Source organism: Eurosta solidaginis, chromosome 1 (genome assembly GCF_040869045.1).
Source record: "Eurosta solidaginis isolate ZX-2024a chromosome 1, ASM4086904v1, whole genome shotgun sequence".
Classification (NCBI taxonomy): Eukaryota; Metazoa; Arthropoda; class Insecta; order Diptera; family Tephritidae; genus Eurosta; species Eurosta solidaginis.
Window position 1 is genome coordinate 294,881,112 of NC_090319.1, and position 144,179 is coordinate 295,025,290.

Sequence of the window (144,179 nt, forward strand, 5' to 3'; positions counted from 1 at the left end):
TTGCGACGGAAAGCTGCTGTTCGCCTAATATCTCCAGCCGTGTGTGCGTGTGTTCGTAACACATAAATATCGTGTATTTATTCAGTAGGGGTTTGTGGGACCTTTACTCGACTCTGGATTGACTGAGCGTTACCCCAGCCTTAGACAAAACCCACCTCATAAATGGCGCCCGAGCAGGGACCCTCCTCCGCAGATGACCGTGGAAAAACAACTGCAACCACCACCAACACTGCCGGGGCGGGTTCAACGAACACATCGCTAGAAACAACACACACACAGACTCCGGAAGGCACGCTGCTGAACCCCGACTCGCTCAATTGGATCTACCTACTTAGGAAGGAGAAGCTGATCGAGGAGTGTAAGGAACACCGAATCGACGTGGAAGGCCAAACCGTAGCCGAGCTGCGTCGCGCACTGAGTACTTACGTGCGAGCGAACCGCGCCAGGAAATCCAGTGAAGACCTGTTGAAAGAGCTGGAACGAGAAGTGAACGAGGAAGAGGGGAAGTTCGCTACGCTACCCCAGCCAACAACAAAGCCGATCCCTACAATCCAGATCAACAGCCCACAGCCGCACGGAGGAAAGGGAGAGAACGCACTACCGAAACGAGACGAAATGAGCGACGGTGAACTTATGAATACCGTTCGCCGCTGGGACTTGCACTTTTCGGGGGAGGAGTCACTGCACGAATTTCTTGAGAGGATAGAGGAGCTTGCCGAATGCTACCGCATCCCCGTCGAGCGACTCCTCCCAACACTGCCGGAGCTTCTACGTGGGAAGGCACTGCAATGGTACCGCATCCGTAAGCAACACATACACCGCTGGAGCGATCTGCGGAGGGAGGTGCAAAATTTTTTTCTACCTAAGCGACACATACGACATTTGGAAGAGGCCATCCGACAACGCAAACAGCAAGGCCGAGAGAAAGCCAAGGACTACATCCTCGCACTGGAAACGCTGATCCGCCAACACCCGACGATGTGCGAAGAGAATCACCTCGAACGGATCTATGATGGTCTACGCGTGGAATACCGCCTTTTCGTCAAACGCAGCGAGTTTAGGACGATCGAGGAGCTCCTGGAGCTAACGGAAGAGTATGAGCTGTTAAGAGGCGAGGAAGCGAAACAGGGAAAAATGGTGGCCCACAGCCTATACCACCTACCCATGGAATACGACAGCAAAGAGTGCTGTTGGCGCTGCAAGGAACGCGGACACCACCGCTTCCAATGTAAGGGCCCCTGGAGGAAGTTCTGCTCCCGGTGTGGCCAAGACAACATCCTCTCCAGGGACTGCCCATGCCCTCCGACTAGCCCAATTACCGAGAACGCATCCCGAACGCCGTCCAACGCTATTAAAGGAAGCCGCCAAGCACCGTACGTCCGACCAGAGAAGCCGAGGGAACCACCCGCCAGCAAATCAACCGCAAAAACACAAGTAGATGGGCGATTCTATATACCAGTGGTCATCGAGGACATGAGCGTGCGCGCACTAGTGGACACCGGCGCCACCCTATCCTATGTAGATGATACCGTACGGAAACACCTAGAAAAGAACAACATCAAGGCACGCCCCAACAAGCGAAGTATTCAGCTGGCAGACCAAACGTGCGTCTTTACCTCAAATTCCTACCCGGCAAGGATTGTGTATCAAGGACGAGCCACAGACGCGATGCTGTCCGTTATCCCAAACTTGGCCGAACAGGTAATCCTCGGAATGGACTTCCTAAGAAAAAGGGGAATCATCCTCACGCTGGATGGCCAGCCGCTAGAGGCCACCGTGACCAAGAGAGCACCCGAACTGGATACGCTATGTGCATTGACGAGCCGAGAACACCTGAGCGACGAACAAAACACGGAACTGGGAAACTTCCTGGCGCATCACCAAAAGCGGTTTGGCGAAATCATCGGACCGAGCACTGCAGCCGAGCATACGATTCGTCTCAAACACAACCGACCGCTGAAGCAACGATACTACCCCCGCAACCCGGCCATGCAACAAGTAATCAACGAAGAGGTAGACGAGTTATTAGCCGGAGGAAGAATAGAACCATCACAAAGCGCGTACAGCTCGCCAATCGTGCTAGTCCGCAAAAAACAGGGCACGTGGAGGATGTGCATAGATTACCGTCAGCTCAACGCCGCCAGCGAACCAGACGCTTACCCGTTGCCGCAAATTGGAGCCATTCTCGACCAGCTGAAAGAGGCGAAATTCATCTCGACCATTGACTTGAAGAACGGCTACTGGCAAATCCCGCTCGCCAGAGCATCCCGACCATACACCGCATTTACAGTTCCTGGCAGAGGGTTGTTCCAGTGGAAAGTCATGCCATTTGGCCTACACTCTGCTCCGGCTACCTTTCAACGCGCTCTGGATTCGATACTTGGGCCCGAACTCCAACCAAAAGTTTTCGCCTACCTGGACGATATCATCGTATTGGGAGATACCTTCGAAGAACACTTGGCGATCTTGAGGGAAGTGTTCGAGCGCCTACAAAGACACAGGATGCAAGTAAACTTCGAAAAGTGCAGCTTCGTCCAGCAACAACTTCATTACCTAGGACACATCATCAGTTCGAAAGGAATTCACACCGATCCAGCAAAAGTATCCGCTGTACAGGAGATGCCCGCACCGAAAACGCTCAAAGAGCTCCGCCGTTTTCTTGGACTCGCGTCTTGGTACCGCCGCTTCGTGGCAGACTTCTCTACGCTCGCCGCGCCGCTTAACCAACTGCTGAAAAAGGGACAAGTCTGGAAATGGGAGGCGCAACAAAATCACGCTTTCAAAGCACTCAAGGATAAGCTTTCCAGCGCGCCAATACTTTGTTGTCCGGACTTCTCTCGACCGTTTTTTCTCCAGACCGACGCGAGCGGAGAGGGCCTGGGCGTCGTGCTCTATCAACGCCATTCCGACCACGAAAACGTAGTAGCTTACGCCAGCCGAAGCCTAACCCAGCTGGAAAAACGATACTCGGCCACCGAACAGGAATGCCTCGCCGTGCTATGGGGTATCCGTAAGATGAGACCGTACCTGGAGGGGTATCACTTCACCGTCATCACCGACCACCACTCACTAAAATGGCTGCACTCGCTCCAAAACCCCTCTGGACGTCTGGCAAGATGGGCACTGGAATTACAACAATATAATTTCGAGATAGAATACCGAAAAGGAGCACAGAACGTGGTAGCCGACGCACTCTCCCGCTGCCCGCTACAACACGCCGATGATGACATTTTGTACACCATAACCAACGGAACAAACGACTGGCACGAGAGGAAAGCAAGACAGGTGCGGGAAAAACCTCAAGCACATCCAGATTACCAGATCGTCGATAACCGACTCTTCCGCCACATTTCCCCGAGAAATCAACTCTCGCGGTCACCGCAATGGAAGCTGTGCATCCCAGCCGACCGACGAAAGGACGTACTACAAGAAGTCCATGACGCCGCCGCCGCCGGACATCTCGGGGTGAAGAAGACGCTTAAGAGAGCACAACAGAACTATTACTGGCCCGGGATGTTCCGCGATGTTCTCAAACACGTACGGAAGTGTATCAGATGCGCAGAATACAAAGTCGAGCAAAGACGCCCAGCAGGATTGATGGCAACCATGCAATCATCACGGCCGTGGGAAATAGTAACCGCTGACTTCGTGGGACCACTGCCCCGTTCCAAGCAAGGAAATACTTGTCTCCTCGTCATGGTGGATAAATTCTCCAAGTGGGTGGAGTTGATCCCAGTGCGCCAAGCGACAACGACAAGCGTAATCAAAGCACTCCAAGAAAGAGTCATATACCGATTTGGCTGCCCGAAAACCTTCCTCACCGACAATGGTAAACAATTCGTCGGGAAGGCATTAGCAGCGTTTTTGAACGACCACCGCATCGATCACAAGTTTACGGCAGCTTACGCCCCGCACGAAAACCCCACCGAGCGAACCAACCGAGTCGTGAAAACCATGATAGCTCAGCGATGCAAGGACGACCACCGCACCTGGGACCAGGAGATTCCGCAAATAGCATTCGCGATAAACACGGCTAGCCACGAGTCGACAACAGCATCAGCAGCAGAAATCAACTTCGGTAGAGACCTTACAGCACCGCAGCAAGTGCGCACGGAGGGAGCAGTACCAGCAGAGCCACCAACCGTACCACCGTCCATCACCAAGTTATGGGACGAGATAAAAGGGCACCTAGCCAAAGCTTCAAAGCAACAGAAAAAACACTACGACTTACGCAGACGGCAATGGAAGCCACGCATAGGCGAGCAGGTGATGAAAAGGGACCACCCACTCTCATCCGCGGCCGACAAATTCGCCCAGAAGTTAGCACCAAAATTTTCCGGCCCGTACTTGGTGATGGAATATGTTTCCACGAACACGGTGAAAGTAGGCCACCCGGGGCAAACAAAGCAACAACACGTGCACTTGCAAGATTTAAAGCCGTACAAATTCTAAACAACCCTCGTTTTGCTTACTCATTGCAGGAACCAACTGTCCAACAATGAGTCGAAAACAGCGGCAACACACACCACCGGACTCACCGAAACCGATACGCCCGTGGCGCCCGCCGTTTGAGGCAACAGTGTGGCCGGCAAACAAACCAAAGATTCAGAGAATCCAAATTTTTCATGGGCCACCAATAGAGCAACTAATGGCCATAAAAGAAGACCCGCAACCAGAGCCACAGGGACGGGGCGACACCGAACACAACGAAATGAAGAAAACAACATACGAAGAGGGGCACCCCGATCCCGAACAATTTTTCGGGGAACTAAAACTAAAACGCCCGACAAAACGGAGCAAAAAGTGCTGGAAATTTTATTGGAAGAACCAGCGCGTCAAGGTGAAGATGATGGGCGAGAACCGGGCGAAAGTCTCGCTGATGGGAATCAACCGAATGGTACAAATCGAATGAGACAGCAAGAGAAGAGGCCGCCGCATTTCTTTTTTATATTTTTATATTTTCATACCTTTTACAAAAACTTGTTAGATTTAAGTCAGAAATGAATTGTAAATTATTTTCACAAACAAAAAAAAAAAAAAAAAAAAAAAAAAAAAAAAAATACATACATATCTACATAACATTAAAAGGGGAACAAGAGAAGTACGACAACGGACACAGTTTAGTACGACTCCACCCCCGACAAAAAAAAAAAAAAAAAAAAAAAAAAAAAAAAAAAAAAAAAACAACAACAAAACAGTGGAACATTTTTTTTTTTTGAACAATTACAATAACATTAACTCTGTTAGATATAAGTGGAATGACTCTGTATATTTTTGAAGGAAAATTTTTTTTAAATAAAGTGCTTCGCCCACATGCACACCGGCACAAGACCTAGGCCATGCCTGGAGATCCATCTTTCCCCACCGCAGCTTTCCGTCAACCGAAGTGGGAGGGGGACTGTAACGTAGCGTTACAATAAACCACTTGTACTTATGCTTGTATAGCATAGTCAACAACCACTAATAGCAAACCAATGAAAAAGCACAATAATGGTGCGTTGACTTCTCAACCAGTTTCTATAGCATAGCCAAAAACCACTTGTATAGCATAGTCAACAACCACTGATAGCAAACGAATGAAAAAGCACAATAATGGTGCGTTGACTTCTCAACCAGTTTGCGGCACCACCCATATAAACATTGAATTTGCATTTTTGCAATTCAGTCCTCGCAGGTGAGCCAGCGGGAGTGGTTGTCTTTTTAAAGACAAAATTGCCGCTCCGGCTAGCTAGCCGAGTGGAAGGGGGCGCTGTCATGGCGCGGGTCACCCTCCACCAGAGTTGGACGACGCGAGTGGTGTCTTCGGACTATCCTTCCCTCCGTCGCCCACCCTGGTGTTGAGCGGCCCGCTGCCTTAATGACCAAATAACCCCCCTCCCCCGCGGCTCGGACTGAGCGGAAGGGGCGCTGTCATGGCGCGAGTCACCCTTCACCTGGGCTGGACGACGCGAGTGGTGTCTTCGGACTATCCTTCCCTCCGTCGCCCACCCTGGTGTTGAGCGGCCCGCTGCCTTAATGACCAAATAACCCCCTCCCCCCTCAGCTCTGATTTTAGTAGGCTGGCCGGAGCGGAGGAACCACTCCCTCTAGTTAGCTGGGGAGAAGAGGGTGCGGCCGTGGCGCGAGTCACCCCCTGCTGCACCAGGATGACGCGAGTGGTGTCTTCGGACTACCCTTCCCTCCGTCGTCCTGGTCTGGTAAGGAATGACTCGCCGCCCGAACGACCGCACGACCCCCTCTCCGCAGCTCTGGTTTCGGCCGTGAGCCGATGCGTGCGCACAAGGGGCTACCGCTGTGCCGTTAAGGTGCACTTCCCCTCCGCCACGGGTCGACCCACGGCGCCTCGGCTGGTACAACCCCACCCCCCTTACGCGCCTTCTACTAGTGTGCAAGTAGGGAGGCGGGGGTGTCCAGCGGTGAAACCAGCACTAACCCGAGTCCTCGCAGTTTCTCCCGCAGGTGACTGACCCCGCCGATTACCGAGCCTGCCGAAGACGTTCGATCAGCCCGATCCTGCCGAAGCCGACCGACCAATACAAGTCCGCTGGTACGTCCATCCTATCCCGCCCGGAACACGCTGCCGCTGTCCAGGTAAACCCCGTCGCCAGCCCATCTCCCCTCTCACCACGGCCCTGGTACGCGCTCCGTAGCCCACCGCCGCATCGTCGCCCCTCTGGTGCCGCCGCTGCTACGACGACCGTTGGCCGTTCGCCATCCTACCGCCGTTAAGCCGCTGCATCCGTCACGCCGCTGCTACGACGTCCGTTGGCCGTCCGCCATCATACCGCCGTTAGGCTGCTGCATCCGTCACGCCGCTGCTACGACGTCCGTTGGCCGTCCGCCATCCTACCGCCGTTAAGCCGCTGCATCCGTCACGCCGCTGCTACAACGACCGTTGGCCGTTCGCCACCCTACCGCAGTTAAGCCGTTGCTTCTATCCCGCCGCTGCCTCCGTACCGCCGTACCAGTCCGTCCGTTACCCGCCCGTTCAGCCACCCTACCGAACCTCCGTTAGTCGACGCTCCGCCCCCTCGCCATCTTGCGACGGAAAGCTGCTGTCCGCCTAATATCTCCAGCCGTGTGTGCGTGTGTTCGTAACACATAAATATCGTGTATTTATTCAGTAGGGGTTTGTGGGACCTTTACTCGACTCTGGATTGACTGAGCGTTACCCCAGCCTTAGACAAAACCCACCTCATAAGGTGGACCAGGGGTAACTCTAGAATTTATTTTGTACGATATGGGTATCAAATGAAATGTGTTAATGAGTATTTTAAAAGGGCGTGGGCCTAAGTTCTATAGATGAACGCCTTTTCGAGATATCGCCATAAAGATGGACCAGGGGTGACTCTAGAATTTGTTTGTACGATATGAGTATTAAATTAAAGGTGTTAATGAGTATTTTAAGAGAGCATGGGCCTTAGTTCTATATGTGGAAGCCTTTTCGAGATATTGCCATAAAGGTGGACCAGGGGTGACTCTAGAATTTGTTTGTACAATATGGGTATCAAACGAAAGGTGTTAAGAAGTGTTTTAAAAGGGAGTGGGCCTTAGTTCCATGGGTGGACGCCTTTTCGGGATATCGACATAAACGTGGACCAGGGGTGACTCTAGAATGCGTTTGTACACTATGGGTATCAAATGAAAGGTGTTAATGAGTATTTTAAAAGGGTGTGGGCCTTAGTTCTATAGGTGCACGCCTTTTCGAGATATCGCCATAAAGGTGGACCAGGGGTGACTCTAGAATTTGTTTGAACAATATGGGTATCAAATTAAAGGTATTAATGTGGGTTTTAAAAGGGAGTGGCCCTTAGTTGTATATGTGAAAGCATTTTCAACATATCGACCAAAATGTGAACCAGGGTGATCCAGAACATCATCTGTCGGGTACCGCTAGTTTATTTATATATGTAATACCACGAACAGTATTCCTTCCAAGATTCCAAGGGCTTTTGATTTCGGCCTGCAAAACTTTTTCATTTTCTTCTACTTAATATGGTAGGTGTAACACCCATTTTACCAAGTTTTTTTCTAAAGTTATATTTTGCGTCAATAGGCCAACACAATTACCATGTTTCATCCCTTTTTTCGTATTTGGTATATAATTATGGCATTTTTTTCATTTTTCGTAATTTTTGATATCGAAAAAGTGGGCTTGGTCATAGTCGGATTTCGTATTTTTACACCAATACAAAAGTGGGTTCAGATAAGTACGTGAACTGAGTTTAGTATAGATATATCGATTTGTGCTCAAGTTATCGTGTTAACGGCCGAGCGGAAGGACAGACGGTCGACTGTGTATAAAAACTGGGCGTGGCTTCAACCGATTTCGCCCTTTTTCACAGAAAACAGTTATCGTCCTAGAATCTAAGCCTCTACCAAATTTCACAAGGATTGGTAAATTTTTGTTCGACTTATGGCATTAAAAGCATCCTAGACAAATTAAATGAAAAAGGGCGGAGCCACGCCCATTTTGAAATTTTCTTTTATTTTTGTATTTTGTTGCACCATATTATTACTGGAGTTAAATGTTGACATAATTTACTTATATACTGTAAAGGTATTAACTTTTCTTTCAAAATTTGAATTTAAAAAACAATTTTTTTAAAAAGTGGGCGTGGTCGTTCTCCGATTTTGCTAATTTTTATTAAGCAGACATATAGTAATAAGAGTAACGTTTCTGCCAAATTTCATCATGATATCTTCAGCGATTGCCAAATTACAGCTTGCAAAACTTCTAAATTACCTTCTTTTAAAAGTGGGCGGTGCCACGCCCGTTGTCCAAAATTTTACTAGTTTTCTATTCTGCGTTATAATTTCAACTCATCTGCCAAGTTTCATCGCTTAATCCGTATTTGGTAATGAATTATCGCACTTTTTCGATTTTTCGAAATTTTCGATATCGAAAAAGTAGGCGTGGTTATTGTCCGATATCGTTCATTTTAAATAGCGATCTGAGATGAGCGCCCAGAAACCTACATACCAAATTTCATCAAGATACCTCAAAATTTACTGAAGTTATTGTGTTAACGGACAGACGGACGGACGGACATGGCTCAATCGAATTTTTTTTCGATACTGATGATTTTGATATATGGAAGTCTATATCTATCTCGATTCCTTTATACCTGTACAACCAACCTTTATCCAATCAAAGTTAATATACTCTGTGAGCTCTGCTCAACTGAGTATAAAAACATCCTTTGTTAATATTGATGTTTCCGACAACATAAAAGTTTGAGTTGTTTTGGAATCGTTTTAACTTAAAGTGTTACGAAAATTAAACTTGCCGAATTACATGTAAAGGTACTTCAGTGGTGAATTACCTTCCTGCGATTTGATTCCTTACTTTTCTATAACTTAAAAGTTCTCTATTTAAGATGTTATGTCAAATATTTATACAAGTTTTGTTCGAAGCAATCATGTGTGGCAACTACATGCGAGAGAGGAAATTGAGAATGAGCTGTGCTGCAACCGAAAGAATTGAGAACCATTTCTATTTGCAAAGCGAAGTTCAAAACTATAAATTAAATAAATTACAAAATATAAAATTTGGTGAAAGTGTTTTAATAAAACAAAATAATAAATTGTATAGTGTTTAATGCGTGCCAGCATATTTGATGTAAGCCCAATTAACGTTCGGTTAGTAAGTGCCACCGTGGTGTGATGGTAGCGTGCTACGCCTGCTACACCGTATGCCCTGGGTTCGAACCCCGGGCAAAGCAACATCAAAATTTTAGAAATAAGGTTTTTTTATTAGAAGAAAATTTTTCTAAGCGGGATCGCTCCTCGGCAGTGTTTGGCAAGCGGTCCGAGCGTATTTCTGCCATGAAAAGCTCTCAGTGAAAACTCATCTGCCTCGCAGGTCCCGTCCGGTCAATTTGTAGGGAGATCAAGAGGAGCACGACGCAAATTGGAAGAGAAGCTGTCGTACAAAGCTGTCGCAACAATTTTTTTTTTTAGTCATTTGACTACTAAAACGGTCAATTACGAATCAACGATTTGTGCGCAGTTGTTGCGATGGATAAATGTTAACAGGAATTTCGGTTAAATTGATCCGTATTTCGGTTGATTTTACCAGTCTGTTTCTTTCAGTGCATTCACAAACCTAATATACGTAAAACTTAGATAGTTCAGAAGTAAGCGTGGCCCATGAAAACATCAGATGATGCCGCTCTGGGAGTTATCGGAAGATTTACCGGCTCTACGCATCGGCGACGGCGAGTGTCGAAGAAGTTTTATACATGAACACAGTGTAGCAAATTTAAACACAGCTGATGCGCTGGCGAATAAAAGATAATGTCCCGACGAAAAAGGTATTTTTATCGTCCCCGTCCACGCTGGAAGGACCAGTTGGAAAATCATTTAAATTCCCTTGGTGTTATAAAATGGTGCCAGTTAGCGCGGCAAAGAAGTGACTAGCACGGCTTATTGTACGGCTATAACCGTTTAAAGCATTTTAAGCGCCAATTTGGTAAGTAAGTAAATTCGGATGTAATAAAAATCTAGTTCACATTTGAGTTTCCGCTTTTTGGGAGTATGTTAACTCTGTTACCGATATTGCGTACCAAATTTGAGCAGCATAGCTCAAGAATTACGTGTTACGATCCGTGTTCGAAACTCATTTTTTAAATCACAATAGCTCTTGAAAGGCGGATCGGATTAATGTCATATTTGTACTAGCGACAAATAGTACTCGTTATATCCATTCTTCATTATAATTTAAAATCAGTTTGACAGTTGCATAGTTATTGCTTGAGTGGAAATGGTTCAGTCACTGATCGTAACACGTAGCACGGGCCCAGACATACCAAATATTAAAAACGTTAACATTTTTCAAAACTTTAGAAGCAAGTTTATGTTCTTTTAACCCGTTCAAAGGGTTACTCGAATCAAATTTTGGCCACTAAGATAAGTGTGTGTCACCTTTGAAACCGATTCTTGTTCCGTTGAATAAATTCTGCAGCTCAACAATCATCCACTTACATAAAATGCTTTACTATATTTAATAAAACAAAGCAGTTCCTAGAACAATTGAAAAAAAAAAAATAACAATTGAATGTATTTGTTTTATTAGTTGATTGTAAATGCGTCTAATATTTTATGCAATAAATAGTAATGCAAAATTAATTTGGCTTTCAGTATTGCTATAACATAATATTCATACAAACACATTTAAATATTTGAAGAGTCATTATATCGAAATTGAGCTAGGCATGATCGAGATATAAAATTTTTGATATTTACTGAGCTTTGCACTTTCATTCCTTCATTGCCTTTTTTAAGCGACATCTGACCTTCACGGTTTTTCAGATGTCAACGAACGTGATATATGTAAGCATCTAGAAAATTTTCAAGCTCCTAACTGTTGAAATAACGAAAAAATTACGAAAAAACATCTTATTTGATTGGTCTGTTGCATGGACTATATAATTTATATACGACCGATAAAAACAGATTTTTCAGACAACAATATTTGCCATACATGTAAGCTTAATTATTTACTTAATTGGCGCTGAACCGTTTAAACGGTTATGGCCGTCCAACAAGTCGCGCTAGTCGCTTCTTTGCTCTGCCAACTGGCTCCAGTTAGTAACATCTCAAGGGAATTTAAGCGAATACTTTCCTAGCCGGAGCATCATATTTCACTGGCATAACATTGCCTACCCAACATAGCCGCTGCGTTTTAATTCGCTGGACTATGTTGATGTCTGCGTAAAGCTCGTACAGCTCATCATTAAATCTTCTTCGGTGCTTGCCGTCGCCAACACGTAGAGGTTCGTAAATCTTTCAAAGAACTTTTCTCTCGAATACTTTCTGAGTGAACTCATCTGATGTTGTCATAATCCACGCATCTGTACCATATAGCAGGACGATACAATGATTTTAAAGCATGATTTAAGTCAGCATACGCCATTAATTACATGCTTTTATAGAAAATTGTTCCAGAACAGTTCTAAAGCATGTATATTTCAGACAAATGTCTAGTTGGACACCAAAATATACCGCCTCACCGAGTTCAATCAAAATATCTCGAAATCTGAGAGATAAGCATACGTTCAAACAGATCGAAAGACGGGCAGGCGGATATGGCTAAATCAACTAAGTTGGTCAGCTTGATCATTTCGATATACTTATTGTTAGGGGTTTCTCTTCTCTTTTAAGGACTTTCGAACCATACTTAGTGTACCATTATATTTTCCTGAAAATTATAACAAGGTTAATGTATTCAGCTTATATCTTTATAAAATCTCTTTAAACTCTGTTCAAAAGTTTCTGCCTTATATTTTAAGAGAGAACCTTAGATCCGTCAAGTAAAGGTGTCTAAGTTCGGGCGTAACCGAACATTATATACTCAGCGTGAGCTTCACTTGTACATTTCATTTCAGATAAATTACTTTTCTACATAACACGTGGCACCTCCCGTTTAAAAAAAGATGTTTCCACATTTCCTCTTACAGTAAAACTTTATAAGTTAAATATCATTGATTCAAAACTATTTCTTGCTAAGTTATAGCTTATTATTCTAGTCTACGACCCTTTTAAACTTGTTTTATATCTAATTTGCAGTGGTCTTTAACCCATTCCGTCCATTTTTACTAGAAATATTTTCTGCTATAAAGAAAATGTGTGTACATAATTTCATTGCGATGTGTTAATTTTTCTTCGAGTTATGGCTCCCGAAACATAGAAAATTCCTTAGTCATAAAAGGGGCGGTGCCACACCCATTTTAAAAACTTTTAGTGTTTTCCAATTTAATGTTATAATTCAATTTAGAAAGTAAAATTCTATGGACACAAAACTGTCTTTCGCAAAGATATAGCTTATTATTTTCGTCTACGACCCTTTTAAAAATCTTTTATATAAAAGTTGGCGTGATCCTTAACCAATTTCGTTAATTTTTATTCAAGGCATTCCTTACAGTAAAAGCAACCGCTCTGCCGAATTTTGTTACGATAGGTTTAACGGTTTTTGATTCATGATGAATAATATTTGTAAAATTGATTTTATCACAAGTGGGCGGTGCCACGCCCATTTTAAAAAATTTTCCAAATTGTTATCAAGAGTCTCAATATCAGTCCACACGTCAAAATTTCAACATTCTAGGTGTATTATTTACTAAATTATCAGGTTTTTTGTATTTTGGGCGTGGTTATCATCCGATTTCACTCATTTTCAACATCAATCTATTCTGGGTCCAGATAAGCTAGTCTACCAAATTTGGTGAAGATATCTCAATAGTTACTCAAGTTATCGTGCTAACAGACGGACGGTCGGATGGACGGCCATGGCTCAATCAAAATCTTTTTCGATACTGATGATTTTGATATATGGAAGTCTATATCTATCTCGATTCCTTTATACCTGCACAACCAACCGTTATTCAATCAAAGTTAATATACTCTGTGTGCAAAGCACGCTGAACATAAAAATCAATAGAAGATGATATTGGGCCGTAATAGTTTCCGATTAACGGACCAGTGAAAACAAATAACTTCACCAACCGATTCGATTTAAATAGTTGCTTTTAATGTAGTCAAATTTATTATATTACAAATTAGTACTTAAATGCTTTAATTTTATAAAGAAATGTCATATATACATTTATATATATGACCAGCATGAGTACTCAGTACATCAATTTCAATCAACTTAGCCTGAATTAAGTAACATTGACAAAAATATTAGGACTCATGAATAAATTGTAATTCAATCTGACTAGGCCAATTACGTTATTGTAATCAAGTAAGGACGAAATGGTAAACGAAAATATTTACTGATCCCAAATGATGCAGCCAGAAAGTTGAATTTAATCAAAACAATAATAATATGAAATTATAATAAATGTGTGGTCGTAATTTCATTATAATATGCAGAATGTAGTGAAGTCGGAAAAAGCCATAAATGCCACTCCTCATTGGCCTTCAGGTAACCGATTGCCCGCATTTTTAGAAAATTTGAAAGAAAACATTAAAATAATAATGGTTTTCCAATAATCTCTTCTTAGTCGATTTAGTGCATAAAATCATTCAAACTCTTATTTTCCTGACCCCCAGACCGTACATGATGCGATAAGGATAAGGAGAAGACAGATAGACGAACACTTTACGTAAGCTGCACAGGGGCTGTTAATTGTGCCTCTCCCCTTTTTTTTTCTTAAATCCGTCTTTATTTTTTCTTAAATGCTTTATTTTTCAAATTTTACTTTGTCACACAAAATTCATACTCAAAATCTCATAACTTAATCAAAATATTTTAGCTGAACAATTTTTGTCTATTACTCATATAGACAGCTATTTTTTTACAATGGAATGCTTAAATTTAATAAAAACTTTTAAATCACTCAATACAATCGATTTAAATTTTTGTGAATTCAATGCTATGACCAAACAAAAGTTCTGCACTTAAGTACGTACATGGAGTATGGGTGACTTTTGCTGACATACAAAATTTGCCGCACCACCCAGTGGCGCACGTGAAATTGAAAAAAAAATAAATAAATTTAAAATTCTTTGTTCTGAAATATGAAAAACCTTCGTTGTGATCGAAGGAACCCATAGCCACAATTGTGATGATTGAAGTGTGGGAAATACGTTTCCATAGGGAACACACACATAAACACAGAATTTGATTTTTATATATTTTTCATATAGCAGGCACACGAGTTGTATGCTAAATATTTTATCAATAGTGCACAGCTCATGTCTGTGAGCATCGAGTTCAGTGAGAATTTATATCCCACACGTGGGTGTGCTGAGCACGTTTACGCAAATACTAATCCTGTTTATTATACTTCTGCCTAAGCTGTAAATTTTTACACTAGTTCCGAACTTTCGAAATAGTACCCTCAACTAGGTCTAAAGTGCAAATTTATATATTGTTCGAAAATATAGAAAATGTAGTGCAGCGGGGAAAATTTCAACCGCCTAGGACATCGCCATGTTAAATTCGCCTGTTGACAGCACGTAAAAATGAATGAAAGCGAACTAGTATTGGTTCCGAATTCACTAGAAGCGCACAAGTTTTGAACTGGATATTTTCCCGAAAGGGTATGTTTATAATATTAAACAAACTCTGTTAAACTTTAATTATATAAGAGAACTTTTATGGAATAAACTGGATGTCTATGTACAATGAAAAAAAATAAATAAAACTATAAAAACAACATACCTAGAAGACCTCATTAAAAATTCATTATTTAGATAAATATTTAATAAAGAGAAAAATACATAGCACATCGCATAAATAAGCTGCTTTAAAGTTGTCAGTTATGCATAAAAACACTAACGCACATAAAAGTGTTTAACTTCCGCTTAGTTACGCAACAAACAACGGCAATTTGAGTGATTTGCATGCCAGACCAAACCCCCGTGAGTGCGCATCCACCCACACATACAAATAATAAATTGTATGGTACCCAGCAAAAATTTGAACTTTATTTCAATGGCTTATTTCATAGGGCCAGAAGATTTATGGCATCAGGTCTTAATTTTATAAGAAATATTAGTTGTAGGGCGTATTCCTTATAATACTCTTTATTTTTTTGTACTTATGTCGTCAGGTCGAAGGATTATCCGAAAGATAACGCTATGCATTTGAGCCCACGTTTTTGTGTTTGTTGTAGCAGTGCTTTGCCTCATCCAATAAGCGAGACCTATCACATATTGTCATCAATATCCTCTAACGGAAGTCCAAGGAAACTTCCTGTTTCAACAACGGCGGACTAGAGAGAGAGGGGTGTTAGAGGCTTTTAGCCCATAATAAATAACGCTTACTTAGAGAATTATTTTAAGCTATTAGGTTACTCCACCTTATTATAAGACTAAATAACGAAATAAAATAACTATTATATAAGACCTTATTATAATATAATACTTGCTGCATAAGAGCCGAATATATATAGTTAATATAAGGCGATATAATAAGATTACAAAGTTTATGAACCAAGTAGAATAAGCAATAGTATACCATAAGAAAAAAGAAAATAAAAATCCAGTTTCCTTTAAAATATTACGAAAAAAGTATCGGCTAGAGCTCACTTCTTTAGAGGGTCAGGCACAGGATCATGTAGACCGTTCACCCTATATTTAATGGCGCTAACCTGCTATGCGGCCACCGTGGCGTGGCTCCGCCTACCACACCAGATGCTCTGGGTTCAAACCCCGGGCAAAGCAACAGCAAAAATTTTAGAAATAAGGTTTTTCAATTAGAAGACAATTTTTCTAAGCGGGGTCGCCCCTCGGCAGTGTTTGGCAAGCGCTCCGGGTATATTTCTGCCATGAAAAGCTCTCAGTGAAAACTCATCTGCCTTGCAGATGCCGTTCGGAGTCGGCATAAAATCATGTAGGTCCCGTTCGGCCAATTTGTAGGGAAAATCAAGAGGAGCACGACGCAAATTGGAAGAGAAGCTCGGCCTTAGATCTCTTCGGAGGTTATAGCGCCTTACCTTTATTGTGTTTTTTAACCTGCTATGCCCAGAGAGTTTTGGTGATAGATCGCACGTGTATCCCAGCATCCTCTTGCGTCCAAACAGTGTCACGGAGTTTTCCTCCTCTTTCTCTTCAGCATAGAGTTTCCACGATAACTTAATATCTAGTATAATTCCTATATATTTTGTGCTGTGTTTTTTTGGCCGGGTTGCTCCTCCCAGCTTAGGCACCTGTTGTTGTTTTTGTTGTTGTTGCATCGATAAGGACACTCCCCGAAGTCCTTGTGGAGTATTATCGATGTTTATGGTCCTTCGCCGGATGCATATCCCGTACGTTCCGGTACCAAACCCGACAATCTCTGGAACGATTTGTTTTGACCACATGCTACCTTCTAGTCCATACCACCCTCCCACCCCCTAGATCCATGGGGAGTTCGGGGTCGCCAGAACCTCGGCTGTTAATGAAATAGGATTCTCCACGGATAGGTGAGGTTGACAACTGGGTTTGGGGAAGCTATGTCTTGCGCTGGCAGCCTGAAAAATTGCGCTACACAACCCCTTGAATCTATTTCGTATTTTAGTCGCCTCTTACGACAGGCATACCTACCGCGGGTATATTCTAACCCCATAACAAGTTGGACGTAGCTTAGGCACCTGATACTTCGTGATAAATAATACTAGACTTGTTTTTTCCGCGTTGGCGGTTGACCCGACTCCAGATGCCCAGTCATATATATCCCGAAGCGCCCGATCCATCAGAAAGCTGATTGTTAGTAATCTTCCGGTAATGATGACTGAAATGTAATCTGCATACGCGGTGAATTTGACTGTTCCTCTCTCGAATTGCCAAAAAATTGGTTGCTGGCCAACTTCCACATCTGTGACGATAATACCACATTTTGTTTTCTCGATAATCATGACCACCCTATGCAATGCAATATCGACTGTGTAAGAAAGTTGTGCTGAAGGCAAAAACAAATTGCTAACTCTTCGATAACAAATGAAAATATTGGCAATATAATATTATTGACTTTTATACAAAGAATCGATAACCTTTTTATAGTAAGTTGATACACTTATTTTTCGATAACATATCAATAACTGCTTGGTAGCAAATCGATAACTTTTCGATAAATAATAGATAAATTTTCGAAAAATAACCGAAAACCCTTTGATAACAAACCGACAACTAGTCGCTAAAAATACTGGCGACTAATTTATAACCGTTGTTTTCATTAGTCGTTAATAAAATTTCGATAACAGATCGGTAATTCGTGTAAACCTCGTCAATAACACTCCACTAACAGAGCGATAGCTTTATAAAAAACCGGAAACCATCGACAGAAAACAGTTGACGCTTCAATTACAGGCCATCCGATTAGGGGGGAAGATTTGGAAGGGTCTACTCTTCCACCTAGCCTCAAAAGTGATACGGCAAGCCGTAAAGTATTGGTCCAGCGTTTAGGAATGCAACATCCAAACCATGAAAAATTAATCAAGCGATAACACAGGGCGATATCCTTATCCCCACTTTTGTCTTTTGTTTTGTTTTAATAAATCAAAACTTTTGTAAAATTACCAACTATCTTCAAGTATTTCCAGTTTTTTGGTCTCCCGTTTTTTAAGCTACCACCGACCAACTCTTCGAAGGCCTTATTTGTGACGGCGACGTGTCAAATTAACGGGTGTGACGTTCGATACTGACCTGCATTTTGGCGAAGATGCAACCGCAATTTCACTTATAGTTAAGAGCCGTAACAAATGGTCTTTAAGCGCTTTGGGCGAAGACAAAAAAAGCTCATAGCTACTGTTGCCGAGCATAAAAGAAAGACACTTGAAGAAACTGTGAAAACACCGCGCTCTAACACTCTTTCTTTTGTTCAACATTGTTCAAACTGCAAGTTTCCTTGCACTTTCGTTTTTTTTAATTAGTTGATATATTAATTTTGTGTTATAACACAAGTGTCAGCTTATGAACCAAAATTAATGTGTTCGTATTCACTCTGGTAGCATACAATGTCATAATTTACAACCCCGTGTACCTATACCATGGTTCTATCTAGCATGTATCCTTCAAGCTTAGGTAACATTTGATTTTAATTTTTGGTTTACCTTAGGCATAAAGCTTTTTTGTAGCATAAATAAGCCTAAAATAAGGCGTTACTAAAAGGCTCGTTTTAATGTATTATAAGTTTTATCTGTCAGGAGTGAAACCAATATTCATTATTGCTTACAACCGCTTATGGCAATTTTTGCTGGGAATTTATTTACCTACTACTGTAGATAAGCAAAGTACAACAAAAAGGAAATCCAACCAACAATTTTATTAATACCACAACAAAATAAAACTCATAACCTCCTGCTCTTATTTAAATAGTATAGCTACTCGCTGATTGTGATCTGAATGCAGCTTTTTCCACTTAAATGAATTTTTGGCAATTTTTTATTTTTTTATTAAAAAATTAAACGCCATGAGTGATAAACTTTGACGTGCTTTGCATTTTTCAATACTTATTTATAATGAAAGATATTAAATAACAGCACTTCGTATTCCATTTTGGTACTAATATCGTTTGCATGCCAACAACACAGAATTGATTACCACAATATAAATAGAAAATTCGCAAGAGTAAGATGTGGTAACAAGTATTAGAGAATGTCCAAGCTAGCGAAAATGTTTTTTGTTAAGCGTAAGGTTTTATTTTTACAAAACACCCAATTTAATTATTAATTCAAATTTACAAATTGAAAACGTTGCCCGAATACAAAAATGTTTCAAAAACGTTGCTTAGGTAGGTTAGGTTAGGTTGAACTGGCCGGTTACAGAGACTGAATGAATCCGTAGTGTTACCAGAAGTTTGTTTTAAATACCAAACTGAAAAACCCTATCAAAAGCCAGGACCTATGTCATAAAATAACTCTGTCCTCTTGGCAAATACTAGAAGCTTCCTAGAACTTAAGCCACTTGCTGCTTCTAGATCTGACAGCTGTATCACTCCTAATAGCTGGAGTCTTAGCCTGGCAAGCGCAGGACATGAGCACAAAACGTGCTCGATCGTTTCCTCCTCCAGCCCGCACTTCCAAGATCTGCTTTCACAGCCTAATTTAAAGGCATGTGACGCCAGATGGCAGTGTCCAGTCAGAATACCCGTCATGAGTCTACAGTCCTCTCTTTTTAATGATAGAAGCAACTTTTTTGGTCTAAGGTTGTAAGACCTACACATAATCTTCGACACTTTTCAGCCACGCGCTTGAACCCACACCTTTCCTGCTTGGTCGATCATGTGCACCTCTCGCCTTCGCTTAATCTCGCCAAGTTTAATTGGGACGTCTGCGGAGCAAGCTTCAAGGGATGCGCCCTTTTTAGCTAGTTCATCCGCTTTTTCATTCCCATCTATTCCCATATGCCCTGGAACCCAATATAGATGTATTCTTCTCCCTGTCCCAATTCTCTCCAGGGACTGCTTACACACATTTAGATGTTGTGGTATGGGAGATTATTTCCTTAGTTGCTGCTTGACTGTGAATATAAAAATTAACACGGTTGCAGCTTAAGCTATTCTCTGCCAGAGTTTCTACCGCTTTGGTTATGGCTACTATTTCCGCTTGGAAAACGCTACAGTAATCTGGCAGCCTGTAGGATCTGTATATTTCCGTATCAGCACAGTATACCGCAGACTCTACTTCTTCCACTACTTTGGATCCATCTGTGTACACATGTATCGCCTCGTCCGTCATTTGAGCACCCTTGCGCCAACCGTCCACCTCTATTGTGGCCTTAAGATCGCCCTCGAAGCGCAGTAACTCTTCGTTATAAATGTAACACTACTTTATTTTCTCTGTACTTTTCCTGTATTTTCTCTTATATATTTTGTCGATCTTCCTTGTAATACGGTTTCAGTACTGGTGTAAACTATATTCGAAGAAACTAACGAAATACAAGAAAAATACAACCTAGTTTAATAAAAACAAACGAGCCAGTTTGTATTTCGATAGTTTTTTTGACATTCGGGAATTTTTTCCTTATTTTTTTCTGACAAACTAAAATTTAGTTTTTAGTTTGAAAATTTTTTACATAATTAAAATAAACATTCTTGTGAATTTGCATTGTTTTTATTGTTGAAAACGTTAATGAAAAATAAATTTTCAAACCGAGCCGAATTCAGTACAAGGTGTTGTTATCGCAACAGCTGATTGCTTCTTCTTAATTATTTTCCATACAGCGCCTTGTACTTTAATATGTCAGTTAATCGAAACCAATTAAAATTTTATTTTGACTTGACATTCTTCTGCACGGCGAATTGGTTGAATTAGCTTCGCCACCACCTGGTATGGATTCGCCTTGTTTAGAAAATTAACAAAAACGTCAAACTCAATAAGTTTGGGGAATAGTTGTCTCGCTTTCTCATGTTAGAAATTGTTTTTGTATTTTCAAGTTCCGATAACGTTTCGTCAGTCTTTCTAGCTTGGAATCCAACACAAAATAAATTAGTGTCATATATCATAGATATTTGTAATAATTTTTAAATAAAAATACAAAATATACATATTAAATTTTATTTTCATAACATTAGTTCATTTCTGGTATGAAATCTTAAGAAGGATTGATCGTTTACTGCTCAGATTACAAGATCAGGGGATGAATTTTAGAGAAGCGACTGAACTATCCGAAATTCCAGACACTCTCTGTGAAGAAGCAATAGAAAAAGCGAAGTCTCTTTGTAAAAAATGGTATATTGTGTAAGACGAATAATTGCAACCCTATCATATTTGCATATTACCGACCAACAGCAACCCTAATAGTCATTCTCTCACGATTAGTTAGTTACCAACAAGAGTCGAAACGATTAACATCATCCATTCGTGTGTGGCCAAATGAAATATAATCAAATATTCTAACTTTCAATGTACTTTAATTAAACTCTTTTAATACTCATTAAATATTATAACGTTAAAACATGTGTATTTAAATCCTGACAAGATATAAAGTGAGAAGGTCGAGCAGTGAAAAACCCCTTCTTACAGCTCAGAAGTGAGATTGCGAAGCCCATAGCAATCAACGCGAGTACAAATCGTTTGCAAAAATATGAACATTTTTGAAAAAAATGTGTAAATGTACATCGCAATTTGTTCGTGTTTAATTGTATAAAATCAAAAACATAAACCGTGGATTCAATCGAAATGTTGTGCGTAAAATCGCAAAAGTCGTTTCTGAAGTCGAACATGTTTGTGCGTGCATATTAAAAGCGAAAATTTTCCATCGCGTCGAATAGTGACGGTTGGCGAGTAAATTCAAATTTCAGCGAGTGTAGTTGTTGTAGATGAAGAATTTCATCTTCTCAGAAGCGAATTCTCTTTGTTGAACGAACGAGTAATATGACGAGTGTCATATTTCTCTTGTGTGTGTTTGTGTGCTAATATCGCTTAGTAGGAATTGTTGTTGGCTGCAGAGAGTCGGTGCAACAAAATTCAAAGAAGTGTAGACACAAACGGCGTAACGAAAAGCAAACGAATTTATGTATAAATGCGTATAGTTACATATACAAGAGTAATTAAAAGGCAAACGAACGAGTGCGTGACGACTACGTGCAGCGAGTGAGACATACACAAATTTTGGTAATTCTAATAAGAAAATATTAGCAAATTAAAATGCTGAAAATTCATGATCTACGCGTTGATCAATTGAAAACAATTTTACGCGAAAAAGAGCTTGCCACGACCGGGTCACGGGTAGAATTAATACAAAGGTTAATAAAAGCAAACGGTGGTGAAGAACTTGAATTTATAATGGCCGAAACATCGAGTTTACAAGAGCAAATAAATGATTTGCGCGAAATACTACAAAACGCAATTTCAATCATGCAGACTGCGGTAACCAGTGCAAATACAAACGTAAATAATCATAGAGAAACAACGCAAACGCCAATTTCTATTAATTCGACAGTGCGCGGTAGTTCGGTTGAAGAAATTGCCGATACCATTCCCGCGTTTGATCCATCAAATCAAAATTCTATAACAGTTGAACAATTCATCGATCGTGTAAATGCCGTGCGTGTAGCATACCAGTTTGACGAGAAATGTTTATTGTTGGCCGTATACAGCCAGTTGAAAGGCGCAGCGCATATGTGGTTTGACGCGTTGTCGGTCGTACATTCCTATTGGAATGATTTTGCTATTGCTTTGAAATTAGAATTTGAGCAACATGTTGACGAGGCGCAAGTGCATTATATGATGTCAAATGCGTCTAGGAAAACAAACGAATTGGTGGTTGACTATTGCTTTCGTATGAATGCATTAGGGAAAAGCTAAAATTGAGTGAAGCTGCAATCATAAAGTATATTCGCGACGGGTTAAGAAATCGTGAATTGCAATTAGCTATTGCTGCAATTAAGTTTGAATCCATTGTAAATTTTACCATGTAGCGCAACTAACAGCTGATCGGTGAAAATTCGCACATTCACACGCACAGTTCTCGACTCAGTTTCAAAAAAAACTTTAGATTATTTAATTCAAATTTTAAAGTGAGATAATCCTTGCCAATTAATGTATACAAAATATATATGGCGTTTTTGTTGGTATTAAAACAATAGTTTTATTTATATTAAAGCTTTTATCATTTTTTTTTTTTAACTTTGAAAAAACTCCGAACACCATTTCTTCATTATATGACATTCGACTACCTAATCCACTGCCTTCCACTCTATTCGCAACATAACCTCTACTTAAGCTGCCAAACTATATAGTAAACAATGTTTGAATCTGTCAAACAAATGCGCGAAGCGTTGAGCGAATATATTGTAAACTGTGGAAAGAGTGGTGATACATTGAATCGCTATAAATCAGAAAGTAAACAAAGTGTGGAAAGCAAGAATGTCAAAAGTAGCGAGAATGCTAGTAAGATTATTTGCTATAATTATGGAGAGCATGGACATATTTCGCGACAGTGCTCGAAACCACAAAAGAGAGAGAAAAAGAGTGAAATACAAAATACTAAAAGCGAGTCTCGAAGTGGTACAAAGCAAAATGCTGATGTGCGACAAAACGATGTGAGTGATTACGATAAATGCTTCAGTAAGATGGTATCGATAAATGGTGACACATTTAAAGCATTTATTGACTCAGGTAGTCAATGTTCTATGATTAAAGAATCGATAGCAAAATGTATCGATATTGAGCAAGAAAAGTGTTTACTGAAAATGAAAGGTATTTGTGGTGGTGTAAAAGTACTAAACAATAAAATAAAAGTTGAAATGTGTATTGATGAAGTTATTGTTGAGACATATCTTTATATCGTTGATGACAATGTTTTGAAAACAGATATGTTATTGGGGCAGGATATATTAATTTATCCGAATTTGAGTGTCAGATTGAAAAATGGTAAAATGCATTTTGAAAATGAGCCCTTTGTGAGTGAGTTACCGAAACTAATTGAAAACAACTTAATCGAATTTAACAGAGAAATAATGTTACACAGAATGAAATAATATTGAATTAGCGCGTGGTATCGAGGATACAGTGGCGCAAACGAAACTCATCGATGTGTTAAGCGATTTCGGTGACTTGTTTTCGAAAGGTTTAGCAAATGTTGGTAAAACCAATTCTGTAGAAATGACAATAGAGCTGAATTCAGATAAAGTGGTAGCTCAAGCACCTTATAGAGTGCCTGAGCCTAAAAAGAAAATTTTGGCACAAATGATTGACGATCTGCTAATTGCAGATATAATTGTAAAATCAAATTCCGAATTTGCTAGTCCCGTATTATTAGTAAAAAAGAAAAATGGTGAAGATAGGCTTTTTATTGACTACAGACGTTTAAATGAACTGACCAAAAAAGAAATTTTTCCTGTACCAAATATTGAAGAGCGGCTGCATAAAGCCAAACAGTTTAGATATTTTTGTGTGTTAGATCTGAACAGTGGATATTACCAGATACCAATCGAAAAGGAAAGTCGTAAATATACCGCTTTCACAACGACGTGTGGACACTATGAATTCAAAAGAATGCCATTTGGGTTGCGTAATGCACCAATTGTATTTAAGAGACTGATGGCAAAAGTACAAGAGAAAGTTGGTGGTGACATGATTCACTACATGGACGATATATTAGTAGGTGCTAATTCAATTGATGAGTTGTTACCCAAACTTAGACGTGTATTCAGTGTTCTGCGTGAACTCGGACTTACCATAAATGCAAATAAATGCGAGTTTTTTAAAGACACTATAAACTTTTTAGGTCACGAGTTGACAGCTGACGGTATCAGCCCAGGTATGGTAAAGACAATCGCAATAGAAAAGTTTGAAAAACCTAAAAATGTAAGTGACATTTTAAAATTTCTTGGTTTGAGTGGTTATTTCCGGAAGTTTATTCCTGGATATGCCCTGATATCTGAGCCATTACGGCAATTGTTACGCAAAGATGTGCCCTTTGAGTGGACATCTCGACATGATCAATCGTTTAATGAGCTTAAGGCAAAGTTAACATCAAAACCATTGTTGACAGCATATCGTGCTGACGCTGAGCATGAACTGCATACTGATGCAAGTTCAATAGGGTTAGCGAGCGTACTTCTGCAACGCGAAAAAGATGGTTTACGACCAATAGCTTATTATAGTAAAGCTACGAGCGACTCTGAAAGCAAATTTCATAGCTACGAGTTAGAAACCCTTGCGGTGGTTGAATCTCTTGAACGTTTTAAGAACTATATATTAGGCAAGCACATTAAAGTAGTTACCGACTGTAATGCAATAAAGTCGACCACGAAAAAACGCGAAATGATCCCGAGAGTAGCTAGATGGTGGCTGCGAATCCAAGAGTTTGACATAGAAGTAGTTCATCGTCCAGGGACAAGAATGGAGCACGTAGACTGTCTCAGCCGAGCGCCGGTCGAGTCAGCCAAAGAATTAGAAGTAGCCGATATGAAAGTCTACAAAATAGCAATCGACGAAGCAGATTGGGTGCATTCAATGCAAATGCAAGATCCGAATATTCAGAAAATCATCGAAGATCTACGAATTAACAAATCCAATATTAGAAAAGAGTACACTGTTGAAAACGAAAGGCTATACCGCAAAGTAGACAATAAACTTTTGTGGGTTGTGCCAAAATCGTTAAGATATCGAGTGGTTGATGACAATCACAGCAGATCAGGTCATATGGGTTTGGAGAAAACATTGCAGCGCATTCAAACAAAGTTCTGGTTTCCAAGAATGCGTTGTTATATGACGAGCTATTTGAAGTCATGCGTAGAATGTGCATACAATCGAAGACCAGGCGGTAAAAATGAGGGTGAGTACCACTATGATGAAATTGATCCTATTCCGTACAAGACCCTTCATATCGACCATTTGGGACCATTTCCCAAAAGCGCAAAAAGAAATGAACATGTTTTGGTGATAGTGGACGCTTTCACAAAGTTCACAATCCTTCGGGCTGTGAAAGACACCTCGACTAAGCATGTAATCACAGTTCTAAACGAAATAAGTAGTTACTTTCGTATTCCGCAAAGAATTGTAAGCGATCGTGGGAGTGCTTTTACTTCCAAAGAAATCCAGAGGTATTGCAAAGAAAACGACATTAAAAGTATTTTAAATGCGGTACGAACTCCGCGAGCGAATTCACATGCAGAAGGAACAAATCGTATAATATTGTCAATGTTGTTACCAACGACTACAGATGATAAACATTGGGACGATAATCTCCGCAATATACAGTGGTCAATAAACACGATGATAAATAAAACAACGGGTTGTACACCATTCCAATTAGTATATGGGTTTCAACCGCGTGATATTTTAAAAAATCGATTAACTCAATTACTACACAATGACGAGGTAGTAACGAATGAAGAACTGCAAGAGCTTAGATTTAACGTAGCCATATCAAACCAACACAGTATAAAGCAGGCGATCTGGTGCTAGCTGAAAATGAACCTACCAGCACAGGTACGTCCAGAAAGTTAGAGCCCCGTTATAAAGGTCCTTTCATTGTAACGAAAGCTCTAAGCAACGACAGATACGTCATCGAAGATTTGCCTAAATCACAGCGTACGAAGAGGCATTACTCATCTGTATTTGCTTCAGATAAACTAAAGCGGTGGTGTAAATTTCCACCTGATGATTATGACGAAATCGAATACTTCGACGACAACGAGGATGGACGAGGGCGCCCATCAATGTCAGAATTGCCGATTGTAAGACGAATAATTGCAACCCTATCATATTTGCATATTACCGACCAACAGCAACCCTAATAGTCTTTCTCTCACGACGAGTTAGTTACCAACAAGAGTCGAAACGATTAACATCATCCATTCGTGTGTGGCCAAATGAAATATAATCAAATATTCTAACTTTCAATGTACTTTAATTAAACTCTTTTAATACTCATTAAATATTATAACGTTAAAACATGTGTGTTTAAATCCTGACAAAATATAAAGTGAGAAGGTCGAGCAGTGAAAAACCCCTTCTTACAATTGATATAGTAAAACCTGTAAGAAGGCGCCGCAAAATACCCGGAGAATCGGGTAGAGATGTTGGTCTTTCCACAGAATGTGAAATTTCTCACGTTATGCAAAGTGTTCTCGATCGTCTCCAACAAAAAGTACGTACAAGATTTACACGACTAAATGACCTTTCTTTTAGATTTGGATTTCTTTTAGACGTTGGAAATTTGTTAAACAAGTAAAATAACGATTTGGAAGCAATTGTAAGATTTTGGATGAATTTTATAATATAGATTTCGACGAAATAGAAAAGAAAAAATAGTTTTCCCCGAGCGCAAGAAAACCTCATTACGCCACTGCCCCTTATCCCCGCTTAGTCTTCCATTCACCAGTCAACGTGCACTTTTAAAAGCTTACTTGGTAAGGTTTGCATTAATTTATCACAAGCCTGTTGACATCAAGCTCTAGGGTCATATTATGTATGACACAGTCACTACTATACAATAACAAAAATTGAATAAAGGCATTCAGGTTTACTGTCACTCACTGTAGTGAATGGAAGTTCTTACATTATAGGAATTTTGGTTCACACGAAAAACAATGGCTCGCTGCGTTATAAATAATTTGTCCTTTAACAAGCTGTACGCCATTTATTAGAAAGTGATCTGGGAAGGAGTTTGTGTTGATTGAAGTAATTAAATCTTAAGTGTACAGTTTCGAAGAGTACCATCTACGGGAGTGAAGAGAGCGTTGTCACATATGCATGTGAAATAGTTTCCGAAAAATTAAAAGCAGTAGAAATACTGGGGAAAACTGCAATCACGTCAGCTTTAAAATTACGTAATCTCGCTTAGTACACTGAAAGAAATGGTGCTAGTAAAATCAACAAATCGGTTCTGTTGTTCTTGACTTAACGGAGATTCGGTGAAATTGATCGAATTATGGTTAATTCGACCGAGTTCTTTGTCAACCGAACAAATTATTTTAAACATGGCGCAACGATACAAGGTGGCGGCATGGGACAGCTGATTTTTAGCTTTTTTTATTTGATTTGATACATCAAAATACGGTGCAGTACGATTTTGACATTTGTCCATCGAATTTACAAAAACAAAGTACATGAAATTTTTATTTATGTTTGTAGGTATGTCACCATGCTGCCACCTTGTATCGTTCCGCTATGATTTTAAATATTTCAACAGAAGAGAAATTGTCGCTCTTAAGTTCACAAAATTCTGTAAAATTGTCAGATTCCTAATCAATCTAACTGATTTGTTTGTTAACACAACTGATCTCACTGGTGATTTCAACAGCGATCAACAATCAACACATGAGCAAATTTCAAAGAGAATTTTACGCTCACTGCGCTCTCTATTTGTACTTATGTATGCTGTGTACTATATGTATGCACATATTTACGTATGTATATGGCGGCCGCTGTGGTGTGATGGTAGCGTGCTCAGCCTACCACACCGAAGTCCATGGGTTCACACCCCGGGCAAAGCAACATAAAAATTTTAGAAATATGGTTTTTCAATTAGAAGAAAGTTTTCCTAATCGGGGTCGCCCCTCGGCACTGTTCGGCAAACGCTCCGAGTGTATTTCTGCCATGAAAAGATCTCAGTGAAAACTCAACTAACTTGCAAATGCCGCAAAATACGTACTTTCGTACAAAGCTGTCGCAATAACTTTTTTTGCTCATTTGACTAGTGAAACGGTCAATTACGAATCATCGATTTGTGCGCAGTTGATTCAACATCTTGTTGTGATGGATAATTGTATATACAGCTGTGTATATACAGCTAGAGGTGTTTTGGAATTGTTCCAAAAGAAAGATTTGGTATCTTTATGGAGAAATTTTGATATAGATTGAGTCTCCTGCAATCGAGCAGGAAGTCATTGAATGGAGTCCGTGTTTACGAACTACCGAACACAATTTTATTATACTCAGTTGAGTAGAGCTCACAGATTATATTAAGTTTGATTGTATAACGGTTGGTTGTACAGGTATAAAGGAATCGAGATAGATATAGACTTCCATATATCAAAATCATCAGGATCGAAAAAAAATTTGATTGAGCCATGTCCGTCCGTCCGTCCGTCCGTCCGTTAACACGATAACTTGAGTAAATTATTAGGTATCTTGATGAAATTTGGTATGCAGGTTCCTGAGCAATAATCTCAGATCGCTATTTAAAACGAACAATATCGGACTATAACCACGCCCACTTTTTCGTTAGCGAAAATTCCGAAAAAGAGAAAAAGTGCGATAATTCATTACCAAAGACGAATAAGGCGATGAAACTTGGTAGGTGAGTTGAACTTATGACACAAAATAGAAAATTAGTAAAATTTTGGACGATGGGCGTGGCACCGCCCACTTTTAAAAGAAGGTAATTTAAAAGTTTTGCAAGCTGTAATTTGGCAGTCGTTGAAGATATCATTATGAAATTTGGCAGGAACGTTACTCCGGAGGGTGGGGCCGTGTGTAGAAGTCCACGAAAGTGGGGAAAGCTTCTGACCGCCATTCACCTGGGAATGGCCAGAGCGATTCTTTTGCATGCGGTTCAAGCAGCTCACTACTGCCGGTCGCTTGCGGCCAAGTATCCTCTGGGTAGCCGCTAAACACCCGTTTAGCGGTGAGCTAATGTGAGAAGGCGACAACCTGGCTAGGCCACTCTGACATAATCGGTTTAAGGGCTAGCCGGGGGAGATTTCATCGGCAGCGTCTGTACACCTCTAGGTGCGGCTGCAAGCGGGCGTCTGTCTTGGAGCAAGCGGCTCGCTATATAAACGTGCCAATTAATATTTTCACCCCCGCTGAGCGGGTTGTGCGCTGGGCTTGGGACCCGTCACGTAAAACCATACTCCAATGAAATATAACAACAAGCCTCGGATAAATACACTCTCTATTGATGACGACCATGGCAAACGTTTGAAGGACAATGAATTGAGGGCATGCACCTGGAACGTCCGCTCCCTGAATGGGATTGGTGCAGATGCCCGGCTGGTTGATGTCCTCGTCAAAGCAAAATCTGACATCACCGCCATCCAAGAAATGCGTTGGACGAAGCAAGGAAGAAAGAAGATCAAAAATTGTGACATATATTGGAGTGGCCATGCGAATAAGCGCAGTTTCGGCGTCGGATTCGTGGTGGGAGAGAGACTTTGTCGCCAAGTGCTGGCGTTCACGCCTGTGGACGAGCGTCTCGCCGCTATTCGAATAAAAGCAAAATTTTTTAATATATCATTCATCTGCGCCCATGCGCCGACAGAGGAGAAAGACGGTGAGGTGAAAGACACTTTTTATGAACGATTAGAACGCACATACGAGCGCTGCCCCCGTCATGATATAAAAGTCGTGCTTGGCGACTTTAACGCCAGGGTGGGCAAAGAAGGTGTTTTTGGCCCTACAGTCGGAAAGTTCAGCCTACACAATGAAACTTCTCCTAACGGACTGAGGCTGATTGACTTTGCCGGTGCTCGAAACATGGTCATATCAAGCACGAGGTTCATGCATAAAAAGATACATCAAGCTACATGGCTGTCTCCTGATCGAAATACTCGCAATCAGATCGATCACGTTGTGATAGACGGACGGCATGCCTCCAGTGTTTTAGATGTGCGAACGATCCGAGGACCTAACATCGATTCGGACCATTATCTCGTTGCAGCCAAAATACGCACCCGCCTCAACGCGGCTAAAAACAAGGAACAAAAAACACAAGGAAAGCTAGACGTCGAAAAGCTTCAATCACAACAGACTGCCAATGATTTCGCAACTCGACTCTCACACCTGCTCTCTGAGGGCACAACTCATCCTGAAGGAATACAGGAGCAGTGGGAGCATATCTCCAAAGCACTTCATACTGCCGCCGAGGAAAAAATTGGTTACCGGCGGCCACGAAAAAACAACTGGTATGATGAAGAATGCCGCGTTGCAACCGAAAGAAAAGACGCTGCCTACAGGGCTACGTTAAAAGCGAGCGCGACAAGAGGAGTGTGTGAACGCTATCGTGAGTTGAAAAGGGAAGCGAGACGCCTTTTCAGGAAGAAAAAAGCAGAAGCAGAAAGGCGTGAGTGCGAGGAGCTTGAGCTGCTAGCCACCAGGAATAACGCCCGAAAATTCTACCAAAAAATACGGCGACAGACGGAAGGTTTTTAAGACCGGGGCAAACTCCTGTAGGAATGAAAACGGCGACCTTGTAACTGATGTCCAGAGAGTGCTTACATTATGGAGGGAACACTTCTCTGCTCTCCTAAATGGAGGCAGCAATTCACCGCGCAGAGATGAAGAACCCGATCCCGCAATCGATGATGATGGAATATATGTCCCCCCGCCCGATTATGACGAAGTTAGAATAGCAATAACCAGATTGAAAAACAACAAGGCCGTGGGCGCTGATGGATTGCCTGCGGAGCTATTCAAGTTCGGCGGCGAGGAGTTGGTAAGGCGCATGCAGCAGCTTCTTAGCAAAATATGGGCGGACGAAAGCATGCCCGACGGTTGGAATCTAAGTGTTCTTTGCCCAGTCCACAAGAAGGGGGATACTGCAAAATGCACCAACTATCGTGGAATCAGCCTTCTTAATATCGCATATAAGGTCCTTTCAAGTGTATTGTGCGAAAGATTGAAGCCCACCGTGAACCGGCTGATTGGACCTTATCAGTGCGGCTTCAGACCTGGTAAATCTACCATCGACCAGATTTTCACAATGCGCCAAATCTTGGAAAAAACCCGTGAAAAGAGAATCGACACGCATCACCTCTTCGTCGATTTTAAAGCCGCCTTCGACAGCACGAAAAGGAGCTGCCTATATGCCGCTATGTCTGAATTTGGTTTCCCCGCAAAACTTATACGGCTGTGCAAAATGACGTTGAGCAACACCATCAGCTCAGTCAGAATTGGGAAGGACCTCTCCGAGCCGTTCGAAACTAAACGAGGTTTCAGACAGGGTGACCCCCTATCGTGCGATTTCTTTAATTTGATGCTGGAGAAAATTATACTAGCTGCAGAACTTAACCGCACTGGAACAATATACTATAAAAGCGTGCAATTACTGGCATATGCTGATGACATTGATATCATCGGCCTAAACACCCGCGCTGTTAGTTCTGCTTACTCCAAGCTGGAAAAAGAAGCGGTAAAGATGGGTTTGATGGTGAATGAGGACAAAACGAAGTACCTGCTGTCATCGAGCAAAGAGTCAGCGCATATGCGCCTTGGCAACCACGCTACTGTTGGCAGCCATAATTTCGAAATAGTAAAAGACTTCGTTTATTTGGGAACCAGCATCAACATTAGCAACAACATCAGCACTGAAATCCAGCGAAGAATCAATCTTGCCAATAAATGCTACTTTGGACTAGGTAGGCAATTGAAAAGTAAAGTCCTCTCTCGGCGAACGAAAATCATACTCTACAAGTCACTTATCGTACCCGTCCTGCTATATGGGGCAGAAGCATGGACCATGACAACAGCAGATGAAGCGGCTTTGGGAGTGTTCGAGAGAAAAGTTCTTCGAAAGATTTATGGACCTCTACGCGTTGGCGATGGCGAGTACCGAAGAAGATTTAATGATGAGCTGTACGAGCTATACGCAGACATCAACATAGTCCAGCGAATTAAAACGCAGCGGCTGCGCTGGCTAGGCCATGTTATGCGAATGAAAGATGATGCTCCGGCCAGGAAAGTGTTTCTATCGGAACCCGCCTATGGAAGCAGAGGTAGAGGGCGGCCCCCACTCCGTTGGAAGGACCAGGTGGAAAACGATTTAAACTCCCTTGGTGTGACCAATTGGCGCCGGTTGGCGGAGCGAAGGAGCGACTGGCGCGCCTTGTTGGACGGCCATAACCGTTTAGACGGTTAAGCGCCAATTAAGTAAGTAAGTAAGTTACTCCTATTACTATATGTATGCTTAATAAAAATTAGAAAAATCGGAGAACGACCACGCCCACTTTTAAAAAAATTTTTTTTTTTAAGTCAAATTTTAACAAAAAATTTAATATCTCTTCAGTATATAAGTAAATTATGTCAACGTTCAACTCCAGTAATGATATGGTGCAACAAAATGCAAAAATAAAAGAAAATTTCAAAATGGGTGTAGCTCCGCCCTTTTTCATTTAATTTGTCTAGGATACTTTTAATGCCATAAATCGAACAAAAATTTACCAATCCTTGTGAAATTTGGTAGGGCTTAGATTCTGTGACGGTAACTGTTTTCTGTGAAAATGGGCGAAATCGGTTGAAGCCGCGCCCAGTTTTTATACACAGTCGATCGTCTGTCCTTCCGCTCGGCCGTTAACACGATAACTTGAGCAAAAATCGATATATATTTACTAACTTCAGTTCACGTACTTATCTGAACTCACTTTGTATTGGTATAAAAAATGGCCGAAATCGAACTATGACCACGCCCACTTTTTCGATATCGAAAATTACGAAAAACGAAAAAAATGCAATAATTCTATACCAAATACGAAAAAAGGGATGAAACATGGTATTTGAATTAATTTATTGACGCAAAATATAACTTTAGAAAAAAACTTTGTAAAATGGGTGTGACACCTACCATATTAAGTAGAATGAAATGAAAAAGTTCTGCAGGGCGGTTATACCTATTGCAAAAACTAAGTTTGCAGATTGTCCTAGTGACTTTCGGTCTATCAGCATTTTGCCAGCACTCTCGAAAGTCTTTGAGATATTGTTGTTGGAACAAATTCAAGACCATGTTTGCAAACATAGTCTGCTATCACCATTCCAGTCAGGCTTCCGATCAAAGCACAGTTGCTCCACGGCTATCATAAAAATTTTAGACGACGTCAGGGCACTCTTTGACAAAAACCAGTTGACTTTATTATGCCTGCTTGACTTCTCAAAAGCCTGCGACTCTGTGAACCATGACCTGCTGTGCTCAAAATTAAAAAATTATTTTGGTTTTGATGACTCCGCAGTGCGGCTCATGCGAAGTTATCTGACGGGTAGATCCCAGCTTGTCAAAGTCGGCTCCGAAACTTCAGGTCTAAAATCACTATTGGCAGGGGTACCCCAAGGCTCTATCTTGGGTCCACTACTTTTTAGTATTTTTATTAATGACATATTTAATGCATGCCAGCATGCTCATATGCATGCATATGCTGATGATGTCCAACTATATTTGTCGGGAAATCATGAGGAGACAAGCGATTTATGCTCAAGATTGAATAATGACTTAACATCCATATTTGAATGGGCTAGGAAAAATTGCTTATGCATGAACAGTGAGAAATCATACGTGTTGCCTATATCTAAAAAACGAATAAGTTTCTCAAGTATTCCGCCCTTGCGCGTTGCCAGTAAATGTCTCAAACTCGTTTCAAAACTGACTACGACACGACTCGTTTCAAAACTTAACACGACATTGTCCTGTGATGATCATGTAAATTCGGTGGTTAAGAAAGTATACTATATCTTAAGAAACTTACGAATGTCTGCTATTTATACTCCGGTCAATGTTAGAAGAAAACTTGCAATTCAATTGATTATGCCGATCATTTGCTACTCTGCGCTAGTGTACAGTAAACTGAGCTCCCAGTCTGCTCATAAAATTGATGTAGCATTTAATCATGTTACACGTTATGTATTCGGCTTAGCCAGATTTGATCATATATCCAGCTGGAGAGCGCGTCTACTGGGCTGCGAAATCTCCGGATATCTGAAAGATAGGAACAGCATTTTCCTTTGTCAACTTATCATGTATAAGGAGCCTAGTTACCTATATGATAAGCTAACATTCCCCAGGTCTGTTCGAATCAACGACCTAATAGTACCAACTTATAACTATCTAACATCTGGACGGCTATTCTTTGTCAATGCCATTCGCCTATGGAACTCTATTCCAGTATCCGTACGTAGTAGTCTAAATAAAAGCAACTTTAAAAATGTTCTTTATGCTCATTTTAGTTGAAACCATTATACTTCTTGAGTTTTCGCCATCAATATGTATGAGTGTATACAATGTTTTGTTATTGAATTTAATTATTTGTTTATTTTAGATACTAGTAAATTACGATAATTCTCTATGTTTGATGTGATTATTTAACCTACATAACCCTCTGTTATGACTTTTGTTCTTTTTTACATTGCGATTTATCTTTTTGTTGTACTATAAAAGATCCTAGATCTTATTGTACTAATACTATTTTTGCAATAAATGAAGATGATGATGATGATGATGATGAAATAAAAAAACCCTTGAAATCTTGGCAGGAATACTGTTCGTGGTATTATATATATAAATAAATTAGCGGTATCCAACAGATGATGTTCTGGGTCACCCTGGTCCACATTTTGGTCGATAACTGGAAAACGCCTTCACATATACAACTACCACCACTCCCTTTTAAAAGCCTCATTAATACCTTTAATTTGATACCCATATCGTACAAACACATTCTAGAGTCACTCCCTTTTAAAAGGCTCATTGACCCTTTCATTTGATAACCCTATCGTACAAACAAATTCTAGGGTAACCCCTGGTCCACCTTTATGGCGATATCTCGAAACGGCGTCCACCTATGGAACTAAGGATCACTCCCTTTTAAAATAACCATTAACACCTTTCGTTTGATACCCATATTGTACAAACGCATTCTAGAGTCACCCCTGGTCCACCCTTATGCCGATATCTCGAAAAGGCGACCACCTATACAACTACCACCACTCCCTTTTAAAACCCTCATTAATACCTTTAATTTGATACCCATATCGTACAAACACATTCTAGAGTCACCCCTGGTCCACCTTTATGGCGATATCTCGAAAAGGCGACCACCTATACAACTACCACCACTCCCTTTTAAAACCCTCAATAATACCTTTAATTTGATACCCATATCGTACAAACACATTCTAGAGTCACCCCTGGTCCACCATTATGGCGATATCTCGAAAAGGCGACCACCTATGCAACCACCACCACTTCCTTTTAAAACCCTCATTAATACCTTTAATTTGATACCCATATCGTACAAACACATTCTAGAGTCACCCCTGGTCCACCTTTATGGCGATATCTCGAAAAGGCGACCACCTATACAACTACCACCACTCCCTTTTAAAAACCTCATTAATACCTTTAATTTGATACCCATATCGTACAAACACATTCTAGAGTCACCCCTGGTCCACCTTTATGACGATATCTCGAAAAGGCGTCCACCTGTAGAACTAAACCCCACGACCTTTTGAAATACTCATTAACACCTTTCGTTTGATACCCATATTGTACAAACGCATTCTAGAGTCACCCCTGGTCCACCTTTATAGCGATATATCGAAAAGGCGTCCACCTATAGAACTAAGGCCCACTCCCTTTTAAAATGTTCATTAACCCCTTTCATTTGATACCCATATCGTACAAACACATTCTAGAGTCACCCCTGATCCACCTTTATGGCGATATCTCGAAAAGGCGTCCACCTGTAGAACTAAACCCCACGCCCTTTTGAAATACTCATTAACACCTTTCGTTTGATACCCACCCCTGGTCCACCTTTATGGCGATATCTAGAAAAGGCGTCCACCTGTAGAACTAAACCCCACGCCCTTTTGAAGTACTCATTAACACTTTTCGTTTGATACCCATATTGTACAAACGCATTCTAGAGTCACCCCTGGTCCATCTTATAAAACTAAGGCCCACTCCCTTTTAAAATGTTCATTAATACCTTTATTTTGATACCCGTATCGTACAAACACATTCTAGAGTCACCCCTGGTCCACCTTTATGGCGATATTTCGAAACGGTATCCACCTATAGAACTAAGACCCACTCCCTTTTAAAGTACTCATTAACACCATTCGTTTGATGCCCATATTGTACAAACAAATTCTAGGATCACCCCTGGTTCACCTTTATGGCGATATCTCGAAACGGCGTCCACCTATAGAACTAAGGCCCATTCCCTTTTAAAATGTTCATTCACCCCTTTCATTTGATACCCATATCGTACAAAAAAATTCTAGAGTCATCCCTGATCCACCTTTATGGCGATATCCCTAAATGGCGCCCACCTATAGAACTATGGCCCACTCCCTCTTAAAATACTCTTTAATACCTTTCATTGGATACACATGTCATACAAACACATTCCAGGGTTACGGTTCATTTTCCTACATGGTTATTTTCCCTTATGTTGCCACCATAGCTCTCAACTGAGTATGTAATATTCTGTTACACCCGAACTTAACCTTCCTTACTTGCCTTAGTTCTATAGGTGGACGCCTTTTTTAGACATCCCCATAAGGGTGGCCCAGGGGTGACTATAGAATGTGTTTTTACGATATGGGTATCAAATTAAAGGTATTAATGAGGGTTTTCAAAGGGAGTGGCCCTTAGTTGTATATGTGAAGGCGTTTTCGAGATATCGACCAAAATTTGGACCAGGGTAACCCAGAACATCATCTGTCGGGTACCGCTAATTTATTTATATATATAATACCACGAATAGTATTCCTGCCAATATTCCAAAGGCTTTTGATTTCGCCCTGCAGAACTTTTTCATTTTCTTCTACTTAATATTACCATGTTTCATCTCTCTTTTCATATTTGGTACAGAATTATGGCTTTTTTTCATTTTTCGTAATTTTCAATATCGAAAAAGTGGGCGTGGTCATAGTCGGATTTCGGTCATTTTTTATACCAAGATAAAGTGAGTTCAGATAAGTACGTGAACTAAGTTTAGTAAAGATATATCGATTTTTGCGCAAGTTATCGTGTTAACGGCCGAGCGGAAGGACAGACGGACGACTGTGTATAAAAACTGGGCGTGGCTTCAACCGAATTCGCCCATTTTTACAGAAAACAGTTAGCGCATTAAAATCTATGCCCCTACCAAATTTCACAAGGATTGGTAAATTTTTGTTCGACTTAAGGCATTAAAAGTAGCCTAGGCAAATTAAATGAAAAAGGGCGGAGCCACGCCTATTTTGAAATTTTCTTTTATTTTTGTATGCACCATATCATTACTGCAGTTGAATGTTGACATAATTTACTTATATACTGTAAAGATATTAAATTTTTTGATAAAATTTGACTTAAAAAAAAAAAATTTTTTTAAGTGGGCGTGTTCGTAATTCGATTTTGTTATTTATACTTAGCACACATATAGTAATAGGAGAAACGTTCCTGCCATTGTCCAAAATTTTACTAATTTTCTATTCTACGTCATAAGCTCAACCCACCTACCAAGTTTCATCGCTTTAGCCGTCTTTGGTAATGAATTATCGCACTTTTTCAGTTTTTCGAAATTTTCGATATCGAAGAAGTGGTCGTGGTTATAGTACAATTTCGTTCATTTTAAACAGCGATCTGAGATGAGTGCCCAGTAACCTACATACCAAATTTTATCAAGATACCTCAAATTTTGATATATAGAAGTCTATATCTATCTCGATTAGTTTATGCCGATACGGATTACCGTTATGCGAACAAAGTTAATATACTCTGTGAGCTCTGCTCAGCTGAGTATAATAAAAAAAAACACGCAATCCAATCAAAATATGTATATAGAGAGATATGAGTTCAACAAAGTGACACATAAAAACTGTATAGTTCAGTTGGTTTTTCAAACGATTTTATTCTCTCATTTTTTACTACTATTCCTTTTTGCTGCCTTTCATTAATTTTAAAACTATATAAATATTTTCCATATAAATATATGTGCAATACATTTAGTACGAAAGGTCCAGCGGCACAGGATATTTAATTTTTGACATTTCAACTAAAAATGTATGGCGTAAAAACAAATGCCGAAAAACGTCCAAATAAATGCGTATGTACACCTACAGAAAAACATAAATGATACGAATTTAAAAAATAAATTGCGAACAAATATAATATATATGTATATATAAAAGTCTAAATGAAATAATTGTACACATTGTGCTACATTGAAAAAGCATTGATGAAAAGAGTGTGTGAATGAAAAAATTTGGTTTTAAAATATTACATACACGTTGACATATATATGTATTTGAAAAAAGAGCAATCTTCACAATCGTAAATTTGCTGACTGTATAACATGACACAAGTCATTACGTAGGTATATCTCGGAGCTTTTGAAAACAACGGGAGTATGAAAAAGCTATCACTTTGACAAATTAACTTGATCAATTGTTAAAATTGATAAATCACGCTAGTGATGTAGATGCATACATAAATACATTTTCAAAGTCATTTTATTAAATGGTGACAAAAAATATGTAAGAGGAAAACATGAAAGTAAATCAGTAATTCCTGCAATTTAATAAATTATTTATAAATCATTTTGTAGTTATTTTTGGACTGTTTCATATATTCATAATAATGTTGAAAGGAAATCTTTAGCCCAGCACTGCGTACACAGAGGGAAATTGAAAACACAATAAAAAATATTGTGCAAAAAGTTGAAACAAAAATGTATTGAACAAAAGTACACAAAAAATAGAATATTGTGTTATAAGATCTGAGCTTTCGACGCAGTCAACCAACGTGCACTACTCCAAGCCATAGAAGGTTCGCTCCTTCCATTTTGTTTAAAAAGATGGTCCAAAAATTACATATCTGCATTGTCGGCAAGTGTCGGTTCAATTTAAGAACAAAACCTCAAAGCCTATGAAAATTAAACAGGAGTGGTGCAGGGTGTGGTCAATACACCGATACTATTTATTTTATACAAATCAAAGTTCCCTTTCACTACGAGAGCCACCAATATTATCTATGCCGACGATTGCACGATAGTAGCAACAAGCTCTGGCCCCTCAATAGTCAATTTAGCTTCTAACCTTTCTGTTTTTTCACCTCGCGCGATTCGACCAAGTTTTCAACCACTCTCTTTAAGACGTGCAAGTAACATATGACGCAAATATTTGACATTCACGTCGATAACAATATGCTATGAACTGCCAGTCACCCGAACAACTTAGGTGTATCACTCGACAGCACTTTTACTTTTACTTTACATACTTCAAAATCGTATCTAAATCCCAAGTCGCTTGCCGGCGTATGACTTACAAAGCAACTGCCACTACGCTTCGCCAGTTTGGTTGTCCGACTTAGAAACCAAACAATGAAAAAAGCTGCCGAAGTGTCAAACTACTGTATTCAGAACTACCACAGGATAGCTTTTTATAATTTCTATAATTTATGAACACCAACTTGATAGTGAGGCAAAATAACTTAACTTAAAGGAGTATATTGAAATTCTTAACAGACAGTTCAGTTCAGACAGTCCACATAGGGTCCGTAAATACCATCTTTAGTTCGCACCTTGTGAGCGCTGTTATCAATTGACTGTTGCATGAAGTAAAGTAAGTATATCGACTTGTATGTTATTGGTGTCTACAGTAACTAGACTGTCATCTGGTATAATGCTGGCGCAGAGGTTTGACTCTAATGTATATACTAACTAGTGTGGCATCTGGTACGATCTTGGTGTACGTAATGACTATCTTCTCAACAGGGATTATGCTGATACAGATACTAGCAATTGATATTTTGTAGGACATCTCCGTGCTAATATGGAAAATGAGAGAACTAGTTGGGATTTTTGGCAAACTAGTATTCTTCTAGTATACAATTAGTTGATATGAATGCAGAGAAGAACACGTCCCAGAAGGCCGGCTGAAAAAGTTGTAATTGAAGAAATACATTTTTATAAGAAGGGATACGGACTTTGTTTCAGTTCCTTTTCGCATTTGTGAATTTAATACTTACACCGTGCATTGCCATTCTGCTCTTTTTTGCCCTTTTCTGCTCTTATCTCCCTTACCTGCTCACATTTCTTTGTGGCCAATATTTCCCTATACCTCTCCCCACCGCTAATTCGCAATATTCTTTTCCCTTCCTTCGACTTCTTTCTTTCCTTTAATTGTCCTTCTATATAAAAGGAAAGTAAACAAAAAGAGAGAAAATTGAAAGTCAACACCAAAGCCAAACTAAAGCCGGAGTCGAAGCGGGGCGGCCTGTTATACATTTTTATGAAAATGTTAATGGTTTCTTATCGATGAGCTATCGGTTTGTTATCGATGGGTTGTTGGCGTGCTATTCATTACTTATCCACGAGTTATCGATTATAGGTTTGAGTAAACTTTGTATCGATAATACAGGTTATCAACGATCTACTGAGCTTTTATCGACAAGCTATGCGCTTTCACTCGTTTTGTTGTAGATACTTTATCGGAGATTTATTTCTGTGTTACCAAAAAGTTATCGAGAGCTATCGAGTATTTTCGAGAAAATATAAATACTCAAACTTTATTGTTTTGATATTGAAAAATTATTTATTTGTTATCGAAAAGCTTTAGAATTTTTTAAAAAAATTTTCGATATCTTATCGGAGCGTTATCGCTTTTTTATTCTAGATTCATCGTTATGTTATAAAACAGATACCAATAATACTTCAATATAAAGACACATATGTAACCCGTCGATAACAAGCCGACTACAATCTGGTAAATCGAAAATGATTATTCGCTATCGATAAAATGCAATGCGCAATAACCTCCCAAACGATTTTAGGCTGAGGCTCTCTTCCAATTTGCGTCGTACTCCTTTTTATTATACTCAGTTGAGCAGAGCTCACAGAGTATATTAAGTTTGATTGGATAACGGTTGGTTGTACATATATAAAGGAATCGAGATAGATATAGACTTCCATATATCAAAATAATCAGGATCGAAAAAAAAATTGATTGAGCCATGTCCGTCCGTCCGTCCGTCCGTTAACACGATAACTTGAGTAAATTTTGAGGTATCTTGATGAAATTTGGTATGTAGGTTCCTGAGCACTCATCTCAGATCGCTATTTAAAATGAACGATATCGGACTATAACCACGCCCACTTTTTCGATATCGAAAATTTCGAAAAACCGAAAAAGTGCGATAATTCATTACAAAAGACAGATAAAGCGACGAAACTTGGTAGATGTGTTGAGCTTATGACGCAGAATAGAAAATTAGAAAAACTTTGGACAATGGGCGTGGCACCTCCCACTTTTAAAAGAAGGTAATTTAAAATTTTGCAAGCTGTAATTTGCCAGTCGTTGAAGATATCATGATGAAATTTGGCAGGAACGTTACTCCTATTACTATATGTACGCTTAATAAAAATTAGCAAAATCGGAGAAGGACCACGCCCACTTTTAAAAAAATAATTTTTTTAAAGTAAAATTTTAACAAAAAATTCAATATCTTTACAGTATATAAGTAAATTATGTCAACATTCAACTCCAGTAATGATATGGTGCAACAAAATACAAAAATAAAAGAAAATTTCAAAATGGGCGTGGTTCCGCCCTTTTTCATTAAATTTGTCTAGGATACTTTTAACGCCATAAGTCGAACAAAAATTAACCAATCCTTTTGAAATTTGGTAGGGGCATAGATTTTATGACGTTAACTGTTTTCTGTGAAAATGGGCGAAATCGGTTGATGCCACGCCCAGTTTTTATACACAGTCGTCCGTCTGTCCTTCCGCATGGCCGTCAACACGATAACTTGAGCAAAAATTGACATATCTTTAATGAACTTGGTTCACGTGCTTACCTGAACTCACTCTATCTTGGAATGAAAAAAGAACGAAATCCGACTATGACCACGCCCACTTTTTCGATATCGAAAATTACGAAAAATGAAAAAAATGCCATAATTCTATACCAAATACGAAAAAAGGGATGAAACATGTTAAGGTACTTGGATTGTTTTATTGACGCGAAATATAACTTTAGAAAAAACTTTATAAAATAGTTGTGACACCTACCATATTAAGTAGAAGAAAATGAAAAAGTTCTGCAGGGCGAAATAAAAAACCCTTAAAATCTTGGCAGGTATTACATATATAAATAAATTAGCGGTATCCAACAGATGATGTTCTGGGTCACCCTGGTCCACATTTCGGTCGATATCTGGAAAACACCTTCACATATACACTACCACCACTCCCTTTTAAAACCCTCATTAATACCTTTAATTTGATACCCATATCGTACAAACCCATTCTAGAGTCACCCCTGGTCCACCTTTATGGCGATATTTCGAAACGGCGTCCACCTATGGAACTAAGGATTACTCCCTTTTAAAATACTCATTAACACCTTTCATTTGATGCCCATATTGTACAAACAAATTCTAGGGTCCACGATAGAACTAAGCCCACTCCCTTTTAAAATACTCATTAACACCTTTCTTTTGATACCCATATTGTATAAACAAATTCTAGGGTCACCCCTGGTCCACCTTTATTGCGATATCTCGAAACGGCGTCCACCTATGGAACTAAGGATTACTCCCTTTTAAAATACTCATTAACACCTTTCTTTTGATACCCATATTGTATAAACAAATTCTAGGGTCACCCCTGGTCACCCTTTATGGCGATATCTCGAAAATGCGACCACCTATACAACAACCACCACTCCCTTTTAAAACCCTCATTAATACCTTTAATTTGATACCCATATCGTACAAACACATTCTAGAGTCACCCCTGGTCCACCTTTATGGCGATATTTCGAAACGGCGTCCACCTATAGAACTAAGGCCCACTACCTTTTAAAATACTCATTAACACCTTTCGTTTGATGCCCATATTGTACAAACAAATTCTAGGGTCACCCCTGGTCCACCTTTATGGCGATATCTCGAAACGGCGTCTACCTATGGAACTAAAGATTACTCCCTTTTAAAATACTCATTAACACCTTTCATTTGATACCCATATCGTACAAACGCATTCTAGAGTCACCCCTGGTCCACCTTTATGGCGATATTTCGAAACGGCATCCACCTATAGAACTAAGGCCCACTCCCTTTTAAAATACTCATTAACACCATTCGTTTGATGCCCATATTGTACAAACAAATTCTAGGGTCACCCCTGGTCCACCTTTATGGCGATATCTCGAAACGGCGTCCACCTATGAAACTAAGGATTACTCTCTTTTAAAATACTCATTAACACCTTTCATTTGATACCCATATCGTACAAACGCATTCTAGAGTCACCCCTGGTCCACCTTTATGGCGATATTTCGAAACGGCATCCACCTATAGAACTAAGGCCCACTCCCTTTTAAAATACTCATTAACACCATTCGTTTGATGCCCATATTGTACAAACAAATTCTAGGGTCACCCCTGGTCCACCTTTATGGCGATATCTCGAAACGGCGTCCACCTATGAAACTAAGGATTACTCTCTTTTAAAATACTCATTAACACCTTTCATTTGATACCCATATCGTACAAACGCATTCTAGAGTCACCCCTGGTCCACCTTTATGGCGATATTTCGAAACGGCATCCACCTATAGAACTAAGGCCCACTACCTTTTAAAATACTCATTAGCACCTTTCTTTTGATACCCATATTGTACAAACAAATTCTAGGGTCACCCCTGGTCCACCTTTATGGCGATATCTCGAAACGGCGTCCACCTATGAAACTAAGGATTACTCTCTTTTAAAATACTCATTAACACCTTTCATTTGATACCCATATCGTACAAACGCATTCTAGAGTCACCCCTGGTCCACCTTTATGGCGATATTTCGAAACGGCATCCACCTATAGAACTAAGGCCCACTCCCTTTTAAAATACTCATTAACACCATTCGTTTGATGCCCATATTGTACAAACAAAGTCTAGGGTCACCCTTGGTCCACCTTTATGGCGATATCTCGAAACGGCGTCCACCTATGGAACTAAGGATTACTCCCTTTTAAAATACTCATTAACACCTTTCATTTAATACCCATATCGTACAAACGCATTCTAGAGTTAACCCTGATCCACCTTTATGGCTATATCCCTAAATGGCGTCCACCTATAGAACTATGGCCCACTCCCTCATAAAATACATTGTAATACCTTTCATTGGATACACATGTCATACAAACACATTCCAGGGTTACCTCGGTTCATTTTCCTACATGGTTATTTTCCCTTATGTTGTCACCATAGCTCTCAACTGAGTATATAATGTTCGCTTACACCCGAACTTAACCTTCCTTACTTGTTTTTTCTATAAGTTGGCGGTACGAGACCTACATGTTTTACGCCGACTACGAACGGCATCTGCAAGACAGATGAATTTACATTGAGCAGCTTATATGGCAGAAATATACTCAGATTTTTTGTCAAATCACTGCCTAGTGGAGAGCCCGCTTAGAAATATTTCGTGCTTGTGTGCAATGTGGTAATATTAATTGTTCACGAGATGATTGGGCTAGTACTTTGATGGTGCTTATTACCGGAATAGGACCATCAACATTGATAACACTCCCCAGAACCTCAGGGGATTGTCTCTATACAACAACAACAACATTGATAATATTCCGATAATAAAACATTAACTTGTCTGACTGATTGTTGCCGATAAGAAGCCATTGAAGCTCTTGTCAAAAAACCAGAAACTTATGTTTTCAGTAAGGTTATCTCTGTTGAACTTCAACCCCTAGGCGAGCTTTAGTTAACTTAAACTCATTACTTCTCTATATTCTGTTTCAATATATTCTTTTTTAGCGGAACCGCTGTACCAGTTATCCTTTCCAGTATCTGACTGCAATCTTTATGTGAATCCTCCTTTGGCTCGAGCGGCCTACGCAATCCTGATAAAGCTGTAAGTTTCAGTCATTTAGCTTCATAACTTAGCAAGTAAATAAAATTCATTCATTGCAGTAAGCCGCCGGCACTTTTTCACCGTAATTCAATATATTTCAATAAAAATTGTATGGTCGTTTACAATTATAAAAAAAAAAAAAAAACATATTCTTTTGTATATAAAAATGCTTAACGCTATTACGGCACTCTAAGTTAAAATTGAGTTACGCACTAAACTTAACAAATGAAATCGAATTAAAACGTATAAATAAATGGAAATGTATTGAAAAATAAATTGTAAATAAAATACAAATGAATTTGCTAAAAAAGGAAAACTACAAACGAGTGTTTGTTACATTGACTATGGAAAGTAAAAATGTAAAAAATATTATGACAGTACAAAAGTTGTATGTACATAGGTAGACAGTTAAATGTAGATAGATATAGATGTACATGTGCATTTGTAGTTGTTCTAGATCGGCTAACTAAAAATGTGGCAAATGAAAATGCCATGAAAAATTCAATTTGAGGTACTTGAAAAAGACAATAAAAAAGTGTATAAATAAAGAAAGGCAAGCTAAAAAACCATAGCCAACGGGGATTTTATATAAAGAACATATCTACACATGTAAATGAGAAACATAACAACAATAATAAAAAATGCAACAGGATATCCGCGACTATAGTTTTGATAGTATTTTCATATCCTTTTTCCTATATTTGCGTTTTTGACTAACTTTTTCAAATTGCCATAGTATATGCATATACCAATAAAAAACATAAAGATTGATATACATATATGGGTGAAACAAACTAATTTTCAGTACCTTGCTGGTTATAGGAAATCCTTTTATATTTTACATATGTGATGTTGATATAAGCGAAAAACAATAATTCCAGTTGGGATAGGGAAATCAAGGCAAGGTAAGGTAAGGAAAGATCGGACAGAAAACGAAAGGACAAAAAAACAAAAGACAACAGGAGAGAGGAAAGGTAGAAATCGAAACAAAAATTTATTATCGAAATATTAACGGCTTGTAATCCATGAGTTATCGTTTGTTTTGGGTTATGGGAGTGTTATTGATTTCTTATCGATGAGTTATCAGTTTGTGATAAATGTTCTATCTACGCGGCTTTGACGAGTTATCGGATTTTTATCGAAGTTTCATAGATTTGGTATCTCTAAAACCCCAGCCCAAAACTCATTCGATTGATCGCTGAAGAGAGTGGATTGCATATGATCTCTTTTGCCTACAGTGGGGCATAATTGCTCTCTTATAGTTCCTTTTGGGTTCAGTTGGATAATTTTAAGAAACACTGAAAAACGGCAACGAAAGGGGTAGATTAAAAAAATAATATAGCGGATTCGAATCGAGCGCAAGGCCTAACAATAATTATAGTAGGAGAGCTGGTAAGCATTTTTGACCAGGTATTTGAGGCACAATGAAAATTATGTACAACGCTTTTTTAATGGTATCTAAGTATAGAAATGCAGAACTGGCTAAGGGACCGCGGGCTGAGACTGCCCTTGAATTTAACAAAAAAATTTATTTTTGTATGCTAAAAATGTTTTTGAGACACTTTGAAAATTAAATATTTTAAAATTTAATATTTGCAAAATATAAAAAGAAATAAGCCAGATTATTAGGATGGGTCTAAAACTTTGCCAGGTCATTGCAAAATATTTTTTTATTGAAAACATTTTTTGGGCCATTTGAAAATTATAAAAAGAAATAAGCCAGATTATTAGGTTGGGTCTAAAACTTTGCTAGGTCAGTGCAAAATATTTTTTTTTTTTATTGAAAAAAGTATAGACGGGACTGTCTTTGGCTGTGCCGAAAACTTCATACCTTTCATGATAATGAAGTGGTATATTAATTTCGTCACGAATTCCACAATGTTAAGTCCTTAAAGGAAAATAGATAGAAGTACCATTAAGTATACCGAAATAATCAGGATGAAGAGCTGAGTTGATTTAGCCATGTCCGTCTGTCCGTCTGTCTGTTTGTATGCAAACTAGTCCCTCAATTTTTGAGATATCTTGATGAAATTTAGTGAGCGGATGTATTTAAGTGTCCGATTAGACATTTGTCGGAACCGGCCGGATCGGACCACTATAGCATATATCCTCCATACACCCGATTTTTCAGAAAAAGAGGTTTTTTGTCATATCTTCCTCAATTTATCAGATTGAAGCTTTAAACTTCACCATATGCTTACGTATATAGCATATATTGTTGTCTGAAAAAATGATAGAAAGCGGTGGTATATATAGTATACATCTCATACAACAGATTGTTCAGATAAGAAACTTTTCTCAATTTCTGCCCCATTTTACCAGTTAGAACCTCAAATTTCACCAAATGCTTACGTATATAGCACATATTTTTGTCTGAAAAATCATAGAGTTCGGTAGTATATATATTATATACCCCATGTAAACTGTCACTTTTGCCCCTTTTTACGGCTGGAAGCATCAAATTTTATCAAAAACTTACGCTTACCTCACATATTGTTGAAATAAGTGATTCGTGGCCATAGCTTTTACATGCAGACCACAAAAAACGTGAAACTTTGCATCCTCACACGAACTACCTACCTATTTTTTATACTCAGTTGAGCTCACAGAGTACATTAAGTTTGATTGGATAACGGTTGGTTGTACATATATAAAGGAATCGAGATAGATATAGACTTCCATATATCAAAATAATCAGGATCGAAAAAAAATTTGATTGAGCCATGTCCGTCCGTCAGTCCGTCCGTTAACACGATAACTTGAGTAAATTTTGAGGTATCTTGATGAAATTTAGTATGTAGGTTCCTGAGCACTCATCTCAGATCGCTATTTAAAATGAACGATATCGGACTATAACCACGCCCACTTTTTCGATATCGAAAATTTCGAAAAACCGAAAAAGTGCGATAATTCATTACAAAAGACAGCTAAAGCGACGAAACTTGGTAGGTGAGTTGAACTTATGACGCAGAATAGAAAATTAGTAAAATTTTGGACAATGGGCGTGGCACCGACCACTTTTAAAAGTAGGTAATTTAAAATTTTGCAAGCTGTAATTTTGCAGTCGTTGAAGATATCATGATGAAATTTCGCAGAAGCGTTACTCCTATTACTATATATACGCTTAATAAAAATTAGCAAAATCGGAGAAGGACCACGCCCACTTTCAAAAAAAAATTTTTTTAAAGTAAAATTTTAACAAAAAATGTAATATCTTTACAGTATATAAGTAAATTATATCAACATTCAATTCCAGTAATGGTATGGTGCAACAAAATACAAAATTAACAGAAAATTTCAAAATGGGCGTGGTTCCGCCCTTTTTCATTTAATTTGTCTAGGATACTTTTAACGCCATAAGTCGAACAAAAATTAACCAATCCTTTTGAAATTTGGTAGGGCATAGATTTTATGACGTTAACTGTTTTCTGTGAAAATGGGCGAAATCGGTTGATGCCACGCCCAGTTTTTATACACAGTCATCCGTCTGTCCTTCCGCATGGCCTTTAACACGATAACTTGAGCAAAAATCGACATATCTTTCATGAACTTAGTTCACGTGCTTACTTGAACTCACTTTATCTTGGTATGAAAAATTAACGAAATCCGACAATGACCACGCCCACTTTTTCGATATCGAAAATTACGAAAAATGAAAAAATGCCATAATTCAATACCAAATGCGAAAAAAGGGATGACGCATGGTAAGGTAATTGGATTGTTTTATGGACGCGAAATATAACTTTAGAAAAAACTTTATAAAATGGTTGTGACACCTACCATATTAAGTAGAAGAAAATGAAAAAGTTCTGCAGGGCGAAATAAAAAACCCTTAAAATCTTGGCAGGTATTACATATATAAATAAATTAGCGGTATCCAACAGATGATGTTCTGGGTCACCCTGGTCCACATTTTGGTCGATATCTGGAAAACGCCTTCACACCACTCCCTTTTGAAACCCTCATTAATACTTTTAATTTGATACCCATATCGTACAAACATATTCTAGAGTCACCCCTGGTCCACCTTTATGGCGATATTTCGAAACGGCGTCCACCTATAAAACTAAGGCTTACTCCCTTTTAAAATACTCCTTAACACCTTTCGTTTGATGTCCATATTGTACAAACAAATTCTAGGGTAACCCCTGGTCCACCTTTATGGCGATATCTCGAAACGGCGTCCACCTATGGAACTAAGGATTACTCCCTTTTAAAATACTCATTAACACCTTTCATTTGATACCCATATCGTACAAACATATTCTAGAGTCACCCCTGGTCCACCTTTATGACGATATCTCGAAAAGGCGTCCACCTGTAGAACTAAACCCCTCGACCTTTTGAAATACCCATTAACACCTTTCGTTTGATACCCGTATTGTACACACGCATTCTAGAGTCACCCCTGGTCCACCTTTATGGCGATATCTCGAAAAGGCGAACACCTATAGAACGAAGGCCCACTCCCTTTTAAAAATACTCATTAACACCTTTCATTTGATACCCATATCGTACAAACATATTCTAAAGTCACCCCTGGTCCACCGTTATGGCGATATCTCGAAAAGGCGAACACCTATAGAACGAAGGCCCACTCCCTTTTAAAAATACTCATTAACACCTTTCATTTGATACCCATATCGTACAAACAAAGTCTAGAGTCACCCCTGGTCCACCTTTATTGCGATACCTCGAAAAGGCGTCCACCTATAGAACTAAGACCCACTCCCTTTTAAAATACTCATTAACTCGTTTCGTTTGATACCCGTATTGCACGAACGAATTCTAGAGTCACCCCTGGCCCACCTTTATGGCGATATCTCGAAACAGCGTCCACCTATGGAACTAAGGATTACTCCCTTTTAAAATATTCATTAACACCTTTCTTTTGATACCCCTATTGTACAAACAAATTCTAGGGTCACCCCTGCTCCACCTTTATGGTGATATCTCGAAAATGCGACCACCTATACAACAACCACCACTCCCTTTTGAAACCCTCATTAATACTTTTAATTTGATACCCATATCGTACAAACATATTCTAGAGTCACCCTTGGCCCACCTTTATGGCGATATTTCGAAACGGCGTCCACCTATAAAACTAAGGCTTACTCCCTTTTAAAATACTCATTAACACCTTTCGTTTGATGCCCATATTGTACAAACAAATTCTAGGGTCACCCCTGGTCCAACTTTATGGTGATATCTCGAAACGGCGTCCACCTATGGAACTAAGAATTACTCCCTTTTAAAATATTCATTAACACCTTTCTTTTGATAACCATATTGTACAAACAAATTCTAGGGTCACCCCTGGTCCACCTTTATGGCGATATCTCGAAACGGCGTCCACCTATGGAACTAAGGATTACTCCCTTTTAAATACTCATTAACTCCTTTCATTTGATACCCATATCGTACAAACGCATTCTAGAGTCACCCCTGGTCCACCTTTATGGCGATATCTCGAAACGGCGTCCACCTATGGAACTAAGGATTACTCCCTTTTAAATACTCATTAACTCCTTTCATTTGATACCCATATCGTACAAACGCATTCTAGAGTCACCCCTGGTCCACCTTTATGGCGATATCTCGAAACGGCGTCACCTATAGAACTAAGGCCCACTCCCTTTTAAAATACTCATTAACACCTTTCGTTTGATGCCCATATTGTACAAACAAATTCTAGGGTCACCCCTGGTCCACCTTTATGGCGATATCTCGAAACGGCGTCCACCTATGGAACTAAGGATTACTCCCTTTTTAAATACTCATTAACACCTTTCATTTGATACCCATATCGTACAAACGCATTCTAGAGTCAACCCTGATCCACCTTTATGGCTATATCCCTAAATGGCGTCCACCTATAGAACTATGGCCCACTCCCTCATAAAATACTCTTTAATGCCTTTCATTTGATACGCATGTCATACAAACACATTCCAGGGTTTCCCTCGTTTCATTTTCCTACATGGTTATTTTCCCTTATGTTGTCACCATAGCTCTCAACTGAGTATGTAATGTTCGGTTACACCCGAACTTAACCTTCCTTACTTGTGTTATTTTATATTTATCTTAAAAATCGCTGAAGTATGCACATCTATTCACTATATGTTTCTTATCTTATACATCCATTTATTTGGAGATTACGAGCAGGATAAGATTATTGTTCAGCCCCATTCATGAAAGGTATGAAGTTTTCAGCACAGCCGAGGACAGTCCCGTCCATACTTGTTTCAATTAAAAAAAAAATATTTTGCACTGACCTGGCAAAATTTTAGGCCCAACCTAATAATCTGGCTTATTTCTTTTTATATTTTTCAAATATTAAATTTTAACATACTAAATTTTCAAAGTGCCTCAAAAACATTTTTAGCATACAAAAATAAATTTTTTGTTAAATTCAAGGGCAGTCCAGCCCCGCCACCCCTTAGTCAGTTCTGCATTTCTATACTTAGATACCATTAAAAAAGCGATGTACATAATTTTCATTGTACCTCAAATACCTGCTCAAAAATGCTTACCAGCATTTAGACTATTATTTTATTTATATTATTATGATAAATTTTTTCTTAATGGAAAAAGTTATAAATTAGAATAGAAGAAAGAAAAAATTTAGACGACTGCCAAAGCGCGTTGTATAGATCCATTTCGGGAACTGCTAAATTCCTTCATCGACAACGTTTAACGCCGCTGCTATAACCATTCAGCTATCACAGCGGGTACTTGTTTGTCTTCATTATTTCTACTTCTATCCTTGTTTCTTGTCCATGATTTTCATAGCGCTGCGACATCTGTTGCAGAAACGATGTGAAAATTGGACTTATTTTATAGCAATGATGCCATAGTGTCACATTTATTGACACTTTTTCCCCGTACTTTGGGATGAATTAACAATTTTTTTTTTGTTACATCGGCCTACTGATTTGTAAGATCGCGGGTTCGAATCTTCTATTCTAATTAAAAAATTGTTTCATTTAAGAAAAATTTTATCATAACAATAATAATGATAAAATAATTATTACATTTAGACCTTCAGCTCGATTCGACCCCGCAATCTTACAAATCAGTAGGCCGATATAACAACAAAAATTGTTAAAACAAATAAGAAATAGATATGATTGAAATGAATAATTTCACAAAAATGAAAAGCTATATACCGAAACTAAAATACTAGAACTCTATATTCCTTTATAAGAGTATATATTTTATTTTTATATTTCAATAATACAAAATAAAAATAAAAAAAAAATAAAAATGCCTATACTGGTAAAAGAGGGACTTGTCCGACAGCAGCCATGGTCGAAAAAAGAAGACTTGGCTGTCGGTGCCAGTAGAGATACGAAGCGTATTCTTCCGGCATTACCCGTAACGAAACAAGGAGCCCTTTCCGACATGCTCAAACAAAAAGGATGCTTTTGTTGCCGAGAACCATCGATTTTACATTGAAAAGATATAGTTTCGTTTTCGAAATATACACGAAATGTTATCGAAAATATATCGATTATTTGTCGATATGTTATCAAGAAACTTTTAATTTTTCATTAAAATTTGTATTGATTTGATATCGAAAGTTTACTGATTTCTTATCATCTTGTTTCGATTTTTTTATCGGCGTATTATAAATTCGGTTTGATAAGACCGATTAAATTTTAATATAAAAAAATAGATGACATATTTAACAATTAACAATTTTCTGATTTATCAATATTTTATAGGCTTTAAATGTAAAGTTTCAATACATAATAACTTTTGAATAATTTTGATAAAAATGACTTAAGACATTTTTAAGATCATGAAATTTCCTAAAATAATGTAACGAATTTGCTGCAAATCCTCTTATTTGCAATCCTCTACTAAGTTCGAATCACTAAACTGTTGAATAAATAACTCCAATTTGTAATAATGCAAAATGGCCTTTATTAAAGTACTTCACAATAACAAACTGTGCAACGAATAGCTTGCTTAATAACCACACTGATTGATAGCTCAATGAAACTCTACTATTCAAAATAACACTGCTATTGCTCGCTAGATATCGTCTTAATCAAACTGCTTGACAACTCAAATCAAACTGAATTCCTTCTTACTCGCTTGCCCCGCTTTTATAGTTTACGCTTCATACTTCTAGGCTCTTCGATTTCCAGAACTTACTAGTTGTTTCGGCTACAAAATCGCCAGCCACAACTACGTGCACAAATTATTGCTCTCTCTTGTGACAACTCAGATAAGATATATGCATGTGTTTGTGCATTGCCGCTCCGCTGCTCGTATACGTACATATGTGTAGACGCAATTATTTATTCGTTTATGTAGATACATAAAGATTGAATTATTGATGTGAATGTTTGTAGTTTACAGTCTCTCGCGCGCACATAGGCATATAAGTAAATGCATCTGTGTGTGACATCTCTCTGGGCTGCCTTATATATGTGTATACTTGATTTGATTATTAACGTAAATACTGCTTGGCATGGCCTTAGCATCGCCTTAGTGATGGGATAATTTAGTGATGCTAATATCCGTGACACTGCCCCCCACCTAAGTCTGATCGTCCCGACGTTGCTAGCCTTTCCAAATGGACCACCTTCATTCTGGTTCGTGGTTTACCGATGGTTTGTATGCAGTACACTACATCTTTGATCCGTTTTACAACTTTGTATGGGCCTTCCCAATTACACTGCAATTTCGGGGACAAACCTTTTTTACGTTGTGGGTTGTATAACAGCACCAAATCTCCTTCCTGAAAACCTTCTGAATTAATTGCTTTATCATATCTGGCTTTCATCTTGTCACCCATAATCTTTGTTCGTTGCCTTATCAGATCATGTATTTCTCTTAGCTCTTCTTCCAAATCACTAGTGGATTTCCTGACATTTCTCTCCGCATTGGCATCTATCCCAAACTTCAAATCAGCTGGCAGTCTAAGGTCATTGCCAAAAATTACTTTTGCAGGGGTTTGGCCCGTTGTCTCATGCACTTCTGATCGGTAAGCCATCAAGAATAATGGTATGCGGGTATCCCATTCTTTATGGTACTTGTCCACTACTTTCCTTAAGTGCTCCTCCAATGTTCTATTGAATCGTTCTACCATACCATCGGATTGAGGATGCAATGCAGTTGTCCGTGTTTTTCGAATGCCCAATGACTTACACATTTCCTGGAACACAGCTGATTCGAAATTCCTGCCTTGGTCAGAATGTAACTCCATTGGTACTCCATACCTTGCAACCCAATTGTTTATAAACACTTCTGCTACCGTTTCCGCTTCTTGATTTGGGATTGAGTATAACTCTGGTCATTTGCTGAAATAATCCATAACTACCAGTACATATTTGTTTCCGCCGTTGCTAGTAGGAAATGGACCGGCGACATCCATAGCGATCCTTTCAAATGGCGCACCTGAGTTATATTGCTTCATCTGGCCATGACTTCCTGTTCTGGGCCCTTTTGCTCTGCTGCAAACCTTGCAGTTCGCAATCCACTCAGTGACCGACTGACGGCAACCAACCCAATAGAATATTTGTTTAATCTTCTCGAGCGTCTTCGTGGTTCCAAGATGACCTCCGCTTGGACCATTATGCAGCTCTCTGAGCACATCAGGAATCCTCTTTCTGGGAACAACTATCAGTTTATTCTTGTATTTACCATCCTCACTCTCCCATACTCGATGAAGGCAACCGGATATCAATTCTAAACTGTTCCACTGTGCCCAATATGACTTCGCAATGGGACTCTCTGCTGACATCTCTTCTCTGTTTGGTCTTTCATTTCGTTCGAGCCCTTGCATAACACGTGACAGATCTGCATCTTCTAGCTGGCACTTTCTTAGCTGTTCCTTGTCCCATTCATCTGTACATGTTATAGTCATTAGCCGGACATCTATAATGTCTTCTTTAGCCTCGGCTTTTGAACAGTGCTTGCATTCCAAACTACATGGCCTTCGTGACATTGCATCGGCATTTCCATGGGTACTACCTTTTCGATGCTCAATGGAAAAGTCATAGCTTTGTAGTCGCTCGATCCACCGTGCCAATTGTCCTTCCGGATTACGGAACTGCAGTAGCCATTTTAAAGCTGCGTGATCTGTCCTGACACGGAATCGCTGGCCGTAGAGGTATTTGTGAAAATGTTTAACGCACTCTACCAATGCCAACAGCTCTCTCCGCGTAACGCAGTAGTTCCTCTCTGGTTTTCCAATCGAACGCTGTAATATGCAACTACCTTCTCCTGTCCATCGACCAGTTGTGATAAAACGCCTCCTATAGCATATCCACTCGCATCTGTATCTAGAATAAATGTTGCTCCTGGAATCGGATATGCTAACATTGGGGCAGTGCACAAACGCTCCTTCAATGTTTGGAAAGCCACTTCTTGCTCCTTCTTCCATTCAAAAGCTTTATTTTTTCTTATACGCTCATGGAGGCTATGGGCTACGCTGGAAAAATTTTGTACAAATCGGCGGTAATATGTGCACAGCCCAAGGAAACTTCTTAATTCATGTAGGTTCTGTGGTCTTGGCCAATCCTTTACAGCCTCTATCTTTTCGTTCGCAGTGCAAATGCCCTCTGTCGTTACCTTGTGACCCAAATAATTTACTTCCTTTTTAAATAGCGCACACTTTTTGGGACTTAACTTCAGACCAGCGCCAGCTATTCTTTGGAAAACTTCCTCCAAGTTCTTAAGATGTTCATCGAAATTCTTGCCTAATACGATGATGTCGTCCAGGTACACCAAGCATGTTTTCCAATGTAGTCCTTTCAATACCTGATCCATGAGTCTCTCGAAAGTAGCTGGTGCATTACATAGTCCAAAGGGCATTACTGTAAATTGCCAAATACCATCTCCGACGCTGAAGGCTGTTTTATCTTTGTATTCCTCCTTTACCTCCACTTGCCAGTAGCCGCTTTTCAAGTCCAGTGTGGAAAACCATTTCGTACCAGAGAGCGAGTCCAGAGTGTCGTCAATTCTTGGCAATGGGTAGCTATCCTTTTTCGTAACGTCATTCAACTTCCGGTAGTCCACGCAAAACCTCATTTTTCCATCCTTCTTCTTTACAAGTACTACCGGTGAGCTCCAGGGACTAGCTGATGGTTCGATGACGCCGCTGTCGCTCATTTCTTGTATAATTTGACTCACAACTTCCCGCTTCGCCAGTGGAACACTACGGGGAGCTTGACGAATCGGCCTCGCATCTCCAGTGTCAATTTGATGTTTCACAACGTTGGTGCGGCCTGGTTTAGAACCATCCTGGTCAAATATGTTCGCGGTCTGATATGCTTCCTCTAGCCCCTGCGTCCATGCCGTGATGTCATTTGAAAGATTAGTATTACTAGCTGAAACGTATTCCTGGAGCTGTTCACAGTTAATAACTACTTCAGCCTCTTGGCATCTTCCCAAAGTAGCTCCTTTAGTCAGTTTGAATGGTGAATTGAACTCATTGAGTACTCTTACCGGAACACATCCATCTTGTTTTGTCATAGCCAGGGTTTTTCCTACAAGTATGTTCAGTGCTGATTAGTTTGCTGCTTCGACAACCCACAATTTGTTTGTCCACAATCTCCATCAACCTTTGCCCAGATGACTGCTTCGGATTTTGGTGGTATTCGCTGACTCTCTTCCACCAGCACTCGTTTACTGCTGTAGCCCCTCTCGTAGCTGAAATTAAGTGGTACATCCATGTTCTTATATCGCATCGTCTTGCTTTGCATGTCGATCTTGATGCCCTGGTCGATTAAGAAGTCCACTCCAATTATGATTTCATCAACAATCTCTGCCACTATAAAATTGTGTACTACCGTGACGTTACCAATTGCGACTTCACATGATACTTCTCCTAGAACCGTGCTGTCTTCTCCAGTGGCTGTACGCAATCTTGCTCCATGCAATGGTGTTATCTTCTTGTTGACTAAATCCGCTCGCATGATGGAATGAGATGCACCCGTATCTATAGTCAGTAAACGTTCCTTTCCATCCACATGTCTTCCGAGAGTAAGATTGTTTGACCTTCTTCCAATTTGTGAGATAGAGATTATGGGGCATTCAATTGAGGGAGCCAGCTGTCGCCCCTTGCGGCTGACTCGCTTTAGTTTAACGATTGAGTGGACTTGGAGATTTGCTCATCTCCTTCAGCTCTGCGTTTACGGCCACCCACATTGTTGTAGCTATTGGGACCGGTGCTACAATGTCGTGCAATATGACCTGGGTTGCCGCACTTGAAACATTTAATAACTCCGGCATTTTTCTGTTGTGATCCCTTCAGTGCTTCCAAAATTGTGTCTACCCATTCTGGCCTTTCTACTTCTACACGATGAGCCTTATATGCTGGTTTACTCAATAGGGAGGCAGTTTCCTGAGTCAATGCATGTGATACCGTTTCAGCAAATGTCAGTTTTGGGTTTGCGTATGTAGCTCGCTTCGTTTCCACGTCTCGTATGCCATTTATAAAACTCTGGATTTTTACCCTCTCGGTGTATTCCACGGGTGCGTCCGCATTTGCGAGATGAGCCAACCTTTCAACATCTGAAGCAAACTCCCGCAATGTCTCATTTGCTTTTTGGTAGCGGTTTTGCAACTCAATTTGGAATATCTGTTTCCTATGCTCGCTTCCATAACGTCGTTCTACAGCAGCCATCAATGTTTCATAACTGTTCCGTTCGTACTCTGGAATCGTCTGTAAGATTTCCGCTGCAGGCCCTTTCAATGCCACGAACAGTGCAGCAACTTTATCTTCCGCATTCCAGTTGTTCACTGCTGCGGTCTTCTCAAACTGTAGCTTGAAGACCTGGAAAGGAACAGAACCGTCAAATGATGGTGTTTTTACCTTTGGATTGCTTGCTGAAACAGCTGGGCGGTTTAGCTGCAGCTCCTGTATACGACCTTTTAAAGCATCTACCTCAGCCTCGATTTTGTTCTCAAACTGCATTATTTTTTCGTCCATACGGGCTTCTAGTTGTACAGAGATCTGCGATGATACCTGTGCTGAAATTTGTCCCGACATTTCGGATATACGTGCCTCCTGTGCTTCAATCCTGGATGCTATTTGTGACGACATTTCGGATATACGTGCCTCCTGTGTTTCAATCCTGGATGTTATTTGTGACGACATTTCGAATATACGTGTCTCCTGTGATTCAATCTTTGCTGTTATACGGTTCTCCTGCGATTCCAGTTGGGATGCCATATTTGTGGATATTTGTGATGACATTTCTGTTATACGTGCCTCTTGCGCTTCCAGCTGGGATGCCAATTGCGACGACATTGATGCTACTGTCGATGTTTGTGCAGATATTGCAGCCAATATCATGTTCAAGTCTGTGCTGGTAACTGTCTGAGATGTTTCGTTTTTCTCTTCAATTTTTGTTGTCTCCTCGCCATCAAGATGAAAGACATACTCTTCCACATCAATTCCTTCTGCTTCCATTGCCTCTCGTAGCCGTGCCTGAAGTTCAAGTTTAACGCCGCTTGTATTCAATCCACTGCTCTCCAACTCCTTCTTCAGTTACTGGATCTTCAATTCACTGAACTTTGCCATGTCCTTGTTGTACTCTGGAATTTATTCAAACAATTCCTCTTCTGACACCAATTGTAACGAATTTGCTGCAAATCCTCTTATTTGCAATCCTCTACTAAGTTCGAATCACTAAACTGTTGAATAAATAACTCCAATTTGTAATAATGCAAAATGGCCTTTATTAAAGTACTTCACAATAACAAACTGTGCAACGAATAGCTTGCTTAATAACCACACTGATTGTTAGCTCAATGAAACTCTACTATTCAAAATAACACTGCTATTGCTCGCTAGATATCGTCTTAATCAAACTGCTTGACAACTCAAATCAAACTGAATTACTTCTTACTCGCCTCCCCCGCTTTTATAGTTTACGCTGCATACTTCTAGGCTCTTCGATTTCCAGAACTTACTAGTTGTTTCGGCTACAAAATCGCCAGCCACAACTACGTGCACAAATTATTGCTCTCTCTTGTGACAACTCAGATAAGATATATGCATGTGTTTGTGCATTGCCGCTCCGCTGCTCGTATACGTACATATGTATGTGTAGACGCAATTATTTATTCGTTTATGTAGATACATAAAGATTGAATTATTGATGTGAATGTTTGTAGTTTACAGTCTCTCGCGCGCACATAGGCATATAAGTAAATGCATCTGTGTGTGACATCTCTCTGGGCTGCCTTATATATGTGTATACTTGATTTGATTATTAACGTAAATACTGCTTGGCATGGCCTTAGCATCGCCTTAGTGATGGGATAATTTAGTGATGCTAATATCCGTGACAATAATATACTATTTAACTCGTTACATTTACTATGCCTTTAGAAACTCCCTATTTCGAATTAAAAAAATTTGAAAATGCTTCATGCAATTTATTTGGGAAGTCGTGGTGACCCACCTCTAAATGGTGTACCCTATTATACATATGTACATATAAGTATGTACATGTCAACACAAATAAATAGAACATACATATACATAGTTAAAACAGAACAATATATGTATGCTGTTCAACGGACCTGTAACACAACCGAATACAACATGCAATAATAATAAAAATGACATGCCCCAAAGTGAATTTCGTAGAAAAGTGAAAAAATTCTAAATGAAAATTCAATAGTGTCCTCGAAAACTGGGAGAAAATTGTATAAAAAATATACAAAAAAATTCACATAAAAAATACATCAAGCTTTATAGCAGCACACTTTTAGTCAATAAATTCAGCTGAATAGTAAATATTTACATGTTTACTATTTTTACTTTTGTTTAGAAATTTTAATATGAAACTTGGGGAGCATGCGCTCGATTTTTTACTAAGTTTCCAGTGCTTTGGAGATTCTAAAATTCTTAGAACCGAAAATTATTTTTAAAAAATATAACCATGCCGTAACAAGGATCAGAATTTTTATACAATTTCGTCACTAACTTCTTTTCTTTTTATTATTATTACCTTTATATTAAGTCCCTTTCATGTTTGTCCCCTCATTTCCATACGATTTTTTGACCCACGGAACAGTCTTTTTCGGTAACTTCCCGATGAGCTAGACACTTGATACTTAAAACATAGTTCAGATCTGGGAGACATTACAACGCAAGTGAAAAAATCCGGTTGGTGGCGCACGGATCGAGATATGCAGAAAATTAATTTTAAAATGGAAATTTTGGGATCGACTTTTAACCAACTTCTCGGTGATCAAGGGACTTGAAACTTAGCGCACGGTTTGCGAGTAGATGACACTACAATTCGTGGAAAACAAGATGCCGCCAGGTGGCAGACGAATCGATATAAACGAAAATCCTTGAAAAAACGCAGGGAATCTTCGATCGATTTTTAAGTATCTTCTCGGTGAGCTAGCGACTTGAAACTTGGGCCGTGGGTCAGAATCCGGAAAAATGCAATATTTGATCAATAAAATTTCGCTAGGTCGCGCATGGATCCAGATATTAAGAAAATTAGTTTTGATTTGGGAATCTGTCAATCCATTTTTAACTAACTTCCCGGTGACCTAGAGACTTGAAACTTGGCACACAGTTCGAGGCTTGGTGACGACATATATTTCGCTAGGTGGCGCGCTAAGTGAGATAACTACAAAACCTTGAAAAACGAGGGGAATTTTGCAATCGATTTTTGAGTAACTTCCCGGTGAGCTGGTGATATGAAACTTGAGCCGTATTTCAGAACCCGATTACAATGCAATATTTGATCAACAAAAATCGAGACAGTTCGAGGCCTGTGGTAGTGAGATAACTACAAAACCTTGAAAAACGAGGGGAATTTTGCAATCGATTTTTGAGTAACTTCCCGGTGAGCTGGAGATATGAGACTTGAGCCGTAAGTAAGAACCCGATGGCAGTGCAATATTCTTGACAAAAAAATTCCGCTAGGTGGCGCATGGATCGAGATAATAGGAAAATTTATTTTAATTTAGGAATCTTTCAATCCATTTTTAACTAACTTCCCGGTTACCTAGAAACTTGTAACTTAGCACATAGTTCGAGACCCGGTAACAATACAGTTTATAGAAAACAAAGTTCCGCTAGGTGGCGTGCTAATTGAGATACCTACAAATCCCAGAAAAACGAGTGGAATTTTGCGATCGATGTTTGAGTAACTTGCCGGTGAGCTAGAGACTTGAAACTTGGGCCGTGGGTCAGAACCCGGTGACAATGCAACATTTGATCAAAAGAAATCGCTAGGTGGCACGCGGATCGAGATAGTAAGAAAACAAATTTTAATTTGGTAATATTTCCATCCATTTTTACCTACAATCCATTTTTGCCTACAAAAAGGCAATTGCAATATTGATTAGTAATTTAAGTAATTCCTAAGTAAAAACTCTTTATTTATATGTTCAAAATAGCAATATGTAAGATAATTAGTGGAATTTTCGCTGACAACACTGGCGAAAACAACAGAATTCCACCTAGCATCATAACAAGAGAATTCCACCTCGTTTGTCAGCTACTTAATTTGCGAAGCTGAAAAAAGTGGTGAAATTCGCATACGCCTGAAAGTCTAAAAGAATCGTGATGAAATTCGTGTACGCCTAAAAGTATGCAAGGACGTGCATTGAGTTGGGCCTTCAACGAGGTGGAATTCTATAACGCCTGCAACACTCAGGAGGCTAGCCATGCAAGTACGGCCTAATCTTCTAAATAGTTCGACTTGTGCGTTACGCAGCTCAAATTTTATGATCAAACATTGCAGTGTCACAGAGTTTTAAACTTGCAGGTTTCTAGTCTCTAGATATCCAGGAAGTTAGTTAAAAATGGATTGAAAGATTACCAAATTAAAATTTGTTTTCTTACTATCTCGAATATCGTGCCATCTAGCGAATTTTTTTTGATCAAATGTTGCATTGTAACCGGGTTCCCAACCACGGCCCAAGTTTCAAGTCTCTAGCTCAACGGCAAGTTACTCAAAAATCGATCGCAAATTGCCCCACGTTTTTCAGGGATTTGTAGTTATATCAATTAGCACGACACCTAGAGGAACTTTGTTTTCTATAAATTGTATTGTTACCGGGTCTCGAAATATGTGCTAAGTTACAAGTTTCTAGGTAACCGGGAAGTTAGTTAAAAATGGATTGAAATATTCCCAAATTAAAATTAATTTTCCTAATAACTCGATGCATGCGCTACATAGCGAATTTTTTTTGATCAAATGTTGCATTGTAACCGGGTTTTGACTTACGGCTGAAGTCTCATATCTCCAGCTCACCGGGAAGTTACTCAAATATCGACTGCAAGATTCCCCTCGTTCTTCAAGGATTTGTAGTTATCTAACTTAGCGCGCCACCTAGCGGAATTTCGTTTTCTGTACATTGTATTGTCACCAAGCTTCGAACTGTGTGCCAAGTTTCAAGTCTCAAGGTCACCGGGAAGTTAGTTAAAAATGGATTGAAAGATTCCCAAATCAAAATAATGTTCTTAATATCTCGATCCATGCGCCATCTAGCGAAATTTTTTTGATCAAATATTGCATTTTCACCGCGTTTTTACTCACGGCCCAAGTTTCAAGTCTCTAGGTCACCGGGAAGTTACTTAAAAATCGATCCCAAGATTCCCTGCGTTTTTTCAGGGATTTTCGTTTATCTCGATTCGTCTGCCACCTGGCAGCATTTTGTGTGCTAAGTTTCAAGTCTCTGGATCACCGAGAAGTTAGTCAAAAGTCGATCGCAAAATTTCCAGTTTAAATTTAATTTTGTGTGTATCTCGATCCGTGCGCCACTTAGCGGATTTTGTTTCACTTGCATTGTAATGTCTCCCAGATCTGAACTATGTTCTAAGTATCAAGTGTCTAGCTCAGCGGGAAGTTACCGAAAAATAATATTCCGTGGGTGAAAAATTCGTATGGAAATGAGGGGACAAACATGAACGGGACTTAGTATAAAGGTAATACTAAAAAGGCATGAGTACCAAGTACTCGTGAAGTATGATGTGTGAAAATAGAAAATACATTTTTTTAAATCAAGTGTAGCTCGCCCAGGGATTGAGGTTAAACCAAAGCAGAGGTAACTTAACCAGAAACAAATTTGGGGCTATATACTTATTTGTTGAGTTTGGTTGGTTTTTATCAGTAACAACTAACACCGACAAGTTATTGTTTTATTATCGGCAAGGTATCGTTATCGAACTATGATCGTAGAGGTATCGGTTTTTTATCTGCTTATTATCGCCGAGTCAACGGCTTCCTATTGGTTTCTTGTCGGCTTGTTATCGATGAATTACAGATGTATCTTTGATTTTAATTTGAAGTTTCATATGTAGGTATCTATTTCGCAATAAACCGAGGATTCGTCATTAAAAAATCGATAAAAGGCCGATAACAAATTGCTAGCACGACTATAAGAAATCGATAACATTTCAATATCACATCAATAAAATTTTGGACTATAAATAACTTTTCGGCTAAAAATCGATAATTTTCTTATAACAAAATGGTAACACCTCGATAACAAATCGATAACACTTTTGTAAAAATTACTAATTGTTCGATACGTTTTTACAACAAATCGATAACATTTTGCAGGAAATCGATAATTTTCCGATAACAAGCCAGAAAAATCTTGGTAACACTACGATAACAACCTCAAGACAAACCTTTGCTACAATAGCGAAGTTTTAACACTTCGTTATCAAATCGATAACCTCTCGCTTTATTTCCCATCCTTTCCGTACAGTCATCGCGGCTTTCGGTAACTAACGGCAGCTGGCATGATCTTCACTTTCGAAATATATCTTTGATAATTTAAAAAAAAAACCTATCTCAAATTAAGATAAAAGTGATATTTCAGCTAATTAACAGAAATCAGTTACGGGTCTCCCAATATTAATTATTTATAATCCTGGCGCTAAATAACTGCTACAAAAACTAAGAACTCGCAATGATGAGATGCTGAAAGATTTTTAATCATAGGTCATTATAGCCATTATCTTAATTCGAGATAGTTTGCTTTTTCAAATTGCCAGAAATGTTTTTCTTTGATGAGAGAGAGAGAGAGAACAATATGAACGATGGATATTAAGGAACTGAGGCTTTTTCTCAGGTCATGATAGCAGAACACATGAATTTGACAGACTAGCTGATCTACGGGTACCGATACAGGTTTTACGCCTTAACTTCTTCGTGTTGTGTTCAAAGCGCAGGAAAACGAACGGTTGTTTGCTTAAAATCAAACTTCGTTTAAACTTTATTTTATTTTATTTTTTAAATTGGCGTCGTATTTCACATTCAAAATTGGACTCCAAGTAATTAATCAAAATGGCTTAGATATAAATATATATATATTTAATAGAAATAACACATTTTTCTCACATTTTCTGACTTTTGATTCAGACGTAATTTTTTGAACATTAACATATTTATTTTCTTTTCATTTCAACATTGCAAACTATCCCCTCCATCCAACATTAGGCATATACGCAGTGTTTAATTTTCTATTTCGTTTTCCAACCATAAATTGTCTCCCCAAGGATCAAAGTTACTGGCGAAAGGCCGCAGCAGCAATGCTAACAGCCCGTGCATACAAAGTTTAGCAATTGCACTGAGTTAGAATGTTTTGTGTGTGTTTGGAGCTTTGCGGGCCTAGTGTTTAGTTATTTATATGCGAGTGTTGGTTTATGTTAATGAGCATGTGTATGAGTGCACAACTGCAGTCTGCACAAATTTTCGCCAGCAATTTTTCTTAATTTTCAAGCATTCAAACTAAATACATAAATGTACAAGAAAATGGGAGTTAGACAGCCAAAACGTAGAAGAAGAAGAAAACAAACTAAAAGGATATTTGTATGTAAAAGCTGTATAAACAAAAAATGTAGAAAGCATAGTGCAAAAATAACAAAAAACGCAACATTGAATTATACTAAAAGGTGGAATATTCCAGTTAACTATACTCACTACATACGCCATTGCACTTCCTCTTATCTCAGGGGACATCAAGCAGCAGCCGCATGTACGAAAAATGTAGCAGAAATATGCAACGGTAATGGCAATGGTATGCACCCCAAGGGCAAAACAGTATAAAGCAACAACAAGAACCATCCATAAAACTAACACACTTGTAGGCTTGAAGATATGAGCATTTGTATATGCGTAGTGCCGCATGCTAGTTGTGGAATTGAAATATGCCAGGGCCAACATACCAAAATCGTTAGGGTCATCTTATTGCTGCTGTCTGATGACCGATTCTAACTGACCGCGTCTGTGAATATGAATGTTGGTGTTGTTGTTGCTGTAGTCAGCATACCTCCAAAAGCATAACAAAAATAGGTTGCGAGGGCTAGCGGATGAGTATCTATCTCAGTTACTTACAATGCTCAGTACAAACTTACATACATATACAGCTTAATGCCTAAAGTATTATTGAGCAAGTTGTGTCAGCGAGTGAAATATCAGAGGGTAGCAAAGAAAAAATCGTTCGGAGTTTTATTTTATACCCACTGATTTGAGGTAATTGCGGCGAGTCTATGATTTACTTATACCAAAAAATAAAATTGATTGATATGGCTTATTCTGACAGCTTTTAATTCTTTTGTTCATATCCTTCTTCTTTTTTTCTTACACATATTTTCATTATTTTCATTGATGAATAGCTCAGTTCACGGATTTATTACTGCTTTCGCACTCAATTCTACTTGGTAATGACTAGGACAATCCAAAATTTGCAAAAAAAATACTGAATTTAGGAACTCTGAATTCCAGACCAAACATTCTTTAGTCGGAATAGCGGCAGCAATTGTGGTATAGGCAAAGGCGTGTAAAGTGGTATAGTATACTAAATAACCTAGCCGATCGAAAACACCACGAAAAAGGGGAAGTAAGGGAAATTAAAAGGAGGGAATATGAAAGAAGATATACGAGCAGTAGGGAAAGGATTAATGGGTATTCTCTTGACTTCCAGAATATTCAACGTTGCTCATACTACTCTGCAGCGCATGCCAAGAAGTGAAAAACACATCGATGAACTATTAGAAACTAAACTAGGGCATTGATTTTAGGAGCTAATACATGCATACTTTAAAACTGAGAATAAGAGCAATATTCAGACTAAGTTGTCACTTGAGACTTTTTTATATAAGCGATGGAGGTAGATAGATTCTTCCACCTTTTTCTATATTTCACATAAAACCGACAATTCTCCTCTGCTAGAGAATGCTTAGAAATGGGAAAGGGGTAAATACCGAAATTTTAAATACCCGGTAAATTGGTTATATATGGTGAAAATGGGTAGAATGGGTAGATACCCAGATAGAAGGGTAAAAATAATCTGTTGGAAAATATGGGAAACAAACACACGAATTCAATCCAAAATGTATCCAATTTGTCCTGTATATTACGCTATCGGTTGAATTAGTTTTAATCTGTAATCCAGCGTTTTTCAAAAATATTTAGCCAATAATGCATGCCGTTGCAAAAATTTAAGTTCACCGAGTATACATTTTAAGTCAAAAGAGTTCCCTCCTTTCAATGGTCGTCCTATATGAGCCTATTAACGTATATCATTTGAGCCTAAATAAGAGCTCGACATGAGTCTGATTATCTGACACCTATATGGCCTATTTAGGCATTGTTAGCGCTTATTGGGGGCATAAATATATAGTTCGACACACCAGGACAGAGCGTGGCAGCTTTGCGGTCACATCAAAAATGGTTAGGAGCTTTTAGGCCGTTAAATTAAGGGCAAAAATTAAATTTTCTTTTACCCTCCTACGTGTTTCGGCTTTTCTGATTCCGACCTTGCCAACTTATTTTGGACTCATTTCGGATTCTTAAATTATGAGCGTCGTGAGCATGTTTGAGGGGTAGCTTTGTTTACGTAAATATGTGTACCCTATAACATTCTCGAAGCGTTTACAGTTATGGCGTTCAATATGGGTCCGAAATACGTGAAAAATATCAGCCTCAAAAATGATATCAGCTAAGAGTCTGTTATGACTCCAATTTTATGAACAACGAAAAATATTAAAATCAGTAAACTAGGCAGCTCCGGAATAAAAACTAATATTTATTTCATATCTATCTCATTCTCATGGGAGTTTTTTCACAACAATTTTCTACCCTATGTTTTCCGCTTCGGATATGTGTCAAAAATTCTTCCTAAAAGCCTTAAAGTAGTGTCATTAAAGAACTCAAAATTAGCAGTATATGACGCCAATAAAACGCATATGTGACATCGGAAGAAGGCCTGTAGAAGATTTATGTTAGCGTGCTAAAAGTCATATAGCATTCGCTTCAGGCTCCTAAATAATTTCATAACGAGTGCAAACGTTCCAAAGTTTGGACTTCTTTCAGACTAATTGTAGAATCCGAGTGTTTGTTGGGTTGTTTGTTTAAAATCAAAACGAAATTTTTTTAATTTCAAATGACGTATAAATTTAATTGCTTATTTCCAATTCTAAACAGCCTCGATTCAAATGAACTTTAAATACCCAAAAAAAGATACAAAAAAGGGATATTGCGGGTATTTTCCTACTATTTACCCATTAAAATGGTAAATACCCGGTAGAATCCCAACTCTAAGGATGCTTCTGTTTGGCATATGTCAGGATATGTTCAGCTACCCATCTTCACAGGCTGGTTCAGACGTTTCTTAAGCCATTTGCTGATTCAAGTTCAAGTGGTAGTGATTAAAAGTTTTGGGACATTCCACCAACAAAAGAAACCTCATTTAATTCTTCCGGCGGCAAACTCTTTGGGAATGATCTATTATAAGACCATGGATGTACTGTCTGCGGAGAAACTTGGGCGTGTAAGAAGTATATTCCCAACCCTAATGCTAGTTTTTTTGTGTTCTCTGTAAATAAGTCAATGATTTCAATTTGATATTTTCCAGTCTTTGAAACGGTGCTCGATTTTGAAAATCGAATAATCGTTGAGCTGAGATTCTTCTTCCTAAATTCGATTATTGACGTACAAAAATCTAAAAGCGATTAACCGAATACTCGATTCATCGAGTTACCGGAATATTTTTAAAAGTCCTAATTTCTGAATAATCAACAAGTTTTTAAGGTACTGGGCCCAGAAATCAAGTACCAGCTATGGTGATTTGAAAAATTAATTTCGATCATGGATCGTGCAGTACGATTCAAGCCCTGTCTTATAAACATGGATTTTTTTTTTCATTTATGAAAATATGTGCATTAAATTGAAGTAAATTCAAGTGAGAAATCGATGCCTTTTTATGTGTCTTAAACCTGTTTTTTTTTTTTTGCGTGAAATGATAAGTAATAACAAACTTTCAAACCCCACAAGTGGGTATATACTAACAGTCGTTAACCACAGTTTGACTTACTTGCAAATTCAAAATTTTTTAAAGCTAACTTCTAACAAGTGTTCTTAAAAACTGCCACATTTGTAAGGGGTTAATAAATTGTTTTCCAGTATTGTAAAAAATATACCAAAATTTGGCTGCAGTTTTCGAAATTCATTTAACTTCTGCCGCAGAATAGGTAAAATCAAAAACAAAAACAAAATCAGCTGCATATACAGCAAGTATTAGTATTGCACTGCCAAAAAATGAACGCGTACGATACTCGAATTTCACTCGTCGATAAAAGAACAGCAAAATACAGTTTAAAATCCCACCAAAAAAAAGCAAAAAAAAAAAGCGCTCGCCGAAATACTAACAAAAGCATTGAAATTGCAGTTTTGAATGCAAAAAGCCCTTAAAAGCAAGAGAAGAACAGTTTAACAAAAAAATTGTTTCATATTCAGTACAATTGTAGTACATTTTTATTCTTGTTCTACAGTAAAACACAGCAACAAAACAAAAACAAAACGTTATGCAAATAGAGGCCTTCGAAGGCTTAAGGCAAACACATGCGCACTTATGCATGCATACGCAAACTCCACTCACTCACTTAGTAGCTAACGCCACAAGCGCAAATACCGACTAGAACAACTAGACCCCGGAAATAAAGAGCACAGCGTAAATTGGAGCGAAGTTAGTTCTGTTTTTTATACTCAGTTGAGCAGAGCTCACAGAGTATATTAAGTTTGATTGGATAACGGTTGGTTGTACATATATAAAGGAATCGAGATAGATATAGACTTCCATATATCAAAATAATCAGGATCCAGAAAAAATTTGATTGAGCCATGTCCGTCCGTCCGTCCGTCCGTCCGTTAACACGATAACTTGAATAAATTTTGAGGTATCTTGATGAAATTTGGTATATAGGTTCCTGAGCACTCATCTCAGATCGCTATTTAAAATGAACGATATCGGACTATAACCACGCCCACTTTTTCGATATCGAAAATTTCGAAAAACCAAAAAAATGCGATAATTCATTGCCAAAGGCAGCTAAAGCGATGAAACTTGGTAGATGGGTTGACGTTATAACGCAGAATAGAAAATTAGTAAGATTTTGGACAATGGGCGTGGCACCGCCCACTTTTACAAGAAGGTAATTTAAAAGTTTTGCAAGCTGTAATTTGGCAGTCGTTGAAGATATCATGATGAAATTTGGCAGGAACGTTACTACTATTACTATATATGTGCTAAATAAAAATTAGCAAAATTGGATGAAGAACACGCCCACTTTTTAAAAAAAAATTTTTTTAAATTCAAATTTTAACAAAAAATTTAATATCTTTACTGTATATAAGTAAATTAAGTCAAAATTCAACTCCAGTAATGATATGATGCAACAAAATACAAAAATAAAAGAAAATTTCAAAATGGGCGTGGCTCCGCCCATTTTCATTTAGTGTGTCTAGAATACTTTTAATGCCATAAGTCGAACAAAAATTTACCAATCCTTTTGAAATTTGGTAGGAGCATAGATTCTATGATGATAACTGTTCTCTGTGAAAATGGGCGAAATCGGTGGAAGCCACGCCCAGTTTTTATACACAGTCCACCGTCTGTCCTTCCGCTCGGCCGTTAACACAATAACTTGAGCAAAAACCGATATATCTTTACTAAACTTAGCCCACGTACTTATCTGAACTCACTTTATCTTGGTATAAAAAATGGCCGAAATCCGACCATAACCACGCCCACTTTATCGATATCGGAAATTACGAAAAATTTAAAAAATGCCATAATTCTATACCAAATACGAAAAAAGGGATGAAACATGGTAACTGGATTGGTTTATTGACGCAAAATATAACTTTGGAAAAAACTTTGTAAAATGGGTGTGACACCTACCATATTAAGTAGAAGAAAATGAAAATGTTCTACAAGGCGAAATCAACAGCCCTTGGAATCTTGGCAGGAATACTGTTAGTGTTATTGAATATATAAATAAATTAGCAGTACCCGACAGATGATTTTCTGGATCACCTGATCCACATTTGGTCGATATCGCGATAACGCCTTCACATATACATCTAAGGGCCACTGGCTTTTAAAACCCTCATCAATACCTTTAATTTGATATCCATATCGTACAAACACATTCTAGAGTCAACCCTGGTCCACCCTAATGGCGATATCTCGAAAAGGCGTGCACCTATAGACCTAATGCCCACTCCCTCTTAAAATGCTCAGTAACACCTTTCGTTTGATACCCATATCGTAAAAACATTCTAGAGTCGCCCCTGGCCCACCCTAATGGCGATATCTAGAAAAGGCGTCCACCTATAGACCTAGTGCCCACTCCCTCTTAAAATGCTCAGTAACACCTTTCGTTTGATGTGGCCACCGTGGTGTGATGGTAGCGTGCTCCGCCTATCACACCGTATGCCCTGGGTTCAACTCCCGGGCAAAGCAACATCAAAATTTTAGAAATAAGATTTTTCAATTAGAAGAAAATTTTTCTAAGCGGGGTCGCCCCTCGGCAGTGTCTGGCAAGCGCTCCGATTGTATTTCTGCCATGAAAAGCTCTCAGTGAAAACTCATCTGCCTTGCAAATGCCGTTCGGAGTCGGCATAAAACATGTAGGTCCCGTCCGGCCAATTTGTAGGGAAAAATCAAGAGGAGCACGACGCAAATTGGAAGAGAAGCTCGGCCTTAGATCTCTTCGGAGGTTATCGCGCCTTACATTTATTTTATTTTAACACCTTTCGTTTGATACCCATATCGTAAAAACATTCTAGAGTCACCCTTGGTCCACCTTTATGGCGATATCTCGAAAAGGCGTCCACCTATAGAACTAAGGATTGCTCCCTTTTGAAATACTCATTACCACCTTTCATTTGATACCCATATCGTACAAACACATTCCAGAGTCACCCCTGGCCCACCCTAATGGCTATATCTCGAAAAGGCGTCCACCTATGGACCTAATGCCCACTCCCTCTTAAAATGCTCAGTAACACCTTTCGTTTGATACCCATATCGTACAAACACATTCTAGAGTCAGCCCTGGCCCACCCTAATGGCGACATTTCGAAAAGGCGTCCACCTATAGACCTAATGCCCACTCCCTCTTAAAACGCTCAGTAACACCTTTCATTTGATTCCCATATCGTACAACTAGAGACACCCCTGCTCCACCTTTATGGCGATATCTCGAAACGGCGTCCACCTAGGGAACTAAGGATCACTCCTTTTCAAAATACTCATTAACAGCTTTCATTTGATACCCATATCGTACAAACATATTCTAGAGTCACCCCTGGTCCACCTCTATGGGGATTTCTCGAAAAGGCGTTCACCTAAAGAACTAAAGCCCATTCCCTTTTAAAATACTCATTATCACCTTTCATTTGATACCCATATCGTACAAACACATTCTAGAGTCAGCCCTGGTCCACCTTTATGGCGATATCCCTAAATGGCGTCCATCCATAGAACTATGGCCTACTCTCTCTTAAAATACTCTTTAATACCTTCCATTTGATACACATGTCATACAACCACATTCCAGGGTTACCCTAGGTTCATTTTTCTACATGGTGATTTTCCTTATTTTGTCTCCATAGCTCTCAACTGAGTATGTAATGTTCGGTTACACCCGAACTTAGCCTTCCTTACTTGTTATTTACAGTTTTGATGTAAAACTTTTTCTGGTTTTCTATTTATGCATAAGTCTAGAGGATAATACTCGCTTTAGTAGGTTGTTTGCTAGCAACTCTGCAAATAAAACAACAATTAATGTCGCTGCTAAAAATTCAAAAGAGCGAATCGTTTACAGTTGTTTTCAATCGTATGAGTAACATTTTTCAAAAAAATTTTCTTTCTCACATTTATATATTCTTTGTTAACTCGAAGTCCAATTTTGATGAGTTAGTTGTTATATTGGCACTGCCTAGTTTTTCCTAGGTTAACCTCTGTCAGAAAATTTATGGTATGCTTTTTATACTCAGCTGAGCAGAGCTCACAGAGTATATTAACTTTGTTCGCATAACGGTAATCCGCATCGGCATAAACTAATCGAGATAGATATAGACTTCTATATATCAAAATGATCTGGGTGAAAAAAGAAATTCATTTAGCCATGTCCGTCCGTCTGTCCGTCCGTCAGTAAACACGATAACTTGAGTAAATTTTGAGGTATCTTGATGAAATTTGGTATGTAGGTTCCTGGGTGCTCATCTCAGATCGCTATTTAAACTGAAGGAAATCGGACTACAACCACGCCCACTTTTTCGATATCGAAAATTTCGAAAAACCGAAAAAGTGCGATAATTCATTACCAAAGACGGATAAAGCGATAAAACTTGGTAGTTGCGTTGACCTTATGACGTAAAATAGAAAATTAGTAAACTTTTGGACAATGAGCGTAGTACCGCCCACTTTTAATTAATGTAATTAAAAGTTTTGCAAGCTGTAATTTCGCAGTCGTTGAATATATCATGATGAAGTTTGGCAGGCAGATTTTAACAAAAAATTTAATATCTTTACAGTATATAAGTAAATTTTGTCAACATTCAACTCCAGTAACGATATGGTGCAACAAAATAAAAAAAATTCAAAATTGGCGTGGCTCCGCCCTTTTCCATTTAATTCGTCTAGAATACTTTTAAGACCATAAATCGAACAAAAATCTACCAATCCTTGTGAAATTTGGTAGGTACATAGATTCTATGACGATAACTGTTTTCTGTGAAAATGGGCGAAATCGGTTGCCAATTCAAGTCTTAAAATGACACAGATATGTCTCGAATTTTCATAGGGCTATTTCAAAAAAAGTAATTTTAATAAAAACTTTAATAATAATTTCATTAAATAAATTGAGTTTTGTAGGAAGAAATATTAATTGCTTACCTGCTTTCTGTGAACAATTTTTGATCTACTGATGCAACCATGCAGGGAAGCATGGTATAACCCTCCAGTCATCGATGAAAAACCACTTTTACGGTTAAGAAAGCCGACTAGTTAAAAGAAAAAAAAAACCAAAGCTGAAGGGCATGAATGCAAGGAATAACTTGTAAAAAATTTTACTAGAAAGTTCTACGGATGTGAGTAAGTGAGGCTGAGGCCGATAGTCTAATAATTTTTTTAGTCTGAAGAGTTGTGTTCTAATAAAAGGTGTCTGTTCACATCTCTGCGAGCTTAATTATAAAAAGATTTTTAGAACATAGCAGTCTAATTTAGAAGAGCATTAAGAGGCTCATCTGCATAAAAATTTGGTTGGTTATACTGCGGTCAATAAAGACCACACATAGACTAAAGCTTTATTCTAGAAATCTAAAAAATCTACCACCGCTAATTGCTGGGGCATTGACCTGTCGATAGCAGAGCATGAACAGATAACGTGCTCAACCGTTTCCTCCTGCAGCTCGCACTTCCTATATCTGCTGTTACTGACATGGTTTAACTTATGAGCATTTGACGCCAGAAGGCAATGTCCAGTTATTATGCCCATCGTGAGCCTCCTCTATTCTTTCTTTAGAGATGTGATCCACTTTGTGAGTATAATATCGTAGGATATGCACATGATTTAAAACATTTTGCAGCCCCACGCTTCTGTCCACGCCTTCACTGCTTGATGGATTATATGCACCACCTTTTGCTTGCTACCAAATGGATTGGGACGTTTACCGTCAATTAAGTAAGTGCCTCCGTTGCCAACTCGTCCGCCTTTTCATTACATTATATGCCTTTATGACCGGTAACCCAGTATAGATATATGGTCTGGCCTGAGCGAAGTTTGTTCAACTCTTATTTTCATTTCAGGATACTTCTTTATGAAGTATTATGTAAGATTATTGCCTTAGTTGTCACCTGACTATTGACAATCCGGTATGTTACTTGCCATCGATGATGAAAAGATAAAATGAACTTAAGTACGAATATTGTGGAAAATATAATCACGAAGCATTACTAGGCAAACTCTCACATCAGTTGGGCGAGAAAGATGAACGAAGACTTGGTTGCCTTTAATTAATTTTTCATGAATTGGCGCTTAGCTGACCAGGCGATTTTAGTCGTTTTATAACAAGTCACACTCAGTCTTGATTTTTTTTTTTACTTCAAATTTTCGGACCAAAAATAACGGCAAAGTTTTCCAAAAGATAACCCAATTTAACAAAAATTTAGTGTGGTCAGTATAGAGTACACGAATCAAGTGATATTTTTTGAAAAGTCTAGCCGGCAGATGAAATTTGCTTTAAGATAAACGTCTCACGAAAAAAATCCACATAACCAAAATTTTAAAATATTTTTTAAATCAACCCTGATATAAATGCATACCTAAATTTCTAAGCCGTTTTATAGAAAAGTCTGAACTTTTGTTGAACGTTTTTTGAGAGCTGAGAATGTATGGAAAAGCCGTGACGCACTTAATATTGCAGCTAAATTCAATGACTTTTTCAAAACACCCATTTGACTGGTTAATCACAAAAATATGGGAAACAAGAATTTAATATTTCTTACATCAAGATTTTTTTCTTCTGAACCATTGTGAAGCATCTCCGTTTATTCGAATTCACATGACCTATTTCGCGAAGCCTTTGGGCTTTTATTCGCTGCATTATCGTCATACGTCATATCTACGCAACGTTTATACCGCTCATTGCGCCTCCTTCGGTACTCGCCGTCGGCATCACAGACAGGTTCATAAATATTCCGGAGAGCTTTTCTCTCGAATACTCCAGGACCATTTCCCCTTCTGTCGACACTGTCCATGATAGCAGGCCATACATGATGAGCTACTTGTATAACGTGAATTTCATTCGTCGAGAAAGGACTTAAGTTTTCAATTGCCTACTTCGTCCAAAGGTATCCAGAAGTAACCATACCTCAAATACGAAGTGTAAAAGAGTTCATAAGATAGGCTATTGAGAAATTCCACAAAAAAATTTAAAAAAGCTTACCATCACTTTTCAAATTACAGCTACTATATGTAGTACATCCAACCAAGGCGAATTCAGTACCAAGTGTTGTTATCCGATCAGCGTATTGTTTCTTCCTAATATTTTGCATATAACGCCTCGCTGCAACAATATGTCAGTTAATCGAAATCAATGCTAGATTTCGTTTGACTTGACATTCTTGTGAACGTCGAATTTGGGCGAATTGGAATTGCCATCACCTTAGTTAAATTTCTGACATTATTCACATTTTTCCGCTATGAAAATTTTCCAAATTTCTGAACTTAAAAAAAAGTCATGCCCGACCAAAAGGACGTTTTTAAACAAAATCCTAAGAAGGGGTGTTTTTGAAAAAAAAAAAAAATTAAATAAGGCGAAATTCAGAAGTTTTCTAAGATAAGGCGCTTTCAAAACGATAGCCAAAATAGGGTAAGTGAAATACCAAGAACTCCAAAAGTTTGAAACTTTGAAGAAATTTTCGCAAACTTTTTAGTATTTGAGATTGTTTTGTGTAGTTTTTATAACAAAGTTCATATAAGTTTTCTGTAAAATACCAAAACTAAAAAAGGAGGAATATAATTAACGAATTTCAAAAAAAAATTCCACCTATTTTTCTGTGCGCTGCTGTATGTAGAGCGGGGGTGTAAGAGCGAGTGTGTTTTGGCTTATAAACGCCTTTGTTAAGGCATTAAGAGTCCAATTGCACTGAGTCCTTCGAATTAGACCGCAACTTTGATAGATAAGAGTTACATATATATAAATATCTTAAATTCTTGTTTCGCTTTACGTTCCACAAGCTTTAAGTAGCATCCATACCATATATTGAACTCAACTGTAAAACTCAACATGTAAAAACGAAAACGCCATGGCTATACAAATCGGTACAAATAGTGAAGATGTTGGCAGTTTTTTTTTTTTCTTTTTTTTCTTTAGCATTTTGAATTTTTGCAATCCTGTTATTGCTACTACCATCTTCTATTTGTCTCTGTCAGCGCACACGCCTGCTAACGACATTGTTGACGGCTTTCGGTTAGACATCAACAACTCACGGCTATTTTAGTATTTGGTACTGGCAGAAAATTGCTGCATTTCCGTTAGACGCGAGCGCCATCGCTTCAAAATTCAGATGCAGACATACAATTTTCTAATTTCAATGTTTTTCATCTCTTTCACTTTCTTCTTCGTTCTACTACTCGCATTGCTATGGCCATTTTCTGAAGATTATTATGTTTATTGTTGTAGCTAAGCTTTGTTTTGTTTTTTGTTCTTTTCATTTTAACCATAGCCATCATCCGGTGGCAAAAGCCTGAGCCAGATAAATAATTTTGCATGTAAATACAATAACAACGATTTGAGCCAGATACATCCAGATAGAAGTCTGGTTCAATTTGTGAGCCAGATAATTGGTTAATTATTTGTCTTTAGTTTGTCAACGCTGCCTTTAATAAACCTGCTTTTACAAAAATAGATGTCGCTGCATAGCCTTTCGCCGTATGAGTTAAATGTAAAACAGCGGCGACATCTGCCTATCACATTTCACGTGCGCGAAAATATCACGACATCTGCTTCTCAAGTCTCTCAATGATCCAGAGCATTGCCGTGAGAATTGAGCGTGAGCCGGAGCTGTAAAAATCACTGGATGACGGCCAATATGTTATATTATAACAGCACCTAAACATGAAAAAAAAATTCCGTTTATCGGTATGCATTTTATTCGGTTATAAGTTGCAACAACACATTTTTTGGACATTACCGCTAGAAAGTCATTTAAAATTCACTTGGCAATTTTTGCTCTTCAACTCTTTGTTTGCAGTTGCGTCAGCAACTCAGTTTAATTGCAAAGATTATCGAAAAGTAAAGAGGTTGCAGGCGCAAACTTCGGTGGAAAGCAGCGGAGCTTCACAAAATTCTAGTAGGTCACTTTCACCACACTAAAAACTTTAACACAATTTTTAACATAATTTAACCCTTTTCGGACCTGTTGGAACACATACATCCCAGAAAATAGTTTTCTTATAACAAAAGTCTTAATTTCCCATTTATAGCTGAATTCAGTAAGCCGTCTCTAGTCACTATTAGAGACTATTTGGGGTGAAAATCACTTTTGAGACAATTTGCCATTCTGTAAGCTGTCTCGCGTCTCCAGCCTCACAAAAGCAATCACTAATTTGTGAGCTGGGCCGGAGCAGATCACAAACGTTAAAATTTCAGAAAAAGTATGAAAATTATTTGCGAAAAACGCTTTAAATATATTTTTTTGTATTCCTCAAATTAAAATAAGCATAGAAAAAATTAAAAAACAGAAAATACTTAAAAAAACATCGAACTCTATGTGGTGCCGCTGAGATTCGAACATACACACTTTGGGTTTTTCTATAAAATTTGAGAACGGCGTTTTAGCGAGCTCAGCCAAAACACCACTCAAGATTGCGTTGACAAAATGCAATGCTATATTATTTGTTCAATGTATGAGTAAATTGTCATTTTGGTGAATTTCGTTGATATGGTGAATTGTTTTTGTGACTTTCGTTTACTGAATACCGAAATCATCTCAAGTCACAAAAATTGTCTCTAAAGGAAAATCTCTAATTTAGAGACTTGAGATGAGACTGAATTACAGAATTCAGCCGTTAAACTCATTAAAAGCTGTCCCGTCTGGTATATTGAAGTTCAGGTAACGGTCCTATGTGTCCCATTAGGTTTATTTTTTGGTATAAATATGTCCCGTTTAGAGCTTGCCGACATTCTCTAACTTTTATTAGTTAAAAAAATTTATTATAAACCTGTTCCCGTCCCAACGGGACCTATACATCCCACACAAAACACCGAATGGGACACATATGTCCCACCCCCTAGACCTCCCTGGAGGGGGTAGAGACTCCATTTCAAAATTTTCTACTTTTAAGGGCTATACTAAAGCTAAAAGAATCAATAAACCAGGAATTTTCCTGCTGGTTGCTTTCAGGTTCGAAAGGGTTTAGCGCACAAATACACTGAGGAGTTTTAGAGAGTAAAAGTTCAAATTCTGAACACATTACCTGAACAAAAAGTGTACAAATAATTATTAAATAACAAACACAGAGAGTGGTTGTTAACAAATTCTGCTGTGGTAAGTGGTGAATGTGACCTACTAGAATTTTGTGAAGCTTGCTTCACACGATTTTTCGTCCCGGCAACATCTTACTTTTCGATAATCTTTGTTAATTGTTTGTTGTCAGTTGATATTTCGCTTTCTCATGACTATTTTGTATCATGTTTCTTAAAAATAGAATGCTTCTAATTCTGTCTGCGCTTTGCAGGTTGATCATTTTCTTAAAGTGAAAAGAAGCCTGTCCTTAAAACACCTCTACTGATGATACATATGAAAATACTAAGTGTCCATTTACTGCCCAAGGGTCATAGAAGTTCTGGCTTGGTTATGTGAAACAATGCTTACTCCTGGAGTAATACTCGACCTGTATGAGAAAACCTAGATATTTTTATACTTTCCGAGTCACAAAAATAGCCTGTGGACCGATTTTATCGGAAAAATCTTATTTACAGCAGCGAACAGAAAAATTGCGGTGGTATTTTTTCGAATTTCGTCAATTCAAGTCAAGGGTTTTTTATTTTCAGTATTTTAAGAAATCATATCCATGACTTTTGTAACTGAAACTATGAAATAAAATATTAAAACCGTTTTTGAAAAGGTTCTGGAAAAGTTTATGAAAATTTTGAACCTTTTATTTGTAATTCCCGTATTTTTTTGTGTATGAGTCCAATTTTGAGAGATCTGTAATTAATATTTTGTGAGACTAAAATTTATTGGGCTATGAAACCGCAACTAGAAATTAATTCAGATCACTTCAACTAAAACGTTCGAAATTTTCCGGAATTTACGAATATTTTTGAATACGATTCTGAAACATGTTTACATAGTTTTGGTAACAAAATTCATAGCAGTTTTGCCTGAAATAACAAAAATAATAAAAAAAAACAGTTGACGTAGTTCGAAGGAAGAAAAAGTAAAACTAGAGCCCAAGGAAGAACAATAGACTAAGGAAAAGGAAGAGACGGGGAAGAGAAAGAGAGCAAGGGAAAGGCGGAGAGTAGAGGTTTCTAGGAAAGGATGTGAAAGAAAAGAAGAAGGAGCATATAAGAAAAGCAGCGAGGGGAGAAGAAGTATGGGCTCTAGAAAATGTATAAACATTCAAATTATGTAAGGTCTTTATTGAAGCTCTAAACTATTCTCCCAAATTGTGAAGAAACAAAAATTACAACAGGAACTTAAGCAATAGAAATCTAATTGAATATAAGCTGGCATATAAGAAGAAGTCCAGCAGAGAAAAATCGTGTTGCTTGAAGTGATAGAACATAAAACGCCCCATTTGGGCAAGGTCAGTTGTGTCGATTTATGCCCAGTAAACCCTGTCTTGCAAGCCCAATGAAACTCGCAATTAATAAAAGCAGACGCTCCAGACAGATAAAATAAGCAGTGTTTGGCAAGCACTTCGAGTGTATTTTTGCCATGAAAAGCTCTGAGTGAAAACTCATCTGCCTCGCAGAAGCCGTTCGGAGTCAGCATACAACAAGTAGGTCCCGTGCTGCCAATTTGTAAGAAAAATTAAAAAGGAGCACGACGCAAATTGGAAGAGAAGTTCGGCCTAAAATCTCTTCGGTCATCGCGCCTTACATTTATTTATTTTTTATCGACAACTTCACTACCAAATAATTATGTTCTGCAGGAATGACTTGGTGGAGTAGAATTGGTGCTCTGCTGCCCTCAGCAGCATTACCATATACACTGACTGTTAAGAGTTAAACATTATGTTTGGGGGTGCTATCTATCTAAGTGACCTAGACCACCAACTGCCCCGCAGTTTGGATGGAAAGCACACTATCAATTAGTAAATCTTTATTTTAAGCGATAACCAAGTGGCTATCAAATCCCTTGGCATTACTTATTCAGTTCTGAACTAACACTATCAAACTGGGGCCGATTTCTTCAGGTGATGGCCTAACAAAGCCATATAAACCCCGTATGGGTCCCGAAATACAGGGAAATTGAGGAAAGCTGTAGTGCAAACGAAATTTCTAGGCAGAGCACTACAAAGAATATTTATTCTGGCAAAGCACTCTTGGTTATACATTTTGCCAGAGGCAGGCTTATGCTAATTTAGTACATATGTATACGGTCTAGTCAACGATAGATGGCTACAAAACACAAAGTGTCGGACGTCTAAGCAAACCTGGCCAAAATGGATTCTCAAGATTAAACGGGTTGTGTAGCGCCATCCTTTCAAGGGGTTGCAGCACAATTTAAAGTTTTCTAATAAAATTGTCAACCTCACCTGCCCGTATTGAATTCTGTTCCTTTAGCATCCGAGGCTCTGGCGACGCCAAATTCCTCATGTAGTCGTTCCCGAAAGGGTCGGGCCTGTACCTTAATGTTGCTTGTTACCGGATCGATCAATGTATATCCGGCACAGGATCATCAACATCAATAACACTCCCAAAAACATATGGAAAGTGACTTTATTGCTACAGAGACAACAACAACCACAGGAAGAAACGATGGATCACCACATGTTTAACTTCCCAGCTTAAGAGATGCCAGATAGCGCCGGTGTGGGCTCCTTTTCTGAATAATTTACCCATGGTCTAGAAGACCGACGCTAAGGACTTGGTAGATTTTACAAGTTCCTTGAAATGCTTCGAATAGCAGAGGTAGTCAGTCGTGTCTCTTTGGGGTATTGATTGGTCGCATAACACTAGAATATGTATGCATCCCCGGCAGCCACTTCAACCTCACCTAGCTAAACATGACACCAACCATCTTTTCAATTGCAATGTAGACCTAACTCCTCTAACACCAATGTCACTTAGATCCAACTGAAACTGCGAGGTAATAACGACTTCCGTAGAAGGTTGATTAACAGTTCGCACATTATCGTAGTGCTACAAGAAGAAATTAAAAGGCGAAGAGCAGCACGAATTGAAATTTTTCGAAAATTTGTGTTTTTGATCCGATTGCGCTCGCCTTTGCTACTTAATGATCCATTGACAGTAAAATACGATGTTCAAACAGCTTCTCCCTAGATGGCGCTGAGATCAAAATATTTATAATTGCATTTCAGGCCCGATTATGTCCTATAATCATACGACACAGAAAAATGTGGATACAAAAAAAAATTTAATATAACACTGCGTTTTTAAAGTACATTTACCAAAATCGTGCATACACTTTTTCCCTAAATAGCCAGTATTGACGAATTTTTGTTTTTCAAACTTTTGGATAAATTTACATACATATATACACGTAGTTTTTCACAAAAATTTTTTCTTTGTCGTTTATCTACATCTCAATGTGATTTTCCGTTAACATGCATATTTTGTTTGCTTTTGTCAAAGTGTATTATCTTGTGTTCCCTTGTGAGCGTTAGCATTTTACTTACTGCTTTGTTGTCCTTCAACGTAAACGACTTGTTTTGCTGTCCCTTACCAATTTGTGCACCGTAAATTTTTGCATTTTCATGTTTTATTTCTATGCATAGAGTTCTTGGTTTTTTTTTGCTCTAATATTCAACATTGTTTGTGGGTAAAAGGATGTGTATGCAAAAGCAAAGACTTACTGAGTGCAATGTCAACCGCAGACATTACCAAAAAATTTGAGATGGACAATAGACGACAGCTCACTTGGAAGACAGAAAGGTGCATAGTGGATGACGAAACTGTTAAAAAATGCATGGCATATAAAACTCTGTAACTGATTTTAAGTCATTGACAAAATTTTGGAAATTGTTCAATGTTTTCTAAATGGAGCGGTTGTTGACGTTAGAACGGCCAATGGAACTAAGACTGTGTTTCTTTGCTTTGCCGTTTGTATGTCGTTTAGTACTTTATAACTTTAAAATAAACAGTGAAGTTATATACATAAATGCTTTAAATATGTCTGTGCAAGTGGTTCCATAATAATGCAAAGTAGTATAGCAGACCGGGTTGGTCCCCATACAAAAAAAAATTGCTAATATCCGCCCCTAAATTCAAAGATTATGTTGAGTGGGTTTCGGAAAAAAATAAAAAAAAATTTTTTTTTTTTTTTTGATCCTTCGAAATACAAATATTTTCGTTTTAACTTGGTTATTTGACGTCCGATTTTTAAAATTGTTATGTCATTATTTTGTCCTTAGGAAGCTTCACATTTTCGTTTAATGTCATTTTAAGCTTGAAGTTGTTTTCACATGATTAGGTCAGCTAACAAAGTATCATATCATATATAGGGGAAGTCAAAGTAAATAAGTGAGTCAAACCTGTTGTTTCGTATTTATAATAATAACACTATGCTAAAAAATTATCTTTTTTCTGGGTATTGGACAAAACCCACTGTTTTGTAGAAATTGAGGCTTAAGTAAACAAAGTTTGTTTTGTCCAATACCCAGAAAAAAAGTTGATTTTGTCGCATAGTGTTATTAATATAATACGAAACAACGAAAACGTGAAAACGACTTCATAGCTTAAAAGCACATTAGAAAGAAAAGTCGGACGTCAAATAACCAAGTTACAACGAAAAAAACTTTTCGGCTGTATTTCGAAGGATCAAACAAATATAAAAAAAAAATTTCCGAAACCCTTTCAACATAATCTTTGAATTTAGGGGCGGACATTAGCAACTTTTTTTAAAACGCCGGTTGTTTGCGTGCGCTAAAAAAACGAAGTGCGGTTTTATTAGGTTGGCATGTAGGGCCTTGCCAATGACCTTGATAAAAAACAAAAAAAAAAAAAAAAAATTGCTTCAAATAAATGTTTTCATACATTTAAAAAAAGCAATTCGGGCAATCCCCGATTATTAAATCATACAAACTTGAGCAACAGCGTTGCACCAAGAATTCGCCGTAAGCTCTGCCTTCTCTAGATTGGATACAGAGTGTGTATTTCGGTTAAAGAGGAACTGTCAAGGACTTCGTCTACGTAGAAACTAGCTTTAACAGTAAAAATAATATCAATTTAAAAGTCAAATGCAGAATAACTCTTAGCAACAACTGCTACCTTGGACTGAGTATGTAATTGAACAGTAAAGTGTTCTCTCGACGAACAACGAAATCAAGCTTCACAAGTTGCTCATCATACATTTCCTGTTGTATGGCTCGGAATCGTGGATGGTGTCAAAATTTCTACCTAAGATTTGTAGTCTTCTCCGTGAAGCCAACGGAGATTATCAAAGAAGGTTTATTGATGAATTGAATGCGCTTTTAGCAGATATGTCCTATAGAGCAACGAACAAAATCCCAGAGGCCTCGCTGAGTATGTTATGCAACAAAGACGCCCCACTGAGTGAAGGAAGACTATAGCAAATCAGATAGAGCTGTCGTAAATTTAAAAAAAACGGCCCAAATTATGGCTAAATGCTAACTAGTGATGATGATTAAAGTATGTCTATATATCCTACTGGTGGGAACATTTTTGGTTCACTTACTGCAGCAATTTTTTCAGAGCTGTTGTTCGTTTTCGCATCCGGGTACTTCTTCGGATCTGGTTAGGTATTCAGAACCAGGTACTTTTTAGGATTCAGGTACTTTTTAAAACCGATTTTTTTTAAAGTAAGTACTTGCTAGAACAGGGTATTTTTAAAAATCGACTACTTTATGGGATCCGGGTACTTTTTAAGTGGTGAGAATATAGATAATAATAGTAATTAGGCACTCGGCCACCGCATGCACTTACAGGGGTGGACTGTGTACTAAGAGTCCACTAGCCCTTAGTCCAACATAGAGTTGCATACCCACAAACATACAAGTGTAGCTAATAAAAGTGTGTGAACAACTTTTAAAACAACGTGTTAAATTTTAAAAAAATCCCAACAATTTATCACCTTAAAATTATGTAAGTAAATAAATTTTTCTATTGATGTTTTAAATAAAAATTCAGTGTTCTTAATCCTTGATTAAATTGATGATGTCTATTTAATCAATTATAAGCGATATTTGTGTTTGCCACTTATTGTGATTTCTACAAGTAAACGCATTGAAATCTTTATTAATGGCGCAAATGTTTTCAATTCATCAATAACTAATTGTGTTTGTTTTTGTAATAATATGAAGTATGCTTCAAACAAATCACAGTTCATATCCAAACAGAAAGGCATTAGAAGATTGGCATGTGGATGAGTATTGATTTATCCAGCCAAGTACGCTATTATTTATTGCTCTAAAAAAACAGAAGTAAGAAAGTCTAAGTTCAAGTGAAACCGAACATAATATACTCAGCTGTGCACTTGAAATGCTCTTGTTGTTTGCTTGTGTGGTTAATAGTGTTATAAGGATGCGCAAGGCTTTCAGGCGATTTCGCTCCTTTTCAGGCCCAACAATTGTAGCTATGAAAAAAATTTTGATGCCAAATATGGTTCGGATTGGGAGCTTTTTGTTTGGAAAGTATAACAAAAAAGGGCCGCCTCACGCCCGTTTTCGAAATTTGATATGTTTTCGTCTCAGCTCAACCATACCACTACCGAGGTAGAATATCACTGAAATGTAGTTCAATACCATATTTATTGCTAACTAAGTTAAAGTTATACCTTTAGGGAAATTGGGCGTGGTCTTTAACCAATTTTGATTATCTTCACTCAGTCTGTATAATTTAGCAAGGATAGTGTCTCTGTCAAATTTCAATAATATCCTTAACGGCTTGTTAAACTTCCAAATTTTCTTCTCCAAAATTTTTTTGGATTTATGTTTTGCGTCATAAAATCAATCCACCTATCAATTTTCATTAGCTTAGCGGTATTCGTTTTTGAATTATCTAATTTTTTGGATTTTATTAATTTTCGATACCGAAAAGGTGGACATGGTTATCGTCCAATTTCGCTCATGTTCAATACCAAACTATTCTGGGTCCAGATAAGCCCGTATACGGAATTTGGTGAAGATATCTCAATATATGCTCAAGTTACCGTAGTAACGGGCGGACAGACGGAAGGACGGACATGGGTTAATCAATTTTTTTTTCGATACTGATGATTTTGATATTTGAAAGTCTATATCTATCTCGATTCCTTTATACCTGTACTACCAACCGTTATGCAATCAAAGATATAATACCCTGCGTACAAGGAAAGCTGGGTATAAAAGAAATAAATTTTACAAAATCAAAATCCGTTTTCTCAACAAGATGTTATCCAGATGCTTAGCTCAATTTAAAAAAAATGTATGTCTTGCGGCTGCAAATCATGAAATCATATATAAATTAATGCAATTCATTTATAACTTAAAATTTTTGTCTAAAGCAGTTTTGCCAGTTAGCAAACTATTTTCAAATCAAATTTATTTCAAGTAAAATTCGAAACTAAAATAAAGTCAGTATGAAATTAGCGAGGCATGATCATATTGTTTTATACAATGATTTTTGTTATTGATATTAGAGAAAAATCAAGTCACCAAAAAAAAAAGCATTTTTGAATCACAGTATGTTCTGGATATATGATTCAAGCTATTGTACTAAGCTTGGTATTATTTGGAAAGCCATTGTGATTTTATTTTTATTTTCTTTGTGTGGGATGAATTAGGTCTTAAGCCACAGTACAATTACATGTATACTTTAACAAGTACACTCATGGATGATCAGCTTCAAGTTACCCCACCGGATTAGGGGGCTTAGAATATATTCGCGGCAGGTATTCATGTCGTAAGATGCGACTAAAACACCAAATTGATTCACTTCCATGGGGATGCCAGCGCAATATATAGATTCTCCAATATATATTGGAAGTCACCTTTGACTCCAAGTTAATAAGGATTGCGCTCAAAATAATTTTCAGCTATATTCTAACTAATATTTTCCTTTCAATTCAAACAATTTTGAAAATTTCTTCAGCATACGCCTAGAAATACCTGGAAGAAATTTACAAATTAACTTTGAACAACTACTGTATTTGAGTTTGAGAACCAACGCAGGCCCAAATCTTCAGGTAAGTTGAAAAAATATAAACAGTTTAGACTTGGTATTGGCAGAAAAATAGCCACCAGTCACAAAAACCATACACGAAAAATCATTACAAAATGTAGAATGTTTTGGCTGTTTTAAAATTTTAGTAAGCTCAAGGCCTGTTTTAAATAAAACAAATGAATATGTTTTTGTTTTAATTTATTATCACTCGATATTTCAAATTCATTCTGAATTCATCATCAGGAGCTAGAAATACACAAAATGAAAAAAGCTCTTTTTTATACACAAAAAAAAAAAAAAATGTTTAAAACAAAACATCACTTCTTACTTCTTCAACTGTGATTAGAAGACTAAATCATTTAAAACTAATTACAAAGGTATTGAATATAATAAAACTGAAAGTATAAACAAACCAAAGAACAGTTTTTGTAAACAAAAAATTATTGGAAAACATCAATACATAAGACGGCAAGACAGTAACGATTCAGCTTATCATCCTAGAGTTGGTGTTGTTGTTACTAAAACGATGGTGTAAAGGTGCATGTACATATATATCGTGACGATTATTAGTGACACTATGTAATACTCACATCACTAATCTGATACTAAGTAAATAAAGCCACAACAACAATAAAACAAGCAGTCACTTATATCTACATAAACGAATCAATCATCATATCTACACATATGTACGTACACGCAGCAGAGAGAAACGCACAAACACATGCATATATCTAGGTCTGAGATGCTCCCAAAAGTAGGCAATTATCTGTGTAAGTATCAATCACATATACACGCGCATATGAGAAGTTATAACGTGCGTATCTGCTACATATATGTAGTTATGTTATAGCTGGTAGCAAATTCTGGAAATAGAAACACATAGAAATATGTCAATGGGGAAACCAATAAGTATAAAAGCAGCAGCAGCTGTGGCACGACGAAACCGTTTGATTTAAGCACGCTATCTGTTGTAAAGGCCATTGTGCATTATTGAATAGTGGAGTTATTTATTCAACAGTTTAGTATTCGAACGTTAGTAGAAGGTTGCAAATAAGCGGAATTTCCCAAAATTCGTTACAATGTATATGTATGTCTGCTGTTTTTTATGAGGCTGCTGCATACCGCACAATTAGAAGTGTCGGATTTGAAATTAATTTTCTTATCATTAGGTGTGTCTACTATATGTAACATTTCTAAAATGAATCTTTTATGGTAATTTTTCTCTTCTTCCAAGACGGTGACATTTTCGAAGTCCGGCTGAAGCCGTGTATCTCTACAATGCGATGTTATATCCGTTTTATATCCGGATATCCTTGTCTAAGTGTAGATTTTGTAGACCCTACATATAGTATCTGGCATAAGTGAGACCCGTCGCCATTACAAGGAATATTGTATACCACATCGGACTTGTCATACTTGGACATTTTATCCTTAACATTGCTGAAAATACACCGGAGCGTAATGTCATACGTAAAGGCTAATCGTACGTTTTCCTTACCATATAAGTTCGAATATTTATCCTTTCCGATAGCCCAGCGACATATGTTGCAGATATGTATATTTTATCCTGCGATGTTTCTCTCACCTTTTCACCACTGGGTCGATAATAGTGGTTATAAATTAGTTTTTTTATTACTTTGACGGAAAAAATGTTGTCCTCTAACGTCTCTTTGATTATTTTTATATTTTTGTTATAGTACATATTGTCGCCGATGGAAAGAACCCGCCACACAAAGTTGTTGGCCGTATTAATAACCATTTTCTTTTCGTGTTGCGAGTTGAAGTTGATGAGTCTTCCGGATGCTGTTGGCTTCTTAAACCAATCCATAGTGATCATGTTGTTTTTATACCCGCTGTACTTGTACACAGTGTATTATAACTTTGATTGGATAACCGTGGGTTGTATAGGTATAAAGGAATCGAGATAGATATATACTTCCATGTATCAAAATCATCAGTATCGAAAAAAAATTTGATTGAGTCATGTTCGTCCGTCTGTCCGTCTGTCCATTAACACCATAACTTGAGTAAATATTGAGATATCTTCACCAAATTTGGTACACGAGCTTATCTGGACCCAGAATAGATTGGTGTTGAAAATGAGCGAAATGTAATGATAACCACGCCCACTTTTTATAATATAACATTTTGGAAAACACAAAAACCTGATTATTTAGTAAATAATACACCTAGAATGTTGAAATTTGACATGTGGACTGATATTGAGACTCTTGATAAAAACTTGCAAAAATCTTTTAAAATGGGCGTGGCACCGCCCACTTGTGAAAAAATCAATTTTACAAATATTATTAATCATAAATCAAAAATCGGTAAGCCTATTGTAACAAAATTCGGCAGAGAGGTTGCCTTTACTATAAGGAATGCTTTGAAGAAAAATTAACGAAATCGGTTAAGGACCACTCCCACTTTTATATAAAAGATTTGTAAAAGGGTTTTGGACGAATAAAATAAGCTACGACTTTGCAAAAAAGAGCTTTATATCAATGGTATTTCATTTCCCAAGTGGATTTATAACAATAAGTAGGAAAACCTTCAAATTAAAAAAATGGGCAAGGCACCGCCCCTTTTATGACTAAGCAATTTTCTATGTTTCGGGAGCCATAACTCGAAGAAAAATTTACATATCGTAGCAAAATAGGGTACACACATTTTTCTAATAGCAGGAAATATTTTTAGAAAAAATGGACGAGATCGGTTAAAGACTACGCCCACTTTTATATAAATGTACTAACATCTTGTCAATAAATAAATGAAATGAAATAAACGAAAAATACATAGCTAATTAAACTTGGGTATGTAGCATAAATAAAGCAAATGCAAAACCTACAATTTTCTTGGAATCACCGCCTGTGTAAATTGATGCCTTAACTTTCCAATTTGAGACGGACTATACAAATCTTTCCAAATTGCCTGTACCTAATATTTTAGCGAGACACTTAGAACCTATTTATAATTTAACTAAGTTTTGAATTTTGCAAAGAATAAATATCATGACTTATGGATAAATTATGTATATTGGAACGAAAATCGACACTGAAAATGGCAGAGCGACGAAACCGGTTTGTCTCGAAGCGAAACCAAATTTGACAAAGGATAGCGGAAAATCGTTGCAATATACATCAATAAATAATTTAGTTTCTGACAGTTGTGACAAGTTGCATTGGAAAAACATAATATGTGAATAAATTTAACTAAGCGCTTAACTGTATCTGTTATCCTTGGCCAACCAAAAATACTTAACAAAAAGATTCCTAATGCATTAAAAGATTAATGACTTCATTCCAGTTTTTTACCTGAAAGTGTTACTCAAAGAAATATGTGTTTTTGAAACTGCAAGAAGAAAGTGCGCCAAAGTGTGCAGTGGTAAACTGAAGAATACTTGGCATTATTCAAAAATAAAACAAACCAGAAAGGTGGCCAAGAACGCTTAACATTTTTTTAGAAAAGTGATGATTAAGAGTCTTTAAAGTTTTGAGAATATCACAAAGTTCTTAAAGAAGAGGCGGAAGAATTGTTTCAATTTTATTTTTTTTTTTTCTATACAAATGTTGGAACATATTTGGAGATATTAATAAACCGCAATAAAAAGAAAAGAAATTACTTGTTACAAAAACAAAAAAGAAATTCTACTTTATAACTCATCTCGAATTTTGTAAGTAAACCCAGCCCTGGTGGAGTAAACATATTGCCTTAACTTTTTCCAAGGTTGCAAGGGCTGTAATGGGTTTATTGCCTCAGAATCTCAATAATGATGTACGCTAAGGCAGTACGTATAAAGCCATAAGTGGGGATTGCTTGACAATAAAAGCAGTTATATTCACAGTGCAGAAATCACTTACAAAACTCAAAAGCGTAGCTTCTGTCCGCATCACCGCCGTCATGCCAACATGCTCAATATCGCCTATTGTTGGTGCTATAGTTTTTGTTGTTTTACCAAAAAAACGTGCTAAAAGATCTTACAATCACACACAGCAATTAAAAATACAGGCTAATTCACCCCGCAGAACATAGCTTAATAATTCTTTGGAACAGGCCTCGCAATGCGAAGGGGGACAGAGAACAGCTGCCACAATTATAGCTTCCCAGATATGACGATAACAAGATTATAAGATTCAGAAAGATACGCTTAATAGAGTTGGATGCAAAGCAAAATGAAACACCTCGATGGCAGACATTTTTCCTTGAAACTACAGACTTAATTTCTGTACTATAGACGACATAAAGGTATCAGAAGGCAACGTAATAGAGTTGTTCTGCCACAAAACCAATATGTTGATACTTTATGACGGACACAAGACATCCTTAAGAATATACCTACTAAAGAGAGACACAAATAAGCTAAGAGTAATCAAGCCAATAACTTTAATGGCTATGACACTTATATACTATAAGTTATAGAGGCCACAAAAATACTGAATAGCGTAGCAGTTTATCAAAAGACATTGTTGCCTTACTTTCCAGGCCACAAGGACTAATGGCAACAAGCAGACAATAAGCTTAAATAGCAGCTGCTGATATAGCATATCTTGGAAAAAGGTATCAAAACAGTAAACTATGTGCTCAATGAGAAGTACGCAAGAAAATGCTGCGTCGATTCAGTACAACATGATTAAAAAATGTTCGCTTGAGGTCAGCCTGGCACATTTGCATTACCAAATTGGCACCTGTTGCGAGCACTACAACCAATCGTCAAAAATTGGAGTAATTTTTGGGCTTAAAAGTTTGTATACTTTGACATTACTTCACCAACGAAACATGTAGACTGCTATTTGTTTCACTATGCTCACGTCTGCGATAAAAATATAATTGATCATTCAAATTACTTCATTATCTTAGACAACTGCCGTCACTTTTACTAGGAAATCCATATATCTTCCGGAGAACTTTTTTTCTCGAAAACATCAAGACTGGTTTCACTATCGAACATCATCACAGACATATTGAAGGACGTACAGAGTGGGAAGGACTTCCTTTTTAAATGTATATTTAGTACAAAGTATCTTATCTGAAAAAGTTTATATCATTTGGAACACATTTGAGGGTACTTCTGAATCATAACGGACCTGACACTGTTCAAATCCAAATAGCAAAACCATATAAATTTTACAGCGAACTTAGACTCCGGCATGGCAGCATAGAGGTTCTTTTTGTTTTATAACAGGTTGGTATATGATAACTCCCTTATCAGGTTTTTACGTATCGTGATTTTTGAAATTTTTACTTATACACTGATCTATCCTCGTAGTACTGTATTTATGTGATGTGCCAAATTGAGTTGCTCTAATTTGGCTCTCTCTCAATGCTGCTTTGACTTTGTTCATCAACGTGCCATAAAAACATGAAATCAGAGTATGCTTTATTTTTTTGCATTCGATATTGATTGCGCATATTCCATCAATTTTTTTACGCGTATAATATTTCAGTCAATGTTGTATCTGCTAAAATTCTATGTTGCAAATTGTTTTTTTTTTTCTCTATATTTAAAAAAAAGCGCACGAGTATTTAAAGCAGCGCGCAAGCAAATATTTGTAGTGGGCATTTTGCATACATCAATTATTTTTAAATAAGTGTACAATTTTAACGAACGTTTTTGCCCCTCCTTTAAATAACCATTAGTTTAGGCTTAGAAAGAAAAAAACAAATTTGCAATCGATGATTTTAATTGGTTTAACTAACGAGAAATAACATTTCGTTTAAATATTTAAGCATTTTGCATGTGATTTAGTAATTTTTATACACAGCGTGCTTTAATTTTGATTGGATAACGGTTGGTTGTACAGCTATAAAGGAATCGAGATAGATATAGACTTCCATATATCAAAATCATCAGTATCGAAAAAAAATTTGATTCAGCCATGTCCGTCCGTCCGTCTGTCCGTTAACACGATAACTTGAGTAAATATTGAGTTATCTTCACCATATTTGGTGCACGAGCTTATCTGGACCCAGAATAGATTGGTATTGAAAATGAGAGAAATCGGATGATAACCACGCCCACTTTTTATATATATAACATTTTGGAAAACACAAAAAACCTGATTATTTAGTTATTAATACACCTAGAATGTTGCAATTTGACGTGTGAACTGATATTGAGACTCTTGATAAAAATTTGATCTAATTTTTATCAAGAGTCTCAATATCAGTTCACACGTCAAATTTCAACAATCTTTTAAAATGGGCGTGGCACCGCCCACTTGTGATAAAATCAATTTTACAAATATTATTAATCATAAACCAAAAATCGTTAAACCTATCGTAACAAAATTCGGCAGAGAGGTTGCCTTTACTATAAGGAATGCTTTGAGGAAAAATTAACGAAATGGGTTGAGGACCACGCCCACTTTTATATACAAGATTTATGAAAGGGTCGTGGACGAATAAAATAAGCTTTTGCAAAGATATAGCTTTTTATCAATGGTATTTCATTTCCCAAGTGGATTTATAACAATAAGTAGGAAAAACTTCAAAATTTATAAAATGTTTCGGGAGCCATAACTCGAAGAAAAATTTACATATCGTAACAAAATTGGGTACACATATTTTTCTTATAGCAGGAAATATTTCTAGTAAAAATGGACGGGATCGATTAAAGACCACGGCAACTTAGATACAAAGATTAAGTTTAAAAGGGTCGTATACCTAAGCTATGTCTTAGCAAAAAATAGTTTTCAATCAATGATATTTCACTTATCAAGTTTTATTGTAAGAGGAAATGGGGAGACATTTTTTTTAAATGGGCGGTGCCACGTGTTATTTAGAAAAGTAATTTATCTGAAATGAAATGTACAATTAAAGCTCACGCCGAGTATATAATATTCGGTTACACCCGAACTTAGAAACCTTTACTTTTTTTTTTAGTATTTGAAGTGTGCTAACATTTGGTCTAAAATTATAAGTAGACTAAACTAAAAAATGCTTACAAACTACATTTCGCTGTCACACAGATAAGGTTAAGTTGAACTGGCCGGTCCGTGAGAACTGATAAAGTCCATGGTGCCAACAGAAGTTTTTTAGCTACTAAGATGAGGAACCCCATAAAAATATGGAACCTATGTTATAAAAAATCTTGATCTCTTGGCAAAAACTAGAAACTTTCCAGGACCTACGTATGCCTCATCCTGCTTCTAGATCTAGAAGCTGTATCCTATCATAACACAGGAGCACAAAACGTGCTCGATACTTTTGTCGTCCAAATCGCACTTCATATATCTGACATCACTAACAATGCATTCAATGTCCATACAAAAGTAAAACTTTTAAAATTTTTTACTAAGAAATCCAGTGTAAGAGATTTTCACAGTATAACTTTGGCGATGCTAGTAAATCTTTCGATGTATTGCACGCATTTACTTGTACACGAGCCATTCCCCAATCCGCAGGAAAAAAGCACTAAACACAGTCCAGAAAATAATCTTGGAAGAGTACCGAAAAGATCCAGAAAATAAATCAAACGTAAACAATTGTAGAATAGTCTGGAGATAAAGTCGAAATAATACATAGATGGACCTAAATTATTTCAAAATATTCCAAAATTATTCAGAAAACAACCACAGGACCAACCGGTAAATCCTGATGTAGAGCCAAAATGACCACATAAATGGTTGCGAAAAAACGAACTTAAATACTCTGAAAAAGAGTGCAGAAAATATTTCAAAATAGTTTGGAAACGAAACTATTAAAAATAAACCAAAGAAAGTCCTAAAAATGATCCAGAGATAGTGCAGAAATGATTCTGTCATTAATCTGAAAATGATCTCCAATACAAAATTTGTTAGATGGAAATCTATACGAAGCAAAAAGTTTGCGTCACTATTGTGAAAGTGTGGAGGTTTGGATATCTGGAAGTTTGATTTTGTCAACGGAACAAATTTCCCTTTCTTTGGTGAGGCCTAATTTCCCGCTGGAAATACTTTCATACCAAATGAGCCATAAGTCGTCTCTAAAATGTTCCGAAAATAATCTCAAGAAAATCCAGCTTAAGGTTAAAATATTTCGAAGCTATCTTTCGGATATGGCTTTCATACGGTTTTCAGTTTCGTAAAAGTCCGAAGTAGTTCCGAAATAAACTCGAAAATAATCCCTAAATTACCCAAAGAAAATGTAATGTTCACACAATAGCCACAGCGATATTGTTATGAAAACAACCAAGAAGCTCACTAGAAACAGTCCGGAAAATATCCTCATCACAATTACGCAACAGTCCCGAAAAATTCAAAAAATATCTTGAAATTGCACCTTAGAAATAATCTTGAAATAGCGCCGTAACGATCGCGATACAATTTCGAAAGAACCTTGATGTAACCTAAAAATGAGGAATGAAGAACCAGAATCTATACCGAAAATCATTGCGAAATATTCCCGATTTGTTTCCAAAACCAAGCTGGACCTTATTCCGAAATGGTACAGGAATTAGCCGTGATGATCCAACTCTAAGAAAGTTATGAAATGTTCCGTTGATAGCCCCAAAGTCATACTGTCCGGGAAGCCGACAAAATTTTTTCCAAAGTATATTATAAATGTGAAAATCGATTTCGAAACTACCAGATGTTGCTTTTGTGACTCAATGACAAGAAACCAGCTGAACTGATTTCGATGAAACATGGCTCACAGCTAGCTAAAATTCATGAAATATCTACTGGGCATAGGACTTTAGGCGCGATAATGTCCTGAAATTATTTCAAAATAACCCTGAAGTTATCGCGATAGCAAACCTGTATTGGTCAGGAGATAGTCCCGAAATGGTCCAAATCATCTTAAATCGAACCAGACGACGATCCGAAACGATGACAATGACGATATTATCCCGAAATTGTACCCAAACAGTCACGAAATGATTCTTAAACAATCCCGGAATAGTTAAAAATTTATACAGAAATCATACCAAATAAATTATCCCCGAAATTATCTGAAAGTAGTCCCGAAGATAACCGGTGATAATCCTGTCAATGTCAAAATATGATTGAGACAGTATTTCAAAAGCAATCAAAAAACTTGTCCTTAAAAGTTCCCAGCACAATCCTTTGAAATTCTTAAATAGTCCTAAAAGAATCTTAAAGTAGCCCCCTCAAATAATTCCGGAACGTTCCACGAAAATACCTTGTCCCTAATTGTTGCACCCCGATTAATAAGCTCCATTTACTTATTGTTCCGAGGTTAATAGATTCATGGCAATTTATAAGAGGAAGGATGAGAGCAAGTCCTGGTCAACTTTCTTAAATTTCATTGACCTTAGTTCTCTATGACCAATATACCATATATTATTTCTCTAGGACAGCGAGTGTAAAGTTTTACTTGAGTACCTGGCGACGTCGGCCTAACCTTAAAATGCACCAAAACACACGAGGCAAAGAGCGCCCAAACGCCCGCTTACCTTAGTCCCAATTGATGATAGTAGATGACAAATTACCGCCGAGGTGAGTTTGGACGCCTATCTAACACCACTTTAATTCTGTGTGTCATGGCCCCACTTGCAATACATTTCAACCTTCGAGTTAAGAGATCTGCCGCATTTGAATATAATGTATAGCCCTCACGATGGTTTCGGGGGGTTTATCCTAGTGAGCATAAACGAAACAAGCGTCGTGGTACCAGCTTTAAAGCCTTTGGTCGGACTTTCGTAGCAGAATCTACTTCCGATTGAGTATCCCGTTTAGTACTCTGTACCGGCGAACTAGAGGTGAGGTAGGGTTAGAACCCTACGCACATTCGCGAACATACATTCATTACTCGCCACTGTTACCAATGGTAATCTTCCGTCTAAACACCTCTACAGCATAAAAGCTATTAAGCAAGTCAATAGTCCAATTAGAGGGCAGAGCCCCTTTTTATTCACCCTTTCCTCTTCAAAAATCCGGGATGTTAACAGCGCCACTGCTCACTTTTCCAATCTTACTTTAACTCGAACTGTATAGATACAGTTTTAGAGATACGGAGCCGAGTGGTGGTATTGTTGATGCTAGGTTATCCAAATTGGTTATACCCCGGGGTGGGCGTGAGCTTAGCACCTGCTAAGTGACCATATATGTATACGATAAGCGAGAGCACTACGCGTAAATGTAGTGGTGCCTACCGCTGCTTATACCTCTAGATAAATGCGCATAGACAGTTGAGTTGTCTGTGCAGATTCAGAATGTAGTTGGTTTTATGAGCCATAGAAAATAATCTATAAATAGGAACTAACGTTTGGCAAATTTTATTTTGTACTTACTTGACCATCGTTAGATGTTTTATAGTCATAAAACTAACCATCAAGATGTCTTATCTCCAATTCTTCCATATTTACCGCCATACAAATATTTAATACGCAAATCATATTATTTTGTTACAACAAATTGCACTTTACGTATTAACCTTTAACTTAGTGCACGTAAACTGAAGCACAGTTACAAACAAATTATACTATTTACACACTTTCGAGTACAAAAGAACTTAATAATTTTCGCTATTTTTATTTTTTCAATTAAAGGGGCAATTTAGTTCTCTTCACAAAATACACGAATTGCGGTCGATCGGTCCGTTAGGTGATTATTTGGTTTGATTGGCGTTGTGACTTCATGGCCCTACGGCCCAAGTATCTCAGTAGTTTTCACTTATACAAATACATACACATGTATAGGTATATTACCAACTGATTTCAATGATCGCAGTAGTCGCCACATCCGTCCGTTCGTTCGATTCATTTGTCTGCGCCTGAGTTCGATTCATGCAATCTTCATCCACTTTTGCGGTCAACGACATCAATGACAACAAACTGCAATACTAAATGGGAAAATAGCCGTCACAAGTCTTACAATACAACGTATGTATGTACATATATGCATGCACATACATATGTAGTTATAAATAGCTTTGTATAAAAATATATATGTAAGTTTGTGCGTGTGTGAGCTGTTGTTGACCAAACCAATTTGGCTTCAGTACAATGTGCATTTGTTCTTTTACATATTATTCACTGACAATGTCACACTCCATTCTAACGATTACATTGTAAATACATACATAAGTACATATGTATATACATACAAGTATATATAGTTTACTATACAGCACAGTCAGAGTTGCCACATTTTGACCGCAAAAACAACTCGCTCGTAACCGCTTGCCATGTCAGCAAAGAAATGGGAAAATTAACTAACAAATCAGTGCATTCGTGGCCAATAGGCCAGTAGTAAACTTTGTAAGTTTATATAAACTTACATATACCCAACAAAAATGTGTATGCTAAATAGAATAATTTGATATGTATCAAAAAACGGTTAGTCTCACGTTCTCAAAAAGTCTCATTGCTGTTTCGCCAACTTCCTAACTAACTGGCGAAATGAGCTCAAAATATGAGAATAAGAAATATTATCATATATAATAGATATCGTTTGATACCATTTCGAATATTCATGCCAGTAATAAAAAATAGATGTGTGTATAAATCAAAAACTACTCTGAAAATCGCCATAAAGTACTTATCGCTTTTGTAATCTAATAAGTGCCGTAAATGAACTGTTTATTGACTACGATACATGACATAGCGCTCATATCGGACGACCATAGCGTTCACTTCAGATTCCCCAACGAGCACATAAAGGCGGCGGCACAATGACATTTTTTATATAGATACGTTTAACACAAGCTTATGCATTCCAATAACATCGCCACAATCAACCAAGATGTTGCGTTTGTAAATATGAAGGAAATTCAGACTAGGCAATTGTAGTTTATTACGCCTTGCCCATTCACATACAAAATTTCGCGAAGCACTGTTGTAAACATTCTCCCTATAAAACAAAAATACTTGCTAACATATTTTGTGTCGTATTCCATTGTTATATTTCAGTTTTTAATTGTGAAAAATGTTAGAAGATTTACCAACCAGTGGGAACTATAATTTCACTTGAAAAGTGTGCCAACACCCTTAGCCAAAGCAAATGTCAAATTCTTCTTCTTATGATTTGCTTGAAACAAAATTGGGGAGTTGGCTACTTTTCAATATCAGATGGCGCCAGTGTCGCCCAAATACGTGCAATCTACTCATAATACATAAACTTGTGTTAAACTCATCTATATGAAAAACTGCTTATGTGTCGGAGCTGTAAAGGGCATGAACGCTCCAATCTAGGCCTCCTTTCTGTCTTTGGTACCCTCCGGAATGATTTATAATACTTCCTGCGATGAGACGTAAGGAGTCTAGTTTACTGCTACTATATCTGAATTTGTTTTCCACAAACTACCCATTTTTGTGGCTTCCAAAATAATATTGAGTTAGACCAAGTGAATCGATATGTAAAATAAACTCTCTGCATGTTCAAAACTTTTACACTGTGATCCAGTATGAGTACCAAGTAATCGTGGCGTTAAGTATTTAAGCAAAAGCTCAAAAGTAATATTATTTAAATCAAACACATATTGCAAAATTTAAAGCGATACAAGTTCACCGAAATAGCTCCGAAATACTTGAAAATATTCCTTAAATTATACCGAGAACATCCTATTTCCATGAAATTTATCTCAAATTAACACGAAAACAGTTAAGAAATGAGCTCAGAGAAATTCCAAAGTAGTTCCGAAGTTTTTTAAAGTTGAGCACCAAAGAGACCCCAATGGCACTTCTTGTCCTGGAATCATTTAGAAAAAAAATCCATCTTAGGACAGTTGAGAAATAAAGAATACCGAATAACATGCCGAAACCCGAATCGAATTAATTCCGAAAAGTACCGAAGACAATTTTGAAATGGTCCGAAAATATCTCGAACCTGTACTGAAGACTATTTCAGTATGATTCCTAAATGAACCCAAAAGGGTTCCGAGGAGCTCCCAAAATAGATACGGCAACAAGGAGTTCGATACGCCTATCGGCGTAACTAATTAAATTTTTTGATACAAATTTATGGCAACTGTTTGCAAATTTTTGAATGGGTAACACTTTTGTAAGAAACCCAAGATAACTTGTTTACATAATTACATCAAAATTTATTTATTTAAGAGTGCGTGGCAACCTCTTTCAATACATCGAAAAGTTACTGAATTTTTATGAAAAAAATTTCGACTTCCTATCGAAAAGTAATATATTTATTATCGAGAAGGTATCGAATTTCTTTCTAACAATGATATCGATATGTTATTCTAAATATTTCGACCTGCTATCGAAAAGTTCTCATTTGTTTATAGAATCTTTACCTATTTGTTATCGAAATGTTATCGTTTTAATAACGATAGCTTATAGGTTTGTTATGAAATAGGTAATGATAAAATTTCAGTACAAAATCCGTCGATGTAACCCGTCGATAACAAGCCGACAAGATACCAATAAAAAGCCCAGCGACAACAAGCCGAAAAGAAACCGATAACTAAACGATAATACTTCGCTTTCGATAATACTTCCTTTGCTGACTCATCGGCCTTTTCATTACTTTATATCCCTTTATGTCCAGGAACCCACTATAGATGTGGGGTCCGGGCGGAGCGAAGTTTTTCCAATGCTTCTTTGCATTCCAGAACACTTCTTAATGAAGTATTGTGTGAGATTATTGCCTTACTCTCCGCCTCTCTATCAATATATATATATATATTGACGCAACTGCGACTTAAGCGCACTTCCTTAAGAACTTCTGCTGCTTTCTTCACGACTATAATTTCTGCCTGAAAGACGCTGCAGTAATCATCAAGGGTATTCTGGAACTAAAAAATTCGACAATGAGGTCTGTTGGCTTGTTCATTATAACTACCTACACCAACATATGGCGGGTTTTATGAAAATATGAAATGGAAAGTACCAGATTTCAGGTCGAAGTGACAGCAGCATCGGTTTTATAATTATGTTGAAGTTGCTGCATTAGCGCTGGCGCCCAACAACAGAAAGCGTTGTACGATTGTGTAAATATATTTGTTCTCTTCGATTATTGAAACTTTATTGAAGTACGTAATAGCTCCATTTACTTATATAGCAATAAATACACACCTTAACCTAAACAGGGGATACCTTTAAAGCTATTGCTCAGAATATCCAAAATATACTCCAGTTATAGCCTCTACCAAACTGATCAAATAGATCAACCGGCATTGAATTCAGAAGTCACGCAGTGTGTATAACTTCAAAATCCTAGACTTTAGAACTTAGTGTGCGCTGTCATCTGACTCATGTATCGAGGAGCACTTGCAAAACTATACTTCAGCCCAAAGATTTAGTCTTGTAATCTAAGACCCGGTTTTTGAGTGTGGACTTACGTTGACATGAGTAAAACCCTGCCTACTTTAACTTCTTCAAGAAATGATCAGTACAATTTTTACTGCAGCTTAAATTTGCACTGAAAACCCGGTATGCGTGCTCCTCGATAGTTCTTACTCTGGTGGTGTGTACCCATGTTTAAAAATTAAACTCTAAGACCCACTTGCAGAACATCTAAGCCTAAATTTATAAAATCAGAGCTAAATAAATCAGAGTAAAATTGTTATTTTCTTAACCCAGGCAATGTCTTCCAGAACAGAGAGTTTTCACTGAATTAACTAACCTGGGCACCAACAATTATTGGAGTCAAAAAAAGTCAGAAAGGAATCCTAATTCGATTTTTTTACTCTCATTTTGAGCTCATTTATGAGTCTAAAATGATAATACTTCCCTTCTTGCAATGGTCTTTCAATTTAAGCCTTATTTCATACATTATATTAGTCTAGATGGGAGTCCAATAAGACTCATAATACACTCATAAAAAGCTCCGAATTTGCATCTTATACGACCCTTGTCGGGGTCTTTTATGTGCTTTAAATTTCGAGATTAGGATTTTCCTGTTCAGGGCGGATTTTGGATTTAGATTCGAAGCAAATTTTTTAGGGGACAGTCCTTTAAATAGAAACTGGCATACCAAGCAAATGCAGGCATACCACAGGTGCTCCGAAGCTGCTCTTCTAATTTTACACTTTTCGCATACTACTCCTAATTTTCATCATATAAAAGAAATATGTGTGTCTTTTGTGAATGAAATTTGTCTCATATATTGGATATATATAATTATGAGTGCTCCAAAAATATTTCCGTGTGCCTTTTTATATTTTGTAAGCAAAACCCCCTATTTTCTTAATTTTTTTTTTAATATTTATTTGAAATTTTCTTTCGTAAACGTTTGATTTAAATTTACAACAAGAAGGGACCACCATTGAACAACAGCATTGTGGAATTCAGTTGGTCGTTAAATGCAATGCAAAGCGCTTTTCCAATGCAATTGCCAAGACCACCTAAACGAGGCGAACCCTGTTACAATCATGAATGCTCCTTACACATTTATAGCAGGCGAGACTCTTGCGACCCAAGTTTCTTGCGCAACTAGGGGTGAATTGATGGCCTAAAATCCTCAACGTGGCCACTCGATATCGTTCCGAAGATAGTCGGATTAAGGTACTAAAATTTTCCTAGTTACCGTAACGTAACAAAACTATATCCAAAAAGAACCGTCGCCATCAATAACATATCCAAAAAACTTCAAAAAAGTGTTTCTATAAAAAAAAAACACAAGATTGTGTTGCTGTTCAATGTCTAACTATGTTGTTTTAGATAAGAACCCTTGATTATGAGGTCATCTGGAGAGTAAATGTAAAATTTTTTTGGGGTCGATGAAATTCAATTCGAGAGAGTTGTCAGTTTAGATTTTAGCAATTTTGATGCTTATTGCACCGATAAACCATGAACACATAAATCCACCACAATTTTATGCATATATGCAAGGACGTGGTGGAGGCAGGAGCATCTAAAAATACGAATTCGAAATTTATTTTACATATGTATTTCTGGAACATTAGCTGGTCGGAAGTTTTCAAGAAAGCTTTCCAAGATTATCGGCTGGTCTGGAGACTAGGCTTTAATATACAAGTATCCGTGCACGTAGGGTCAATTTAGTCCCTTGGCCTTGAAGGCAAAAATAGTTCGCATATTACTAGATATTGGTCCAGATAGAACGCAAACAAAAAATGTCTTTTTTTTTTAATTGTATTATAAATAAAAATTTTTAATTGAGATTGTCAATTCGCAGGGAGCAAGCGAAAACTTGCAGAACTTTTTTCTCCTTTTTGGGAACTCCAGAACTTTTTAAAAGCTACTCTGAGCACCAATTTTTATACTTTATATTTCTTTCAAAAATTCGACTTTTGGAAAAATGTTAATATTGAGCGTAACTTTGCAGATCTTTTTTATTCTTTTCAGGAACTTCAGAACTTTAAAAAAACTAGTCAAAACAATTTTTTTTTAAATGTGAATGTTTGACGAAATTTTGCAGATCTTTTTTTCTCCTTTTCAGGAATTCTGATCCTATTATGACGAATATTAGCAACGCTAAGGGATACTATCATCTCTAAGCCAATACTAAGCAGTGACTTGTATGCACATCAACAAATAAATCATTATGTCTACCCATATGTACGTACACACAGTGGAGAGAGACGCACAAGCACAGGCATAGGCAAAAGTAGGCAATTATCTGTGGAAGTATCACTCACATATACACGCGCATATGAGAAGCTATAACGTTCATCTGTAGTTATGTTATAGCTGGTAATTTTATAGCTGGCAGCAAATTCTAGAAATAGAAACGCCTAGAAATATGTCAGCGAGGAAACCAAAATACCAAAAGTATAAAAGCAGCAGCAGTTGAGGCACAACCAATAAGTTTGATTTAAGCACGCTATCTGTTGAGAAGTAGAAGTGTTATTTTGAAGTAGTCTAATAAAGACCATTTTGCATTATCGAATATTTCAGTTATTTATTCAACATTTTAGTGATTTGAACGTTAGCAGAAGTTTGCAAATAAGAGGAATTTCAGTAAATGCGTTACACTATTGAAAAGCTACTCAGAACAGTGTTTGTTTTTTTGTTTTGCGGGATTGTGTATCCCAACTTAACAGGCAAACTAAAATTGTTGATTTTTTTTTCAATGAATGCTCGCATGCCAGAAGACTAAAGTATAAACTTTTACGAAAACTCAAATTAATTATAAAAGTTGGGTGCTTATGAAAACATTCACATATTATACTTCGACAACTACTGTTAAGTATATATGCACGCACACATGTATATATATGTATAAATACAAATGCGTATATAATAACCACTTATTTTATGATGCACATGAATGAAACTCAAATTTACAAGTATCACTGGATTCCATTCCCGTTCACTGCACCATACGGTATATTGAATATTTGCATTCGCTCATGAAAGGTTACTCATACGCAATGTGTAACTCGTACTACGAAAGTGAGCGCACTTAAACTTTGAATTTGTTAAACTGATTGAGGCAGAAATATATATTTATATGACTAAAGTTCCAAGAGTAAAACTTCGAAATATATATTTGCAATTGATGAAGTTATATTTATAAACTAAATGAGCGTGAAGGTAGATGCCCTTTAGGATAATATATGGAAGGTGTACATAAAAAAATGTATACTTGATGCGATATGTGAACCGAGATTCTCTTATAATTTGAATCGTACTCGTTTTTAATTTTTTCCAAAAATCGACGGGACGGGACCTATATTCTGCAGATGGATTTTCACTGATAAGATTTTCATGACAGAAATACACTTGTAGTGTTTGCCTATTCCTTGCTCACAAGCGACCCCGCTTAGTGAAGCTTTTTTGAAGTATTTTTATGGTGCTTTCCAAAACTTGTAGCCAACACCTTCGATGTGGAGCGTGCTCTCTGCTAACTCCAAATGACGGTGGCCGAATGAATTATTATTCGTTGGATTTCAAGGCTGACATTGTTTTCATTTTGAATGCTAATTAAATGTCAAGCGAAGTCCTTAACAGCTCCGAATTTTCATCACGAAACATAAGCATGGTTGCCTAGGAGAGAATGCGCTGATTCTGTTCTTTATGAGAGTACTTCTCAATAGCGCGGTTTAGATTCATACAACTAACCCCAACAACACGTTAGAGATACCGCAGGATACGTGGTCATCATATATGAAGCCTTGCTTAGTTAAGATTAGCTCGAATAAGTCTTTTCCGATCTTTATGGAAAAGCCATGTCAGTTTTTTAGGAAAGTTAATACATATATCACACCGACAATTAACCCAAGTTTTGCCCTTCTTAAACCGACCAAGATGTGATGCGTGCTATTTTTTTTTTTTTTTTTTTTTTTTATCGTGACTTTTCTCTAGAATTTAGCTATTCGTGAGAATATGTTCAAACATTTACTAAGCCTGACAAAGTAACAATGCCGACTGTGGAATTCATTCCTTTGTACAATATGCGAAATAGTACTTTGTATGCGATATTACCTGATATTGACTGATTTTTAGATAATTGAAGGGGTTTGCGCGATCGCCTGTCCTTGGAATTAAATTAAAATCTGTAGGCATGCACTCGTCCGACCATTTCGCTTAAGAGTTGATGGATACTTTCAATAACGTTTCGCCTCCTGTGCTTGGCCGTATCTCGTTTCAAAACTTCCTACCATGTTTTGACGAAGTATTGCCATTATAATTCATTATCTGTCAATAAGGAATATGATCTCTCTTTAATCAAGCTATTCTGAGTTTCAGATAACAGCGGCGGTACTTAGGGAGTAAGAAATGTATTCCAACTGTTCCATTTCACTAACTATCGCTTTGATGATTCGGCTCAGTGAGCTGGCGTGAAGGCCGAATGGAGTAGTAATCGGCTGTCTGATTCGCAAGCTGCTTCTCGACTGCAAACTTTTCTTGGGTCCCTTTATTAACTTTCTTCGCTCATGTATGAATGCGGCAGGGTAGTGGTATGATTTGAACCTGGCAGTGTGCATACAACCTAGGCACTGGTACTATGCCTGCGGTCAAACACGAATCAATCAATTTGGTTTCGTCTTCTTTGGCAATAATTTGAATGTCGATTATAGTTTATGATTATCGTCACTATTTCGAAGCCAAGGAAAAACGAGAAAAGGCATGAATAGAAAAAGAAAGGAACAGAAAGTAAAGGAAATAAAAACGAAACAGAGGGGAAAGGAAAACAAAATTTCAAGAAGTCCAAGCCAAAACCTGACTTCTCGTCATCGGTTTGTTATCGAAACTTTAAAAGTAATCGGTTTGCTATCGACGGTATGCGGGCGTATTACTATTTCTTATCGTTATTCATCGATTTGTTATCGAAGTAATATAAACTTACTATTGATAATAAAGGTTGTCTAATTATCTGGGACTTATCGGTTTCTCTGCGAAAAGTGGTCGACTTTTCTAAAAGTTATCCACATGTTACCAAAAACTTATCGATTTAATTAAAATAAATAAATTTAAGGCGCGATAACCTCCGAAGTTATTTTAGGCCGAGCTTCTCTTCCTATTTGCGTCGTGGTCCTTTTAATTTTTCCTACAAATTGGTGACACGGGACCTACTTTTAATGACAGAAATACACCCGGAATGATTGCCAAACACTGCCGAGTGCCAACCCCACTTAGAAACATTTTCCTCTAATTGAAAAAAAACGTTTCTCTAAAATTTTGATGTTGCTTTGACCGGGGTATGAACCCAGGATATCCGGTGTGGTAGGCAGAGCACGCTACTATGATATCACGGCGGCCGCACATTTCTTAGCGAAAATTGGCCGACTGTTTTCTCAAAAGTATCGATATGTTACCAAAAAGTTATCGATTTAGGATCAAAAAGTTATAGATTTGTTATGTAAGTCCTACCAATTTGTTATCGACTTGTTATCGATTTGTTATAAAAGTGTGCCGATTCACTGTAGAAACGTTATCGATTTGTTATCGGAATGCTGGCAATTTCCTATCCTTGTTTTGTCGATGTGTTTAAGGTTCGTTATGAAATACATAACGATAATACTTTAAAAAAAATTCAATAGCACATTTACAAGCCCTCAATAAATAGCCCGCAAGAAGCAATTAGGACGACAATGACAAGCTGGTAATAAATCTGTAGCAAGCTGATAACTATACAATACAATAGATCGCTTTCGATAATAAACTGATAGTTAAAGAATAACTTTTCAGTATCGGTTGTTAGTAATAAAAAGCCGACGACGCTCTTCTCAAAAACCTTCTTTTGGCAAGAGTGACCGTTCGAAAAATCGCGTTTGCAGAACACGCAGCAAAAACATTTCTCTGGATCGTGATCAGGTGCTGGCCCCGAATTAGGTTAAATACCTTCCAGGAACTGGAGAATATTGAGCAATACCGCTGCCAGGATCTGCTGACACTATGACAATTTGTGGGAGGGACGCAACAAATTAAATGAGGTTACAGGAACTGGCAGCCCTTGTTAGGGAAAAATCCCGAGTCGCTCCAGTATATAGAACCGATTGCCTTGGAATGCGGAGAAGGAAAGCTTGCAGCTTTAGGTTTTTCGTAAAGTTGCCTCTGTTTTCGTTTATTTTTAACGCTAGGGCAAGCAAAATATTAGTTTCCAGACGTATACCTACACATCGAGTTCGACGAGTATTTGATACGCACACCTTGTTTTCTGCAGGAGTATTATGTACATTTACTAGCCCACTAGTTAGATAAATTACATAAATTGGCAGTTCAGCTACAAGTCTATTTAAATATCTACGCGTAATTGGAGTGAACAAATGCTTACATAAGCTCCGAATCAATTAAGGCTAATCTGACCATTGCCAGTCTAACATATAGCACGATCACAAACCACAGTTAGCATAACTATTTGTTTAAATGCAAGTCAATCCCATCAGTTGTAAATAAAATCAAACCGTATTGGCAATATATCTAATATAAAAATACCGTTAGTGATTTAAAGTACATTAATATGCTTAAGATGATTTCGTTCCAATTCACGCAGCCCTTGCGACAATCCATTTATTTCATTGGCAGAAAGTACTTTGTGTCTATAAAAATGACATTCGCTAACAAGAAGCTAACAATGCGTTGTTAAAAATTTATATAAAATACACACAAACATACATATATATATATGTAGAGTAGAATAGAATAGCAAAACTCATAAAATATTCAAGTTTTCAAAAAAAATAAGGAGAAACACTCCAAAAGCTATGAATTTATCAAAAACTGTCACGTAATTACCAAGTGTGAGCGCGTCAACATGTTGACGCTCAACATATCCATTCCCTGCAGTCAAACCAACTAGTTGTATACCAGAAGAATACTAGTTTGACAAAAATGCTAACTAATTAGAGTTCTGAGATGAGATCAAAAAAGCTCTAGCAGCATACTACACCTGCAAAAGGGCTTTTGGACGGAACTGGGGGTTGGCACCACATGTCATTCATGGCATGTATAGCATAGTCATTCGACCGATACTAACATATGGAGCTCTGGTCTGGTGGAAGGCGCTAGACAAAGAAGTAATCAACATAGTGTAGGGAAGGTACAAAGGCTGGCATGCCTGGGAATGTCATGCAGCGTGAGCAGCGCACCTCAGGAAGCATTAAATGTAATCTTTCACTTGACGCCGCTAAAAGTCTTTGACCAGGGATTAGCTGCAAGAGGAGCTCTACGACTAAGAGAATCCGACATGTGGAAATTAGCTAAGCACGGACGCGCGACGATTCTGGACGATATGATGAAGGGACAAATAAATCGAATAATAACTGACCTAACATCCAAAACCGACCACATCAGTGCAGTTTTGGACTTCCAAGTTCAAAACATACGATATCCTTCAATAGAGGAATTGGAGGAAGGGCTTGACAATGGCAGGGGCATTACAGTCTACACCGACGGCTCGAAAATGGAAAAGGGAACTGAAGCTGGGATGTACTGAACATATCTAAACTCCTGACGCATGCATTGTATTCCAGGCCGAGGTCTGTGCCACAGACAGAGTAGCAAAGCTGCTTCAGGATAGTATGGTATCCGACACCGACGCAATAATCTTTGTTGAGAGCCAATCCGCCTTAAGGGCATTCGAGTTCAACATGTTAAAATCGGATACCGTGCGGAGGTGTGCAGCCTTGTTGGTTTCTATAAGTCATCTCAATGTCTCTCTTTGCTGGGGCCCTGGGTACAGCGGTATTGAAGGGATTGAACTCGCAGATGAGATGGCTAAGAAAACTTCCGGTTTGCACAAAAGTAAAGTGAACAGCTCCGTCCAACCATCTCCTGGGGAGAATCGAGGAATATGAGAACAGGGCAACGGATTTTCTATGAACCAACAGGCTTGACTGTCAAGTCCCAAGGCCCTTACGGCCATGGTTGAATAAGAAAGTCACCAGTTTTCTCCTCAAACTGAAGATATCCGCGTTGAGGGTAATTACGGGTGTCACCACAGGTCATTGTGCTATCGCACCAATGCTCCGATAGTGGCGAACACCAACAAGCACCCTCTGCAGAAGCTGTCACAGTGAGGAGGAAGAGAAGTCGACCTACCACTTTCTCTGCCAATGTCCGGGTCTTCAAAGAAGGCTGATGTTTCTGTGTGCATGGTTATTCGACCGCCTGGCAGAGGTTGAGAAGGCGAAAGACTCGCTTCTTCTTGGGTTCATCAGGGAGAGCAAGTGGTTCCTTGAGGACCACTATGAGGTAATAGGGGTTTAACGAATGTGCCGCCACCCTGCACCTACTGGGGATAATCACAATGGACAAAAATATCTCCGAGTGGAAGTGTGGGTGATACCCACGCATGCCCGCCTAACCTAACCTAACATAACCTATCCATATTAGCGACTGATCTCCTACGAAATATCAATTGCCAGTCTCTGCATCAGCATTATACCTGTAGACTAACTAGTTATTATATGAACCAGAATCGTACCAGATTACATACAAGTCAGTATATACATCGGGTTCATAGCAATTAACTAACACTAGTCATGCTCTCGACAGAATTTTACCAGATGGCATACTAGTTATTATATACATCAATAGAATACCAATCTACATATTAGTTTAACGAAGAGTATATGGATAACAGCTTCTGCGGCCGCGATCTCGCGATGCTGCTTCCCGACTTAGTGTGGATTAGTACCAGGACCTCCTTATGTTAATCTGGATCAACCGACTGAGTTAGAAGGTGTCAATTCTCATCGTAGTGCTTACAGAGATGTTTTCTTATTTCCTTATTCCTCTTGGAGTAGTGCGCGGTGGTTGATTGTGCCAAAAGCTTTTAACAGGTCAAGTGCAACGAGCGCCGTCCCGTGAAGGAGTTTTTGTTGGTTCAGTCCCCTATATGTCTGGATATTAATGGCTTTTGACGCGGTGGTAGTGGTATGCATTTTACGGAAGCCATGTTGATGGCTGGCTTACAGAATATTTGCCTTTAAATGAATGACGTCGGTAGATACGACTCACCATGGTTAGCTGAATTCCCGGGCTTTGGTATTGGGATTGTTCTTGATGTTATTTATTATTCTAAAATGACAAGTGCTTAAATAATAAATAGAAAATATGCGTTAGGTAACTGATGTCCTTATGCCCAAAGTGTTTTAGCATCGGCTTAGTTATTCCGTCTGGGCCTATCGATTTAAAAGGCTTAGCCCTTTAAGTGGCTTCTTTAATCTGCATAAGTAACGGTGAGGTGGTATGTGCTTGTATTTGTGTTTATTTGTACGTTGATTTGTACGAAATCTAGCCTTGTTAACTGAAGTTTGTATTGCAAATTTCCGGCAGCAAGCATTAGCGCATTTCATCGCGTTCGACACACAAGATACAAATCAAATATTAACTAGTATGAATACCCTCACAAAATTCTAGTCAATGAACTAGAATGTTTGCTGACTACTTTGGCTTTTCACTGCAGCGTTTATCCATCTGCGCTATTAGCATAGAAATAAAACTGCAATGCAACGACATTTACATATCAATCAAAAGGCCAAAAGTTGAAAACAGCAACAAATAGTTTGTGTTGTTTGTATGTGGGCAAATCATCAGCATTTTTTATACCTTTCATTAACATGAAAAGGGATATATAACTTTGGTCCGATGTTTGTAACGTTGAGAAATATAGAAGATAGACTAACCATTAAGTATACCGAATTGATCAGGGCGACGAACTGAGTTGATATAGCCATGTCCGTCTGTACGTCCACCCGTCTGTCCATCCGTCCGTCTGTCCGTCTCTCTGTTTGAACGTACGCTAGTCCCTCAAATTTTGAGATATCTCAATGAAATTTGGTACAAGGATGTATTTTTGTATTATATTAGAAAACTAGACAACTACAATATATATCTCCCATACAACCGATCGTTCAGATAAGACGATTTTGGTCATTCCTGCCGCAATTTAGAAAGTATAAACGTGAAACTCGGTGATATATATTCTAATATATCATAGAAAATATCCTGAAAAAATTACTTTGATCGGAGCTATATATAGTTATATCCCATACAACCAATCGTTCAGATAGAAAGATTTTTGGCCATTTCTCCCTTAATTTAGAAAGTATAAACGTGAAACTCGGTGAAATATGTTTTAATATATCATAGAAAATTTTTCGAAAAAATCACTTGGATCGGAGCTATATATAGCTATATATAGCCGATCGTTCAGATAGAAAGATTTTTGGCAATTTCTCCCTAAATTTCCAATATAAAAACATTAAATTGATATTTATTCTAATATATCATCGAATATTTCCTGAAAAAATCACTTTGATCGGATCTATATGTATATAGTATATACCTATCCCATATAAGCGATCGTTCAGATAGAAAGATTTTTGGCCATTTCTCCCTTAGTTTCCAATATAAAAACGTTAAACTTGGTGATATTTATTATAATATATCATAGAAGATTTCCTGTAAAAATCATTTCGATCGGAGTTATATACAATATATATCCCATACAACCGATCAATCAGATAAGGGGGTTTTTTGCCATTTTTTATTTTATATTTATCTTAAAAATCGTTTAGGTATGTACATCTGTTCACTATATATTTCTTATCTTATACATCCGATTATTTGGAGATTACGAACGGGATAAGATTATTGTTCAGCCCCATTCATGAAAGGTATAAGACAGTCCCGACCTTACTCTTGTTTTGTTTTTGGGTTGCCCATGTAAACGTGCGTGTTAACAAATCATTCTGTTATGCTATTACGCTTTATTTTATTTTGATTTTTTCTACTATCTTATCTTATATATATATATATATATCTATTGTAAAAGATGGTACGTTGGCTGTCACATCACGCAGATTTTAAATTCTGAACGAAAAATGTCGGAGTGACAGTTGAGCCATTTCTATTCAATTTGCAGCCTATATGCATACATACATACAAATGTTTATTAGATATCAATTTGTTTGCATGAAATATTTAATACTATTGTGGTTTATTTTATGCAGACAGGATTTTTTTTTAATTTATTTTGACACAAGTTAAAGCTTTTAATCCCTTACTAGGGAATTTTTCAATGGTGTTGGGTGGCCGACTATTTGGTTTAGCGGGTTTTAGGGCTTGTATCTACACCGTTCCCCCATACAGGAAAGTGACGGGGTATCGGTGGCCAAAAAATGCCAATAACCTTAGCTTAAGTTAGGTTGAGTAGTAGTCACCCCACTTGGACAATATTAAGGGCCGTTGTGATACCACAAAAACCAACGGTGGCGTAAGCTTTAGCCTTAATAGGACCGCTGCAACGATGTAGTTTCACATAAGGCCGATCTCGAGTGTGGATAAATTTTTTGAGATTCAAGAGAGCCGATACCTTAATGTTTTCAGCTTATTCTAGCAAAACCTGCACAGTCAATCATGAAGTGTCTCGATAAGGTACATGCTATATCGAAGCAGATGTTTAATTCTCTGCCTGTAGTAATATCCCAATAGCGAAGCGAGTCTTACAGATAAATCTCCAACAAAGTAAAGTGGCAAATGCGACCAACAATACGTGTTAAATAGGGGATTCAAATGATTTATGTTTGTTACATAAAATCCAAAGAAGTTTCCACTATAGAGGAAGTGGAGAAATCCAATAATAGTCGAGAAGTAAAGAAGAGACCCTTGATGCGCTTCTCGACACATATTTTTCATTGTTTTCCATTGATAATAGAGGGAGAAGTGCTGGACTTAGTGACTGATACAAAGGTTGATTGGGCAATGAATTAGAGAACTTTCCGAGTTGTTTTTCTTCCAAAAAACAACCCCGACGGCTCCACTGTATGTCATTCTGCCCATATCACCTGTAGACTTGGTGGCAAAAAACATTGCGTTAGCTAATTACATGCGATTTAATGTCTCGGATCAGATTAAGCGCAGACCATATTACCAGAGTAGAAAAGCGTCATCAAGTATTGGACAAACAAACTGATCACAAACCTGCGCTTCAATGGGGATCTTGGAGTAACAAAAAGCAGGCCGAAGGCGTTCAGGTGCCAGACGAAGTGATTTACCTTCACCGATGGACGATACAGGGTCTGCGGTATAGTGTGTTGATCCGGAAATAATCAAAATGAGCAGAAATTAAAGCAATATTCTCACAAAGCACAACGAAGGAGTACATGAGATGGCTTAAAATGTACATCCCTCGAAGCTTATAAAGAATAAGATTATGCGAGATTAATAGAAGCCGATAGTCGTTCATGTTCGTGAGTATATTAAGGGGGGGCTGCAGGAGGGTACTAACAGACATGTAATTTGTTCATGTTCTGCGCATGCCAGTCTAAGAAGACAGCCATTCTAGAAGCAGCAAGTTGCATAAGTACTAGAAAGCTTCTAGAGAAGTGAGAGTTGCAGAAAGAAATGATAGAGAGCGAACACTGCTCATGTCCTGAACTTTCCATTCTAGTAATTTAGCTATTCTAGAAGCAGCAATTAGCATATATCCTAGAAAGCGTCTGTTATCTGCCAAGAGGACGGACTTGTTTGCACAGGTGCTACGATAGGGTTTTCTAGTTTGGTCTTTGAGAAATTACTAGTAATACCATGGAATCACTCAGTCTATTTGACGGCATCACGAACCAGACCAGTTCAGCTCAACCTAAGCAAAATTAACGTATCGTTTGTTAGTTTTGTTGTAAAAATGTATTCAGAGATACCCTTGATTAAATTTCTAACAAGCAGCGTTTCTTCAAAGCTTTCCAGGGTTCATATTTTGGTGCGTCCTTCAAGACAGTTTCAAAAATATTATTAGTTGAACTCCGATTGAAATAAGGGTGAATGTCGCGCAGTGAAACATAAAAACAAACAAAAACAAATAAAGGTGTCTAAGTTCGGGAGTAACCGAACATTATATACTCAGCGTGAGCTTCAATTGTACATTTCATTTCAAATAAATTTCTTTTCTACATAACACGTGGCACCGCCCGTTTAAAAAAAATGTCTCCCCCTTTACTCATACAATAAAACTTGATAAGTGAAATATCATTTATTCAAAACTATATTTTGCTAAGTTATAGCTTATTATTCTAGGCTACGACCCTTTTAAATTTGTTTTATATCTAAGTTGCCGTTGTCTTTAACTGATCCCGTCCAATTTTACTAGAAATATTTTCTGATATAAGGAAAATATGTCTACACAATTTCACTACGATATGTTAATTTTTCTTCGAGTTATGGCTCCCGAAACATAGAAAATTGCTTGGTCATAAGAAGGGCGGTGCCACACCCATTTTCAAAAATGTTAGTGTTTTCCAAGTTAATGTTATAATTCAATTTAGAAAGTAAAATTCTATTCATAAAAAAGCTCTTTTTTGCTAAGATATCGCTTTTATTTTCATCTACGACAGTTTTAAAAATCTTTCGTATAAAAGTGGGCGTGGTCTTTAACCGATCTCGTCCATTTTTCTAGAAATATTTCCTGCTATAGGGAAAATCTGTGTACCCAATTTTATTACGATGCGTTAACTTTTCTTCGAGTTATGACTCCCGAAACGTAGGAAATTGCTTAGCCATAAAAAGGGCGGTGCCACGCCCATTTTTTAAAAATTTAAAAGTTTTCCTATTTATTGTTATAAATCCACTTGGAAAATGAAATACCATTGATATAAAGCTGTTTTTTGCAAAGATATAACTTATTTTATTCGTCCACGGCCCTTTTAAAAATGTTGTATATAAAAGTAGGCGTGGTCCTTAACCGACTTCGTTAGTTTTTCTCCAAAGCATTCCATGTAGTAAGGGAAACCTCCCTGCCGAAGTGTGTTACGATAGGTTGAACGGTTTTTGATTTATGATTTGTGATATATTTGTAAAATTTATTTTATCACAAGTGGGCGGTACCACGCCCATTTAAACATTTGTTTTTTTTTTTTAATTTTTATCAATAGTCTCAATATCAGTCCACATGTCAAATTTCAATATTGTAGGTGTATTATTTACTAAATAATCAGGTTTTTGTTTTATATATATAAAATTGGGCGTGGTTATCATCCGATTTCGCTCATTTTCAATACCAATCTATTCCGGATACAGATAAGCTCGTGTACCAAATTTGGTGAAGATATCTCAAGATTTACTCAAGTTATCGTGTTAACGGACGGACGGACATGGCTCAAACTAATTTTTTTTCGATCCTGATGATTTTGATATATGGAAGACCATATCTATATCGATTCCTTTATACCTGTACAACCAACTGTTATCCAATCAAAGTTAATATACTTTGTGTGCAAAGCACGCAGAGTATAATTAACACAACACAAACGTACAAAGCTATAAAAAGTTACCAAAAATAAAAACAAAGGGATAAAAAAAAATGTAATCGATTAATTGGGGTTCAGTTACTCTAACAATGATTACGATGATCCCTCTTATAAGTTTTCTTTTATTATCTTTAATATGCACCGCGTGAATTGTTTCAAATATATTATATGTTAAAATTAATAAAACCAGATATGTTGTTAAAGCAACAACATTCTTCTTTCAAGGTTTACTTAATTTGCAGAACTTACTGTACTGATCTTTAAACAATAAAATAAAGCAGTACCGACTTAATTCCTCACAGTCGAACGTGCCAACACTCACAAGTGTTGGCATTTAAAGATGAGCCACTTTAATGCCAATACAAATAAAACAACTTAAACAAACACCAAATTAAGAATTCAGTGCCCGCATCAAATCAAGCAAAGCATTTAAAATGATGCTGATTCTGGTGCTGCTGATTTATAAAAGACAACAAAAATTACTAATGGTAACCACTTGACGAAGGCCAACAAAGCCCGGCGCTAAAACAATCAAGTATTTGTTTATATTTTCCTGCTTCACGGAAGAAGTAACTTCAAACAAATTGACGTTTCGTTGTAAGTAAAACAGAAGTAATGATAATGAAAACAGAGACAAGAGTACAATAATCTTACCAGCGCATGCATATACATATACATACATACAAATTGCATACTTACTACAATAATGAGTAATTAAAAAATTAAATAAAATACACCAAAGAATTTTCATTGTTAACCACAAACCTGGACAATAGCCAAGTTCAGGTTCTATGTAAGTTAAAAGTCGACAAATTTCTGGTTTGTATTACCTCTAATTAACACTTTAACCTTTTTCGCTAAGGCAACGTAAGAGACAATGACTGGAGTGTGCTATGTAGAAAACTTAATTCATTGTAGGTGGAGTCATAAGGCACGAACGTGCAAAGAAGTTGGTCAGTGGTAAGACAAACAAAAATTTTAGTACCTGACTTCCGTTTACACTGATAAACATGGCTAAAATATTTTTTTTTAGAGAATACTTAGAATAGGCAACCAGATTGCAACATGAACAAAAACTTAGTATTTGTTTTGTAGTATGAAGTATTTAAGAAACCAGAAATTCTATGTTTTCCACTTATGGCGAATAACGCACCGATTACATTCACTGTCGCTGTCGTTATTATTGTAGAAATATGGACACTCTCCGAAGGTTTTTGGGAGTGTTATCCATGTTAATGGTCCTTTGCCGGTCCTTTGCTGGATAAATATCCGGTAACAAGTGTCATTAAGGTACTAGCTCGAACATCTCGGAAACAATTTAATATGACCACATGGAACCTTCGAAGTCATCTCGCCTTCCTTACCTCTAGTTCCATGAGTAACTTGGGGTTGCCAAAGTCTCGCCTCCTAAATATATGTTTGATACATGCATATTTGTAACAGGATTCGCCTCGCTCAAATGGAGCCCTGTGTATCACCTCCCAATTGAAAAGCTTGGCCACATCTCTTAGTTGTGGCAATACAAGTTGTTGTTGTTGTTGTAGCGATAAGGACACTCCCCAAATGCCTTGAGGAGTGTTATCGATGTTGATGGTCCTTTGCCATATGCAGATCCAGTATGTCCCGGTACCAATGACGATAAAGGGAGTAGCCCGACCATTTCGGGAACGATTTGGTATGATCACATGAAACCTTCTAGGCCATACCGCCCGCCCACCCCCTAGATCCGTCAGTAGTTCGGGGTCACCAGAACCTCGGCTGTTAAAGAAACAGGATTCGCTACGGGTAGGTGAGGTTAACAGTTCGGTTGGAGAAGCTATATATTGCGCTGGCGACCTCTTGAGAGGGTTGCCCTACACAACCCCTTGAATCAATTTAGTATTTTAGTCAGCTCCTAGGACAGGCATACCTACCGCGGGTATATTCGAAGCTTCTAACCTGCTGGGGTATGGCAATGCATGTCTTAAATTATAGAAGGGTTTGTAAAGAAACAGAATGAAATTTGAGCGATTTTATTCTCTATGGTCATCAACGATTGTAACACGGCAATACAGATAATAACAAGATCCCCCTTTATAAATCTGTATAGCACTAAGTCTCTTTAATATGAACCAATGATACTTGGAATGTGGATCATGTATATCTATGCGCAAAAATTTTGGAAATTTGGTCAGTGTAACTATGCTTTCATTGAGATATCGTCAGATTATAATATTTTCTGATATTTCCAGACTATTTTGTGATCATTTGAGACAATTTGGGGTTTATTTTGTTATGATTTCACAAACATTATAGTATTCTGTTCAGATCACTTTTATATTGTTTTAAATAAGTGTGGGCTATTGATCAGGAGAGTTGGACAGTTTTCAGGTGATTCGAAGATCGTTACGGGATCATTTCCATATTTTTGTGGTTGTCGATTCGAGACTATTTCGAATTCATTTCGTTACTATCAACGGACTGATCGGGGTTGTTTTTGGGATTGCGTGGAGACTGCTTTGTAGAATATATGGAATAATTTCCGCATCTGGGATTGTCTTTTTTTTTATATCTGTCATGAACATGAAGTGGTATATTAACTTTGGTCCGATGTTTGTAACGTTGAGAAATATAGAAGATAGACTCACCATTAAATATACCGAATTGTTCAGGGCGACGAACTAAGTCGATATAGCCATGTCCGCCTGTCCGTCGGTCCGTCTGTCTGTTTGAACGCAAACTAGTCCCTCAAATTTTGAGATACCTTAATGAGATTTGGCACAAGGATGTATTTTTGTATTATATTATACATTTGCGGGATCCGGTAGGATCGGACCACTATAACATATATCTCCCATACAACCGATCGTTCAGATAAGACGAGTTTGGTCATTCCTGCTGCAATTTAGAAAGTATAAACGTGATACTCGGTGATATATATTCTAATATATCATGGAAGATATCCTGAAGAAATCACTTTGATAGGAGCTATATATAGTTATATCCCATACAACCGATCGTTCAGATAGAAAGATTTTTGGCCATTTCTCCCTTAATTTAGAAAAGATAAACGTGAAACTCGGTGTTATATATATTAATATATCATAGAAGATTTTCTGAAAATATCACTTTGATCGGAGCTATATATAGTATATATCCCATACAACCGATCGTTCAGATAGAAAGATTTTTTGGCAATTTCTCCCTTAATTTCCAATATAAAAACGTTAAACTTGGTGATATTTATTTTAATATATCATAGAAGATTTCCTGAAAAAATCACTTCGATCGGAGCTATATATAATATATATCCCATACAACCGGTCGTTCAGATAAGGGGATTTTTTGCCATTTTTTATTTTATATTTATTTTAAAAATCGTTTAGGTATGTATATCTGTTCACTATATATTTCTTATGTTATACATGCGATTATTTGGAGATTACGAGCGGGATAAGATTATTGTTCAGCCCCATTCATGAAAGTTATGAAGTCTTCGGCACAGCCGAAAACAGTCCATCCTTACTTGTTGTTTATTTTTTTTTTATTACATTGCTATTGTTTTTGGAAACTTTCGGATTATTTCCAGATCATCTCATTTTCATTCTTTCTGTGATCATAGTAGAGCCATTTTAAGAATGTTTTAGGGATCACTTCGGGACTATTTCAGGCGCTTCTCAAATCCTTATGGAATTATCTTTCAACCATCTCCGGGAAAATTTAAAACTATTTACGAATAGCATTTCTTGGCATTTTTTATAGATAATTAGGGGATTAAGTACTGCTGAATTTTGTAGTTTTCATTTCGAGATGATTTCGTTATTATTTCTTTGTTACCAATGTCCCTCCCGTATTAGCATTATTTCCGGTATAATTTGGGAGCTGCTTTAAAACCATTCTGGAGCATTTTCCACATATTTTTGGAACTTTTTCAGGATTAAATCTTGATTGTTTTCAGTTGATATCGAGACAACTTTGGTTCTATTTCGGGATTATTTCCGGACTTTCTTTGGAATGGTATTGAAGCCAATTCGGGACTCCTGTAGGAATCATTTTGAGACTAATTTAGGCTATCTTAGAATTTTGGAAAAAGTCGAAACTGTTACCGACTATTTCGAGATTGTTGCGGGATTGTTTTCATGATAGTATTGAAATCTGTTTGAGGATCATATCGGGCCTTTAGCGGAATCTTTTTCTCTCGCTGGCGGCAGTATTTTTAAATAGTTAAAGTTTTGTGAAGGACCAAAAATATTTGATGTTTACTGTAACAATTTTCTTCATTCCTCATGAAGTTTGGTTTGCATTCCTGTAGAAAATCAATAAAATAAAGTGAAGCAATATCATCTTGTACATGGGTCAGTTACAGCTCCCTAAATTTTTTGCCAAGGTACACACTTTCTAAAAATTGAAATTTTTGATTTAACGAAACATATTTTGGATTAGAAAATGAGGAGCCACCATAGAGCAATATTAGGTGGGTTCCTCGTCAGAAAAAGGACTATTCAAATCGCTCACATTTTTATTAAACTATAGTGCAGTATTTCCACATTCAGGATATTCATTTAAACTTGGCCTACCACTTTTCTGTGTAAAATGTGGAGTAAATTGGGGGTAAAGAATCAATTTGAGTGAAAATTTTAACTAATTGTATAATGCAAGATCTATCAAGAATTGTATCCTCATTTGAGCTTAACTCAAAAAGTTCTTAAAAATTATTACTTTTTGCGCCTAAAACCCACATTCTGACGGTCGGCGGCTGACAATTGTTATAGTTTTGTTTTCATTTTAAGTGAAAATTATTATTAAAAAATCCTATAAATGATAATGTTGCAATGAAAATAGAAGAAATTGTAATTCGCCGAGCTTCAGAGTATGGGTGTTTATTTCTTTGGAAAATTTCAAGCATTCATGACCGGTTTTCCGCCCTCGACATTGGGAGCATTCCCAAAGCCGTTTGAAAATATCATATCTGATGGTAAATCATTAAGAGAAGCAGAAAAAAAGCTGTATGGACACTTTCTCCATAAGTAGGACATGCTGTGTCAGTGCTGTCAGCGTTAGCTGGAGACTTGGGAGATTCGACACGCGGTGAGGTAACAATCAGAAAATGTCCAATATACTTACATACACACGTTGGTTAAATTTAGGGATTTCCAACGACAATAAAAAAGGGCCCATGCGAAGATTGGAAGGAACAATTAAGGTTAGAGCCATTATTCCATAATAAGCTCCTTCAACGCGGTTGAAAAGCTTCTATTATAATTAAACTTTTATTTAAAATGAAATATCTTAAATGAAAACTTTTCAATTTTTATTTCGAGGTTGCCTAGTTTAATAATTTTTATAATTTTCGTTAGCTCATAATTTTATCAAATTGGAGTCATAGATTGGTACAAATGAACCCTTCGGCTCCTCCACTGATTCCGCTACCAAAAATCCACAAGCCGGGCACGCCAATGAGGCCCATCATTAATTTTAAATAGGCACCATGTTACAAACTGTCGAAATATTTAAAAACGATATTGAAAGATACTCTGGAGCTAAGGAACGAATATGCAATAGCTAACAGAACAGAACTAATAGAGAGACTTAATACCGTAGAGCTAACAGAGAACAGCAAATTCGTATCTTTTGACATAAAAGATTTATACCCATCAATATCACTATCGGAGACTTTGGATATAGTTAGCTCAAAAATAGTTCATAATACAAAAAACAAAGTGAAAAGTATGCAAATCACAAATACGCTAAGAACCACTTTTCGTCAAAACTATTTTCAATTCAACAATAAAATATGTAGACAAACAAACGGTCTTGGAATGGGAAGCCCCACATCAGCAATTTTTATGGAAGTGTTCATGCAAAATCTGGAAGAAAAGTACATACAGGAGCTGAAGTCCGAATTAGGCGTGTCATTTTATGCTAGATACGTGGAAGACATAACATGTGTTTTAACTACTAATAACGAAGAGCTTGTACTGGAGTACCTCAACAAGTAGCACGGAAATATATAATTTACAATGGAAACCGAAAAATACGGAGGAATCAACTATCTACACCTCACGATAAATATTGATAAAGAAGCCAAAAGATTTAACTATGACATATATAGAAAGCCAACGGCCACCGACACAATAATACATAATACCTCAAATCACCCCCAACAGCATAAAAATGCAGTATTAGGGCACTTGGTACATAGATTTGAAAGAACACCTCTTACACAAGAGGCATATAAGAGAGAACTTAAGGTCATATATAATATCGATGAAAACAACGGATATAAAGAGGCATTAGTAGATAAGCTCAGAAGGACAAATGGGGAACCAAAAAGAAATAATGAAGTGGAAAATAATAGATGTACGACTATGACATATACTGGAAAAGCAACTTATAAATTGGCAAACTTCTTTAAAAAATACAACACTAAAATAGCATTAAAAACATCGAACAATCAAGGGCGAAAACTAAGAACTAACACTAACTCAGAGGATCCGTTTAGCAGCCACGGCGTATACAAGCTTACCTGCGGATGCCAGCATAGTTACATAGCACAAACAGGACGGCAAATAAGAACGAGGTTCAGAGAACATATTAGATATTATAATAAAACAATACGGAATCCAAACATTATACCCGAGTCTAACTTCGCGAATCACATGGTCGAGAATGAATGTTCCCCAGCAAGCAACAAAAAAAAACAGTTAGGCTTCTCCACATATGCACAAGCAAAAGGCCGACGTCTCAAGGTACTCGAAAACATGGAAATCTACAAAAATAAAACATTCGACGGTAGAATAATAAACGAACAGATAAACACAATTTCTGACACAATATCCGAGACTTTAAAACTTCTTTACAAGAAACAAAGTAATCACACAGGTACAACAGAAAAACACAAACACAACAAATAAACACAAAACAATTAACACATCAAAACAACAAACCCACAAAGAAGGTCAAACGACTAAAATTACGGATTTTTTCCTACCCTAGTCAGCCACACATATATTAGTAAACCACCCTCGGTTCTGAATGAACACACAACACTTACACATAATAAATATACACAAGCGTCAATTTTGACAACACCTGCTCATGTACCTACGAACTATAAATACAGGACAAACGACAAGAACAGATCAGTACGAAAATCGACACTGATGATGGCCCAACGCCGAAACCGGTTTGTCTCAAAACCAAATTTGACAAGGGATGACGGAAAATCGTTCCAATATACATCGTATGTGAAAACATGAATTTTGTTAACCAGTGTTATATAAGTTACTAACTTTTATTATTTTTTTCTGTTCGCGAGTTGCACGAAAAGTGAATGAGAATGAAGTTCTTTTTTGCAAAATATTTTTTCGTCTTTATTATTCAGAAGTTTGTCTTGACTTTTGAATGCCAAAAAAGCTGTTAGGAAAAAATTAAATTAGCAAAGTACTGACTCAAATGGTTTTGGATCTACTTGAAAACATACATAACAGTTAAATATTCAAGTATACGGGAAATGGTGAACGTGAGTTCTTATTTCATTATATACTTTTGCCTCTGTGTCGCTTTCCATCCACATTCTCGCATTCTATTTTCAATGTTTCATTTTGTCAACTTCCGATTTTGTGCATTGACCTGCTGACGCTTTTCTTCCGCTTAAATTATGTACTTATTTGTGGTAGCCAAATTTTCAATTAAATTGAATTAGCGATCATTTCAGTTTTTCAGTTTTCGGTTATGTGGCAAATGTCTGCGTATTGAAATATTTTTGTTGAAGCAAATCATTTACTGGTATGTGCTGAAAGTATGGCAGCGAAATATTTTGATACTGGAAATAATACGAACACCAAAGTAGAAAAAAAGAATTTTACATTGCTTTCATTGCTTTCAAGTTGAACGTTCGTTCAGTGGCTTAAAATAATATTGTAATAATATAGTAAGTACCTGGGCGACCGAGCTTTGCTCGGTAATCTTCGAGTATGCCGCATAACTTACTTTGTTCTACATGTCATCATTAATCAAACTCTACTTTTTTATATGCACATATATTATGTATTTTTACTTACCAATATTTGATTTCCTTAAAAATAGATTTCAAAAACATATCAAACACTAACCGCAAAATGAACTGGATTGAAAAATTTTAAATGGGTAATTCCAGCCTATAGTATAAGGGATTGTTATGGCAATTGAAATGAAATCGATAACTAAGTTATTTAGGTCAAGTATCTTCATGTGCCGAATTATTAATTTCAAACATTTTTTAGTTATAGACTATGAAAGTCTCAAAATTTTATTGCATTCCAAAAACTTCTAAATTTCACGAAGGACAACTATCAGTTATGACAACTATCAGTTAGTTTAATTAAATGTCAACTAACTTCCCTAAGCGCCATTTTTTGTAAGTAGTTAAATGGTTAGATGTCGTTTTCAAATTGAACATATGCCTCTAGTGTTCAACGGTAGAAAATTATCTTGGTGAGATAACTTTTTGCTACGGTGAGAAATCTTTCTAATAGTAATCAGTGAGAGATTGCAATTATTCATTTCATATTTGCCAAAAATATGCATTTAAATATATTTTGCTAGAATTTGCCACGGTGCCTTGATATTGCATTTCAATTTTATTAGCGTATATGAAATTTAGAAAATTAACTCGCATCATGTGTAAGATTTTTTTAAGAAGATTTTTAACTTTAATATTCTCCTTTAAAGCTTTAATAGAATATGAGTAGGTAGAGTACTATTTCGTCTAACTACCCCAACCCTAAAAGGTAACCCTACTCAAAAATGATCCTGTTGTAATGCGGAGTGAAATACCTTTCGTTTGATACCCATATCGGCATATCTCATGCAATTTTCTTTTAATTGCGAATAGGTGACAACCCTAAATGGCAGCCCCACTGAAAAATATACCTATTGTAATGCGGAGTGAAACATCTATCGTTTGATACCCATATCGGCATATCTCATGCAATTTTCTTTTAATTTCGTTAGGTGGCAACACTAAATAGCAACCCCACTCAAAAATGTCCCTATTGTAATGCGGAGTGAAATACCTTTCGTTTGATACCCATATCGGCATATCTCATACAATTATTTTTAATTTCCACTAGGTGGCAACCCTAAATGGCAACCCTATTCAAAAATGTCCCTATTGTAATGCGGAGTGAAATACCTTTCTTTTGATACCCATATCGGCATATCTCACACAATTTTTTTTTAACTTCGAATAGGTGGCAACCCTAAATGGCAACCCTACTCAAAAATGTCCCTATTGTAATGCGGAGTAGAATACCTTTCGTTTGATACCCATATCGGCATATCTCATGCAATTTTTTTGTTATTTCGAATACGTGGGAACCCCAAATGGCAACCTTATTCAAAAATGTCCCTATTGTAATGCGGAGTGAAATACCTTTCGTCTGATACCCATATCGGGATATCTCATGCAAATTTTTTTAAATTTCAAATAGGTGGCAATTTTGTGAAATATTCTGAGTGGCAACACCTAGATAGAAAGTGTTAGAAGGTGATACTTTATCCCTGTGCCAAATTTCATTTAAGTCGGTTGAGCCGTTCCCGAGATCGTTCGGCTATACAAACAAACAAGAATTGCTCGTTTAAAGTTACTAGAGTTCGGCCAGTGGTTGAAATTCAACCACATAAGCAGTTAAAATAATACTTATATACAAGTTTTATTGTTCATACTTAACGATATTTACCTTAGTAAGAAAGAGAGTTATTTTAAAACGTTAAAATTTTTATTAATATTAATATATTGCTAAATTTAACAATTCCAATACTGAACAAAACTTAAAAAACTATTGCATAGTGCAAAACTAACTAAAATTTTAATTTTTATTTATTTATTTATTCTAAGATGGCTTTAAAGTACTTTTTGGACGTAATGTTTAAAAATATAAGAAACTACAGCTATTGATATCTAAGAAGATATTTGTTCTTATAAAAAAGTAACATTGCAAACCAAAATTCTCAAAAATACTACGGCTACTCTGGTAAAAAAAACATATGCTTCTCGTAAACAAAAGGTAGGAAAAGGAAAGGTAAGGAAAGGAAAGGAAAACAAAGGAAAGGAAAGGAAGGGAAATCAATGGAAGGGAAATGAAAATAAAAGAAATATAATTTGTCATTTTAATATAATAATAGGAACATTCGATGGATAATATAATGAATAAGTAATCTCAAAATAGGGAAATTTTATATTGCTCTGGCAGGAAGGGTATGATTTAATCAATCTGCTTCTCGTAAACAAAAGTTAGGAAAAGAAAAGGTAAGGAAAGGAAAGGAAAGGAAAGGAAAGAAAATGAAAGGAAAAGGAAAAGAAAGCAAGGAAAGGAAAGGAAGGAATATGAATGGAAGAGAAATGAAAGTAAAAGAAAGGAAATAAAAAGAAAATTAAAAGAAAGGAAAGGAAAAGAAAATAAAGGAAATGAAAGGAAAGAAAAGAAAAGAAAATAAAAGAAAAGAAAAGAAAAGAAAAGAAAAGAAAAGAAAAGAAAAGAAAAGAAACGAAAAGAAAAGAAAGGACAAGAAAAGGAAAGGAAAGGAAAGGAAAAGAAAGGAAAGAAAGGATAGGAAAGAAAAGGAAAATAAAGGAAAGAAAACAAAGGAAACGAAAATAAAAGAATATAATGGAAAAGAAAGGAAAGCAAAGGAAAGAAAAGAAACAGAAAGAAAGGAAAGGAAAAGAAATCGAAGGACAGGAAAGCAAAGGATATTTAGACTTAATACAAATACAATAATTAAAATCACCAATTTTACACACACACCGTGGTGTGATGGTAGCGTGCTCCGCCTATCACACCGTATGCCCTGGGTTCAACTCCCGGGCAAAGCAACATCAAAATTTTAGAAATAAGATTTTTCAATTAGAAGAAAATTTTTCTAAGCGGGGTCGCTCCTCGGCAGTGTCTGGCAAGCGCTCCGATTGTATTTCTGCCATGAAAAGCTCTCAGTGAAAACTCATCTGCCTTGCAGATGCCGTTCGGAGTCGGCATAAAACATGTAGGTCCCGTCCGGCCAATTTGTAGGGAAAAATCAAGAGGAGCACGACGCAAATTGGAAGAGAAGCTCGGCCTTAGATCTCTTCGGAGGTTATCGCGCCTTACATTTATTTTTTTTTTTTTTAATTAAGAAATATTTTACTTACCTTCTCGGCCATGCTCACGATTCAGCATAGTACACAAAAAGCAAGTACACACACACAGCGTGGCTATAGTATGAATAAGTGCATGTGTAGTGGTGTGACTTTTTTGTTACATTTTTTATATAAAATGATTTTTAAGATTTTTTTATTTATGGATAACACTGCACCTCAAAATTTCCTATCAATACATGGGTGATTCTCACGAAATCTTGAGATAAGATATAAATAAATTTATAAAAAATATTTTTATTAATTTTTATTTTTTTATTGTCACTTTTGTAGTACTTATGTTATTAGATTTTAACAGCATAGTGGTCCCCAAAATACATGTGTTTTAACCAAATTATACGAAATCGAAATGAGGGAATGACGGTGAGGGAATGACGAAATCAAACATAACCAAACAAATCTTGCACCATAACAATTTGCCGCGTCTAAATATTTGTATATCTCTCAAAACCTACTCCACTGAATAATTAATATTTAGGTATTGTAATTACCTGTTTTTTTTATGTGATGGAATGACGACCAAAAATGTAATTATTTAAAATTTTAATGAAAAATTGTTGAAACAAATTCTGTAGCGACCACAAGATGAATTCACTGCTTCGAATAATTGACAGTATTGCCAACTATCAAAAACCGATTAGGGTAATGTTTGAATTCTTAAAACTACATTCACTTATCGACTGTCGGTAAAGGTGTGAGGGAATGATTCTTTTTTGTGGGACACAGGTAAAACCATTGTCAAAAACTCGTTCTTTACATTTTATTCAAAATACAAAACATTTTTGAAAATTTATTGTATTTTGATTCAATTAGTCAAAGCTGCAAACCGAATTTTTGAGAAGATTTTTATCTAAAAATTCGGAGGTGTTATAATCTGGGGTTTGGGACATAGTGAGGGAATGATGTTGAGGGTACCGTATTTTTGTTATTCTTTAAAGATATCCACGTGGATCAAATATTATACACAAAACAATTAGGATTAATACCCTTCTCTTCAAGGAAAAAAAAGTTACCATCGTATGTCGGTTAGATTTTTGTAAAACCTGAAAGGACAGGAATTTCAAGATTTAGTGAGAATTACCCACATATATAATTTGTATACCTTAGTATTATAGGTTAGCAGAAAACGGTTCCACATTTTTTCACCTTGTCTATTTATATATAAGATAAGATATATAAGACTAAATCATGTACTGCAATCTCGGAGTAGCTTTCCTACCAAATGCGGGAGAGATCGATCATATGTGTCCCAAAAACTACAGGCGCATTATCATACCATCATTTCTTCTCAAAACCTTTTAAAGGCTGATAAAAAAAAAAATAACTGTAAGGCACGATAATCTCCGAAGAGATTTTAGGCCGTGCTTCTCTTCTAATTTGCGTAGTGCCCATTTTAGTGTTTACTAAAAATTGGTAGGTCCCTCGTTTTATGCCGACTCCGAACGGCACTTGCAATGCAGATGATTTTTCACTGAAAGCTTTTCATGGCAGAAATACACCCTTCTAATTGATAAACTGTGTTTGTGTTGCTTTGCCCGGGGCGAGAACCCAGGATCTTCGCTGTAGTAAGCGGAGCACGCTACCATCACACCACGGTGGTTGATAAATAAATAAATAAATAAACACCAAAAGCAAGTTTGTAGACACTGTACTGTATAGGGTGTTAATAAATATAGACAAAGCAGCGGAATAAAGGTAGTATTATGCCTTAGAAGTCTTCTTAAAACATTTTCGTGGCTTTTAGCATTTCCTCTAAACAAACGATCATGGATGGTCTTACCTAAATTGAAGTACATGCAGTCATAACCAGATGGATCAGCTGCTGTTAAATTACAGGGAGATTGATTCACAATGGGGATCGTATGAGGTCGCGGAATCAGTGGACAGGGGCACGCCGCAGGGTGGGGTGTTATCAACTCTGCTGTGGACACTGGTCATTAACCAAATGCTTAATCGGTTCGATGAGGGACCCGTAAAATTTGCGGCTCACGCAACTGATGTTGCAATCGTCACAAGTGGAAAGATTCTCCCTCCCACGATAAGCTTTTAGATGGATCGGTAGCTTCGGGACATACATACCTGGGCAACTAATGTCGGGTTCGGATTGACAGCCAACGCAGAGAAGACGGATATCGTCTTGTTTACCAAGAGGTAAAAGGTTTCAAATTGGACCAGACCTACCCAAGCTAAGACGGTTGACCCTGCAGATGAAACCTTGCACAAAATATCTATGAATTATTCAAGACAGCAGATTGTCGTGGAAGCTCAACGTAGAGGAGAAAGTGAAGCAGACCTCGAATGTACTTTATGCATGAAAGCGAGTGCTGTTGTGTACCTGGGGTTTATCGCCCCGTCTCTCTACTCCATTAGGTATTTACAGCGATTGTAAAGCCAATTCTTGGGATTCCTTGTTTGGTAGAGAGCCACACCAAAAATAACCTACCTTAAAAGGCTATCAATGCTTAGCACTTCGGGAGCCTTGGAAACACCCAGACGACTGCACTGCCACATTCCACCTGCAACGAGGCTCAGTCCCTCGGGCAGCTTGAGCGCAGACCATGCAGTCATAGTAGTATAGTGTTACCAATTGCAGGACGAATAGACTACCTGATTCCATATCTTCGCTTCGATGGGTTTTTAGATCCACAATAGAGGTGGATGTATGGCGGAAGAAGGCCATCAGATATTTAAAGAATTTTCTACTTTAGAATTTTCAACCAGACGATCCAACAAATAAACGAATTGAAAATTTATGTATAACTCACATTCACTGACCCCGAAATTTACCATAAGCGAAATTGCAATTAATTCCTGTAAAATTTTAAAAATCTCGGCAACCAATTTTTAGTTCATTTAAGCCATATTTTAAATTCTTTGCCAATTCAACTAAAACTCTAATATGATTATAAAAAAAATTTTAATTTTCACGTACAACTTAAAGTGCTATGTGAGTGAGTTACACTTTCAACATACATATGTACATAATAGTAAAAAAATATATTCAACAATTATTTATAGCAGTTTTGTTGTTTATATTTTGATTTTATTAGATTACAGTAAAAGCTTCGCTTCCGCTTTTTTTCTATCTTTGGTCAACACTAACTTTTAATTATTATTCGATTATAAGCGCCAATTATAAATTTTGTACAATAGTAAGCAATAACAAAAAACAATAGCGAATACGATGAACCTAGGACCCTATGTAAAAATAAACAGAAACACAAAAAAAGGATTGAAAATAATATACATATACCCAGCTGTGAGTCTTAAAAAAAGCTTAGGAGAGAGTAATTTCAACACAAAAAATATATTTGTTAACAACAGGTAGAGAAACCCTGTCTCATACTAACACTTGATCACCTGCAAATAAGTTTGGAGGATTTCTAAAGAATTTTCTTACCTAACTACTTCTGCTCTGTGCACTGAAAGAAATGGTGCTAATAAAATCAACAAATCGGCTCTGTTGTTCTTCACTTAACGGAGATTCGGGGAAATTGATCGAATTGCGGTTAATTCGACCGAGTTCTTTGTCAAACGAACAAATTGGTTTAGTCGTTTCAACAGAAGAGAAATTGTCGCTCTTAAGTTAACAAAATTTTGTAAAATTGACAGATTCCTGGTCAATTTAACTGATTTTTCTGTTAACACAACTGATCTTACAGGTCATTTCAACGGCGATCAAGAGTCAATACATGAGCAAATTTCAAAGAGAATTTTACACTCACAGCGCTCTCTACTTTGTACTTAGGACGATGGTGCCACACAAAAGGGGAAAACAACAAAAAACTAGTTTTTCAGTTATCAACACAAAACTAAAAACCCTTTTTTGAATTTACTGTGCAAAAAATTTTGAGATACCGAGACACCTATTTATCGGGTACAATTTTGCAACTTCTCCTCCAAGCGAAATGCAAAATTGCGCCCTCTTTTTGCAAAAGTTTTGTTTCAACGAACAGGATTTTTCCGAAGTTAGTAACATTTTGTTCAAGTTTTTACGAATTTTCACTCACGCGAACGAATTTAATAAGATAATAAAAACATGCCTTTTTAATGTTGATGTTTCCGACAACATAAAAGTTTGAGTTGTTTTGGAATCGTTTCAACTTAAAGTGTTACGAAAATTAAACTTGCCGAATTACATGTAAAGTTACTCCAGTGGTGAATTACCTTCAAGCGATTTGATTCTTTACTTTTCCATAATTTACAAGTTCTCTATTTAAAATGTCATGTCGAATATTTATACAAGTTTTGTTCGAAACAATCAAGTGTGGCAACTACATGCGAGAGAAGAAATTGGGAATGAGCTGAGATGGAAATGAAAGAATTTAGAATCAGTTTTGTGACTACTATTTTCATTTCTATTTGCAAAGCGAAGTTGAAAACTATAAACTAAATAAATTATAAAATATAAAATTTGGTGAAAGTGCGTTTAATAAAACAAAATAATAAAGTGTATAATGTTTAATGTGTGCCAGCATATTTGATGTAAGCTCAATTGATGTTTGGTTAGTAAGTGCCACCGTGGTGTGATGGTAGCGTGCTCCGCCTACCATACCGTATGGCCTGGATTCGGACCCCGAGCAAAGCAACATCAAAATTTTAGAAATAAGGTTTTTCAATTGGAAGAAAATTTTTCTAAGCGGGGTCGCCCCTCGGCAGTGTTTGGAAAGCGCTCCGTGTGTATTTCTGCCATGAAAAACTCACAGTGAAAAATCATCCGCCTTGCAGATGCCGTTCGGAGTCGGCATAAAACATGTAGGTCCCGTCCGGCCAATTTGTAGGGAAAATCAAGAGAAGCACAACGAAAATTGGAAGAGAAGTTCGGCCTTAGATCTCTTCGGAGGTTATCGGGTCTTACATTTATTTATTTATATAGCAACATAGGTACTTTCGTACAAAGCTGTCTCAACAACTTTTTTTGTTCATTTGACTACTAAAACAGTCAATTACGAATCAACGATTTGTGCGCAGTTGATTCAACATCTTGTTGCAATGGATAAAACTTTACAGAAATTTCGGTTGATTTGACCCGTATTTCGGTTGATTTTACCAGTCTTTTTCTTTCAGTGTGTTAGTAGCAGATATCGACAACATTGATTTGTCGTATTATTGTTGCACCTGCTATAAAAACTAAAAAATTTTTCGAAACGTTTGTCATATATCTTTTGCTTTTTCTTCTCCATCCATTACTTTCGTACCTATCTCTCCCTACCTTCTCTCCTTCTACTTCCCCTTCGGGCTTACCTTATCTTTCCTGTTTTTGTTGTTGTTGTAGCTATCGATGTTGATGGCCCTTTGCCGGATGCAGATCCGGTACGTTCCAGTAACAAGCACCATTAAGGCCAGCCCGACCATCTCGGGAATGATTTCGTATAACCACATGAAATCCTCAAGGCCAACCCGACTTCCCACCCCCTCGATCCATGAGGAACTTGCGGTCACCAAAGCATCGGCTGTTAAAGTAACAGAATTCGCCACGGGGAGGTGAGGTTTATAGTTGGGTTGGATAAGCAGTATTTTGAAAGGATTGCGCTAGACAACCCCTTGAATCAATTTGGTATATTCTGGTCCTCCTGACCCGCTGGCGGGCTTTATGTTTCCGCTTTTTCTGTTTCTGTTTCTTTTCTTTCTCCTCTTAATATTTTGTTCTATTTCCCAATTCAAAATTTATGTTTTCTTCAACTGTTATTACTCTTAATCTTTTCCCCACTCCTATCTCTTCACTATATCCATCTCCATATTCCACTCACTATTATTTAAGTATTCTCCTGTTATTGTTACTCTTGCCCTTCTACAAGTTCGAAGTAAAGCGGTCGTGGAATGGCTTAAAATAATATTCGATTGGTGCATAAGACTGAATCATGTACCGCACTCTTAGAGAACTGCTTGTGTAGCTTTCCTACCAAAGGCAGGGAAGATCGGTCACGTGTATCCGAAAGATTATAGAACCATTACCTTAACATCATTTCTGCTCAAAACCTTTGAGAGGCTGATAGATGTGTACATAAAGTCCAACGTGAATGAAAAGCTGCTCTCCACAACACAACATGCGTATACCAAAGGCAAGTCAGTAGACACCGCATTGCATAGGGTGGTAATAAGCACAGAGAAAGCCCTGGAATATAAGGAATATGCTCTAGGAGTCTTCTTAGGTATTGCAGGGGCTTTCAATAATGTTTCTAAATGGGCGATTATGGATGGTTTTATTTACATTAAAGTACATCCAGCCTTAACGCGATGGATCGGCTGCATGTTAAATTGCAGGAAGATTGCATCACAATGGGGATTGTACGAGGCCACGAAATCAGTGGACAGGGGAACGCCGCAGGGAGGGGTGCTACCACCTCTGCTGTGGACTCTGGTCATCAACCAACTGCTCAGGCGATTTGATGAGGGACCTGCAAAACTTACGGCTTACGCATATGACGTTGCAATTGTCATAAGTGGAAAGTGCCTTCAAACGATTAGCTCTTTGATGGATCGGGCGCTTCGGGATATTCATAACTGGACATCAAATGTCGGGTTGAAAGTCAATGCGAATAAAACGGATATGGTCTTGTTTACAAAGAGGTACAAGGTCGCAAATTTTATCAGGCCTAAATTAGGAGGGGTGACCCTAGAGGAGAAACCTTGCACAAAGTATCTAGGAATCATCCTAGACAGTAAGCTTTCATGGAAGCTCAACGTGGAGGAGAGGGTGAAGAAGGCTTGAACGGCACTTTATACATGTAAAAGAATGCTGGGGTGTACGTGGGGCTTATCGTCCTCTCTTTCTATTGGGTTTTTACAGCGATTGTAAGCCCTATCCTATACTATGAAGTTCTTGTTTGGTGGAAAGCCACACCAAAAGCAACATACCTCAAAAAATTAGAGGGGGTATGCAGACTATCGGTGCTTAGCATTACGAGAACGCTGAAAACACCCACGATGGCTGCGCTATAAGCCATTCTGCACATTCCACCTGTAGACCTGCCAGCAAAAAACATAGCATTAACAAGTGCAACCAGGCTCGGTGCCTCGGGCAGCTTGAGTGCCGATCATATGGCCATAGTAGTATAGCGTCATCAATCACAAGACGAACAATCTACCTGATTACGAATCTGCGCTTCGAGGGCGATCTTAAGGCCACAATGGAGGTGGATGGTTGGCAGGCGAGGCGATACATGTGTACACAGATGGTTCCAAACTAGCGGAAGTAGTAGGTTCTGCGGTATACTGCGCTGATTCGGAAATAAATAAATCCTACAAGCTGCCGGATTACTATAGCGTTTTCCAAGCGGAAATAGTAGCCGTAACTAAATCAGTAGAAACCCTGGAAGAAAATAGCCCAAGCTGCAATCGTGTTTTATATTGACAGTCAAGCAGCAATTAAGGCAATAATCTCGCATAGCAAAGCATCTAAATGCGTGTTAGAGTGTAAGCAGTCTCTGGAGAGAATCGGGACAGGGAGAAGCATATATCAATATTGGGTCCCAGGGCATATGGGAATAGATGGGATTGAAAAAGCGGATGAACTAGCAAAAAAATCACATCCCTTGAAGCTTGCTCCGTAGACATCCCAATTAGACTGGGCGAAATTAAGCGAAGGCGAGAGGAGGCGAGATTATGTGCACGTCTTACAACCTTAGACTAACAAAGTTGCTTCTATCATTAAAAAGAAAGGACTGTAGACTCATGACGGGATTTTGACTGGACAATGCCTTCTGGCGTCACATGCCTTTAAATTAGGCTTGGTCAATGATAGCAGAAGTAGGAAGTGCGGATTGGAGTAGGAAACGATCGAGCACATTCTGTGGTCGTGCCCTGCACTTGCCAGGCTAAGACTCCAGCTATTAGGAGTGATACAGCTGTCAGATCTAGAAGAAGCAAGTGGCTTAAGTCCTAGGAAACTTCTAGTATTTGCCAAGAGGACGGAGTTATTTTATAACATAGGTCCTGGTTTTTGATAGGGTTTTTCAGTTTGGTCGTTAAAACAAAGTTCTGGTAACACTACGGTCTCAATCAGTCTATGTGAGGTCCTCATGAACCGGTTAGTTCAACCTAGCCTAACCTTCCTTTCTCTTTCGCCATCTCCATAACCATCTCTATTCCCTACCCATACCCAACCATACATTTTTCTCAATCTCCATCCACATCCCCATCACAACCACCATTACCATCACCATCATCATCATCATCACCATCACAATCACCATCACCATCATCACACCATCTATATCCCTATCTGCATCGCCATCTCAATCTTCATCTATACCTCCATTTCCATCATTGTCACGTTAGACTCCGGCTTTACCTGCATTGACTTGCATTGATCATCGCCTTTTATTATACCTTTCATGAAAATGAAATGGTATATTAATTTCGTCACGAAACCCTAAATTGTAAGTCCTTAAAGGAAAATAGATAGACCCACCATTAAGTATACCGAAATAATCAGGATGAAGGGCTGAGTTGATTTAGCCATGTCCGTCTGTCTGTTTGTATGCAATCTAGTCCCTCAATTTTTGAGATATCTTGATAAAATTTGGTGAGCGGGTGTATTTGGGTGTCCGATTAGACGTTTGTCGGAACCGGCCGGATCGGACCACTATAGCATATATCCTCCATACAACCGATTTTTCAGAAAAAGAGGATTTTTGTCAAATCTTACTCAATTTAACAGATTGAAGCTTCCAACTTCACCATATAATTTCGTATATTGCACATATTGTTGCCTGAAAAAATTGATGAGATCGGTCATATATATAGTATATATCCCCCACAACCGATTGTTCAGATAAGAAACTTTTCGTAATTACTGCCCTATTTTAAGAGCTAGAGGCTTCAAATTTCAACGAATCCTTAGGCAAATAGCATATATTGTTGTCAGAAAAAATCATAAAGATCGGTGGTATATATAGTATATATATGGTGGTATATATAGTATATATTGTAACGAATTTACTGCAATTCCCCTTATTTGCAATCTTCTGCCAACGTTCGTATCGCTAAAGTGTTGAATAAATAACTCCAATATTGAATAATGGAAAAGCGACCTTTACTAAAGTACTCCACAATAACAATTATACTTTGCAACGAATAGCTTGCTTAATAACAATTAATAATAGCTTGCTAATTTGATAGCTCAAATGAAACTGAGTATTCATGCCTCAGCCTGTGCCGCTTTTATACTCTTCGGTTTCCTCGTTCACGCATTTCTCGTAAGATCTAGTAATTTCGTGAACCTGATGCTTGTTTATGAGCTATATACACGTATATTTGCAATTTGTATCCATTTCCGTGTGTATATGTGAGCGGCTGATGATGACATGCGCTTGTGAGTATCTCTCTCTGTTGCCCCGCATGTATGTGTGCAGACATAATGATTAATGTGTTTACGTACATACAAGTGTAGCAGCTTGCTTCATTGTGTTGTGGCTTTATTTACTTAGTATCAGATTAGTGATGCGAGTATCACTTAGTGTCACTGATATTCGTCACAATATATATAGAATATATATATATTTTCGCAATTTGAACCCCATTTTAACAACTATAGGCTTCAAATTTCACCGAATGCTTACATATATAGCATATATTGTTGTCTGAAAAAATCATAGCGATCGGTTGTATATATAGTATATATATCATACAATCGATTGTTCAGATAAGAAACTTTTCGCAATTTCTATCCCATTCTAACAGCTATAAGCTTCAAATTTCACCGATTTCTTACGTATATAGTATATATTATTGTGTCAAAAAATCATAGAGATCGGTGACATATATAAAATATATATGATGGTATATATTATATATATATATATATATTTTTTGCGATTTCGGCCCCATTTTAACAGTTAGAAGCTTCAAGTTTCACCAAATGCTTACGTCTATAGCATATATTGTTGTCTGAAAAAATCATTGAGATGGGTGGTATATATATTATATACCTCATATAAACTCTAATTTTTGCCCCCTTTTTACGGCTAGAAGCTTCAAAATTCATCAGATTTCATCAAATAGTTACGTTTACGTCATATATTGTTGAAATACGTGATTCGTAGTCATAGTGTTTTCACGCAGACCACAAAAATCCTGAAACTTTGCATCCTCACACAAAGTACCTACCTGCTTTTTATTTTATATTTATCTTAAAAATCGTTTAGGTATGTAGATCTGTTCACTATATATTTCTTATCTTATACATCCGATTATTCGGAGATTACGAACGGGATAAGATTATTGTTCAGCCCCATTCATGAAAGGTATGAAGTCTGCGGCACAGCCGAAGACAGTCCCGTTCTTACTTGTTTTTCTTTGGCTTCGCCTTCTCCCTCTCAAATTACCTTTTAACTTCGTTACCTTTTTCTCTATCTCTATATATGTACCTTTTTGTATCTCTCTTAATTTGTCATACAAGTTCTTTTCTTTCATTCCTCCCTTCTCATTTCCCCTCTCTTCTCTTCTTCCTTTTTGGTTTCACTCGCTTCTCCTCACCCCCTCACTTATCTTTTAGCTACCTCTGCATCTCTCGCTATATTTTATATCGGGACAACTGGGTATATCCAAAGCAATTAGTTTTCAAAAATATATTAATAAATAAATATGTAATTATTTTATTGTTCATTTATCCGGTTAAGTTGGCGGGGGAGTGCTTTCGGAGTTTGTGATCAAAAGCGATGCCGATTTGGATTTAATTTTGTGTACATATGTATATATATATATGATAATATGTATGTAAATGCGACTGACTCAGCCTCGAAAAAGTTTGCAAATTTGTGTTACTTTTTTTCTTTTATCTTTTGGCAAATTTTGTTGACTTTGTTATTGTTTTAATATTTTATTTATGAGCAATGCCTTTAATATTTTTTTTTCGGGTTTATTTAATTTTTCAAGCACGCAAACTTGGTCAAGTTAAAAACATTGGCATTTTTCAATTACATTAAGTTATGATTACGAATTCATTGCGGATTATCTTGTTATTGAAGTTATTATGCACTGGTTTTTATGACAATCTGCTATTGTTTTGATTTTTTGTTTATATTATTTATATTACTTTTTTATTTGTTTTCACAAAACTCTGTTGATGCTTTGTAAATTGCTTCTTGTGTGTTTTAATTCTTACATCCTTTAGTGTTCTTAAGTGTTTGAATTATTTGATTGGGTTTCATTCCTTTGTAAAGGATTTGCTTGCGATGTTTACTGTACCATAAAAATATTAATTAATTTGTTTTTTTTTTTGTTTGGCCACGTGCATAGTGTATGTAATTTAATGTTGTTAAATGCATTAATTTTTAAGAATTTAACTGCACTATATATATATATTTTTTTTTGTATATAATTGCCCTTTGAAAATATATAACAGTTTAAAATAAAAAATATATTTTAAACAAGCCTTAAAATTTGTTTTCCATATGAGTTCATTTTCCATCAAGAATGAAATTTATGTAAGCGGGTTGACAAGGCCACATGCCGAGTTGCAATAGCATCGTTATAGACGAACGAAGTTTACCGAGTGTCTTTCAATTCTTCCTCGAGCTATGTCACCTGATATGGTGGAAATTAGTTTGCAAAACCATAATTAAAAAAAGTCTTTTAGTTAAACGGTTTTATTGAAAACAATACTTACATTAAATAATAATAATACTAAAAGCTATAAAATAATTAGGTAGGTCCTAGGTACTAGTCATCACACTCCCCATCAATCTAGGGCGTTGATCGTACAATTAAATAAAGGCGTTGGGCGCGTCAAATTTCTATTGATAGTCATAAGTAAGACCAACTGAACCTTAATCAGGTTATGCTACTCCTCACACTTTTAGAAATTTTACGCGCGCAAGGCTTTTATATAATTGTCTGATCCACGCCCTTGAGTGATGAGGAGTGTGATGACTAGTACCTAGGACCTACCTAATTATTTTCTAGCTTTTATTATTATTATGACTTAATGTAAGTATTGTTTTCAATAAAGCCGTTTCACCTAAAATTTTTTTTTTTAATTATTTTATTTTCAAGTTTTTAGTCTCTATTCATTTGCTCATTATTTCTCATTCTATTTAGTTCATTTAGTGACTCATTATTACAAGAACTCTTTCCTGGCAATTTGTTACAATCTAAGTCCGGAATACATAATCCTTCCACAGACTTTACTCGACTCGGCGCCACGTATGCTTGTCCCTGCTCGAACTCCAAAGTATTTTGATATCACTTCTACCGGACTGTATGTAATATTTATTCCAAATATGAGCCAAATCGGACATCATAGGTCACTTTCTGTTCATGTATGTATTATGTGGACCAAACCGGACCACAAATACGATTTTTTTGAATATTTCGATCCATGCGCCACCTATCGGGTGTTTTTTCTAATTATTGTACTGTCATCGGGTTCTGAACTATATTTCAAGTTTCAAGCTTGTAGCTTATCGGGAAGTTACTTAAATTTTAATTACAAAATGCGTAAACAACGGCCTAGGTGCACTAAACTTTTCTTCGCTCTATGACTTTCGAAACGTAGAAAATTGGTCAAAAAGGGGCATGACACGCCTATTTTCCAACATTCTGATTTTTTCAATTTCTTGTTAAAATTCAAATTTTTTAAGTTAACACTTTTTATATACAGTTAATATTCGCAAACTATTAACTATTGCATTCGTTTACCATTGCTTCAAATCTATCTCATTTTGACTGATGGGTTCAGCCAGACCTTTTTGGATGTTAATTCACTATTTCTGTGCCAGGAGATGAGTTAATATTTTAACGCTTTTTATTATTCTAATGCAATTTATCATGATTTTTTGCATGCTTGTATTTTTAAAATTTTATAAATAGTTATGATTTTAGTGAAAAAGCATATTGAGTACTAATGGCTCTAGTCAGACCCTTATTGAGGTAGCGCAGTGTTTTATATATTTTAGGTGCATAGAAACGAACTTGTTTTAATTTTAATACTTTATTTGATTTTGTTATTTGAAAAATAAACTAAAGTTTTCCCAAAATGATGTTAAATTTTAATTTTGGTCCTACCAGACCCATTGGTATTATATATGTCAATACGGGTATCCGCCAAAATGAGGGTTGAAGGTCTTTTGCATGAAAGTGGAAGTGGCCCTTAACCAATTTAGTGTAATTTTCATGGCACATTTGCGATTATAGGGGAAATTTTGAAGCCGAGTTTTGTAATTGCATAAAAGGATTTGGATTTATGTCCAATATTATTTGTGAAATGAATTATTTCAGAAATGGGAGGCGTTTTTTTGTTTTTTCAAAAGTTTCGTGTATATATATATTGTAGTGGCTGTCGTCGTTAAAATGAGAACGTATGCCAACATACCTGCATGCAAAATTTTATTAAGATACCTCAAAATCTACTCAAGTTAAAAAAAAGCTATCAACACACCTTTACAAGCACGAACTATGAAGAATGTTTCGATATTATATTGTTAACGAATTTTAAGAAATTCTTTGATTATTCTGCACTTTTGTTATCGCTCGAAGCTCTGGGCTGTCGAATAAATAATTCAATTATTCAGTATAACAAAAGATTCTTTATTTACACTACTTTGGTAGTGGTACTTCATAATTTGATTACTTTCGTACTTCACTTATGGCGAGATAAAATCAAGCTGATTGATAATCTAACAGCTTGCGCTGCTTTTGTAATCCATCATTCGCATATTTCTCCTAGCGTCTAGACTTTTCACGAAAAGCTTTCCCGAACACCTGCTTATTTATTTCTCATTTCTGCGATTTAAATTTATGTTTGTGTTCTAGTTATATGCGTGGAATTTTGGTGCGAACATCGCACAACATTAAAATTCAAGTACTAATAATCCCCAAACACGTCCTTCAGAAAAAATTATCAATTGAGGTGTTGCGTTCGAAAAAGGAAATTCGTTAAAAATAAAGTTTTGAGAAATTCGTGTCTTAAATATTTGAGTTGCTATACAATTTCTGGTTTTGTAGTATTTGAAACATTTTCTTAACATATAGTTTACTTCATATATAATCTTTCCAACTTATAATGCGAAAATGACGAAATAAATTGGAGACAGTTGTTACCTTTTTGCATTTTACATAGAAGCAATAGCGGAAATTCAAAGAAATTTTAATCTGGCTCACTTTCTAGACAAAATAAATAATTAAATATAAATTTTCAACGAAACCGAGAGATTTTCACATATCTTTTTCATATGTTATACGGGAAAGCACACTTTATGGGAGTATGAGGAACTTGAAATTTTTTTAAAAGCGAGTGATGCTTAGTTCCACAGGTGGACGCCGTTTCGAGATAACGCCATAAAGGTGGACCAGGGGTGACCCTAGAATTTGTTTGTACAATATGGGTATCAAAAGAAAGGTGTTAACGAGTATTTTAAAAGGGAGTAATCCTTAGTTCCATAGGTAGACGCCGTTTCGAGATATCCCCATAAAGGTGGACCAGGGGTGACCCTAGAATTTGTTTGTACAATATGGGTATCAAAAGAAAGGTGCTAATGAGTATTTTAAAAGCGAGTGATGCTTAGTTCCACAGGTGGTCGCCTTTTCGAGATATCGCCATTAAGGTGGACCAGGGGTCACTCTAGAATGCGTTTGTACGATATGGGTATCAAAGGAAAGGTGTTAATGAGTATTTTAAAAGGGAGTAATCCTTAGTTCCACAGGTAGGCGCCGTTTCGAGATATCGCCACAAAGGTGGACCAGGTGTGACCCTAGAATTTGTTTGTACAATATTGGTATCAAAAGAAAGGTGTTAATGAGTATTTTAAAAGGGAGTGATGCTTAGTTCCACAGGTGGACGACGTTTCGAGATATCGCCATAAAGGTGGACCAGGTGTGACCCTAGAATGCGTTTGTACAATATGGGTATCAAACGAAAGATGTTAATGAGTATTTTAAAAGGGAGTAATCCTTAGTTCCATAGGTGGACGCCGTTTCGGGATATCGCCATAAAGGTGGACCAGGGGTGACCCTAAAATTTGTTTGTACAATATGGGCATCAAACGAATGGTGTTAATGAGTATTTTAAAAGGGAGTGGGCCTTAGTTCTATAGGTGGACGCCGTTTTGAAATATCGCCATAAAGGTGGACCAGGGGTGACTCTAGAATGTGTTTGTACGATATGGGTATCAAATTAAAGGTATTAATAAGTATTTTAAAAGGGAGTAATCCTTAGTTCCATAGGTGGACGCCGTTTCGAGATATCGCCAAAAAGGTGGACCAGGGGTGACCCTAGAATTTGTTTGTACAATATGGGCATCAAACGAATGGTGTTAATGAGTATTTTAAAAGGGAGTGGGCCTTAGTTCTATAGGTGGCCCCGTTTCGAAATATCGCCATAAAGGTGGACCAGGGGTGACTCTAGAATGTGTTTGTACGATATGGGTATCAAATTAAAGGTATTAATGAGGGTTTTAAAGGGGAGTGGTGGTTGTTGTATAGGTGGTCGCCTTTTCGAGATATCGCCATAAAGGTGGACCAGGGGTGACTTTAGAATGCGTTTGTACGATATGGGTATCAAATGAAAGGTGTTAAAGAGTATTTTATGAGGGAGTGGGCCATAGTTCTATAGGTGGACGCCATTTAGGGATATAGCCATAAAGGTGGATCAGGGTTGACTCTAGAATGCGTTTGTACGATATGGGTATCAAATGAAAGGTGTTAATGAGTATTTTAAAAGGGAGTAATCCTTAGTTCCATAGGTGGACGCCGTTTCGAGATATCGCCATTAAGGTGGACCAGGGGTGACCCTAGAATTTGTTTGTACAATATGGGTATCAAAAGAAAGGTGTTAATGAGTATTTTAAAAGGGAGTGGGCCTTAGTTCTATAGGTGGACGCCGTTTCGAAATATCGCCATAAAGGTGGACCAGGGTGACTCTAGAATGTGTTTGTACGATATGGGTATCAAATTAAGGGTATTAATGAGAGTTTTAAAAGGGAGTGGTGGTAGTTGTATATGTGAAGGCATTTTCCAGATCGCGACCAAAATGTGGACCAGGGTGACACAGAACATCATCTGCTGGATACCGCTAATTTATTTATATATGTAATACCTGCCAAGATTTTAAGGGTTTTTTATTTCGCCCTGCGGAACTTTTTCATTTTCTTCTACTTAATATGGTAGGTGTCACAACCATTTTATAAAGTTTTTTCTAAAGTTATATTTCGTGTCAATAAACCAATCCTATTACCACACCATGTTTCATCCCTTTTTTCGAATTTGGTATAGAATTATGGCATTTTTTTCATTTTTCGTAATTTTCGATATCGAGAAAGTGGGCGTGGTCATTGTCGGATTTCGTTCATTTTTCATACCAAAATAAAGTGAGTTCAAGTAAGTACGTGAACTAAGTTCATTAAAGATATGTCGATTTTTGCTCAAGTTATCGTGTTAACGGCCATGCGGAAGGACAGACGGACGACTGTGTATAAAAACTGGGCGTGGCATAAACCGATTTCGCCCGTTTTCACAGAAAACAGTTAACATCATAAAGTCTATGCCCCTACCAAATTTCAAAAGGATTGGTTAATTTTTGTTCGACTTATGGCGTTAAAAATATCCTAGACAAATTAAATGAAAAAGGGCGGAGCCACGCCCATTTTGAAATTTTCTTTTATTTTTGTATTTTGTTGCACCATGTCATTACTGGAGTTGAATGTTGACATAATTTACTTATATACTGTAAAGATATTAAATTTTTTGTTAAAATTTTACTTTAAAAAAATTTTTTTTTTAAGTGGGCGTGGTCCTTCTCCGATTTTGGTAATTTTTATTAGGCGTACATATAGTAATAGGAGTAACGTCCCTGCCAAATTTCATCATGATACCTTCAACGACTGACAAATTACAGCTTGCAAAAATTTTAAATTACCTTCTTTTAAAAGTGGGCGGTGCCACGCCCATTGTCCAAAATTTTACAAATTTTCTATTCTGCGTCATAAGTTCAACTCATCTACCAAGTTTCGTCGCTTTATCTGTCTTTGGTAATTAATTATCGCACTTTTTCGGTTTTACGAAATTTTCGATATCGAAAAAGTGGGCGTGGTTATAGTCCGATATTGTTCATTTTAAATAGTGATCTGAGATGAGTGCTCAGGAACCTACATACCAAATTTCATCAAGGTACCTCAAAATTTACTCAAGTTATCGTGTTAACGGCCATGCGGAAGGACAGACGGACGACTGTGTATAAAAACTGGGCGTGGCATCAACCGATTTGGCCCGTTTTCACAGAAAACAGTTAACATCATAAAATCTATGCCCCTACCAAATTTCAATAGGATTGGTAATTTTTTTTGTTCGACTTATGGCGTTAAAAGTATCCTAGACAAATTAAATGAAAAAGGGCGGAGCCACGCCCATTTTGAAATTTTCTTTCATTTTTGTATTTTGTTGCACCATGTCATTACTGGAGTTGAATGTTGACATAATTTACTTATATACTGTAAAGATATTAAATTTTTTGTTAAAATTTTACTTTAAAAAACGGATCTATATCTATCTCGATTCCTTTATATATGTACAACCAACCGTTATCCAATCAAACTTAATATACTCTGTGAGCTCTGCTCAACTGAGTATAAAAACTAAACTGAAAAAATTCTAGGTCAAAAAATAATTTGTCAACGCCTAGATCTAATTCTATGCATACAGAATAAAAGTCATTTGACGTTGCTTTTAGTTCGATGAAAGGTATTGCAGATAGGGAACGTTGTTGTTGTAATAATTAGGTATAACATTTGGTGAGAGCCTAGCTTATTTTTAAGCTTACATTAGTTGACTAGTAGTTAGCTGACAAGTAATGC